The 144,179-nt window shown below is 43.7% G+C and overlaps 1 protein-coding gene and 1 pseudogene across 1 annotated transcript; both read right to left on the reverse strand.

Annotated features, from left to right (window-relative positions):
• Positions 1-37,469: 37,469 nt before the first annotated feature.
• Positions 37,470-95,782, reverse strand: LOC126190957 (probable cytochrome P450 6a14). The gene is made up of 8 exons (XM_049931617.1): positions 95,743-95,782; positions 75,029-75,258; positions 71,756-71,994; positions 63,188-63,450; positions 57,881-58,071; positions 49,604-49,825; positions 46,459-46,710; positions 37,470-37,773 (listed from the first exon to the last, which is right to left on the reverse strand). The coding sequence occupies exons 2-8, from the start codon at positions 75,246-75,248 to the stop codon at positions 37,601-37,603; spliced, it is 1,560 nt and encodes a 519-aa protein (XP_049787574.1). The 5' UTR covers positions 75,249-75,258; positions 95,743-95,782; the 3' UTR covers positions 37,470-37,600.
• Positions 68,523-68,640, reverse strand: LOC126089591 (5S ribosomal RNA; annotated as a pseudogene).
• Positions 95,783-144,179: the final 48,397 nt, after the last annotated feature.

A 144,179-nucleotide genomic window follows, 5' to 3' on the forward strand; every position in this document is an offset into this window, starting at 1 on the left:
GAAAACAGGAGATTAAGATTTGAACTATAGAGAGCATCTAATCCAGCTAAATACTTACCAATAAAACTCTGCAAGAGAAGGCTGAAAAATTAGAGGACGATAATTGAGAACTCAATGTAGTGAACCAAGACTTGCAAAAACAAATTAGAAAATTAACTGAGAAAGTCACAGAGCAAGCCCAAGGGAAAGCGCAGACACTGACATACTTGCAGCCTTAACAACAAACCCCAAAACCAAAGAGGTACTAAGAACAGAACTGGCTAAAATAAAATAGGTCACAAAACTATACATGAAATCGACAGCAAAACAAGACGCGAAAGCTGTACGACAGACCATTACCAAGAATATAAACTCCGGGAAGAGAACTTACATCTCAAGTCAACACCCACTGAGTCTCTAGTTAAAGTATAAACGGCAACAAAGGAGAAATGGTGAAAAATAATAGAAAAAAAGAAAGACATCCGTACCATTTTCTGTGAAGGCCCGCAAAAACGTAAGCCACTTGCAGCAGCGTATCATGTGCGCAACACACACCGACAAGGAATTTATAGCATGTCTTTATGAACAGAATCTGAATGGTGACACCACGAAAGAACAGCTCGACAGGGAGGCGAAAAGAAGTTTAAAATAGAGTCCAAGGGAAGAGGTTTCAACCATCAGGTACTGCAGGTCATTACCCCCCCACCCCACCCCCAACCCCCCTGTACTGTGTCATAACAGAAAGACAGAGGCTACATAGACTTAGAATCACTATCTGTAAAAAGCTATGCACTAGTAAATCGGTGTTTTCAATGTTGTGACAATGGACACACGATTAAAACCTGCAGAAATGACAGAAGTACATGTGCCAAGTGTGGCAACCAAGGCCACAAGCGCACTTAGTTCTCGTTCACCGACGCTTCCATCTGTTTCCCCTGCAAATACAGAGGCTGTGTCTGCAACAAAACGAAAAGAGATGATTACTAAACCTACAGACAGCTGCACAGAGTATGGTAACTAAAATAAACACACATAGCCAAATCCAGTTACCCGCAACACATAGATGCAAATCACCATCCACAATGCAGAGGAGCTACTGACGAACAGTTTCCTGGAGAAGACAGATGGGTCGTCTGCTAAAGAACAGCGACAAAAATGAGCTCATCCCACTTCTACAACACTCAATGTCATCACATGACACCTATACCAATTAGATAGAATATGTACATAACATGACAATCGGTGGCTCCATTCACCTTGAGGTGATGAAGCAAATCAAAAGGCGAATATGGAACTGGATAAACTTCGAAATAACATTAATGCAGAGGAGAGATCCGTTGGAAGACGAGCTTACGTATATTGTACACAAGAAAATGTACAAACTAAATCGACACATGCATAGACACGTTCATCCAACCGACGTTCATCACATCAGACATACAGAGACGCACACAACTGAAATCAAAAAGAAAGAACAAATAGACAGATATACAGAGTCTAAATCACTTGTTTCAGAGTCCATTGTTTCAATCAGACCATAAACCAATATAAATCCCAGAACTACCGAACCCAAGCTTGTAACAGTAGATAAATTAAATAACGACAAATCTGCGGGAGACACATGTGACATTTGCGACTATATCAGCGTGTATCTAGAAACAACCACCACCCCAAACATCAACAAAGACACCACAACACATACAAGTACTCCAACACAGATCACCACCATCGTCAACAGCACATCAGCAAGCACCACTAATATCAGTGAAAGCTGTTTGGAGGGGAAAACCATCGACGACACGTATGACATGTAGTGTAACATGAGATATCAAAAAAGATTTTAAAATGCCTCCCAATTAGAGGCAAACACCAAACCACACTCCATCTAGCAGCGCTGCTGTAACCGCAACAGAAACCAGCACCATCAAGAAGCCAGCTGCTCCTAATTACGATAACCGCTAATTTAACTTACTTTTAAGTAGTCTAGAGGAAAAATATATATTACAGAAGCGCAGTGGATGCTAGTTAGAAAGGGTGACTCTGTTTTCCTGTAACAAAGCATACAGAAAGAATCATTCCAAATACAGAAAATATTCCTACATCAATGGAGCCGCTGCTAGACGTCATGCTCAGGTCAGAGCCATTCGACTTGCACAACGTATACAGAGATTATGGAAGGGTACATGTACTACGAAAAATAGTTAATTACACCCAGACTGGCAGTAAATGATTTGTTTATATAAAACTCCCAGAATACGAGACACAAACGAATATATTGCAACATAATATAAGAAGCACTACTACGGGTAGGGTGAAATCCCCGAAAATAGCGTAAGGCCTGCAGTCAGATATCATGTACTTTCAAGAGTCACATAACAGAAATGAGCAACTAATATCTCTACCAACATATGCTACTCTAATAACAGGCAGCAATGACTGTAAGACTGCTACAGTAATGCTAAACACAATTTGTAATTAAGATAACACAGTTCTGCAGTCAGTATTCGGTTACCTTAGAAACATTCAAAGCAAAGGTTACATGGGTGATTGTATCCATGTACACTCAATACAGCCATCAAAAATGGTTCCAATGGCTCTGAGCACTATGGGACTTAACATCTTAGGTCATCAGTCCCCTAGAACTTAGAACTACTTAAACCTAACTAACCTAAGGACATCACACACATCCATGCCCGAGGTAGGATTCGAACCTGCTACCGTAGTGGTCTCGCGGTTCCAATCTGACGCGCCTAGAACAGCTCAATACAGCCATCAAATACAATCTTATGCAGAACAACCTTATGCAGACACCTAGTAATTTATGCAACAGGCAAAAAGTTAGCGATAAGTGCTGACGTTAATGGAAGATCCTCCATCTTGAACTCAGAGAGAAAAGATGACAGAGGGCGCATAATCACCGACCTGTTACAAGAGACATAATTACATTTAATGAGCAAAGAGAGACCTATATGAACAAATGCGGGATTCAATGGAACGAGCAGTAATATCGACTTTACACTAGCAAGTAACGCAGAAATGACATGCATAACAAACTGGACTGTGCACCACAATATAACCAGTATTGACCACAATGTTATAACACACACACACACACACACACACACACACACACACACATCTTAAAAAAACACATACCAGGCACTAACTGTTCCACAAAGCTTATTGGAGCAAACTAACAAAAGTAATACTACTGTATCTAGAAAACATCAGTGGAGGGATAGATTAAAGAGCACACAAACTAACACATCAATATCGACGGCAAAGAACACAAAACGCTCACCAATACCATGGACCAAGAAACTCACGAGACTCAAACAAGATGCCAGACGCAAAAGAAAATTACATGAAAGGGTGGTACTAGATAGAGACACATGCATAGCACTTGAGGCATATGGGCACGCAGAAGACATATACAGATAGACCCTATGTATGGGGGAACCATACAAAGTACTGACAGAGAAGATAAAAACTTCACTACTTCCAGGAATGCCAAGGCAAGATAAAGGCACGATAATGTGCATAACGGCATGATGACCTGTGGATGGAGGAATGCAGTGTAATTTCTGCTGCATAAACTGCTTCCTGACAACGTTATCGATACACACATACAATATCACACAACAACACCAAGAGAAGACCCACACACACCATACATCATTGTCACATGTAAACTTGCCCAAGAAAAGGTTATGTTAGCAACCTCTGAGCTCAACCAGATGGTATACATTCTCAAACTCTGAAAAAACTAGCATCACAGATCAACAGTTCCTAATAATGTTACTGAACGATGCCTTAGGGCTGCGCAGGGTATCTGCACTATGGAAAACCTCCAAAGTAGTCATTATTAAGAAATAAGCAGGCAAGGATCCTCCAGATTCAAAGACCTGCAGACATTTATGCATAATAACACCCTAATAAAGAGTCAAGAGAAGCTGCCGCAAGAATTTGCAAACGTACACAGCTCACAGTGGCATGAGGCAACACCAGTTGAGCTGCAGAACCGGCAAATACACAGGTGAGTTATAAACCGTGACCTACACATAGCCAATAACACAACACAGAAATACGCCATGGCAATAATAATTGACGTTGCGGGGTATTCAGTAATCTCTGGTGGCCAGCAAATGTTTCAGAGGTACAACTATTTATGAGACTACTGCAGAAAGATGGACAACCAGAAAGTAATTAAAAGAATATCAGTGGCTATCCTTAGGGATCGATCTGTGGCCCTATCTTCCAGTACTTAACAGTAGAAACCATCCTGCAACTTTTACATGGGGATGAGAGGTCAGACGGAATTATCGCCTATGCAGGTGACCTATTAGTTGACGTCACTGCAAACAAAGGAGCCCAGCTAGAAGAGAAAGCCAGTGGAATGCCACAAACAGCTACACAATGGTGCCACAACAACAAACTCAGGACAGCCGAAAACAAAGCAAAATACACTATACTGAAAGGATCACTCCATAGGAATCCTTCACTTAAAATAGTGGACACAAACATCAAGTGAGCATATGTAACATACTATCCTGAGGTACACATAGATGGGGAACTGAATTTCCACGAACACACAAGGCTAACAACGGACACTGCAGAAAAACTACGTAAACTGTTGGGGCTAAATTAAAAACTGTACAGGCTACCTTTACCAGTCATACAGACATATACTCTGCGCTTTTCTTATCAGTACTCAGCCTTGCAGCTAGCACCTGGGCACACAGACTGAACCTGGTCACCAACAAAGCATGTTAAGCTTCAGAACCAGCAAATACGAAGGTTGGAACTTAAATGTTTTCACCTGTTACTGTCTTTCAAAGTAGTCACCAGCGGTGTGTAGAACCCGTTGCCAGCGATGTGGAAGGCATAGTATAACGTTAGCAGAGCCTGTTCTGTTGATGGTGCAGATGGAGCGGTGTTCTGCCTGTCGAATCTCTGGAACAGTTCTGAAGTGAATGCCACGAAGTGGTTCCTTCATCTTCGTAATCAAATCAAAGTCCGGGGAGAATGGTGGATGGTACAGTACTTCCCAGTCCCATCGACCGAACAGAACTTAACTTGTGGTAAGGTATTATATACGTGTATTGGTGTGTTTTGCAAGCTTATTATTAAAGTTTTCACTTCTCTTTGCGTATTATTCTAGAAAACGCGAAAGGAACATAAAGTAGGTTTACGATCGTACTATTGCATACATTTTAGCGCAGTAAAACTTATAGAAACTCATTTAATTGTTATGTTCCGTTCCAGCAAGTTAAGAAAAGCGTATCCCTTTGTTGTTTAACTCTTATTTTGTGACACACGGCGTAAATTTTAAATTCCGGTATCTGGAAGCTTTGTACATACGGTAGCAGCTTTGTTTACACACAGGTGCGACTAGGCCTAATTTTTGTAAACGTGTTTTTCTTCTTCTTTTCGGTAATCTAACTTATTGTCACTAAAGTAAGCTTGTTTGCATAGGATTGAGACTAAACCTAATCTTTCGTTAACGTGTTTTCTTGTTTTTCTGTAATTTAATTTGACTTATTCTCGCTAAAGTAAGATTTTTACCGCGAGTAAAAAGTTCCTGACGTGCCGTAGAATTGTTAGCTCTGGGGTTTGGTGTGATGGGTGCTGTAGTTTTTTCCATTGGGGTGACTGTAGAGGCGTGGGAAATGGGGCAGTGGATCAGACTCATCAGTGGTTCTGTAGGATATGCAGTAGAGATAGGAAAATAGTGGAACAGGAGGGGAAAATTGATGCCCTTCAGGCACAGTTAGAGCAGGCTAGGGAACATCTGAACAGGTTAAGGTAGTTAGAATCAAAATACCGGGTCACAAATTTTTTTTAAACCAAGTGCTGGTCTGGATCAGGTGACAGAGGATTTAGGTTCACTCTGTAAAGATTTTACCAGGGTAAAGAGAGGTGGAAAGTGGCAACAGGCAACAGGAGTGACAACCTAGAACTTTGTCAGGCAACTTTGTGGTGAACGTGAAGAATAGGTTTGACCTGTCGCTTCAGTTAAAAGCTGATGAGCCTTAGATAGAGGTAGGTGTAGAGAGGGCACAACAAACTTTCAGTAGAAAATTGAATAAGAATGTAGGGAAGTCAGCAAAGAGAAAGAAAGTTTTGTTGTTAGGTAGTTCACATGTCAGAGGTGTAGGCCAACTTTTGCAGTACCAGTTAGAATCAAAATACTGGGTCACAAATTTTTTTTATACCAAGTGCTGGTCTGGATCAGGTGACAGAGGATTTAGGTTCACTCTGTAAAGATTTTACCAAGGAAAACACCGTGGTTATTCTGGGTGGGCTGGGCAATAGTACTGACAGAGATCCTGGGTACAATATAGAGTGTGACCTGGCAAAGATTGCATCAGTAACGAGATATACCAGTGTCGCGTATGTGTCTGTTCTGAGACGCCATGACCGACCTCATTTAAACTCTTCTGTCGGGAGAGTTAATTTGGAGTTTGAACGGCTACTTGGGTCGGGTGTGGGGTCACATATTGGTTTGGTTCCTGTTGATTCTCTCAGTAGGTGTGGCTATACTAGACATGGCCTACACCTCAATAGGATAGGTAAGGGTAAATTGGCTAGGCTAATAGCAGGAAATGTAAGGGAGGGGGGGGGGGGGGTTACTGCCATGAGTGGTAATATACCAGTGGTCATAGGTGTTGAAGCAGCACCTTTTTTAGGATAGGTAGGACAGAACAAAGTCAACAGTACCTTTTTTAGGATAGAACAAAGTCAAGTTATGAGAGAAGTAAAGATTGAAACAAACATTAAGTTTGAGAAAGAAATCAAACAGCATAATCCTGGCACATTGGATCAGCGAACACAGCTGTTGGTTAAAAATTTACAGCAATCAGCAGAAATTTTATTTCCACCCGATTTCATCTCAGTAAATGTGAAGTGCCACCTATCTTTAGTGCATCAAAATATTCAAGGGCTTAGAAGTAAAATTAATGAACTACTTATGGGATGATGGGAATGGGAATGGGATGATGGGATGAGAAGTTCCGCCTTATGCAAGACACCTTTTTTTTTCTTTTGTTTCACCCATACATGTTTCAGCACTTTTGTGCTATCGTCAGTGGGTTCTATTTTTATTTTTAACTGTAAAATTGTTGTTAACATATTAACATAACATTATGTAAAAGTTGCATTTATAACTTAATTGGCGAAAAGTAACATACCTTACATTATGTTATTGTCCTCTTGTTTTGGTAGCTGTTATGTTACACAATATACAACTTGTTATCTGCAAACAGCAAAACGTAATTTATTTTCTGTTTGTTATGCATTTACGAACGGAAATAAGACTGTATCACGTTTTCTTTCTGTAACTTACAGTTTTGAACTTATAGTACGTTTTCCTGTGTTGTTGGTGAAGTAAATAGGCTTACTTCTTTGCCTGTGTTCGCGTGGCAATGCAGTTTTTCCGATTACTCAAAACATAGGCGGAGTTTTCACTACCATTACGTGTTGTTGTGGCTGTGTGGCGTTCATTTGTTTCGTAGCGTCATATGCTGGGTGAGGCGAGCGAGTTTGAATTGTATTTGGTGTTAGTGGTGTGTGGTTTATGTGGGGTTGTGTGTGTGTGTAGAGCACTGGGGCAGAGAGAGACTGAAAGAAATGAAGAAAGAAAAGAGAGAGAGAGAGGATTTGTGTGAGTGTGAGTGTGTGTGTGTGTGTGTGTGTGTGTGTGTGTGTGTGTGTGTGTTACTTGTATAGTTCTTCTATTGTGGCGAAGAGAGTTTTGTTGCACAGTGATGTGTATTCATTGAGTATGTTCTTTCCTTGGGCTATTGAGTTTTGGATGTGGTAGTTTCCTTCTATAGTTAATTTTTGGTATAGGCTGCTGCTAGTTTTTAGGATGTGAAGGTCAGTTTCAATGTTTGTTGGGTGGTGATTGTGTGCTACCAGGTGGTCTGCAAATGTTGAGTGTGTGCTATTGCTTTTCAGTGCTCTGAGGTGTTCATTATATCTGGTTCTGAAGGTCCTGCATGTTTGGCCCATTTGAACTACTTATGTGCATTGATGAATTAGAGTCATCGAACCCAGTTGATATAATTTGCCTCTCTGAACATCATATGATCACTGGTGTAGATATGTTAAACCTTACAGAATTTAAGTTAGCCTCCTACTTCTGTAGACAAAAGATGGAGAAACGAGGAGTTGCCACATTTGTTAAACACAGTTTTATATTTAAGAATATTGACATTAATAAATTTTGCTTAGAGCAGCACTTAGAGGCATGTGCAACAGAGATATAATTTCATAATAGGTCCTTTATTATAGTAGCCATGTAGAGGGCACCTAGAGGAAATTTCAACCTGTTTATAAACGGTCTTGAAGATTTATTATCTCATCTAAAATTAAAAAACAAAGAACTAGTGGTTGCTGGTGATTTTAATGTAGATGTCCTGAATAACACTGTCAGTGAACAGTTGCTGGAATCAGTTACATTGTCATTAAACTTAATTTCTACTGTACTTTTCCCAAATAGGGTATACAAATGTTCTAAGACTGCCATTGATAATATATTTATAGACAATTCTAGGCAACTAAGCCACATTACAAAGCCAGTAGTAAATGGGCTATCTAACCATGACATGCGACACCTAACACTAAATTTTGAAAATTGTCAGGGTAAAACATCTATCAGAACTGAGTACAGAAGGCCAATAAAACAGTCAAAAACTGAGAAATTTAGGAGATTGCTCAAAGAAATTAATTGGATGGATGTTTACAGCATCCAAGACACAAATTGAAAATACAAAACATTCATTAATAAAGTTAGCACCTTATTTGAAAGTTGTTTTCCCCTGAAGGTAACTCAAATTAAGCAGAAGTCTAACAAGAAACCATGGATCCCACAAGCGATAAAGATATCATGTGAGAAAAAAAGGAAACTCTATCTGATACAAAGGGACACCTTCGATTATAGCTCATTACAAAAATTACTGCAAAATATTGAAAAAGGTTATCCAGAAATCTAAACACCTGCATTATGATAAGAAGATAAATACATCCATCAATAAAATAAAAACAATATGGGACATAGTTAAGTCAGGTAGGACCAGAAATGAGGAGGAACAAATAGCTCTAAAAATAAGCGAAACTCTGGTAACAAACGCATGTTGTGTTGCAAACTATTTAAACAAGTATTTTGTCTCTGTTACTGATAGTATGGGGTTATCAGGTTCAGTAAACAATGCAATGGAATATCTGAGACCAGTGCACACAAGCAATCTCAGTAAAATGGAATTGACACTTACTTCACCCAAAGAAACAGAATCCATCATAAAATCCCTGAAATCAAAGCATTCTAGTGGTTATGATAACATATCAACAAAGTTAATACAACAGTGTTCATGTGAGTTTAGTCATATCTTAAGTTATTTGTGTAATCAGTCACTTGTCACAGGAACATTCCCAGACTGACTTAAATATGCTGAAGTTATACTTCGGCACAAGAAAGGGGACAAAGAAACGCTGTTAAATTACCGGCCAATCTCACTTTTGTCAGCTTTTTCAAAAGTCTTTGAAAAGATTATGTTCAAGCGCCTACTTAAGCACCTTAGTGCTTATTTTCACTCCATTATGTCATATGGTATCATATTTTGGGGTAACTCCACAAACAGAGAAAAAATTTTTAGAGTACAGAAGCGTACAATAAGAGTAATGAGTAGTGTAAATCCAAGAACATCATGTTGAAACCTATTCAAAGAATTGGGCATATTAACCACAGCTTGACAGTATATTTATTCCTTAATGAAATTTGTTGTAAATAATACGTCTCTTTTTCCAACTAACTGCTTAGTACACAGTATCAATACTAGGAATAAGAACAATATACATAAAGATTTAAAATCACTTACTCTTGCCCAGAATGGAGTCCAGTATTCAGCAACGCATATTTTCAATAAGTTACCAGCAACCATGAAGAGTTTAGTTTCAGACAAGGCACAATTTAAACACAATTTAAAAGAATTTTTGGTGCCAACTTCTTCTATTCCATCCATGAGTTTCTCAACAAGTGCAGTAGGCCATTCTAATGAAAATTTATTACACTTTAATTTTTGACAATACCTGGTTGTAAGAGGCAAGTAACTACCTACTGTGTGAATGATGGATGTATGGAAAGCAGATGTAAGTCTTAAGTCTGTAAATAGTGGAAGTTTAATTTTAAATCTTGTACATAATCTGACTGTTCTTAACTGAGGATCACTGAAATGAATAATTTACTTTAATTTTTGACAATACTTGGTTGTAATAGCCAAGAAACTAGCAAATGTCTGAATGATGGATATAATGAAAGCAGATGTAATTATTAAACCTGTAAATATTAAAAGTTTAAATTTAATTCATGTACATAATATTACCGTTTATTGACTGAGGATAATTAAAATTAATGAAACTCATGTTTTTCTAATTACATTTTTGTAATGTGTTTATCTGACATGTTTCACACCCAGGAGGATTCCCTCTTTTATGGGTCTATGGAATGACTAATTAATCTAATCTAATCTCTATGGGAACAAACTGCTGAGGTCATCAGTCCCTAAGCCTACACACTACTTAATCTAACTTAAACTAACTTACGCTAAGGACGACACACACACCCATGCCCGAGGGAGGACTCGAACCTCCGACGAGGAGAGCCGCATGGAGCGTGACAAGGCACCCTAGACCGCGCGCCGACCGAACAGATGAGCCACAGCCTGCGGTAAACGCGCCCGCGCATTGTCGTGCAAAATGATGGGTGAGTTGCGCAGAAAGTGTCGCCGCTTTTTTCGCAAAGCTGGTCGCAGATAATGCTCCAGAAACGAACAGTAATACTGTGCATTGACGGTCTGTCGTGGTGGAACGTAATGTGTTAGTATAACATCATCACCATCGTACCCGAGAAGCACCATTACTTTAGACCGCTCCATTCGCACCACCAACAGAACAGTCTCTGCTGACGGTATACTACGCCTTCCACATCGCTGGAAACGGGTCCTACACAACGCTAGTGACCACTTTGAAGTACAGTAACAAGTGCAAACATGTAGCTCGTTTTGCCGGCCGGTGTGGCCTTGCGGTTCTAGCGCTTCAGTTTGGAACAGCGTGACCGCTACGGTCGCAGGTTCGAATCCTGCCTCGGGCATGGATGTGTGTGATGTCCTTAGGCTAGTTAGGTTTAATTGGTTCTAAGTTCTAGGCGACTGATGACCTCAGCAGTTAAGTCGCATAGTGCTCAGAGCCATTTGAACCATTTTGTAGCTCGTTTGTGGCCGTTGTGAATAAATAGTAGCCGCTTACGGTCCAACCCTCGTACATAAAGTAAGTGAGTCATAAACCACGACCTACACGTAGTTAATAACACAACAGAGAAGTGTCCTACTTAAGCTATCCGGAATGCTCGGCACGACCTCAGTGGATGCACTGCGTGTGGTGCTTGGAATATGTCCGATACATATCACGATCAGAGCTGGAGGTACCGGAAAAGGATGGGGAGACTACATAAGGTACACACAATAATTTGTGTACCAATATGGACGACACATCACCTTAAAAGTTGGCGTTTCGATACGAGGCTAGGTGAATCGGGCATAAGTGATAAGGGACAAAGACTTTACAACTTCGTGCCTGACGTAAGGGAGCGGATGATAATGAAACATATCGATCATAGCTATGGTATGGTACTTTTCTTGACTGGACACGGACCTTACACCACACACTTAAGCCCTGTGTATCTGAGACAGACACTACATGCACATGCAAGGAACAAGATCCCCCAGAACACACTGTCTTCTTGTGTGGACAGTACATGATCAATAGACATGAACTACATGAAGACTACAAAGAAACGTAAATAAACATATACACAGCAATAGGAGAACCAGAACAAGAGGCACAATTAAATGCATTAACAGACAGTATTTCAAAAGCAACGCACGAAGACTACTTGTGGACACCACGTAACAGACACGCCTACGTGCAACGTAATAACAGTCTCCAGAGGTTGAACAATGACACCCACAGTGACAGCGATGACAGTGACAGTGAAGGAGATGAGGATGAGGTTGAGTATAGGGATGAGGAGGAGTAGGATGATGAGATGTAACAGTAAATGAGATGCCTAGAATTATGAGTCAGACAATATTTGCCACAGTGCACTGAAAAATTGTACATATCAGTCAAATAATATTTAAGGATAGAGAATACTAGAGTAATTGTAGTGTTAGATCATGCAGTCTAGCCAAGAAAACAGTCAGTGTTGTACATGGATGAATACCTAACGTTAAAGCATAAATTAAAAAAAAAAACTGAACTCTGCCCAAACGGACCATGAAGGCCTAACTGCCTAACTGTACCGACCGGCCGCCGTGTCGTTCTAAGTCCACAGGCGTCACTGGATGAAGATACAGTGGGGCATGTTGTCAGCACACTCCTCTCCCAGTAGTACGTCAGTTTACGAGACCGGAACTACTACTTCTCAATGAAGTAGCTCCACAGTTTGCCTCACGAGGGCTGAGTGCACCCTGGTTGCCAACAGTGCTCGGCAGACCGGATGGTCAGCCGTCAAAGTACTAGCCCAGCCCAACAGCACTTACCTTCAGTGACCTGACGGGAACTGGTGTTACCACTGTGGCAAGGCGGTTCGCACTAATGGATAAATTAGAAATACACTCCTGGAAATGGAAAAAAGAACACATTGACACCGGTGTGTCAGACCCACCATATTTGCTCCGGACACTGCGAGAGGGCTGTACAAGCAATGATCACACGCACGGCACAGCGGACACACCAGGAACCGCGGTGTTGGCCGTCGAATGGCGCTAGCTGCGCAGCATTTGTGCACCGCCGCCGTCAGTGTCAGCCAGTTTGCCGTGGCATACGGAGCTCCATCGCAGTCTTTAACACTGGTAGCATGCCGCGACAGCGTGGACGTGAACCGTATGTGCAGTTGACGGACTTTGAGCGAGGGCGTATAGTGGGCATGCGGGAGGCCGGGTGGACGTACCGCCGAATTGCTCAACACGTGGGGCGTGAGGTCTCCACAGTACATCGATGTTGTCGCCAGTGGTCGGCGGAAGGTGCACGTGCCCGTCGACCTGGGACCGGACCGCAGCGACGCACGGATGCACGCCAAGACCGTAGGATCCTACGCAGTGCCGTAGGGGACCGCACCGCCACTTCCCAGCAAATTAGGGACACTGTTGCTCCTGGGGTATCGGCGAGGACCATTCGCAACCGTCTCCATGAAGCTGAGCTACGGTCCCGCACACCGTTAGGCCGTCTTCCGCTCACGCCCCAACATCGTGCAGCCCGCCTCCAGTGGTGTCGCGACGGGCGTGAATGGAGGGACGAATGGAGACGTGTCGTCTTCAGCGATGAGAGTCGCTTCTGCCTTGGTGCCAATGATGGTCGCATGCGTGTTTGGCGCCGTGCAGGTGAGCGCCACAATCAGGACTGCATACGACCGAGGCACACAGGGCCAACACCCGGCATCATGGTGTGGGGAGCGATCTCCTACACTGGCCGTACACCACTGGTGATCGTCGAGGGGACACTGAATAGTGCACGGTACATCCAAACCGTCATCGAACCCATCGTTCTACCATTCCTAGACCGGCAAGGGAACTTGCTGTTCCAACAGGACAATGCACGTCCGCATGTATCCCGTGCCACCCAACGTGCTCTAGAAGGTGTAAGTCAACTACCCTGGCCAGCAAGATCTCCGGATCTGTCCCCCATTGAGCATGTTTGGGACTGGATGAAGCGTCGTCTCACGCGGTCTGCACGTCCAGCATGAACGCTGGTCCAACTGAGGCGCCAGGTGGAAATGGCATGGCAAGCCGTTCCACAGGACTACATCCAGCATCTTTACGATCGTCTCCATGGGAGAATAGCAGCCTGCATTGCTGCGAAAGGTGGATATACACTGTACTAGTGCCGACATTGTGCATGCTCTGTTGCCTGTGTCTATGTGCCTGTGGTTCTGTCAGTGTGATCATGTGATGTATCTGACCCCAGGAATGTGTCAATAAAGTTTCCCCTTCCTGGGACAATGAATTCACGGTGTTCTTATTTCAATTTCCAGGAGTGTATAATTTCCCTGCTACTAACCATAAACTATTTTTGACTGGTGGTCAACAGTTCGAAGAAACCATTTCGAGGTATTCACCACCAGTCATAATCGGAAATAGTACTAAAAAGTATCTCCTCTATCCTATCATCTTTTTATATTCTTCTTAAGCCGACACAGTTTTATTAATACTTCAGTCTCGATTTACTGTTACTCAAAAATTATTTATTCCATGTCAAATATTGCAGATAAAAAAAAAAAGAAAAAACTAAAAAAAAAAAGATGCACACTAAAACTGTATTACTTACGACCTGTTTTAAAATTGCAACAGATAAATTAATCACTCGCCATCTTCACACATCACAAGGTAGGTGCCAGGTGCAGCTGACTTGCACACATCTTGGATCACAGATGAACATTGGCAGTGGAATCGAAGCATACCAAGCATTAACATTCTGAACTAATATACACATTAAAGAGTTCCTTTCATATTTACTGAAACAAATTATTTGAGAAGCTTTCTGGCAGGTGACACTATGTGAACAGTTTTTACGTTGATCCAGTGTTTCTGTAGCATATCGTCCAGATAATGATCTAATCTCAATGTCTCAACAAGATAGAAACTGATACGGACTTCTGCTGTCTGGTTACACACCTGTACTAGTTATATTCAAGGTTACTAACCCCGTCCCCTTCAGAATCACAGGAATAAGTGTGAGTTACATTCAAGTTCACCCAGGGGAACCCTATCCTACCTGTGCAACTATCAGCCCTCCCCTCTCATCCCCCAAACCTCTGTGTCAATAAGATTCAAGACTTCCCTGAGCCTCTTGATCGTTTATAGCTAGAGTATTTGTGTAGGCGCCTTCATTCGAAGTCTGTGAACCACAGAGAAAGGTTAGGTTTATTTGGGATCAGGCTTTTCGTTTTTGTTACAAAAAGTACTAACAAATTAATTATATTATAACTCGAATTACACGATTTTAGTAATTTTAGGTATAGCCTCCATAAGGAGAGGGCCAGAATGTGGGTATTTGTTTTAAATAATAATAAACTACATATCTTGTTATCCCAGTTATGCGCGTTTAACCATTTGACATGAAGACATGCTTTGTAGGAAGAGGACAAGGGTGTGTGTATTTCAAATAAATAATAACAATTTAGAGTTATTGTTAATTAAATTATGTGAATTTCGACACCTTAGGGGTCCATACGAAAAGGACGAGAATGTTGACAATTGTTATAAATAACAAATTAATTTTATTGTTATTATTCCAATCACATGTATTCCGTTAGTCGACGTGCCAGCATAGTCCAGACACCATCCTATGACAGAATAAGGATTCACACAAGTATTCTGTAATTTATTGCTATTTTGAGTTTATTTGTTGTTATTTTTACCCATTTTTTCAAAATATTAACATCTCTGTCTTAAATGCGATGTTAACAAATTACAGAAATGTGTAATTTAACAACAAATGTGTACTGAGAAAGTCTTTAAATATTGAAGAAATACAACAGTGTGATCCATAAATTCTTGCTAACTCAGTCCTACATTATTATGATCAGAATCGTATTGTGTTTGTTGAAAAGAGTGTGTTGTCCTACTGGAAACAATTATGTCATGGTAAACGCTGAACCCTGGTCACTGTGATCGAACCAAATGAAGCTTTTAGCAGTATGCTAGCCTATTACCCCCCGCCCCCTCCCAACAATGGTAGGAAAATTTACATTATTTAAACAGTTTTTGTGTAATAGTTTCCATCTTGACGGACCCAGTTGATGAAAGAAAAGACGCTGCTATGGTATCTAGTATTCAGGGAGTGGCATCCAGCCACAGCGAACCAGTCATAACTCGCCGAAGCATGCACATGTGCCAGTGGAAATCTGGTTTTAAAATCTGACATTACAGTTACGTAATTTAAACTGAAATTATAGTTTTAAAATACTGGTCATAGTTGTGGTGTCACCGCCAGACACCACACTTGCTAGGTGGTAGCCTTTAAATTGGCCGCAGTCCGTTAGTATACATCAGACCCGCGTGTCGCCATTATCAGTGACATCAGACCGAGCGCTGCCACACGGCAGGTCTAGTCTAGAGAGACTCCCTAGCACTCGCCCCAGTTGTACAGCCGACTTTTCTAGCGATGGTTCACTGTCTACATATGCTCTCATTTACAGAGACGACAGTTTAGCATAGCCTTCAGCTACATCCTATTCAGTTACTATAATTAGTTCAAGAATCTATTCTGAAGAGATAATATTGTGAATCGTGTACCATCAAGAGCAACGTTCATCATTAATGGATTAAAGTTAAGTATCAAACTAATTACGTCCGCTTTCTGAATTCTCATTCCTTGTCATATTCCAGACCTCATGTCAGTCTAGTTCTTCCCTCTTCACGCCAGCCTGCGTGAGCTAAAACGCGTGCATTTCGGCCTCCACTCATAACACGGTGTTAGCTCTTCTGCTAACACAACATTGGCGACGACGAGTAAAAACGGTGTTCTTAACTATACTGACATATGTCGTTGAGACTGCCCTGACTTCATTGTGTAATGGCTTCGCCACAATCTCCAGATGTACTGTCCGAATTTTATCGCTTACAGAATCAGCAGACGCAGGCATTACTGGATGCCCTTGGACACCTCGTCCAGGGCCAACGTGCAATGCAAAACGATGCGACAGCCGCCGCTCCACCGCTAACCCAGCCACAACACGCAGTTGCACCGATCTTCAGACCTTTTGATGCTGCACTGGAAAGCTGGACGGAGTGGTCACGCCAATTTGGATTCCATCTCGCCGCCTATAGAATTCAAGGTAATGAGCGGCAGCCTTTTCTTTTGTCGTCCGTCGGTGTGCAAACCTACCGTGTGATAGTCAAATTATTTCCCCGACGCGACATAGCAACTCTGTCCTACAAAGAAATTTTGTCTGCATTAGATGCATATTTCAAACAATCAGTCAATGTAGTTGCGAAACGGTATACCTTCTTTCGTACAAAACGTACGGCAGGTCAGACTAATCGGGAGTGGGTTGCAACCTTGCAAGGCCTTACTCGGGATTGTGCTTTTGAGTGTCAATGTGGACTCCCATATTCAGATACTATGGTACGTGATGCAATTGCACAGAACGTTTCTGATGTTCGTATAAGGGAACAGATTTTGAAATTAGTCAGTCCCTCCCTTCAACAAGTGATGGAAATATTGGATCGGCAGGACACACTTGACTTTGCTCAGGAATCATTTGAAACTTCGCCAGCCGTGTGTCAGGTTAACCGGCCCGCCGGACGAGCTTCACGGAGCAGTAAACAGCACTCGTGCCCGGTCGCGCCGCTGCCGCCAGGCTCTCAGCCACGTGTGCCGTGCCGGCAAGCAAATGCAGTGCTTAAATCATGCCCGCAGTGCGCTACTGAACATCCGCATGAGAATTGCCCATCACGCCAAGCTATTTGCTTTTACTGTAATGAAAAAGAAATGTTCAGAATGTTTGCCAGAAAAAGCTCAGATCGGAAACTCCAAACCATTCCAGGCCCTTTGCTTCGTGCCAGAATCGGAATCAAACCAAGGATACTCAGGCTCGCGAAACTTCACCCATGGAAATTCATGTCGTTCATTCCACTCCGCCCAGTGGCACTCTCTCTAACAGTGACTGTGTTCGTCCCACAAATAGTGTGCGTTTACATCACCGGAACTCCCGTCAAGTCGCAAGTGATTTTGTACCAGTGTCAGTTCACGTTGCACGGGACAGTCGCTCTTGTCATCAGCAGGAAAATAAACTTTTTCTAGACTTGGACATTAACGGCAAAGTGATACCATTCCAGCTCGATACCGGAGCTGCAGTTTCACTGACCAATCAAGACACTTACAAACAGCTGGTCACACCTCAGTTGCGTGCAGCAAATGTTACGTTAACTAGCTATTCAGGTCAAGAGATCCCTGTGTAAGGACAGTGCAGCCTTCTTGCAACATACAAAGGACAAACAAAACTTGTGTCATTTTACTCCCTTAGTTCTACTTCTGCAGTGAACTTGTTTGGTTTCGATTTATTTCAGTTGTTTAACTTGTCTATAGTAAATCAGGTCCTATCAGTGAACCAGACTGTGCCTTCAGACAGTGTTTCTCATCTATGTGAAGAATTTGCCGACATTTTTGCACCGGGCCTCGGTTGCGCTAAGAACTATAAAGCACATTTGGAACTGAAAGTCAACGCGCAATCGAAATTTTTCAGAGCGCGCAATGTTCCCCACGCATTGCGTGATGAGGTCGCAAAACATTACACGATTTGGAAACACAAGGTGTAATTGAACGTGTGCAGGCTTCTCTCTGGGCATCACCCTTAATAATTTTGCCAAAATCTTTGGAACATCGAGACTCTGTGTGGACTTCAAGGCAACAGTGAATCCACAACTAGTGATTGCAACTTTTCCTTTACCCTGACCGGAAGATCTTTTTGACAAACTGTGCCCGGGCAAATATTTTTCGAAGTTGGACCTAGCAGATGCGTACTTGCAAATGTCGGTGGACGAAGAATGGTTAACACGCATCTTGGTTTGTATCAATTCAAATGACTGCCATTCGGGTGTGCATCTGACCCTGCAATGTTTCAGCAATATCTACAAACTGTTGGTGCGTCGGTCCCTACTGCAGCAAACTATCTGGACGATATTGTGATCTCTGGATAGACGGAAGAAGAACATTTAGCCAATCTCCGAACATTATTTCAGGTCTTGCGACAAAATGGTCTTCGCTTACGGAAGGACAAATGTGTGGTTTTTGCTCATGACTTGCCATACCTGGGCCATGTACTCAATGCCCAAGGCATACATCCCAGTCCCACGCACCTCCGTGCCATACAAGACTTGCCTTCGCCTCACAATTTGAAGCAGCTACAGAGTGTGCCGGGAAAAATCAACTATTATCACAGATATGTGCTACATGCCTCTTCCATTTCAGCTCCGCTTCATCGCTTACGACGTAAAGGTGCTCCATTCGTCTGGACGACGTAATGCGAACGCGTCTTTCGCCGGTTGAAATCGGCGTTGCTTTCAAATACTTGCCTTACGCCATTCGATCCCCAGAAGTCCCTTTTGTTGATGGTGGATGCATCGGATTTCGGGATCGGTGCTGTGCTTGCGCACAAAGATGGCTCGCACGATCGCCCTATTGCCTTTGCGTCCAAATTGCTCTCGTCTGCGCGAAGAAATTCTTCACAGATCGGGAGAGAAGCATTGGCTCTCGTATTTGGTGTTACGAAGTTTCTTGACTTCTTGTATGGTCGTCACTTTACCATAATCACAGACCACATACCTTTGACATCGCTTTTTCATCCGAACAAGCCTGTAACTCCACGTACAGCGCAGAAATTCATTCGCTGGTCTATTTTCCTCTCGCTGTACCGCTACGATATCTTGCATCGGTCCACTGCTAAGCACGGAAACGCGGATGCGTTGTCCCGTTTGCCTGTTGCTGAGGATAGGGCATTCGATTCCTCCGAACTTGCTTGCATGCTCATTGATTCGGCAACCGATGACGTGGTCGAGTCGTGCAGCTACAGCACAACTGCCGACCCTGTGTAAGTAGGCTGTATGAAAATCACTGGCTGTGCTGTGTGCCATCTGTGGCTGGTTTGCATTGTTGTTTGCTATTGTAGTGTTGGGCAGCTGGATGTTAACAGCGCGTAGCGCTGCGCAGTTGGAGGTGATTCGCCAGCAGTGGCTAATGTGGGGAAAGAGATGGCGGAATTTTGAGAGCGGAAAATCTGGACGTGTGTCCATCAGAAAGAGTAAATTTGTAATATTGGATATCATGGGCTGATATATATATTATGACTTTTGAACACTATTAAGGTAAATACATTGTTTGTTCTCTATCAAAATCTTTCATTTGCTAACTATGCCTATGAGTAGTTAGTGCCTTCAGTAGTTTGAATCTTTTATTTAGCTGGCGGTAGGGGCGCTCGCTGTATTGCAGTAGTTCGAGTAACGAACATTTTTGTGAGGTAAGTGATATGTGAAACGTATAGGTTAATTTAGTCAGGGCCATTCTCTTCTAGGAATTATTGAAAGTCAGACTGTGTTGCGCTAAAAAATATTGTGTGTCAGTTTAAGCACAGTCATGTATAATTTTTCTAAGGGGACGTTTCACCTGACCTTGCTACCGTTCTGCGTTTTGTTGCCACGCAATGGCCCTTGTCAAAATCACGGATCGGGGACCCGTTGGTTAGGCGATTTTTTGCTCACAAGGGAAGGCTTTTTGTTCGACGTGGTGTTTTGCTGTTGCGTTCTGATAATGATCAGTCCAGGGTCGTGGTCCCACGTTCGTTACAGTCCTCTGTCTTAAAGCTTCTCCACCAAGGACATTGGGGTATAGTGAGAACGAAACAACTTGCTCGTCAGCACTGTACTTGGTTCGGAATCGATGCCGCGATTACGAATATGTGCTCTTCTTGCATGGTGTGTGCCGAACAACAATCAGCACCACCGTGGAAATTCTTTGCATGGCCAAAAGCCATTTTCCCTTGGCAACGCTTACACATCGATTTTGCTGGTCCATTCTGGAAAGTTGGATGGTTGGTTATGATAGATTCATTCAGTAATTTTTCTTTTGTTGTCCGGATGTCTTCCACAACATCATCTGCCACCATCCGAGCGTTATCTGCTATCTTTTGCATTGAAGGTCTTCCACAGACAACTGTTTCCGACAGTGGCCCACAATTCATGTCCGCAGAATTTCAGTCATTCTGCAAGGCCAATGGTATTCAACATTTGACGTCTGCGCCGCTTTCGCCACAGTCAAACGGTGCCGCTGAACGATTGGTCAGGACTTTCAAGTTACAGATGTTGAAGTTGAAAGAGTCGCATTCTCGGGACGACGCTTTATTGCTCTTTTTGTCCTCGTATCGCTCTCAGCCCCGAGATGGTCGCTCGCTGGCTGAGTTGCTCCATGGTCGCCATCATCGAACCTTGATGTCTTTGCTACATCCGTCGCATCCGGTTCCTGTGCAGCGGCAGACACCTGATTTTGCCCCAGGCGACGTTGTCTACTACCGCCACTATCGAGGTTCACGGCGTTGGCTCGAAGGGCGCATTCTTCGCTGCCACAGACGCGCTATGTATCTGGTATTGGGGGCCTCTGGTGAGGTGCGCTGGCATCTCAATCAGCTGCGCCTCTATCGTCGCATGGGATCTGCCGCTAGCCGTATGCTTTCAATGACGGTGCCGTCCGGTCAGCGCCCCGGGGACCCATCTACTCGCTCGTCTCAGCCCCAGGTGTTAACGCTGCCTTCCATTTTGCACCATGGCGACGCGCCGCCGCCTGTTCTCCCGCCGGCGACGCCCGCAGTGGACGCGTCGCTGCAGCCGCCGGGCGCCTCCCTGGGTCACGCGCCGCCGATCGCTTCCCGTGACCAGTTGTCCTCCGACATGGAACTCTTGCCCGCTCCGGACCATATGTCGTCTTCGCCCGTCGGGTGCCCCGGCCCGATGGAGGTGGACCCTTCGGCCCCTCCTGTCTCTCTACGGGCGCATACACCGCATTTTGGCGAACACCCTGGAGTGGGTTTTCAGTCGTTCCAGAGCTCCCCGCGGTCCGAATGGCAGGGTGCGGGTGACACAGCCTCGCCTGTTGTTAGCCTCCCCCACCCCGTTTCAAATAATCAGCATGCTAACACATATTCTCCTCTTTCTCTTTAGCTGGATAAAGTGGAATATGTGAAAGAGACAACTCATTCTGCCTTCCAGTTCTCTTTGCTCTGCATAGAAGACGACCCCCACTCCATATTTAAGTTTGAGATGTGGGCAACTGAATTCAGATTTTTTACTTTTGGTAAGTAACATTGTGTTTTGAATATTTGAAATTACAGTTTACTTAGCCACATGATAATTAAAGGTTTCGTGTTATACACGTATTACTACTGTTCCGTTTGTGTTTCATTAGCAGGTTCGTGTAGGTAGTATTAAAACGACGATTCATTCTGTAATGAACTCCATTGCTAGATAAAAAAGACGCCCCCTATAGTAATTTTAATTTGAGTCGTGGGCAATTGGATTTCATTTTGTTATTTTTGTAAGTAAGAGCTTCTGGTTTTAATATCCGAATTTACAGTTTGCTTATTTACATGAAAGTTAGAGGTTTCATATACAGAACATAGTATAACTTTTCTCTTTTGTCTTCTTAGAAGTTTCAAGGGCGATGTGATAAAGAGACAATTCAATCTGCCTTTGAATTCCTTTTGCTCCACATAGAAAACGTCCCACACGTCAAATTTAAGTATGAGTTGTGTGCAACTGAATTCAAATTTTTGCGTTTTGGCGAGTAATTTTATGGTTTCAATATTTTAAATTGCTTATTCACACGGAAATTACCAGTTTCGTATAATACACATAGCAACACTTTTTCTCTATTTTTCTTTAGCAGTTTCATGTGGAATGTGTTAAAACGAAGGTTCATTTTGGTACTGAACTGCCTTTGATATGCATAGCCCATATTCCATACACCAAATTTAAATCTGTGGTGCGGGGAATTGAATTCAAATCTTTTTTTATCGATAACAGGTATTTGTTCCAATATTCGAAATTACATTTCGCTTAATGACACGAAATTTACATGTTTCATATAATACACGCAGTAACACATTTTCTCTTTTGTTTCTTTAGCAGGGTCATGTGGAATGTTCTGCGTAGAAGACATCCCTTACACCAAATTTAAATTTGATTTGTGGGCGGTTGAGTTCCGGTTATTATCTTTTTCTAAGTAATGGTTTCTGGTTTAAATATCAGAAATTACAGTTTATTCACATGAAAATTACACTTTTCGTATAATACACTTAGTAACAAGTTTTTCTCTTTCCTTTCTTCAGCGGATTAGCGTGCAGTGTGTTAAACGACGATTTATTATGCCATCTAACTGCGTTTTCTCTGCATCCCCTACACCAAATTAAATTTTGAGAAGTCACCAATGGATTTTTGTCCTTTTCTAAGTAATGTTTGCTGGTTTTAATAACTGTAATTACAGTTTGCTTATTTACATGAAAATTACCGTTTTCATATAGTGAACAAAATAACACTTCTTCTCATTTGCCTGTTTAGTAAGTTCAAGTGGGATGTGTTACAGAGACGACTCGTTCTACCGTCGAATTCCTCAAACTCTGCACAGAAGGTGTCCCCCACACCAAATTTAAATGCTAGATGTGGGCAAATGAATTCAGATTTTGCTTTAGGTAAATAAACTTGCTGCTTCATTATTTGAAATTGCTTATTCACTTGAAAATTACACGTTTCATATAATACACATAGTCAAAGGTTTTGTCTTTTCTTTCTTAAGAAGGTCATGTGTGATGTGTTAAAGAGGTGACTTATTCTGCCATCGTATTTCTTGTGCTCTGAATAGAAGACACCCATACACTAAATTTAATTTTGGGCCATCGGCATTTGAATTCAGATTTTTATCTTTTTGTAAGTATTAGGTTCTGGTTCGAAAACTGAAACAGCAGTTTACCTATTTATATAAAAATTACAGGGTACAAATAGTGAAGTTTGTAACACATTTTCTCTTGTGTCTCTTCAGTCGGTTCAAGTGCGTTATGTTAAAGAGACGAGTCATTCTGAATTCGAATTGCTTTCGCTCTTCTTGGAAGGCGCCCCCACACCAAAGTAAAATCTGAGACATGGGCAGTTGAATTCTGATTTGTTCCTTCTGGAAAGTAAACTTGTGGTCTGGGCATTTGAAATTACAGTTTGCTTGTTCACATGAAAATTACATATCTCATATAATACAGTAAAAACTCTTTTTTTCTTTTTTCCTTTATCAGGCTGATGTGGAATGTGTTAAAAGGACGATTCATTCTGCCATTGAAATGCTTTTCATCTGCATAGGAGACATTTCGTTCACCAAATTTAAATGTAAGTAGTGGGCAATTGAATACGGCGAAAGATGTGCATCTACTTTGTACTTCTTTCACCTGTTTACGATTTACGATTTTGTAGTCATATTATTATCATTACTAATACGGCAATAGCATGCCGGCTATTCTGCTGATTTTTTCAGTGTGACAGCATAATGAAACTGGAGAGAGCATTGGCGCAAGGTACTTCTAATTTACTTCCGTATTCAGCTGTCTCCATCAGCAAGCCATGTAGGCTTTCCTTTTCCCGAGCTGACCTTTTAGCTTGGAAGCATGGGTCGGTAGTTTGAACGACTTGGAAAAGCCAAAGTAGTCTTCCTCCTTATTTTCTAAGTAGTAGTACCAACCCAAAACTCAGTTTCTCCAGCACGTTCGGCTGTGTAAAGAGGCCTCCCTGACGACTCCCTGACTAAGTTCTATCCAATCACGAGTCATTCCGCCAAGTCATAATTGTCTGTTTGAACGGCAGCTAGTTCGGTGACAGATCCATGCCCCTGATTGGCCGGCGAAAAGTGCGCCAATTGCCACCCCCACAAGGCCCGGCTCTGCTGGAGCAACGGCCGGTAGGCGGTTAGCAGTCGTGAGGAGACGGCGGCGAGATCCAGAAGAAGACGGCTGCAAGCTGGTAAGCATGGGTGCCCTTGTTAGGTTCAGAAGTGGATTGAGTCGCGAATACATATTAAAATGTTACACTGCTTTTCTTTCGTCCTCATTTTGCTATTTTGTTGTTGGACTTGGCGTAAGAGCCTGGTCGGTTGCAGAATGCAAAACATACGTGGGACTCTCAGTCAACACGTTCGGTATAATTCAACCCCCCTCGCAACTACTGCGCCTTCAGCGAATGTCTTTCCTTCTTCAATACTCCGTGGTATTAGTGAACATTTCATAACGGACTTTGTGTGCTAAGTTTTCCCTTCTTTGTCGCCCACGTGTGAACACCTGACGAGTAGTTCTGTACACGATATCTAAATTGAACGAGAAGTGACAGTCCGCGTTTCTTGTTATTCATATTCGTAAATGAAGGTGTTTCACAAAGAGTTTTATGAATTTTATTAGTTTACGGACGGGAGGCCACTTTAATAACGTGCACCCGCAAGTAGTTCATAGTTTGCATTTTCAATATATTTACGTATCAGCTACTGGATGCCGTCCCTTACCTTTCACTAATTATTAGAGTAAATTCTTTTCTGAATGGTCAGCTCCCACTTTTCCTTGTCCATTTCGAACGCTAGTAGTATGGGTGACTGCTGAATTTAGGCCATATCCCCCTACGCGACCCCCCCCCCTCTTCCTCCAATCTTGTAGTAACGTCCATATTTAACAATATATGTATACTCAATATTTATACTTCGTTTGCACAAGTATAATTTCGATTTATAATAAATTGTGGTGCTTTTAATCCGACTTTCAATGAAAAGTGTTAACCCAATTTATAGAGATATCAACGAAATGATAGCACTGCAAGACGCCCTACTGAAAATGCTCCTTTTAAGATGATAAAATTGATTGCAAATCTAATGAGTACTTTTTGTTTGATCGTTGTGGGTATTTTTTACGCAGTCAGATAGACGATCCTTGTGCCAGGCCCTACTCCTTTCTGATGCGCCGACGGCTCTTGTATGATGTGATCTGTATGAAATTCAACCTCAGTCCTCCGTTCTAGATGAGGGAAAGTCACACTGATTGGGCAGTTGTGAGGAAAATCCATGTTATGTGGTGAAAGGGTAGGTCCTGCCATTCCCAGTCCTTTTTAACGGTTTTTTGGGAGTAATAGTTTCTGCTTTTAATTTCTGAAATTCATTTGTGTTATTTACATGAAAAATTATTGGTTTAAAGTAATCAACATGCTAACACTTATTCTCCTTTGTCTCTTTAGCAGGTTCAAGGGGAAGGTATTAAAGAGACAATTCATTCTGCCTTCCAATTGCCGGCCGAAGTGGCCGTGCGGTTAAAGGCGCTGCAGTCTGGAACCGCAAGACCGCTACGGTCGCAGGTTCGAATCCTGCCTCGGGCATGGATGTTTGTGATGTCCTTAGGTTAGTTAGGTTTAACTAGTTCTAAGTTCTAGGGGACTAATGACCTCAGCAATTGAGTCCCATAGTGCTCAGAGCCATTTGAACCTTCCAATTCCTTTTGCTTTGCATAGAACACGTTGCCCAACCAAACTTAAACCTTGCGGTTTGAAAGTTTGAATTTAAAATTTTCTAAAAATGCACGTAGTAACACTAATTCTATTTCGTTTCAATAGCAGGTTCAATTGGGATGTATGAAAGCGACGATTTATTCTGCCACCGAACTGCTTTTATATTGGAGGAGTTGGCACTAGAATTCAGAGTTTTGCACTTTTGTGACTAATAGGTTCCGATTTTCATATCTGAAATTGCTGATTGCTTATTTACACAAATATTACATGTTTCAAATAGTGAAATTAGCATGTTCAAGTCGGATGTGTCTAAGAGACAATTCATTCTGCCTTTGGTTGAAAGACGTCCCACATGCCAAATAGGAATTTGAGATATGGGAAACTGAATTCAGTTTTTGCTTTTGGTAAGTACCCTTGCGGTATTATTACTGTAAATTAAAGTATGCTTATTCACATGAAAATTAAAGCCTTCATCTAATACACGAATTAACACTTTTTCTAGTTTGTTTCCTTAGCAGGGTGATATGGGATGTCGTAAAACGGCGATTCATTCTGCCATCGAACTGCTTTTGCTCTACTTAGAGGACATCCCATACACCAAATTTAAATTTGGGTCGTTGGCAAGTGATTTCAGACTTTTGTCTTTTTGTAAGTAATAGGTTCAGATTGTAATATCTAAAACTTCATTTTGCTTATTTACATGAATGTTACAGCGTTTCCAGTTGTGATATGTTAAACTGACGACTCATTCTGCCTTCGAATTTCTTTTTCTCAGCGTAGACGACGTCGCTGGGACCAAATTTAAATCTGAGATGTCGCCAATTGATTCTTGATTCTTTCTTTTGGATAGTAACCTTGTGATAAGAATATTTGAAATTACAGTCCGCTTATTCATACGAAAATTATAGTTGTCGCATAACACCCGCAGTAAGACGTTAAAACGATGATTATTCCTGCCATAGAACTGCTTTTGCTCTCCATGGAAGGCATCCTCTACGCCAAGCAATTCCGCACAGGTGGTTCATCGTTGCCGCCGTCTATGATCAATTAGGCGTCGAGGAGCTCGGCAGGCACACCCTTTGAATGCCCCAACTGATGGACGAGTGTGTCAGCAGTAGAGTCCTGCATGACCGAGTAAGCGAGCACAAAATACGAGATGGGGCGAGCACACCCTAACTGGATAGGCTGCCCGCACTAGTTCTAGTGACCGAGCATAGAAGCCGTGACCGAATACGTAGCACGCAACTTCAAACACTTTATACGTTTCATTATCCGTGTGAGACTGCAGCCAGTACGGGCTTCTCATTTGTGGTCTCTCTCTCTCTCTCTCTCTCTCTCTCTCTCTCTCTCTCTCTGCAATCATGCAGCGCGAGGAAGCCAGTGCAGTTAAGACGTAAGATTGAAACCAATGTTTACACATTGAAGAAAGGGAAGGTCTAAAAAGCCAAGTATGGAGTACATTTCTGTTAGTTGTAGACGAAAACAGTGCGTCTACTGGGTACGTATCGTGCATAAACTGCTCAACATTAGTGTGTTTCCAGTCGGAAACCACTCATTTAAAGAAACATAGTTGCAAGAAACCTCACAAAGGTACAGCTCCTTCAGGGATACCGGCAGTAATAAAAAATAGTATTACAGCAAAGTGTGTTGCAATCTGTGCTAACGATGTGAGACCTTTTAATGCTGATTCCAGTGAAGGTTTCAGAGAACTAGGCAAAGAATTAATACATCTAGGTGCGCATTATGGAGAAGTTAACGTGGCAGATGTCAGCCAGTTAAATCCGGGACGCGTTAGTGATTTACTGATCAAAAATAACTATAATTTTGTTTCTGTTGCAGACAAGTGAAAAGTATGACAAGTTACGTCTGTAAATATTGAATGTTCTTTGTATGCTTTCTTTGTGAAGATGGTTGTGTTTTAGATTACAGGGACAGCACTTATTCAATGTTTCCTGTTAATGAAAGGAAAAATAGATCTTCTGTTTGGAAATGACACTCGTCTTCTATCCGCGATTGTATTGAAATATCATTTTACTTTCCAAATGCTTTATGAATTTAGCTGTGTCACGTACCCGTTCTTGGAAACGTTACTTTTGTCTTAAAAGAGAGAGAGAGAGAGAAAGAGAGAGAGAGAGAGGCGTTGGATTTGTACAGTACAGCGCAGCGAGCCGGGGCGAGGCGAGGTGAGACGTCGGCGGTGACCGGTCATGCTCGGTTATCCGCGTGTCCGGAATCCGGACATCAGACATGGGGCGAGTACGTGACCGAGCCGAGTCGTGTGGGGCCGGATACGAGCGGCTCGGTCCCCCCGTCAACAGGCGAGCCGTGACCGGTCAAACATGGAGCGTTGAACCACTCTAGTCAGCACAACAGAGACGACCAGTTGTGCAGCGAGGTGTTTGTAATTCCTCGATCGCCGGGAATGAGAGTGTCCGTGTATTCTTAGATTGCAGGAGTGACAGCTGTGTGATGCCGGCTGGCATGCAGAAGGTCTGCGCGTGCACTGTTGCGACGATGACTGACGCCTCGCCCAACGACTCTCCGTGCTTTTGCTCACTGTCAGGTCTCCATACGTATCCTGCAAGTGCCTACGAATATATGCGATGCTCGGGTTTCCGCCAAAAGAAATTCAGTGAAACCTCTCCGCTTCGATCGCACCTCTGCAACAGATGCCATTTTGAAGGCTGCGTACGGGGCCGCCAGCTATCGGAATTTCGTGGAGCTGTAGTGGCTCTAGTGGCAATAATCCACAATGTTCCACAACACACTCCGCATTTTTTCAACCGAAATAAGACTAGACAAAATAGTGCTGCATGACATACTGAACCCTCTTCGTATTATAGTTAAAGCCGCTGTATATGCCTCGAGCGTACCTCACAGCGTAGGAAAATGCCGATTGTACTCATCCAGTATCCAGCTCTTTGTGTCTTGCAATAATCCTTACATATACTTTTAAAGCTTTACGAAAATTACGTTCTCCACAAAATCATGATTACATTCGCTGTGCATTCAGTAAAACTGCCACATCAGACATGACGTTTTAATTTTTTACTTCATTAGTAGTAATTATGTTGGCAACACATTTTGTAGACTGAAGGTACATGCAAAATTATAATGTAGTAAGACTTATCATTCAGGAGATATTGCGTTCACAAACATTGAGATGGGTGAAAAGGTTGCTCATCCAGTGTCTCAAAATGACAGGTGTTATCGGTTTCCAACATACTTTAAACATAAATCCAAACGTTCTCTAAACTTTTTCTCGCTTACAAATGTAACGTCTATTAGAGCGTGTGTCATAATTAATGACGTAAACGCGTACAGTTGAAAGTACACGATACTAGAAGCAAAAAGGACTCAGTAAACATGGGTTGTAAAACGCATACCGTAAGATCTATGACCACTTCATCATCGTCACTACTGTGAAACAGATCTCTTCGGCTGAACAAATCCTCATAGATCTTAAGGTATGCACCTTTGAGACCATGTCAGCAGACTTCTTTTCGTTTTTGGTCCATATTACCTCCTCTCATAGTGAAAGCAAAGAGCTTGCAGTAGAGGAGATTTGTTTCACAGTATCGAAAATGAAGAAGTATGTATAACTTTTAAGGTATGCGTTGTACAGCCCCTGATTACTGAGTATCGTGGATTTTCTACTGTGTTCATTTACGCTACGAGTTATGATGCATTCTGTATTTAACACATTAACTCATTTGTGAAGTATAAGAAGGTTGAAACCGTTTTACTCGTGGCATTTCGATTCTTTACAAAATGGGGGATTTGTTGGTCGTAACTAGCTAACAACATAGAAAACTGGCGTGAGCTTCTACAGATTCCGCAACATCAATGGTCAATAGAATTCACGGTTTGAGATTGACGCCCAAACCTCTTGTCGAATCTACAGCGTGGGCTGTTGGTAAGTTAGGTTTATGCATACTTCGCATTATGGTACAGTTTATACATGTGTTTACCCTCTTGGACAGTTTGTTGTAAAGCTTGTCATCGTAGTAAATGAAAAATACAAACATTGACAGTAGATCGGCACAACCTCCGTTATTACTCACCGAATCTGCTATAATTCTAATCCATGAAATATTCCCTAATGGGGGCAGATACTGCTAATACTTGAAGGATTTTACGTCTGTAGTTGTGTAATGAATTACTGTTGTGTCTAGGAATCCAGCCTACTCCGTTCGCTAGAAACACAATCAAATACTGTACTTACCTTTGGCTATTACACAGATGTGTCGCAAGCAAAGGGCGATGTACGAAACAATCAGTCTTTGCAGTGACTGCTGATCTCTAACTGACAAATGTCTGTCCTGAACTGCCATCGAAATAGCTAATATTGAAGCTCCTATCTAAGTGATTAATCTTGGAGCTGCTATTCAACTGGGCCGTCACCAGTCGCCAGTCGGTCGCGGCGCTTATGTCCTCTCCACATAGGGGCCACTGTTGTCGCGTTGTCGTCCTGGAGGGAGGTCCGGTCAGTGTGCGATTGGCTGACCCCTTCTCATAGCCTCCTCTGTTCTATCGTTCTCGAGTGGCGTGCCGGCGCTTCACTTCATGCCGTAGCAATTACGAAACATTTTCTCGTTAGCTCACCACAGACATAACTATCCTTACCGCAGAAAAATGTCCCTGTATTTCATAGAAAGATGAAAAATAGATCTGTCTGCGAATATTTAAGATTCATCCTAACGCTTTCCGTGTGTGATGATAACCGACATGTGACCGGTGAAGCATTTCTGTTTAGTCTTCAGATCTCAGCGGTACTATTTAATGTAGCATCAAGTTAACGTCCACAACTATCCGATATCACAAGAAGCATCGAGTGCCGTTGCGTAGCACTAGTCCGAGATTCTATGGATAACTTTTGGTCTCCTTATGAATACGTGTGCTCTGTAAGTGGCAGCTTCAAATGTGTTTTGAGATTGTGCTTGCGATCACCTTAGTTTCAACACTACAAAGGTTCAGTGCGAGCCTCGCTAGCTTTGAGACATCGCTATAACGTTTACTTGTGGAGACTGTCTGAACGTCTCCCCAGTGTCACTCGTATGTGGATGTTTCGACTTCTGAAGAAGATCTTCTGCGGCTGTGCGGAAGACGAGGGGACGAATGAGGTCATCCCCGCTCCTGTGGGGGGACTGTTTTGTAGCAGGTGAATCACGCCGTGTTACATTTCTCATGGGAGCCACAAAACAGTAAGGGTTGAGAGTAGCCCTGTTTATTGAGCACCTGTTCTGGATTTTGTAATCTGCTGGCAGCCTTACTTTTTTAATCAGAAACGAGCTATAAATAGTTATTAGACTCCGATGTTCCTCGTGATCTTGTGCGGCGGAATAAATCGCACTCTTAGATTAGATTACATTATTTTTCGTTCCATAGATCCGTGCTGAGGCCATCCTCGTGGACGTCGAACATGTCAATTTTTTAAAGCTGAAATAACAATACTAATAGAATGAATTTTTTTAAGCTGAAATAACAATACTAATAGTATGAATAAATACAATACATCATTTGTTTCTATTAAAAAATTCGTCAATGGAGTAGAAGGAGTTGGCCACTAGTAAGTCTTTCAGGCTCCTTTTAAACTGATCTTTATTTGTAACAAAATTTTTTATGTCTGCTGGCAAATTATTGAAGATGAGTGTTCCTGAGTAGTGGACCCCTTTTTGAACTAAAGTAAGTGCTTCTAAGTCCTTGTGCAGATCATTTTTGCTCCTGGTGTTGTATGTATGAACTGAGCTGTTTGTTGGAAAAAGAGAGATATATTATTTAGGACAAATTTCATTAAGGAGTAAATATACTGAGATGCAGTAGTTAGTATACCCAATTCTTTGAAGAGGTTTCTACAGGACGTCCGTGAACGTACTCCACAAATAATACGTATTACACACGTTTTTGGACTCTGAAAACTTTTGTTTGACTTGAAGAGTTACCCCAAAATATTATACCATATGACATTATGGAATGAAAGTAGGCAATGTATGCAATCTTTTTCATTTTTATGTCGCCTATGTCTGCTAACACTCGCATTGCAAATACAGATTTGTTAAGGCGTTTCTGCAGTTCTGTGGTGTGATCCTCCCAACTGAATTTATTATAAAGTTGTAATCCCAGGAGTTTAAGACTGTCAACCTCTTCTATATGCTCTTCTTCATACTTGATGCATATGCTGGGTGGAAACCTCTTACAGGTTCTGAATTGCATATAGTGAGTCTTTTCGAAGTTTAATGTCAGTGAGTTGCCTTTAAACCATTTATTAATATCCATGAAAATATCATTAGCAGATCTTTCTAGAACTAGACTCTACATACTATTTATTGCAATACTTGTGTCATCTGCAAACAAAACGAACTCTGCTCCTGGCAGTGTAACTGATGAGAGATCATTAATGTACACAAGAAAAAGCAATGGCCCTAATATGGATCCTTGTGGGACACCACATGTAATTTCTTCCCATTCTGATGATGACTGATGCCTTAATTCACTAGTCCCTTGCACTGGCACCCTTTGTTTCCTGTTAGTGAGGTATGACTTGAACCATTTCGCAGCACTGCCAGTGACACCATAGAATTCTAATTTATTTAAAAGGATCTTGTGGTTCACACAATCAAATGCCTTTGACAAATCACAGAAAATACTTGCTGCTTGTAATTTGTTATTTAATGAATTAATATCTTTAGCTGAATTAATATCTTTAGCTGATTTCTGTTCTGAAGAAAGTTGTACGGGTTTCTTTACCGTAATTCCCTGTTTAATGACTGTTTTAAATCTTTTGATGACGAATTGTTCTCGACGAATCAGCCGAGAAACATCTTCGTTTCGAAGTGGTCTTTCGACAATTTCATTAGTCGCCATTTTATGCCGCCCCTAAAGACATTACACGAAGGTTACAGAAGCCATGGAATACCACCCAATATCGTATCGGATCTTTTCCTGCCAGGTGCAGTGCAGCAGCTCGACGTGGCATGGGTTCCAAAAGTCGTTGGAAGTCCCCCGCAGAAACAGTGAGCCATGATGCCTCTATAGCCGTCCAAAATTGAGAACGCGTTGCCTGTGCTGGGTTTGGTGCACAAACTGACCTATCTCTTATGTCCCATACTGGGCGATATGGGTGACCAAGACATTCGCTGCAATTGTCCAGAATGTATATTGTCGGTCGTTAAATGAAGACATTGGCCATCACTTTGTCATTAGTGAGAATTAATATCTGAAATGTAGTATTCTCGGCAGACTCTTGATGCTGAAGATCTCGGAATATTGCATTCCCTAACGATTTCCGTATTGGAATGTCCTGTGCGTCTAGCTCCAACTACCATTCTGTGTTCAAAGTTTGTTAATTTCAATTAAGCGAGCATAATCACGTTAGAAACATTTTACATGTATCACGTGACTGCAGATGACTGTTTCGTCAATGAACTGTCCTTTTATGTCTTGTCACGCGGCATTAGTACCACCTAAAGGATGTTTCCGTAAGAGCGTGCAGAAATGTAACAGGACATAGAGAATGCTCCACTGAACACTTTGAGGTAGGGAATCAGGGGTCGGAAAAGCAAGTTAGGGAAATATGGAAGTAAAGTTGTCTACTGCTTTGTCTAGCTTCTTTACAACTATAATGCGTACAAATTTACACGGACTGTGCTGTCTGCTTACATGTACATTCTTTACTTCCCACAAGGAATCCAGGAGGACGGGCCTGATTGCTAGGAAGTATTTCCTGGTCTCTGAAATGGAAGGGTAGGTCCTATTCCATGGCCTGCAAGGTCACCTGGCCTGAATCCCGTTGATCATTTCCTAAGGGGATGTTTAAAGTCACTTATGTATGAGATCTTAGTGGATACAAAGCTGGAATTAGTTGCCAGAATTGTAGCTGCCTGTGATGTGTTTCGAAACACACCATGGATGTTTGTCAGAGTGCGTCAAAATCTTGCTCGCACATGTCATGCTTGCATTGAGGTTGATGGCCGTCAGCTTCAGCACATTTTGTAAGATACAGTACAAATTTTGCGTTTATTGTGTCTGTGGCGGTATTTGCAGTTAACTGTAACTTACGTATCCAGAATGAGATTTTCACTTTGCAGCGGAGTGTGCGCTGGTATGAAACTTCCCGGCAGATTAAAACTGTGTGCCGGACCAATACTCGAACATACTTCACAGAAGCTCTTCTGCGAACCTGAAGAACTAGCGCTCCTGGAAGAAAGAATATTGCGGAGACATGGCTTAGCCACAGCCTGGGGGATGTTTCCAGAATGAGATTTTTACTCTGCAGCGGAGTGTGCGCTGGCTACGCCATGTCTCCGCAATATCCTTTCTTCAAGGAGTGCTAGTTCTGCAAGGTTCGCGGAAAAGCTTATGTGAAGTTTGGAAGATAGGAGACGAGGTACTGGCAGACTTCAAGCTGTGAGGACGAGTCGTGAGTCGTGCTTGGGTAGCTCAGATGGTAGAGCACTTGCCCGGGAAAGGCAAAGGTCCCGAGTTCGAGTGTTGGTCCGGCACACAGTTTTAATCTGCCAGGAAGTTCCGTAACTTATGTAAATAAAAAAGTACACAGTTGTGTGATTTTATTCCTATTATCTCCTTAAGCTGGTTTTCCCGACCCCAGGTTCCCTATATCGAATTGTTCAGCGGAGCACCCTCTACGTCTTGTTAAATTTTTGCACACTCTTACGGAAATACACTGTATATTTGTGCTTAACACTATCCCATGTCTTTTGGCACATCGGTGTACATAACTAGCTGACAAAGGAGACATTGCCAGAGACTTCATTCTATTAAAAATGGAAACAGAATATGAATTGTGTTTGTGGTGAAATCTCGAAACAAAATTTCTTTCCACGTATTCGTGTAAAAGTGTTTGAAATTAAGAAACAGTCGTACAAGGATACGGACAATTTCTGTATGCTGGGAGCAGCTGCTACGCGTGCCTACAACGCCATGCTGTAAACGTCCCTCTGGTAACGCCTCTTTGTAGTTCTGTAGAAGGGGACTGTTTTCGCCTACAGCCGTTTTCACTTAGAACTTGAACGCTGTCAAAAGCGTTGCTAGGTGTCAGGGTTTTTTCTTAAGTTGACTCGACTTTAGGAGTGTCTCAGTAGCGAAAATTAAATGTATAAGAACTTTATGCATGATACAGCATTTTTTCACGGATCTCAGTGTTTATGCCGTCATATCCCTTGACCTATGTGTGGTACAATAATGGTATATTTACGTAGGTACATTGAGCGGCGCATGTAGATATTTTCTGCGAAATATGTTGCTAACAGTCTCAGCAGAAAAGAAGTAATTTAATCGTAATGCATGAAGCGGAAATTTTTTAATGCATGACAGTGCTTATGATGATATAACTCCTGAACCATGATTGGTTGGTGGTTCTTACTCCCACAACTATTGTTCCTTGACATTTAGAAATGGGTGTGCCAAGTTTTTTTTTTTGAAAGGAGGAGATGTGGAACATACACACTTACACTCATGTTCAGAAAAAATAGAACACCTTGAACGACTAGATAGGTCTACAAATGGTTCAAATGGCTCTGAGCACTATGGGACTTAATATCTGAGGTCATCAGTCCCCTAGAACTTAGAACTACTTAAACCTAACTAACCTAAGGACATCACACACATCCATGCCCGAGGCCGTATTCGAATCTGCGACCGTAGCGGTCGCGCGGTTCCAGACTGAAGCGCCTTTAACCGCGTGGCCACACTGGCCGGCCGATAGGTCTACATTCACAGGACATGTACATTAGTATTTTCTGCAGAAATGATTAGCATTTCAGTCAGCTCGGTTCAGCATGTGTCCTGTTGCCTAACAGGAAGAGGGTCCAACATAGGCTCTTATAACTTGTTCCAAGAGTGATGGCATCGACGCGTATGAGGCACGAATGGCATGCTGTGGTGTAGTTAGCCATGCTGCATTCACCTGGCTCCAAAGTTCGTCAGTGGTGGTTGGGACTGGGACACAGTGCAACATCCGCCATTTCACCATATTCCACACATTTTCGATTGGCGACGGTTCTGGAGATCTCATTGGCCAGGGCGAAAGGCTCACATGCTACGACTCCAAGAACGCACGCGTTCGTGCAGCAACATGTGGGCGTGCATTGTCTTACTAAAAAATGGTGTCTGGGGTGTTGTGCAGAAAAGCTATGGCTACTGGTCGCAGGATGTCATTCACGTAGGACAGACTGGTCACATTGCCCTGGACACGCACCAACTGTGAGTTGTGGTTGTAACCAATATCACCCCACACCATTAGGCCCTCAGCTGGCGTAGTATGTCTTCTCCGGAAGCAGTCACCGTGATGCCGCTTCCCCTGTCTCCCAACGGAATCTGGATTCCTCCGAAAACACTACCTCATGCCATTCCAGTCCCATGTCTTCTCATACACCATTACCGTCCAGCATGTTTCTGCACATTCGTCAAAGGTAGGCAGAGAAGGGGACGACGCGCACGTAACCCGTGCCGTAATAAACGGCTATGAACTGTCTTCGCTGATAGTTTACGATGTGTTCCACTGTTGCACCAGAGCCGAGGAGGACGCAGACATCTCCTGCAATGATATTCGGATGAGGTGTTTATCTCCTCGGGGGGTGGTGTAGATGGTGCGGCCTAACCAGTGTCGTCGTGTTTTGCGGCCTTCTGTGAACCATTCTGCACATAACCCGTTGCACTGCCGAAACAGATGGTCTCACACGACCAGCAGTTTTCAGGATGGATGCATCACATTTCTCATACCAAAAAAGCGCCCTCTTTCGAAGTCACTGATTTGACGGTACGATTAGCGCATACGTCTGTGAGGCAACCTGTATATCTGCTCAAGTCACGCTGATCCGTTCTCTTCGGTTCATAGCGACAACAAGAGCCGCAGTCATATTTTACCGGTAGACTCTGTTGCATCGCGATGTCGATGTTTGCCTTGAACTCCACATGGTTCAAATGCTAATCATTTCTGCATAAGATACTAATGTACATGTCCTGTGAATATCAACGTTCCTTCTCTGGTCGTTCAAGGTGTTCTGTTTTTTTTCTTCTGATGAGTGTACATCTATCCATATCTACAGCATGTATGGATTTGTAAAAAGAGTCATACTACATTGAACACAATACAGCCATAAAAAGAGCGCAGCAGTCGATGCCTTATGTGAAAGAAGGTAATGAGGAAAAAGGAAAAAAACTTACGTATTCATAATATAAACAGACATGTCTATCACAGATTGACAACGGAATGGCTTACAAAACATGTTGTTTTCATTGTGAAACTAATACCTTTCGAATACCGTTCTCAGCTTCAGTATTACACGCGTGATACGAGGGGTACGTGAGGTGCAAATGACATTGTGATTACTCGAGAGGCTAGAGGTTTCATAACAATCGCTTTATTAAAAACAATCAGCATTCAGTAACGAAAAAATAAAGTATTATATACACTATGTACAGGTTTGGGAATCTCTGGGTAACAGTCTTTTACAGAGGACGTGGTGTCTTGTGACATGACGCTACGCTGTAAGCCTCTTGCTGAGCCTCAGCTGTATCCCGCCCTTGGGTGTCATCAGGAAAGCCCTCGGTTCCAGGGACAAGTGGCGAACGCTCTTCTCGCTGGGTTCAACGCTGTACCTCGACAGTATGTTTATAAGGCCCACCTTTGTTTGCACCAGACCAAACCGCATGCCTGAAACAAGAAACATTTACTAGAGTACAAAAACACCATCTCACATTTTGTAACAAGAGGCAGGTGTTGTTTCGCGAAATGAGAATTCAGTAATCTCTGAACTTGCTGCATTATGACAAAATGTGATCACAAACAGTCCGAGTCGGTTTTTATTTACTTATGATCAACTTTGTTCCGGCCCATGAAAATCTTCTAACCGTACCAAAAACCCGTCTACGTTATAAAGCTGTAATTTTAATTGTCGTTTAAATAGTTTAAATAAGAAGAGACTTTAACTGTTTGAAGATCAGCTATTAACACACAGTAACCAACATCGAGCGCAACCAAATGTACCTATATGCGAAAGTCACGTTCATGTTATTTTTCTACACACGCTCATATACGCATCGTAACAACCCTCTGGTGTATAATACAACCCAACACGTGAAGCACTCGCGAGAGAGGAAAATCGAAATACTTTTATGCATCTATAACATGCCATTCCGGCCTTTACCTTAATGTCACTGACAGACTGGTGAAAGAAGCGATCACCATGTACAGTCAGAAGCACAACAACATCCGTAACTCAGGTTTAATAATTCAGATCAACAATGCGTTAAGAAACGCAAGGGGCCGTGAAAGGAAAATATCTAGCGTTACTACACTGACGGAAAAGAAAATCGCAGCACCAAGGAGGAGTTGTGCGACATAAACGAAAGTTGGCAGGCGTGTTTCCGCATCTGAAAGGTGAAGTCTATTCAGATTTCGTGCCACTCGTATACGAGTGGCGGTACTAACGCCGGTATGAGGATGCAAATCAGGTTTGCTTTAAATACAAGCTGGAACTGTCGTGAGAGTTAGTTACCTTTGAGATTGGACGTGGTGTGCAGATCTTAGACAAGAATTCCTTTAAGACGACAAAGACGCCATTATCAACACCACACTGAGCCTGAACGATGTCGTGTAAAAGGGCTACGAGAAGCTGCATGTTCCTTTGCGACATTGTAGAAAGACTTGACGGGACTGTAGCCACTATACATGGCTGTTGACAGCGGCGATCACGAGAATGTACGGGTTCCGCACGGCCACATGTCATTACCATTCTCAATGGAGAGAAGTCTTCCGAAGTAAGAGTGATTTCAGGTGTGCCGCAGGGGAGTGTCATAGGACCGTTGCTATTCACAATATACATAAATGACCTGGTGGATGACATCGGAAGTTCACTGAGGCTTTTTGCAGATGATGCTGTGGTGTATCGAGAGGTTGTAACAATGGAAAATTGTACTGAAATGCAGGAGGATCTGCAGCGAATTGACGCATGGTGCAGGAAATGGCAATTGAATCTCAATGTAGAAAAGTGTAATGTGCTGCGAATACATAGGAAGATAGATCCCTTATCATTTAGCTACAATATAGCAGGTCAGCAACTGGAAGCAGTTAATACCATAAATTATCTGGGAGTACGCATTAGGAGTGATTTAAAATGGAATGATCATATAATGTTGATCGTCGGTAAAGCAGATGCCAGACTGAGATTCATTGGAAGAATCCTAAGGAAATGCAATCCGAAAACAAAGGAAGTAGGTTACAGTACTCTTGTTCGCCCACTGCTTGAATACTGCTCAGCAGTGTGGGATCCATACCAGATAGGGTTGATAGAAGATATAGAGAAGATCCAACGGAGAGCAGCGCGCTTCGTTACAGGATCATTTAGTAATCGCGAAAGCGTTACGGAGACGATAGATAAACTCCAGTGGAAGACTCTGCAGGAGAGACGCTCAGTAGCTCGGTACGGGCTTTTGTTAAAGTTTCGAGAACATACCTGCACCGAAGAGTCAAGCAGTATATTGCTCCCTCCTACGTATATATCGCGAAGAGACCATGAGGATAAAATCAGAGAGATTAGAGCCCACGCAGAGGCATACCGACAATCCTTCTTTCCACGAACAATACGAGACTGGAATAGAAGGGAGAACCGATAGAGGTACTCAAGGTACCCTCCGCCACACACCGTCAGATGGCTTGCGGAGTATGGATGTAGATGTAGATGTCGAAGACCGTCGTGTTCGACGTATGTCTCTGGCCCATCGTACTGCATTTTGTGCAACAATTTGAGCAGCAGTTGGCACCACTGTGAAACAACGAACTGTTACCAAACGGATACTTCAAGGACAGCTCGGAGTCAGACGCCCTGCAGCGTGCATCCCACTGACCCCAAACCACCGCCATTGGCGACTTCAGTGGTGTCAAGTGAGAGCTCACTGGAGGGCAGGGTGGAGGTCAGTTGTGTTTTCTGATGAAAGCTGGTTCTGCTTCGGTGGCAGTGATGGCAGTGCGTCGGTTAGGAGAGGGGTCAGTTGAGGGCCCCTGCAACCAACCTGTCTGCGTGCTATACACGCTGGACCTACACCCAGAGTTAAAGTCTGGAGTGCGCTTTTGTATGACAGCAGGAGCACTCTCGTGTTTATCCCACGCACCCTGACGCAAATTTGTACATCAATTTGGTGATTCCACCCGTTGCGCCGCCATTCGTGAACACCATTTTGGGGGATGTTTTCCAACAGGATAACACTTGCCCAAGTACGGCTGTTGTAACCCAACATGTTCTACTTGTTGCCTTGGCCTGCTCGAACACCAGATTTGTTTCGAATCGAGGGCACAAGGGACATCATCGGACGACAACTCCATCCTCATCCACCAACAGCATCAACCGTTCCTACACTGACCGCCCAAGTGCAACAGGCAGGGAACTCCATCCCACAAACTTACATCCGGCTCCTGTAGAACACAATTCACGCGCGTTTGCACGCTTCGATGAAACATTCTGGTCGCTACACCGGTTATTAATGGACCAGCATTTCAGATTTAGAATGGCTTATCTCGTGTTTAGATCGACCTGTGATCTTGAAATATTTATCATTTACGTATGTTACCCAGCCTACCGCATTTCCGAAAGTTCATTACTTTACATTAATTGTTTTGTGCTGCGAGTTTTTTTTTCACGTCAGTGCACAGGATATCGTTGTAGTTAAGTGTATTCATGCACATCAGCATTCCACTGCTATACTAAACGACCTGTACGATCAGGATTTTGCTTAACTGTGACTCGCCTCTAACTTAATTATGGATACAATAAAAAACTACACCGAACTGGGAGAGCGGACTAGCCACATTGAGGGTGCTAAGGAACAAGAATGTGTCGAAGTAAGGAAGTCAAGTTTTAAATAATAATAAAAAATACACATAAAGAAACAAGATTAACACTTGTAATGTGAATGTGTGTGTTTGTGTGTGTGTGTGTGTGTGTGTGTGTGTGAGAGAGAGAGAGAGAGAGAGAGAGAGAGAGAGAGAGAGAGAGAATGTATGTAGCAATGAGTATGTTCAAATGCTTCAGATGGCTCTGAGCACTATGCGACTTAACTTCTGAGGTCATCAGTCTCCTAGACTTAGAACAACTTAAACCTAACTAACCTAAGGACATCACACACATCCATGCCCGAGGCAGGATTCGAACCTGCGACCGTAGCAGCAGCGCGGTTCCGGACTGAAGCGCCTAGAACCGCTCGGCCAAAAAGTATGTTCTCGGGGTGAATGTTTTGTGAGCGTACGCCGAGATGGAATGGCTTTCGAACATCAAAGACATTGGAGGGATACCTGTTTATACACCAGTCAGTCACGTGATTCCTCAAGAGGAGGAGCAGCTTCGGGGGCCAACAGTCTGCGTGAGCGATTGATCGTGTAACACTAGCCAACTGCGTTGTCGATACTAAAAACTATTGAAAGCAAGGGAAACTACAGACATTATTTATCCTAAGGGCAGGCAGCTCTACTGCATAGCTTAATGATGATGGCATCCTCTCGGGTAAAATATTCCGGTGATAAAATAGGTCCCCCTTTCAGATTTCGGATATCGTGATGTCCCATGAGCCACAAGTGGGGAAGTTGGAAACGTGTCGCTCTTCTGGCACTCCCCCCACGACTGGAACAGAGGAAAACACTATTGTGTGGAAGAACCCATTGCCATGTACTTTACGATGATTTCCAGAATACAAATGTTCGTATAAATGTACTAATGATACATAAGTAATGATAAATCAACACATCAAGATGGAATCGCACAAATTAACAATACGGTCAAATGGCCAACTAATGGCCTGTTGTAATTAGGGATGTTGAAGACAATGACTGCAGGTACAATGAAAGAAATAAAAGATTATTAATGCTCTGTAATGTATTGTTAAACTAAACATAGGTTTCAAAACTAACATTCCCATGTGTCTAGAAAGAAACTTCTACGATCAGTCGCTATGTACTGATGAAAGGCAGTAACAGTTGAATTTTTCACGAGAAAATCATTTTAAAAACCGAGGATATCTTGACGAACAATATAGACATGCGAGTTTGCAATCTCTGGGGAGGAAAGGGCGGAAAGCTGACAAATGGATCAAACCAAATTACAACCATACCGACAATGAATCAAAGGTACGCGTGACGTGTAACCAGCTGGTTGTTTCAAAGATGAACCGGTGAAGTTACCTGTGTGTTTCCAAGAGGTAAGAACATAATGGAGCACCGAACCGACGGAACATGGGCTGATACACAAGACGACATTTTAGAGATTCGTAATGCAGAGAGAAATCTCGTGTGGGTCGAAACAGGACGTCACTAGGTTTAAAATATAATAATTCACGCTAGAAGTACATTTTCAGCTATTTTCCCCTGCTTGTGACAGAATTCAATCCGTGCGTCCTTTTAATCTCCTTTACTTGAAGTAATAACAAAGTTAAGTGAAACGGAAGAAATTATGGGTGATGTGAAGTTAACTGATAGATAATTGACAATACGCGAAGAAATTCATTTATAAACACATGTAGATGTAACTTTTGTGTGAAACGAAACAAGAACACAGCTGAAAAATGTAATGCAGTTGAAATAGCAAGAGAGAAGTGAATTTGCTTGAATAACAGAGGACTGGGACTCTGTAACGAGTCCAAGCCCCTGTGGATCGACAGCACTGAACTGTCTTGCTCGTTGTGATAGTTTGTTTGAAGCAATAAGAAGTGCAAGTTTCGCTCGACTCGGTGGAGGCAGGATGACCAGCTTCACAAGAAACTTTCTTTACACACTGACTAAAATATACTCAAGTCGTCAGCAGAGAACATAAAAAACGAAGAATGGCTAATTGTACGAGGTTCATTCAATAATTAAAGAGACAGATTGGTCTGGGGGAAAAAACTGTTAGTAGAGAAAGTTTGGTACTTTTATGGCTTTAAGTTTACATCACTGGGATGAGCCCTGATCAGCTGATGTATCAACATTTTTTATTTATAACCTCAAAAATATATTTCAAAGGGGCGAGTCCGCCTGGAACGTCTACATTATTTGAACAACGTTCCGTTATACGTTTTTTACTTGCTGAAGGCGAAAAACCAGTGAATATATAATGTAGAATGTCTTAAGTTTATGGTGAAGGTTGTGTGAATCGTGCAAATTTTTACAAGTGGCAGAGCGGTTCAAAAATGGTCGCGACTCAGTGACTGACGGACACTTTTCTGTCCGACCAGTTGCAATTTTAACTCCCTCACTTGAAAGCCGAATCGATGACATTATTCGTGCCGACCGCCACGTGACTGTGGAAATGATAGTTGTTAAGGTTCAAGTTAGTACTGGTACAGTTCATAACTTTATCTGTAACAAGCTGAAGTACCGCAAAACATGTGCAAGATGGGTCCCAAAGGAGTTGACGTGGCTACACAATGATGCAAGATTGAGAGCTTCCAGAGAGCTAAAGAAACATTATGAAAGAGAAGGTGAGCACTTCCTCAACAAAATTTTAACCTATGAAACTTGGGTTCACTATTATGAGTCAGGATCGAAAAAGACAAATCATGGAGTGGAAGCACACCAACTCACCTGTCAAGAAAAATTTCAGAACCCAAGCATCAGCAGGAAAAGTAATGTTGACGGTGTTTTGGGATGCTGAAGGTAGAGTTTTTTGTGATTACCTCGAAGAGCAGCGTACGATGGACAGCCAATACTACTCATATTTGCTTTTAAACAAGGTGAAGCCAGCCTTGAGACAGAGACATCGTGGATCTCAGAGGAGAAGTGTGATTCTCCAGCAAGACAACGCATGTCCTCATATTGCTCAATCAACCCGTGAAACCATCGACAAAATGGACAGGGAAGTACTGCCTCATCAACTTTACAGTCCTGATTTAGTGCTTAGTGACTTCCATTTGGTGCACTGAAGGAGGATTACCTGTGAAGAGGTTCCAGACAACGAGAACGTGAACACGTTTGTGAGAAATTGGTTCAAACATCAAGATAAAGAGTTCTTAGCAGCCGGAATAAAAAAGATTGTAGTCCGTTGGAACAAGTGCAACAATGTTCAAGGGGAAAAGTAGAAAAAGTATAGTTTTGTAAAAATAAAAGCTTTTTTCTCCATACCGATTTGTCTCTTTAATTATTGAATGACCCTCATAGCTTTAAGGAAGAAAAATTACAATTTTAGAGAAGGATTACCAAGAATTTTAATTATGAGAAAGGATACGTTTTAGGATCGAAAAACGAGAATTTGTGTTGTAAAGAACGAAGACTTTGTAGTCGTGAAGATGGCAGGAATTTAGTGTTTAATGCTATAAACTTTAATCTTAAGAATAAGATCTAACTAGCACAATAGGAAGATAATAAGCTGACGGGTATTAACACAATAAACCGTTAGTATTTCACATGCAAGAAGAAAAATATTGCCATTTCTGAAATAAATGAGTCATATTGTGTTCTGAAGTACTGACTGCCAGAAAGGTAAATGTGGATGTAGAGAGAGCTTTTCCGTTTGATTTGTGATCTGAAGATGTGTTTTTCGCGATGTACATACAGTAGCAGGTAATGCTGTAGTAAAAATAAATATCGTGTTGCTAGGGCCTCCCGTAGGGTAGACCGTTCGCCGGGTGGAAGTCTTTCGTTTTGACACCACTTCGGCGACTTGCGCGCCGATGGGGATGAAATGATGATTAGGACAGCACAACACCCAGTCCCTGAGCGGAGAAAATCTCCGACGGGAATCGAACCCGGGCCCTTAGGATTGACATTCTGTCGCGCTGACCACTTTGTAATGATGAAACGTTCTGCATGATTCTTATGAAAGTGAGAATGACGTAATGCAGGATCCGTGAGAGACCATATATGTGGGCACTGGGTGACAGACCGACTACATGTTCCGTCCTGTGGTTTTATAAAATAAATGGAAGTTAAAGTTAAAAGCACAAAGTTATTTACGTGGGGAAGAACTTGGACCAGTGTATCTTGTACGAAAGTTGAGTAATTTGTAATTTTATGGCTTAACATTTCCGCCCCCATCACCGGTTTGTGATGTTGTGATATACATGTAATAATTCATAACAACGGGCCAGGAGAATATTATCAAAGAAAGTTCCCATCTGCGCAGTTAAGAGAAGCTGGTGTTGGTGGGAAGAGTCCAGATGCACAGGTTGTGAAGCAGTCATTGAAATGAAGAATGTCGTGCTGGGCCCTTGGGCAAGACCAGATTTCAGTTCTATTTTACTCGACGACTTTCCGTCAATTACTACGAACTGTGACCGTTCTGGCTGAAAATTAGGAATCCAATAGCTGAACTACATGCACATCAATACTTCGCAAATGATGTAGTTGCGCGATTGGATTCGTAATTTTTTGTCAGAATGGTAGTTCGTAGTAACTGACTGAAAGTCATCGAGTAAAATATTGTATTGATATTTGAATTATGATTTGCTTTAAACAAGCTGGGTGGGAGTGTTAAAAGGGGAACATTTTAACTTGTCAAAGACAAGAGTTGTCCCTTCAGTTCTGATTCCGAGAGAAAAGAAATTTAGTTTAAAGAGCCAATAAAGAATTATTCGCGAGAGAACGACATTGGAGCCACTAATGGCTGGTGGAGATCACCTAAGGGACTCTGCCTTTGTAGGTGGAGTAGCGAGCGTAAGCATGGACGAAAGGGATGGTTAGACGCCAGCGGAAAAAGAAGTGACCCAGTGCCAGTTTGATAACTCAGCAGTATGGATCGTGGGTTGGCCCCAGGACATTTTTTGGTCGTTTACCGCTTCTTTATACTCCGGTAATGATCTGGTAGATGTTGCACAGTAGATGGGAGTCCACCTTAGACTACAAGTCCCCGTATAACTGGCTCATTAACTCGGCTATAGGGTCGAACGAAGGGGAGAGTATAGCACCCGCAATAGGACCGTGCCTCTTGAAGCACTGTGATTCTGAAAGCAACCTTGGCGTCGACGAAAGGTTTACCTTTTTTGTAATCTGGAATTTAAAAAATGGCTCTGAGCACTATGGGACTCAACTGCTGTGGTCATAAGTCCCCTAGAACTTAGAACTACTTAAACCTAACTAACCTAAGGACAGCACACAACACCCAGCCATCACGAGGCAGAGAAAATCCCTGACCCCGCCGGGAATCGAACCCGGGAACCCGGGCGTGGGAAGCGAGAACGCTACCGCACGACCACGAGATGCGGGCTGGAATTTAAAGAAAAGCTTAAACACTGTTCAAGGGGGAGTGGGTATTCTGAATGTTTGTTCTAGCCTGAACATGTTATTTGCGTGTGAGGTGATTATGACGGAAAATGACATTTGAAAAGTTTGGGCGGTGTTGTTGTGAGGGTGAAGGGCAGCTGGTACAGCTGCAGGACTCACCTATGCAGATGCGAGGCCCCTCTCCGAACGGCAGGTAGACGTAGGGGTGCCTCTGGGCCTTCTGCTCCTCGGAGAACCTCTCGGGGTCGAAGCGCTCGGGGTCCGGGAAGATGTCGGGGTCGTGGTGCAGGCCGTACACCGGAATTACGATGGGGGTGCCCTTGTCGAGCACGACGTCGCTGTCGGGAATCCGGTACTCGGCGTTGCTCTCTCTGTTGAGTATCATCACCGGCGGGTACTTCCGCAGCGTCTCTGCAACAGGCGTCGGACACCGTAAGCCTTCTCCCTGTCATCTGACAGTCACGACAACAATCCCAAGCTGGACACTAGTAGCTGTTTACCATTTACATATGAATAACTAAACTACTGGCCATTAAAATTGCTACACCACGAAGATGACGTGCTACAGACGCTACATTTAATCGACAGGAAGAAGATGCTGTGATATGCAAATGATTAGCTTTTCAGAGCATTCATACGAGGTTGGCGCCCGTGGCGACACCTACAACGTGCTGACATGAGGAAAGTTTCCAACTGATTTCTCATACACAAACAGCAGTTGACCGGCGTTGCCTGGTGAAACGTTGTTGTGATGCCTCGTGTAAGGAGGAGAAATGCGTACCATCACATTTCCGACTTTGAGAAAGGTCGGATTGCAGGCTATCGAGATTGCGCTTTATCGTTTCGCGACATTGCTGCTCGCGTTGGTCGAGATCCAATGACTGTTAGCAGAATACGGAATTGGTGGGTTCGGGGGAGGGGGGGGGGGAATACGGAACGCCGTGCTGAATGCCAACGGGCTCGTATCACTAGCAGTCGAGATGACAGGCATCTTATCCACATGGCTGTAACGGATCGTACAGCCACGTCTCGATCCCTGAGTCAACAGATGGGGACGTTTGCAAGACAACAACCATCTGCACGAACAGTTCGACGACGTTTGCAGCAGAATGGACTATCCCAAACATGCTCAATGGGGGACAGATCTGGAGATCTTGCTGGCCAGGGTAGGTGACTTACACCTTCTAGAGCACGTTGGGTGGCACGGGATACATGCGGACGTGCATTGTCCTGTTGGAACAGCAAGTTCCCTTGCCGGTCTAGGAATGGTAGAACGATGGGTTCGATGACGGTTTGGATGTACCGTGCACTATTCAGTGTCCCCTCGACAATCACCAGTGATGTACGGCCAGTGTAGGAGATCGCTCCCCACACCATGATGCCGGGTGTTGGCCCTGTGTGCCTCGGTCGTATGCAGTCCTGATTGTGGCGCTCACTTGCACGGCGCCAAACACGCATACGACCATCATTGGCACCAAGGCAGAAGCGACTCTCATCGCTGAAGACGACACGTCTCCATTCGTCCCTCCATTCACGCCTGTCGCGACACCACTGGAGGCGGGCTGCACGATGTTGGGGCGTGAGCGGAAGACGGCCTAACGGTGTGCGGGACCGTAGCCCAGCTTCATGGAGACGGTTGCGAATGGTCCTCGCCGATACCCCAGGAGCAACAGTGTCCCTAATTTGCTGGGAAGTGGCGGTGCGGTCCCCTACGGCACTGCGTAGGATCCTACGGTCTTGGCGTGCATCCGTGCGTCGCTGCGGTCCGGTCCCAGGTCGACGGGCACGTGCACCTTCCGCCGACCACTGGCGACAACATCGATGTACTGTGGAGACCTCACACCCCACGTGTTGAGCAATTCGGCGGTACGTCCACCCGGCCTCCCGCATGCCCACTATACGCCCTCGCTCAAAGTCCGTCAACTGCACATACGGTTCACGTCCACGCTGACGCGGCATGCTACCAGTGTTAAAGACTGCGATGGAGCTCCGTATGCCACGGCAAACTGGCTGACACTGACGGCGGCGGTGCACAAATGCTGCGCAGCTAGCGCCATTCGACGGCCAACACCGCGGTTCCTGGTGTGTCCGCTGTGCCGTGCGTGTGATCATTGCTTGTACAGCCCTCTCGCAGTGTCCGGAGCAAGTATGGTGGGTCTGACACACCGTTGTCCATGTGTTCTTTTTTCCATTTCCAGGAGTGTATTTTACGAACGCCATTTTGAAGTCTGCGTATAGAGTCGTTACCTACAGGATATTTGTGAAACTATAGGGGCTGAAGCGGGTACAGTCCACGATGTCCCAAAACAAATTCCGCATTTTTTGAACCGAAATTGGCCGAGAGAGAAGTTTGTTGCATTGCTTATTGAGCGCCCCTCGTATAAATATGCACGAATTATATACAGCGAAATGAGCAAATAAACTTTAAACTGTTCTCTTAGGTGTCGGCTTTACCACCACTTCGTAAATCGCAAATGATTCCGGAAATTAAACCGTATGCCCTAAACCATATAACATCTTGCTCTTAATCGAAAATGTTGCATTTTCTTACGAACTAATACGCCAACAAATTGCATTTAGTTCGTTTATTTTCCTCAAGAGGGACTACATCTGCGACCATTCGACAGTAGTTCCTAGATTATCTAGAAGAGTCGCACCGCAGTCCTGGTTCACCTTAGGCTTATGTACCGCCGAGAATAAAATAGTTGTTCAGATGTAGTTAATATACAGAAATTGTGATGGCATAAGCTGTCGCCAGGACACTGGTCGGCAAAGATGTAGCGCGAAGAACGATAGCAGGCGCAGGATGAAGCGTGCCTATCACGAGAAAGGCCAGAGACACACCGACAAACAACACGCCGCCAACGTCTTCTCGACAGCATGTATTTAGGCCGCCGCCCCTGACCAGAGTGCCTCACTGACTCTCTCAGGCTATGACAGGGCACAGCGACCAGAGTTCTGTTCTGACTATACCAGTGAGACTAAAATTTTTAATAGCTAGATTACCCATATGGCTGCAATAGGGCTACTACTGAGGAGCTTGTATCATGAACATGAATTCTATTAAAATTAAGTAGCAGCTTCAGGTAAGTAATTAACCATATTGATCCACACGTCCATTTCTGTTGTAAAAAGAGGATGCAGACCACCCATAACAACATCCTCTCCCTTGCTTCCTTACGGTTCAAGAATCTACAGAAATGTTTTCCTGTGTAAAGTACCAGAACCAGTGCTACACGTATTTTCTACAAGGCAGACCAGCGTGATGTGAGTTAAATATGTTGCGACAGAAATTGCTACGTACCTGCAACGACTTTTTCGAGGTAGGGCATGCTATTGACTGCCTCATAGGTGATTTCTCCACCGTGTTGCTTCAGAACTGCGTCGATTTCCGTCTGCAGACGCGCTTGGACCTCCGGATGGTGGGCGAGTTCGTGGAGGGCGAAGCTCATGGTAGTCGAGGACGTCTCGAAGCCCGCGATGAAGAAGACGAACGCCTGGGCAGCGACTTCATCAATGGACAGTCCTGGAACAGTCCGCCGGGATTCTTTCACTCACCTATCTCGCGGTGTTCAAATGGTTCAAATGGCTCTAAGCACTATGGGACTTAACATCTGACCGAGCGGTTCTAGGCGCTACAGTCTGGAACCGCGCTGCTGCTACGGTCGCAGGTTCGAATGCTGCCTCGGGCATGGATTCGAACCTACGACCGCAGCAGCAGCGCAGTTCCGGACTGAAGCGCCTAGAACCGCACGGTCACACCGGCCGGCATCTCACGGTGTACAGAAAAATTTACTGCACCGGCATTTCAGCGTTGCAATAATTTCTAATATCATTTTGTTTTCAGTGTAAGAACTGGTAAATGAAGATTTGTAGGAGAGCATTAGCACTGTACACGTCTTAGTTTTAAGGTTCAAAGCACTCAAATTTTGGTATTACCTTTCATACCATACGCATGAGTCGAAACAAAAGAGTACCAAAAAAATGTACATTCATTCAACCATTCCTCTCTTGTTTTGTAAACTCTTTCTATAACAGTCAATAAACATTGATAAAACAAACTTCTTCCTGGATGCTTCCACTTGTTTTTGTCATTTAAATCTTTTGAATGACGATTCTCGTTTCTGTCAAATCTCCTATTGCCCCGAATAAAAGTCGCGAAAAATTACACTGTATCTTCTCTGCATGATTATTTTCCCATCATCAGTATCCCTAATGATTGGAAATAAATTCCTGTGATTAAGGTAACGATATAACTGTCTCCTGTTGTTGAACTTTCGTTGAGGCAATGTTTGTTATAGTGATCATAGTTCCGTTACACGATAGTGGAGGCACAATTTTCTCCGAGTACGGTATAGAACTTACTCCTAACCAGTGTATGGTAACTTTGAAAGAAAATCATCTACAAACTTAGAAGTTTAGCGCATTTATGAAATTAGTTTCAAACTCGCAATTATCAGTTTAGTGAAGTGTACGCCTAAGTGTGGTTTGGACAAAAGGAATACGATGGAGAATAAACTGCAAGTTGTCGTTTCATCACGGAAATTCTACAGGGGACCGTTACCTGGGAAATGTGCTGAACTTGAAGCTGTGGTTCCTTCCTTTGTACAAGGTACCTGAAAAAATGTGATGCCTTTCTCTCGACAAACAGGCGTTCGAAATGGCGATTTCGTTTATAAGTGAACACGATAATCGTCCTTGAAACTGTTCAGCTAACCGAAGACAACACAAGACCCTGAAGAACCATCCCAACAGACAGATCAAAACGTCGATTGAGAAGAAAGAGTTTTAAGAGGAACGTGAAGCTGTCTGATAGCTTAGATTATTTTCCATTCAATGAGAGCTGCTACGAAAACTTGCAGACGAACAAATAACGCTCATATGGGCAAGACATTTAGACCGTTCTTGGACGACAAGAGAACCTCCGGAAAACAAGATGTAAATTACTTAGCGATTAGGTTCTTTTCTCCTGTTGTCGTGATAACTACGTTATCGCCAATTTCATTAGAACTAATCACCATGTTCAGAAAATTGATACCTTGACGATCTATAAAAGGACTAGGGAAGAACTTCTTCAGGAAAGAAGACGACACAGAGGTGCTCTATTTTAATTGCTTTGCATTTTCCTTTCTGGAGAGAATTCTTTCTGCTCAAGACTTGGATAAAGGGGACACAACAACGTTCAACCATCCTACAAGGCTACTGGGTTAAAAATATATGAACTAAAACGAGATGTTCAGGAAATCGACGTACAAAGTGTACGGGAAAGACGGTATTCTGGATCCAAAACGAGTAGTGGTGGACCACTTTTCGGGGGGGCTTGACGGTGTTGTGGGCAAAAGTCTGAATTTCGCAGTCACACCTAAGAGATCCCCCGCAGAAGAAATTGTCAGTGCTATCGATGCATCCTTGTTTTCACTTCTCAACGTAGAAGTAAGACAGGACCTATTGAGAATTCTACGGAAAACGAAACAGCTCAAGAGCAACACATCCGTGCGGGAAGGAGAAGGTCTTGATTTCCTAAAGAGCGACAAACGTACCGTGCTCACCAAACCCGACAACGGAGGTGCCCCGCAACTATTAGCTGATCCTGCGTACAGAAAAACAAAAAGAGATCTCATGAAATAATACACAGAAAACGTCTAATCTGATGAGAAATAGACCCAGCTTTCCCGAGTAAATAAACAGCGTTATAACCAGACAATACGAGAGAGTGAAATGTATCTTACCTACATTGAATAGAAAGAGAATCTTTCCCTGCAGTATAAAACCTGCACATCTCCCTGTAGTACTATTGGTACCACTGAAGTTATTCAATGATGTCTTAATAGATGTCCTACAATCGTATATCTTCCTCCTTACAGTTTTTTTTTCCATATACTCCTTTCCTCGCTGATTCTGCGGAGAAATTTCTCATTGCACTCATTGTCAGTTCACCTAATTTTTAACATTCTTCTGTGGCACTACATATCAAATGGCTCGATTATGTCCTGTTCTGTTTTTCCCACAGTCCATGTTTCACTACCATACAGTTCTGTGCCTCAAACATACATTCTCACAAATTTGTTCCTCAGATTAACGTCCATGTTTGAAACTAGCTGACTTCTCTTGCCCATGAATGTCCTTTTTGACGGGACTTGTCTGCTTTTTATGTCCTCCTTGCTCTTGTCGATTGTGGGATATGTTGCTGCCTAGGTAGCAGAATTTCTTAACTTCATCTACTTCGTGATCCTCAGTCCTGATGTTAAGTTTCTCGTTGTTCTCGTTTCTGCTACTTCTCATTACTTTCGTCTTTCTCGATTTACTCAATCCGTATTCTGTACTCATTGGACTGTTCATTCCATTCAGAAGGTCCTGTAATTCTTCTGCACTTTCACTGAGAGTAACAATGTCATCAGCGAATCTTATCACTGATATCCCCTCACCTTGAATTTTAACTTCACACTCGAATTGTTCTTTAATTTCCGTTATTGCTTCTTCGATGTATATATTGAACAATTGAGAAGAAAAACAGCATACCTCGTTTACATCATTTTCAATCCGAGCATTTCGTTCTTGCTCGACAACTGTTACTGTTCCCTCTTGACTCATGTACATATTGTGTATTACCCGTTTTTCCCTAAAGCGTGCCCCTCTTTTTCTCTGAATTTCAAACATCTTGCACTATTTTACATTGTCGAAAGCTTTTTCCAGGTCGACAGATCCTATGAACTTGTCTTGGTTTTTCTCTAGACTTACTTCCATTATCAAATGCAGCGTCAGAATTGTTTCTCTGGTGCCTTTTACCTTTGCTAAAGCTAAAGTGATCGTCATCGATCACATCCTTAGTTTTCTTTTCCATTCTGTTGTATATTATTCTTGTCAGTGACTTGGATGCATGAGCTGTTAAGCTAAATGTACGATAATTCTCGCACTTGTCAGCTCTTGCAATCTTCGGAATTGTGCAGATGATCTTTTCCCGAAAGTCTGATGGTATATTGCCAGACTCATGCAGTCCACACACCAACGTGAGTAGTCGTTTTATTTTCGCTTCCTGAAATGATTTTAGAAATTCTGATTTAATGTTATGTTTCCCTTCTTTGATCTTAAGTCTTCCAAAGCTCTTTTAAATTCTGTCTTTGATACTGGGTGACCTACCTCTTCCACACCGACTGCTGTTTCTTCTCCCAGACAAATCTCCCCCTTAATAGAGGCCTCCAATGTACTCCTTCCACCTATTTGCTCTCTCCTCTGCATTTAACAGAGGAATTTCCACTGCGCTCTTAATGTCACCACCCTTGCTTTAAATTGACTTTTCTATATACTGCGTCAGTCCTTCCAACAATCATATCTTTTTCGATTTCTTTACATTTTTCATGCAGCCACTTTACCTTTGCTTCCCTGAGCTTTCGATCTGTTTTATTCCTAGGTGACAAGTCTTTCTGTATTCTAAGAATTTCTCTGAACATTTTTGTACTTCCTTCTTTCATCAATCAACTGAAGTATTTCTCCTGTTACCTATGGTTTCTTCATAAACACCGTTTTTGGTCTATGATTTTTCTTTCCAACGTCTGTGATTACCCTTTTCGAGACGCCCATTCCTCCTCAGCAGAAGTGCCTGCTGAACTATTAGTGATCGCAATATCTTCAATAGTACCTTTAATTCCTTAGTACTTACGTATCCAATTTCTTTATGCATTGATTGTTCCTGACTATTCTTTTAAACTTCAGTCTACTCTTCATAACTACTAAATTTGGACATGAGTCTATATCTGCTCGTGGGTACGCCTTACAAAATGGTTCAAATGGCTCTGAGCGCGACTTAACTTCGGAGGTCATCAGTCGCCTAGAACTTAGAACTAATTAAACCTAACTAACCTAAGGACATCACACACATCCATGCCCGAGGCAGGATTCGAACCTGCGACCGTAGCGGTCGCTCGGCTCCAGACTGTAGCGCCTAGAACCGCACGGCCACTCCGGCCGGCGGTACACCTTACAAATCCAGTATCTGATTTCGGAGTATCTGTCTGACCATGATGTAATCTAAGTGAAATGTTACCGTATCTCCCAGACTTTTCCGATTATAGTTCCTCCTCTTATTATTCTTGAATAGGGTATTCGCTATTATTAGCTGAAATTTATTGCAGAACTCAGTTAGTTTTTCTCATTTCTTGTCCCAAGCCCATATTGTCCTGTAACCCGTTCCTCTACTCATTCCCCTACAACTGCATTCCAATTCCCCATGTCTATTAGATTTTCAGCTTGCTTTACGTACTTAATTACCCGTTCAATATCCTCATGTACTTCTCTGTCTCTTCTTCTTCAGCTTGCGACGTCGGCATGTATACGTGAATCATCGTCGTCTGTGTGGTTTTCTGTCGATTCTGATGAGAACGATCCTATCACTGAACTGCTGATAGTAGCTGAGTGTCTTCCTTACTTTTCCATTCATAGCGTATCCTATCCTCATTATACCATTTTCTGTTGCTATTGATGTTACTCTATATTCATCTGGTTATAAATCCTTATGTTATTTCCGTTTCACTTAACTGGCCCCCACTATATCTAGATTGAGCCTAAGGATTTTCCTTTCCAGATTTTATAACGCGCCAGTTGGGCAGAATTTTTACCATATCTCTCAGGAGGGCATCCGCCAGCCCTGTCAATCAACGCCAAGCCGAATAACTGTTTGCATAAGGACCAGAGGTGAACCATCTCTTTATTGACTTGCTCAATTTGTAAAGCTATTTCTCTTAAATAAATCACACAATTTTTCTGAAATTATAATCATTTGCTTGTCTGTACATGTACGTCATATCTACCTATTTCAGTCTGATTCGGATAATTCCTTTGTAGTGCGTCTTTTCTATTTTGCTCAGGATATACACGAGCTGAGAATATGCACTAAGATTCTACAAAAAATGCATGTCAAGGATATTGGACAGCAGTTTTATGGATATGGCACTCTTGGATCTGAGTAACACCGTCAATGCCAAATTCCGCGTATTTCTCGAGTTGTGTCAGATTAAATCATCAGCGTTGCGGACCGTGTGGTGAGGCCAGGAAGGGGACGCCTTAATGAGAATCTCGGTGTTTTTGTAGTCTGCAGACAATGTTCTGCAGAGGCTGATTTTAGCAGTTCCGTGTACCTAACGATGGCTTTCTAGGATGCTTATCTATCTTTATCTGGGCGGCTACGGGGTTATTCGCGTTTTTCCGCGCCATACATCACAGGAGGCATTTAGAATTCAACAATTGCTGATCACTTTAATCTGTTGTGAAGACTTTTGTTAACACCTATACAACAACAGTGTTCGACAGTTCCGCAGAACTTGTCATTGCGACTGCTCTTGATGGTTGGACTGTAAGGTATCTCAGTTGGTGGCAGAACTATTAATAACCGAAAATTTGTTGATGACGCCGTGCTTTTAGGGGCCAGGGAAGATGAACTAGCTGAGCTACTAACAAACGTTAAAGGACATTAGTCTATCATATGGACTGGACTTCGATCTCCAAAAGCCCAAAATAATGATAATTGACTGAGGAGCGGAGGTTCAACTCGATTAAAGAAACTGAAACTTGTGCGTTCTTTCATCTTCCTTGGGCCAGCCATTTGTGACACATGGAAGCTGAGAAGATGAGATAGGAAGAGGGATCACACTAGAGCGAGTTGCAAGAAAGAAGCTCACCAAGACCTGACAGAACAATGCAATAACAAACAACACAGAGGTCCGGCTTGTTGAAAGACTCGTGTTTTCTGTCTTCTTTTATGATTGGGAAACATGGACCCTTAGGGCACTGGTGCTGGCGCAGGAAGCTGCGCATAACGTGGACCGAAATAAGAACATATACACTCCTGGAAATGGAAAAAAGAACACATTGACACCGGTGTGTCAGACCCACCATACTTGCTCCGGACACTGCGAGAGGGCTGTACAAGCAATGATCACACGCACGGCACAGCGGACACACCAGGAACCGCGGTGTTGGCCGTCGAATGGCGCTAGCTGCGCAGCATTTGTGCACCGCCGCCGTCAGTGTCAGCCAGTTTGCCGTGGCATACGGAGCTCCATCGCAGTCTTTAACACTGGTAGCATGCCGCGACAGCGTGGACGTGAACCGTATGTGCAGTTGACGGACTTTGAGCGAGGGCGTATAGTGGGCATGCGGGAGGCCAGGTGGACGTACCGCCGAATTGCTCAACACGTGGGGCGTGAGGTCTCCACAGTACATCGATGTTGTCGCCAGTGGTCGGCGGAAGGTGCACGTGCCCGTCGACCTGGGACCGGACCGCAGCGACGCACGGATGCACGCCAAGACCGTAGGATCCTACGCAGTGCCGTAGGGGACCGCACCGCCACTTCCCAACAAATTAGGGACACTGTTGCTCCTGGGGTATCGGCGAGGACCATTCGCAACCGTCTCCATGAAGCTGGGCTACGGTCCCGCACACCGTTAGGCCGTCTTCCGCTCACGCCCCAACATCGTGCAGCCCGCCTCCAGTGGTGTCGCGACAGGCGTGAATGGAGGGACGAATGGAGACGTGTCGTCTTCAGCGATGAGAGTCGCTTCTGCCTTGGTGCCAATGATGGTCGTATGCGTGTTTGGCGCCGTGCAGGTGAGCGCCACAATCAGGACTGCATACGACCGAGGCACACAGGGCCAACACCCGGCATCATGGTGTGGGGAGCGATCTCCTACACTGGCCGTACACCACTGGTGATCGTCGAGGGGACACTGAATAGTGCACGGTACATCCAAATCGTCATCGAACCCATCGTTCTACCATTCCTAGACCGGCAAGGGAACTTGCTGTTCCAACAGGACAATGCACGTCCGCATGTATCCCGTGCCACCCAACGTGCTCTAGAAGGTGTAAGTCAACTACCCTGGCCAGCAAGATCTCCGGATCTGTCCCCCATTGAGCATGTTTGGGACTGGATGAAGCGTCGTCTCACGCGGTCTGCACGTCCAGCACGAACGCTGGTCCAACTGAGGCGCCAGGTGGAAATGGCATGGCAAGCCGTTCCACAGGACTACATCCAGCATCTCTACGATCGTCTCCATGGGAGAATAGCAGCCTGCATTGCTGCGAAAGGTGGATATACACTGTACTAGTGCCGACATTGTGCATGCTCTGTTGCCTGTGTCTATGTGCCTGTGGTTCTGTCAGTGTGATCATGTGATGTATCTGACCCCAGGAATGTGTCAATAAAGTTTCCCCTTCCTGGGACAATGAATTCACGGTGTTTTTATTTCAATTTCCAGGAGTGTATTAAGTAAACTAAGTGGTACGGTACTTGATTGATCTTTATCTACTCTTTTACATAGCAAGGAAGATGGATTGTTTGCCGACCTACCCTTGTAACACTCCAAAAGACTTCAGAATGGGAGGTTTCTAAAAAGTATCAGTGTCTAATATATTAATCAAGTATAACTTTTGTAATACGGGAGCGACGTACTTTAGCCACAACTTATTTTTTATCAAGAGTCTCTTCTGTGGAAACTCCTGTACTCTGAAACTCACTCCTGTTTTGTACAACTGGAGCGCTAGCAGGCACAGTTGAGGACAAAAAAAAAGGAAAAAAAAAGCACTCACTCCACTTGTCGTCCTCGTCCTTCTGCTTGTTAGCTCCCGGCCGGTCGCTGTCGATGCAACCCTCATTCTTCAGCTGGATCAGCAGGTGCATGAAGTCGTTTCTCGTGACGCCGTTGTCCTCCCTGTACTTGACCGTGTCGCTCACCATCTTGCGGAAGTAGTGCGACACCTCCGTCAAGTTGCTCTTGGGACTGCAGGAAGCACAAAGAAATTTGTCTTTACTGGCCTACAATTGTTCTTACCGCGGTGCTAGAAATTAAAGAGTTAAAAAAAAGTCTCTGGAGCTCCACATCGTTTTCCATAATTTGCAACATCGACATACAAGGTAACACTTATTCAACTATGCGAAATCAAATCGTCATAACTTCTGAACGGTTTGCGTTAGGATGTTCAAGCTCCACGGTTGGCCGTCGGGCATGATGGGAATTAGTGTGGTTTGTTTAGCGACGAAGCCCACTTTCATTTTGATGGGCTCGTCAATAAGCAAAATTGGCGCATTTGGAGGATTGAGAATCCGCATTTCGCGATCGAGAAATCTCTTCACCCTTAACGGGGGACTGTGTGGTGTGCAGTGTCCAGTCACCGAATAATCGGTACGATATTCCTTGATGGCACGGTGAGTACCGAACGGTACGTGGGATTTCATGCCCATTGTCCACTGTGAACCTGATTTCGACAAAATATGGGTCATGCAAGACCGAGCTCGAACCCATCGAAGCAGGAGACTGTTTGATGTCCTGGAGGAGCACTTTTGGGACCACATTCTGGCTCTTGGGTACCCAGAGGCCACTGGCTTGGGCCTCGATTGGCCGCCATATTCTCCGGACGTGAACACGTGCGACTCCTTTTTGTAGGGCTATATTAAAGACAAGATGTACAGCAATAACCCCCTTAACCGAGCGCACGCGAGGCTCAAACAGCTCTACCCAATGCTCAACAGGAAAAGCACACTGAATTGGAGGGTGTCGAGGTCCATATACATGAACTGATTAGACCTCTGATGACGTACGCAGCTCCCGTCTGGGGATATGCAGCTCCTACACTGCGCCGCCTGCAGATCATACAGAACAAGGTGCTACGAATCATTAGCGACGCTCCACGCTACACACGCACCGTGGATCTTCACCATGAATACCGCCTTGATACCCTCAAGGAAGTATTCAAAAAACACGCCACACGACTATGCAGGAACTCGAGACACTCGAACAATCCTTTCATCCTCACTCTGGGAAACTACGATCACAACCACAGGTGGAAGCACAAGCGGCCAAAGACACTGCTAGCTAGGGCATAGCCACCTATGGTAAACTGACATACGCAAACAGCGATAAACGTCGGTAAGCCCCTGCATATCAGCAACATTGACTGGCAACTACCAGCTGCTATTAGAGCCGACCAACAGGCCACAGCAGGGACACCGACGAGCTCGCCCACTGACGCACAAACAATCTGCCAACATTCCCTCACACTGTGCTTCTGGTATATGACCTATCGGACACAAGATCGATAACAAACCTAACTGCTGCAGGTTGCTGACGCTGAACGAGGACTCTGTACCAGCACCCAGCGCCAGCCGCCGAGCTGCACAAACGCACAACGTCAAGGTATCGACATGCATGATACCCACTACTAACAAAGCCTATCCTTGCACGACCTATCGCAGGCAGCAAGACAACCGCTACTGCTCTTACCACCCGACCTAACTATCGCAGAGGTTTTTTTCCCTTGGCTCTTGCCTTGGCACTTTTCTACCTCTTAGTAAAAAAAAAAAAAAAAAAAGCAATAACCGCAAAAAGAATACCGAGCTGAAAACAGCCATGCAGGAGGTCATCGACAGCATAGATGTTCCGACACTTCAGCGGGTCATACAGAATTTCGCTATTCGTCTGCGCCACATCATCGCCAATTATGGCAGCCATATCGAACATGTCATGACCGAAATCTGAATATCTGTAGTGACGTTTATCTGTCGAATAAAGTGTAAAATTTGGAAATTTCTGGTAAGGTATTATGGGACCAAACTGCTGAGGTCATCGGTCACTAAGCTTACACAGTATTTAATCTAACTTAAACTAACTTACGCTATGGACGACACACATACCCATGCCCGAGGGAGGACTCGAACCTCCGACGGGGGGAGCTCGAATAAAGTGTATGCACGCCGTAGTTTGTAACTAATTTACGTTTTTTTTTCATGTTGTTCAGTAATTGTCAGCCTGTAGTTTTAGTGTTTCATTTACAGTAATATAGTTACATTTCAGCTGCAAAATTTAATCGAAGCTGTCAGTAGATTACACAGGATGGCCTGAGAAAGACTCTATCAGAAGAACATTTGTGCAGTGACAGTGCCCTGTCGGCAGGGCTCGTCGGATACAACACGGCACTGACGAAGAAACGCACCCTCTTCGTGAGCACTGGTCCAGTCCATCACTATGTTCCGAAAGGGTGGCCGCCCCAGTCGACTGCCAACTTGCTGTGCAGCTGGAACGTTCTCGTTGCTATCTCTTTTCAACCTAGCGTGGCACCACATGTGCAGGGAAAGTTGTGCATAACCTGGCACGTGTCATTGTATGCAGTGGCGTTGCAGTACAGGCAAACGGTAGGGGCAAAAGAGAAAACAATAAATCGCATTTAAGACAGGGTTCCAGGAACAACTACCTTTTCCAATCGGTCAGTAAAGAAAATAAAGCACAGCCACAAGAGCTTCCCCACGTTGCACTATTTTGAAAGGGTGCGGAAGGAGAAGAAAACTTTCATTACAGGTAATACCTTCAAACAGGTTGTCAGTGGACAGACAGATAACTACCATGCATTCTACATTGTCAGTAATGCACTACACGTCCATCTGTTTCTACACTACAGTCTTATCTGTCGATCGTGGCACGCTCAGTCTGTGTCGATGCTTCTGCATCTCACGGGAGGTAATGAAAGGATAGGTACTTTATTTCAGTTTCTCTAATAATGTGTGACATCATCAGCAACTTTAGTCTTGGCACAATTAAGAGCTACATTAAGCTGTACGGACATAGAATCTGACTCGCTTATTTTACGATGATTCCTCGTCCTGAGAACCAACGGCATTGTAGACATATAATAAGATGTACCTCTATCTCTGTTATAGACTTTACGTATCTGAAATGTCCGATAGGCAATAATTTATCGACTGTTAAAAGTCTCCAGCCCTGCTACAGTGTCTGCTATAGGACCACGGACTACAGCCACAGTAACCAAACCATTACCATATCTCTTAGCGTCTGCGTGAAATTCAATACGCAAAAAAACCGTAGGGCCATGCAAAATCACTTGGGCCGCCACTCCATTCTACTCTAATAGCAATATTATCAGTAGCTCTACTTACTGTAAGGCGCGAACGCCTTCTCCTCCTATAACAGCCCAGTATCACCAGTCTGTGGCTATGGCGCTGCAAGTGTGGCTGCTCCACGACTGACGCCGTCTTAAGAGAAACGTCACTTACGCCGCACTTCCTTACCTAACCGCAACGCGCCTTACGCAACCGCCGAAGTAAATTTTAGCCGTGCTGGCCTCCTTTAACGTTATATTCTTAAGTATCGGAGATAAGCGTAGTATATTATTTTATCGAAGATATATATTAAGTGTGTTGCAGCTGTAGGATATGGAGCTATACTTACTATAGGAACTGAAGCCTTTTGCGGATGCGTATCGAATTTCACGCTTACGAACGCAGACGCTAATGGACATGGTAATGGTTGGGTTACTGTGGCTGTAGTCCGTGGTCCTAAAGTAGACACGTACCAGGCTGAAGACTTTTAACAGTCGAGAAGTTATTGCTTATCGGACATTTCAGGTATGTGAAGTCTATAACAGAGATAGAGGTACACCTTATTATATGTCTACTATGCCGCTGGTTCTCAGCACGAGGAATCATTGTAAAATAAATGAGTCAGAGTCTGTGTCCGTATGGATTAAAGGAGCCCTCAACTGTGCCAAGATTAAAATTGTTGGCACACATTACTACAGAAACTGAAATAAAGTACCTGTCGTTTCCTATTACTATAGAATCTTCTTTCTACGCATGGTCATCTTGTTTTAGTTTGACTGATCATTTGTTGATGCAACTATTTCTCATCTACGTTCAAGCGAGAAACTATTGACCACACTAACATAACCTATTAATAGTATCATTTCGTGACTTTATAGCTGTAGCTTGTAAGTATCACGAAATAAATTTTAAAATAAAAATAAAATAAAATAGCTTCATAAATTGGGCAAGTCAATAACGCGTTGGCACACCTCTGGCACTTGTGCAAGCCGTTATTCCGATTGTCATTGATTAATAGAGTTGCTTAACGTCCACCTGAGGACTACTGTGCCAAATTTTTTTTCCATTTGGCGCGTTAGATCGTCAGAATCGTGAGCTCGTTGGATGGCCCTGTCCACAATGAGCTCTTGGAAACATTGCATTTATGTTAAAAGAGAGAGAGAGAGAGTGAGAGAGAGAGGGGGGGGGGAGGAGAGAGAGACAAAGGGATGGAGAAGAAAGAATGGGGAGGAAGGGTGGAGAGATAGATAGAGAGAGAGAAAGAAGAAAGGAAAGGGAGGAAGGGAGACTGGGAGAGAGAGAGAGAGAGAAAGAGAATGAAATGTAAAGAAGGGGGAAGAGAGAGACACAGAGAGAGAGAAAGAAAAGAGAGGAAAGGAGAATGGGAGAGATTCAGGGAGAGAGAGAGAGAGGGGGGGAGAGAGAGAGAGAAAGAGAAAAGAAAGAAAGGAGAAGAAAGTGGAGAGAGAGAAGGACACAAGAGACAGAAGAAATAAAGGGGTGGAAGGAAGAGGGAGGGAGGGAAGAGAGAAGAAAAAAAGGGGAGGAAGGATGGGGAGAGAGAGAGAGAGAGAGAGAGAAGAATGAAAAGGGAGGAAGGGAGAGAAAAAAATAAAGAAGGAGGAGAGTGAAGGAGAGAGGCAGAGAGAAGAAAGAAAGGGGGGAGAGAGAGAGAGAGAGAGAGAGAGAGAGAAAGGAAATAAAAGGGTGGAGAAAAAGAGAAGAAAGAATGGGGAGGAAGGGTGGACAGAGAGAGAGAGAGAGAGAGAGAAAGAATGGCCTTGAATTTGTGCAACACTATGCGACGAGGCGAGGCGTGACGTCAGCAAAGAGTGGTCGTGCTCGGTAATTCGCATATCCGGAGTCCGGACAACAGACATGAAGAGAGTGTGGGACGGTCAAGCAGTCATGTGAGACCGGCAACTAACGGCTAGGTCTGCCCTTCAGCAGGCGCAGCCGCGTCGTACCCGCTCAAACACACACCGTTGCAGCACTCCAGTGCTTACCTTAAGAGGGTGAGGAGCTTGGGGTTGATGGCCATGAGGACGGAGTTGACCGTGTTGCGGAAGTTTTGCTGGAAGAAGCGGCGGCCCCACTGCCTGAACGCCGCCTCCGGGTTGCGCTGGCAGTTCACCTCGACGCCGAACGCGACGGACGCGATGACGTCAGTGGCGAAGCGCGCACTCAGCTCGCGCATCTCGACCACCTCCCCGCGGGACGCGGGCTGCTCCAGCACCTCCCCCATCTCGCGGCCGCAGTCCGCTAGCGTCTGCAAGGCCGAAAGCGCATCACTGTAGTAACTATGTCAAGCTTTTCGTCACCAACAGTTGGGCGGATCGCACCTGGGGTACTGTGCAAAACAGCATTTTACAACTGTACCGAAGTGAATGGGACATTTCAGGTACAGACAGGAGAGCATTTGAATTTTTTCTTGACATCAGACTGGTCGTGGTTCGCGTGGTACCCACCTGCACAAAATCAAAAGTCACGCGAATTAATGTTGCACCTGCAGCAGGGTGTGAACTACCTGCAGTCACGGATCCACGATTCGGTTGTGAGGGTCTACAGTTCGCTACTGTCTTTAGACCTTCCCCGTACCGAAAACATAACTTGCTGTCACCCTCCTCGTTTAAAGTGCCATAGACACCTGCGACTTCATTAGCAGAAACAGCTGAGTACGTACACGAATTGAGCCAAAGCCTTATGACCACTTTCCAGAACGAGACCGACAGGTGCATGGTGACCCTGTGGGGACATGTTGTAATAAGAAAATTATATAAACTGGGCAGTGACAAGTGAGGAATCACCCTAGTGGTGATAAGGGCCGCGAATGGGGAAATCGACTTACATAAGAGACTTTGACAAAGGGAAGACTGCTTCGCCTCCTCCGCCTGGGAACGAACTTCGAGGAAACGGCTAGTCGGCACATTGAGCTACTCCGTCGTGACCGTCACGGAAAGTGGTTGGAGGTGACAAGGCGTTGGACGCCCAAGCCTCATCGCAGAACGTGGATGACGGCTGTTTTTGCCTTCTCTACAAAACACGGCAGGCGGCGATCTTTGGTATCTCTAGCGACAAAGTACATTGTTTGGAACACTTGCTGAACGCAGGGCTCTGTATCAAACAACTCCGACGTCTGTCTATGTTTACCCAACCACATCGTCAGTTACGTTGTTAGTGGACACGTCATCATGCATATTGCGACGTGACTCAATGGAAACGTATCGCGCGGTCAGATGAATCACGTTTCGTATTACACCAGATTGATGGTCGTGATTGGAAACGCCACCATCCAAGTGAACAGCTGCACCAAACATGAAGGGCGCCATGGATCGCAGCCTGATAACGTCATTTTTATGCTACGTGAGACATTCACCTGGGCCTCCGTAGGACTTTCGGCAGTAACCGAAAACAGCGAGACAGCTGTAGACTATGTCAACATTGGTGAGGACCACTTGCATCCCTTCATAGCTGGTGTATTTCCCGATGGCTATAGCATCTTCCAGCAGGATATCTGTCTGTGTAAGAAGGCCAGAATCGTACTGAACTGGTTAGAGGAGCATGATGGTGAATTCATGTTGTTGTCTTGTCCTCCAAATTAGCCTGATCTGAAACTGATGACATACATTTGGGGTGTCGTAAACTATCTGCGTCCTCAGACCACTGACCTATTACGTACGGGGACCGCGTGACCTGTGTGTAGGCGTCTGTTACCGCGTGCCTCTAGAAACCTAATGAGGGCTTGTCACAACAAGCCACGCAAAATCGGTGATGTATTGCGTTCTAAAAGTCGACCAACCCGTTATTACAACGGTTTGGCCCAACAGTGCAAGCTGTTTTCATATCATCATTCTAGAGGAGTTCCACATTGTTTTATCTTTATCTTTTCCCATCGTTCGTGATGTGCCTTTTGACTCTTTGATTGAAGAAAGTGCGAGGTCATACACATAGGTACTAAAAGAAATCCGATAAATGTTGGGTATACTATAAATCGCACAAATCTAAGGGCTGTCAATTTGACTAAATACCTAGGAATTACAATTACGAGCAACTTAAATTGGAAAGACCACATAGATAATATTGTGGGGAAGGCGAAACAAAGACTGCGCTTTGTTGGCAGAACACTTAGTAGACGCGACTAACCCACTAAAGAGACAGCCTACATTACACTTGTGCGTCCTCTGCTGGAATATTTCTGCGAGGTGTGGGATCCTTGCCAAGTAGAATTGACGGAGGAAATCGCAAAAGTGTAAAGAAGGGCAGATCGTTTCGTTTTATCGCGCAAGAGGGGTGACAGTGTCATTGATACGATACGCGAATAGGGGTGGCAGTCACTGAAACAAAAGCGGTTTTCTTTGCGGCGAGACCTATTTACGAAATTTCAATCACCATCTTTCTCTTCCGAATGCGAAAATATTTTGTTGACACCCACCTGCGTAGGGAGAAATGACGATCACAATAAAATAAGAGAAATCAGAGCTCGAACGGAAAGATTTAGGTGTTCCTTTTTCCCACGCGCCATTCGAGAGTGGAATGCTAGAGAAGCAGTATCAAAATGGTTCGATGAACCCTCTACCAGGCACTTAATTGTGAATTGCAGAGTAACCATGAAGAAGTAGACGTAGATGTAGACAGTTGCAAGTAAGCACACTTTTCTCTAACTGTCGGTGGCGGGACAGTCACTAGAAGGGTAATTCCTGCACAGTACAGCCCCTTTTTTCCACCTGCTGTCCATAAGTGTGTAAACCCCCATGTTTTTTTGTTTTTTTTGTTTTTTTTTGTAACATACAGTGTGTATATGTGGCTTGCTAATGTTGTCTCTGCAGCTGAATCCTCACACCTGTAAATGATTAAAACGACCCTGCCATCGACAGCCTACACCTAGGGACTTACATAAAACGAATAACGAAACAATGAGTTTCGGTTTTATTTCATTTGCTAGCGTTTATACAGCACCAATGATCTTCCCGTGGGTGCGTTGGCCACAGTGCAGACAATGCGGCGTACCGTAATTCTCTGCCTACACTGTGGACGCAGTATGCAGTCTGCAACCTCCTAGGGCTGAAATTACTTCAGTACAAGAAAGAATACGAGTCAAAATTTCTGTTTGTTGACTAGTCAGGAACAGAAATTCGGGTATTCATCCATGAGGAAACACTTCAAGGTGTGTCAGACCCCACAGTAAGGTGAAGAGTCGTTGCTCGAGAAAACAAAATAACAACTGTGGTCACAGAGAAACGACTTCAGACATTATTTGTGGCTAAATCAAAATTTCTCCAAATCTGACCAGCAGATTCTCCTCTGTGGCTCTCGCCAGCGAAGTCTCTAGGTCCACCGTGCGAGAAAGTGTCTTCGTACGACCCCTGCAGCGAAGTGTGTCCATGCTCCCTCCTGGACATGCGGTGCCTATGTTTGCAGTCAGGCGAGGAGTGGGGTAGCGCAGTGATTAGCACAACAGACGCGCATTCCGGAGGACGATGGTTCAACCCTGTGCCCAGCCATCCTGGTACAGGTTTTTCGTGATTTCCCTGCATCGCTTAAGGCAAATGCCGGGATGGTTTTTTCGAAAGCGCATGGCCGCTTTTCTTCTCCACCCTTCCCTAATCTGAACTCGTGCTCCATCTCTAATAACCTAATAGTCAACAGGACGCTAGACACTAATCTCCCCTCCTCCTCCTCCTCCGAATCCAAGCAGCTGTTACAAAACATTACCTCCCACAACATAGACCACGTATCAGCCTGTCGCCTGGAGCTCATACTCCTTTCAGAAGACTTTGTGGTAGTTTCTCCTCCTACATTTTTGAAACTTCCAATCAAATACGCATCTGTGGTTTCCAGTGGGCAATGTGCTCTGGCACTTCCCGTGAGAAGATTCCTCGGACGTCAGCTTGCGATCATCGCCTGTGATTGCAAGTATTCCTTACACTAGAAGGATGTCTTTTTCTCCATGTTCTGCCCCCAGCACTCTTCATCCAGGTACGAGGTTCCGAAATATTTTTCGGGCTACCAGAGTTCAATCTCTCTGCACTGCCCATTGTACAAGGGTTCTTTGGCCTCCAGCATTGTAAACTACCGCCTCCTCGCTCTGCTCTCTCTCACGGCAGTAACTGCCCACCCCTGCAGAACATGACACCCCCCTTTCGCAGCCAGTTTTTAGCCGAATGTAGCTTCTGAGGAATTTGTTGCCCATGTTGCCCTTTTTGTCCGCACTCAGCTTTAAGTAACTCCTTGGCGTGCAGTACTACAGAAACAGTTAGTACGTGGTGCAAGGCAGTATCGACCAATGAAATAACTAACAATTCAATTGTGAATCGTAAACACTAACCTAATACAAATATAAACCTAAAAGGAATCGTTATTTTTGGTGTTCTGGTCTTCAGTCTGAAGACTAGTTTGATGCAGCTCTCCACGCTACTGTACCTTGTGCGAGCCTCTTCATCTCCGAATAGCCACTGCAACCTACATCTTTCTGAATCTTCTTACTGTATTCATCTCTTTGTCCCCCTCTACGATTTTTTATCACCCACACCTCCCACCAATACTTAACTAGTGATCCCTTGCATATCCCAGAATGTGTCCTATCAACCGATACCTTCTTTTGAACAAAGTTGGGCCACAAATTTCTTGTCTCCCAAATTCCATTCAGTACCTCCTCATTACTTACGTGATCTACCCACCTAAATTACAACTTTCTTCTGTAGCACCACATTTCGGAATCTTCTATTCTCTTTTACTCCATACTGTTTATTGTCCATGTTTCACTTCCATACACGGCTACACTCCCGCTAAATACCTCCAGGAAAAACTTCCTGACACTTAAATCTGTATTCTATGTTAACAAATTTCTCTTCTTCAGAAACACTTTTCTTGCCGTTGCCAGTCTACATTTTATATCCTCTCCACTTCAGCCATCATCAGTTATTCTGTTGCCCAAATAGCAAAACTCATCTACTATTTTAAATGTCTCGCTTCTAAATCCAATTCTCTTAGTATCATAGGACTTGATTCGAGTACATTACGTTAACATTGATGTTCATCTAGTGTCCTCCTTTCAAGACACTGTCCATTACGTTTAGCTACTCTTCCAAGTTCTCTGCAGTGTCTGGCAGAATTACAATGTCATCAAAACTAAAACTGAACTAACCTCCTCCAGAACAAGCCACGAAGACCCAACGGTACCGACCGGCGCAGTGTCATCCTCGGACCCTGGATGCGGATGTGGAGGGGCACATGGTCAACACACCGCTCTCCCAGCCGTATGTCAGTTTCCGAGACCGGAGCCGCTATTTTTCAATCAAATAGCTCCCCTGTTAGCCTCACAAGGGATGAGTGCACCCCACTTGCCAAAATCGCTCGGCAGACCGGATGGTCACCCATCCAAGTACTAGCCCAGCCCGACAGCGCTTAACTTCGGTGATCTGATGGGAACCGGTGTTACCACTGCGGCAAGGCCCTTGGCTACACCGACATCAGCAAAATTGAAAGTTTGTATATCTTCTCCCTTAACTTTAATTACTATTCCTAATTTTTCTTTAGTTTCCTTTACTACTTGTTCAATGTACATATTGAATAGCATCAAGGATAGGTTACAACAGTGACTCACTCCCTTCTCAACTACTGCTTCCCTTTCATGCCCCTCGACTCTTCTGACTGACTTATGGTCTCTGTATTTTACCCCTGCTATCTTCAGAATTTCAAACACGGTATTCTAGTCAACATTGGCAAATGGCTTCTCCAAGTACACAGATGCTATAAACGTAGATTTGTCTTTCCTTAAGCAATCTTCTAAGGTAAGTCGCAGAGTTGGTATTGCCTAGCGTGTTCCTATATTTCTCCGGAATCCAAACTGATCTTCCCTGAGATCTGCTTCTACAAGTTTTTCAATCTTTTGTGAAGAATTCGTGTTAATATTACGCAACCATGACTTATTAAACTGATTGTCCAGTAATGTTCACATCTATCAGCAACTGCTTACTTTGGAATTGGAATTACAACACTTTTCTTGAATTCTAAGGGTATTTCGCCTGTCTCATATATCTTGCACACCAGATGGATGAGTTTTGTCATGGCTCTGCCTTCGAAGGCTCTTCCAGAAGTTCTGAGGGAATATCGTCTACTCCCGGGGCCTGTTTTAGACTGACGTCTTTCAGAGCTTTCTAAAATTCTTCTCGCAGTGTACGTCCACTTTCCTTGCAATAACATTGCTTTCAATTTCATTTCCCTTGTGTAGACCCTGTATAAACTGCTTCCATCTTTCAGCTTTCCCTTCTTTGCTTAGGACCTGTTTATCATCTGAGCTCCTGATATTTATACAAATGCTTCTCTATTCCTCAAAGGTCTCTTTAATTTTCCTGTAGACGGTATGTGTCTTTGCCCTAGTGAGGTATGCTTCTAAATCCTTACATTGGTCATGTAGCCATTCCCGCTTAGCAAATTTACACTTCCTGTCAATTTCTTAGACGTTTGTATTTCCTTTCGCCTACTTCATTTGCCGTATTTTTAAATTGTAGCCTTTCATCAGTTAAAATGATCAAAGAAGAAACAAGCTACATTTGACGACATAATCCACATCACCAACCATAAGTCAAGGGACTCAATCTCAGTGACGGCACCTCACCACTTGACTTACAAATAGAGGGCGTTCGACAATATGTACTAGTAGCTCTCAAGTCTCTCTCACGTAAAAAAAATTTTAAAAAATGGTTCAAATGGCTCTGAGCACTATGGGACTTAACTGCCGAGGACATCACACACATCCATGCGCGAGGCAGGACTCGAACCTGCGACCGTAGCGGTCGCGCGGTTCCACACTGTAGCGCCTAGAACCGCTCGGCCAGCCCAGCTGGCTCTGTCACGTAAAACACGGAATCCCAGCACGGGTGGCCGAGTTAATTACAACTGTACTCCACGAAAGGCCTAAAACAGTGGCTCCTAACAAATGGTTAACAAGTATGTTTTACCACAAGTAGGAGTTTCCAAGGAATTCATTATAAGGATACAAACTTTTTTATTTCTGTAGGCAGGACAAAGTAACTGGGAATGACGAGGCACGTTATTCCATCACATGCCTCTTACGCAGAACAAGTAAACCGCAGAGTGGAGAACAGACTCGGTTTGATAAGGTTGATCACCGTTGTAGAACAAGCGAAGTACCCTAGGGAACACTAATCCATAACCGTCCATAAAACCTGCAACAGAGCACGCAAAGCCCGTACACATGAACAGCCACACATATGGCACCTGCATAGAGGGAGGCGCGTTTCTCCGCTATGGGACAGATACAAGAAGGCCAAAAAATACACAAAGCAAAAAACACACAAAATTTGCAGCAAAAATAGGATTCCATAGACTGGACACCAACCTGCTAGGGCCTAAGTACCTGTGCATTCCTCTACAGAAAAGAAAAGACAACGAATCAGACGCGATAGAGTAAGACCTGAATAAAACTGTACATCACACATGAAACATGAAAGCACCAGCTATCCAATCCTAGATGAGATTTTAAAGAGGTTTCCCCCACCTCTAAGAAAGATACAAGAATTGTGAAACTCTTTGAAACCAACCAAAGTAATTTTAGAGTTACATCAATCTAATCTAAATCTTGAAATTGAATAACAGGGCAAAACATCTTGGATGAACAGAATTTTGTGACACGGTAGCCCGCCTACTCCCATAAGGAGCTGGAGGTGGAGTTGGAGCTTAGAGTTGGTTTGAGTGCGTGCTGCAAACAACCATAGCTCTCCAGAATGAAATCCAGTATCCGTAGATCTGTGCTCCAACAGAGAAAGCTAATTAGGGGGACTGTCGGAAGCTCACGCTAGTTTGCCTACAACATTCCAGACCTTGATATTAAAACAGTATATTTATAATAATGTTATGTTATTGCTGATTTAGTTTCAGGGTCACAAAAGGATTATTTGAATACTTACGTGAATTGTGCGACTGAAATTTCGTAACGAATCTGCGTCTAAAACGACCTGCTTGTCGTTAAACTGTCAATCCCTCAACCATCGCCGTTGGTGGAAGTTCCGTTACACAATTAGATTACACACACTTCAGGAGTAGGGACTAGCACATTACGAACGTTTTCAGTAATCGTAAAACATAGCAAACAGCATTTAAAAAAACAGACATTTTCCTTGGAACTTACAATAAGGTCTCGTTCAATATAACACCTTTTTAGATGGACGGGACCGTAAAGACGGCAAGGTCTGATGACGTGCTCTTTCGCAGTGGAACACAAGCTCCAGATGTGGGTTTTAAAGGAAAAAAAGTTTTGGGGAAACCACTGGAAATCGGAATCTGGGTGGTCTGAATAGGGATTTGAATCGCTGTCTCCTGGAAGCACTCCAGAAACCGCTGCACCACCTCATTCACTCATTGAGATGTTTCTGAGTTACTTGTGCGTAGCTGCTCACACCCTAAAGCCAGAAGCAGACCCTTGGGACAACAGAGCATTAAGCTACAGGCCGAAAGTCCGCAACGTGCTCCGCAAGTCTAGGACCAATTCTGCATACTGCAAAATTAGGCGAAGAGGTCGCCGTGTGTTGAAAGTAGTGAGCGAGCCACCTCACCTGAAACACCATCTTCATCTTGCCAGAAGTGAACGTGGGCGTCAGCTTCACACGTAGCCTCCTCCATTTGTTCCCGCCAAGTAGGAAAAGGTGGCCGTTCAGAGGTTCATTTTCGTCCGTCTTCACTCCTCTGTCCTGGAAGGTCCAGAAGTCCTTGACGAGAATTGTACGGATCAGATCTGGGTCCACTATCACCAGACCCGGTCGGTTAAAGAAATATATTCCGCCGAAACGTTGGCCTGGAACAAACAATATGGCTTACATTTGCTTCACGTTTCAAATAAACAGATTTCACGTAAACTCTTACACTTGCGATTCCTAATCAGACTCGTTATATGAACAGAGATAAATGCTCCTAAAGTGCATATACTGCTGCAGATTTTGCTATCGTAAAAGGCCATTTTATGCAGTTGATACTTCATAAAATTTCCATTTGAAGTTGGAACTCTACACGTGTCTATTTTGGTATAATTTTAACCAGAAACTGCAGAGTTTGTTTCACAGATATACTTTTTCAGTCACGTACTTCCTGTATGCAAACTGTTCGAAAATGTTTTGACTCATATCTGCGAACGCGTGTGAACGTAGATTATAGGCGATCAGAGTAATAATAAGCTTTACTAAACTAAAGAAACGTTTACTGTACTTTAAGAAGAAAAGAATAATCAAAGTATGTGTAGTTACTTCGATATTGCATATCTATTCACATTTGTGAAATTTCGATCTACTACTGGGTAACATCGAACACTCCGTAGCAGCATCCCACGAACTATAAAGTACTTGGATCCCAAATTCAGTTGTTGTATCCTTCCAGCCCGGAATCACACAAAAAGTGTCACCAGACAACAGTGAAAGAATGTTATATGACCCAAGCTTATGAACTCAATCTTCTGTAGACCAGCGTGATCTAATGTGGTTGTAGAATCATGGGATGACGACTTAATGAAAAAAAAATTACAACAAAATATCTTTGTTCGCTAGACAGTCAGTGTGATTCCCTCGGGCAGAATGCCTGGTTTATGTGCGATTGTATCCTTCTTGGCCTGCTGTTCAGAAAGTGGTGGGGGTGTTCGGGCACAAGACTCTAGTTATTTTCGATGGCGGTCCACGCTGACGACAGGTCATGCTGTCCTCACACTACACAGTCCTCAAATGACCCTCGGTAGCGAAGAGAAGCGTCCAGTATTCAATCATGATATTGGCCTCAAACATGCGTGACCCATCACTTTGATGAGCCTGTGATACTGCATGCCTGTAACGTGCATTGCTACCTGGGCGTCTTCACATTTATGTAAGTCGATGATCAGAGTTGAAATAAATCCTGCACTCGTAAGTGAAGAGAACCCACAGCCACTGATCCTGATACTATTCCAAGACTTCCGTTGCCCAGTGTCATTGTGCATCACAAAGCTGGGGAACAGTGAGTTTTTCAGTTGTTTATAGTGGACGTGTAGAGCTCAAAGTGGTAGTGTGTGAATGGTTACGTGCTTTATGTTGTTACCAAACTGGGACTGTTACACAGTATCTCAGTTGTACCAAGTTGTTTAGTATTGATGATAGTGTGGGGATGGTTACATACTATCTGGGTTGTTACCAAGTTATTTAGTGAGGACAGTGAAAGCTGTATTCGAATTCGCCCTTGCTTGGGGAGTCGCTCTGATTAAAGCTCCAAGTGCTGCTAGCTTCGGTCGCACAGCTTGAGGTTATTGCTAGAACTTAGGTGTGCGGATCCAATGGACGTGCAGCACGTTTCACGTTTTTCCTGATTGGTTAGCTGCTGTAGTGGGCCCGGTTTCTGCAGAACTGAGCGCCCTTACTTGTGGTCGAATGGGAGTTCGTTTCGAGGCGTGACAGTGAATGGTTCTCTGGCAGGCCGACAAAGAGTCTTCGGGCTATATCTGTGACTGATAAAGTAATGCCAGGCGTATGGTGGAGTTCCTTTGGTGATACGGCTCACATGGAGTGAAAGAAATCCATAGGACACGCCTTGTGTGTAACAGGGGGAAAACATCTCACATGTGGGACCGTTTATTCCAGATTCTTTCTGCACTAACTTGATCGCGAGTAGATCTTGTGCGTGGATAGGCAATACAGAAAGCTTCCCATCATCCGTTAGCAGATTATATGTGCAAAGTAAGCCGATATTTGAAAAAAAATAGAAAAAGAATCTTCAAATATTTTGTTACAATTAGATTGAGTGTTTTCTTGTAGACGATACTGTTACGCATGTGACTCAGGCTCCAGTCCCACACTGAAAAATGTTTTACATGTCATTCATCTCATCTTCAGATAACTGTGGGAACTCTGTCCTAATATATCCACAGCTGTCTCATAGTCCCATAGAACTAATTAAATCTAACTAATCTAAGGACATCACACACATCCATGCCCGAAGCAGGATTCGAACCTGCGACCGTAGCAGCAGCGCAGTTACGGACTGAAGCGCCTAGAACCGGTCGGCCAAAGCGGCCGGCTTACGCGATGTGTTAAGCACCCTCTTTTTATTTATTTACTCGACTTTCCCTGTGCTAAGGAGAGATTACTAGGAAGTTCTTACATCGTACCAGTAACTGAATCAGATATCGTTGCGCTTCACATGATTCCGTATATATTATATGTTGTACTTCCTTTGTCTTGAATTGGGTTCATTAATTAAGTTTGGTGTTCTTCATTACTTCATATGGTTGCGTTTTCGATTCATTGTTGGATGACAATGACAGCGTCCATCAGCCCAACTAACAACAACACCGAATTCAGTTAGTTCACCTGTGTGGACGAAATATCTTCGGAACATGTAACACGTGTCCAAATTTAGTCATTAGAAGAAAACAGATGCATGATTTCCCTACAGAGACTCAGGTGATGGAATAATATGCCTTGTTACTTGCATTATTGCGTCGCTATCCTACGAACCTTGCATTGCGTAAACTTTTGCGTTGTCAACATTCAAATAATTAAAAAACAAACTGACACACTAAGAGAGGTCATGCGGTTGAACAACCAAACCGACACCGTATTCATTTCAAAGCACGAAACGTCAACCAAACAATAATTAAGAAAGCCGTTTAAATATCGAAGAAAAAATTACTCCATCTAGTTCGTATATGGAAGCTATGAGACCTCAAATAGTTCTTTGCAGTGATCGTGAGTTTCTTAATAACGGATCAGAAATGAGTCTATATCTCCGAAACTAATTATAAGGTTCTTGTCCGGCTGAGCTATGAGTACAAAAAGAAGCAAGAATGAGTGAAGCTTTTTGGTGTGTCATCTTACCTTTAAACTGCAGGTAAGCTTCATTCAGTTCCTTCGGCGCGGACGTCTTTCCCACGAAACTGTTGTAGACATTGCCGAAGGGGAACCGCGGCTCGAGGTAGGGCACACCCTTCCTTTGCCAGTACTTATAAGAGTACGAGAACCACGCGTATACTGCCGCCACTACCAGCGACAGGGCTACCAACACCTCGGTTAGCCACGACTCTGCGTAGAAGGCCATGCTGGCGATTCTGCAAAATAACATATGGGCATTGCATTGGTTCTCATGTGCTGACGGAAATATTACTGTCAATAATTTCACAGAAAATTGTTGATACCACTCAAGCCTTCCTCTCTCTGTCTGTGTTTGTGTGTGTGCGCGCGCGCGCGCCTTCACCAACCACCACTTCACGCTCTACGCCTTTTTCTAAACACCCACCCACCCACACACCCACCCACACACACACATACACATACACACACACACGCACACAAACACGCAAACAAAGGCGCGCGCTAGCAGACACACACACACACACACATACATGACAAATTACGTAAGAAACCCCGCTAGAGAGAAGACGGGTGTACCCTATAGGCTATACTTTAAATATCTATATTGGCGACATTGTTAAACAATGGAAAAACGTGATCAACCCAGGCACTAAAACAGGTCCTCATAACTAGATGAACACCATGATTTTCGCTGAGGACAATCCGAAAAGCTCAATAAATTGTCTAGACTTCTCATAGAAAGAGTATGACAAGGGATTTTAAAGTAAAAGACCATGCGCTGCTGGTCATATTTTGGAGCGTATTTCCCGTTTTGATTTCTTAGGTTGTGCTGTAAGTTACGAGATTGAATATTATATCCACACTAAATTAAATTAACATCATAGGATACAAAGAACACTAGGCAACAGAGTGCGGAAGTAAATGACAGTAAAACAGTATAAGTAATAGGTGCACTTGTTAGCTCTCATAGTTCAGTCTCGTTTACAGTAAGAAAGACCTAACACATACACAGGGCACAGAGATGACATTCATAAGACGCATGAGATGTTGCCAGTCTGGGGGGGGGGGGGGAGATCTGATAAGAAATGAAAACGTCAGATTTGGTTTAAAACAAGTAAATCTTTTTTCACAAAACTAGATCTCAAGCTCGCTACTTTGATACCTCATTTGTCCATTTCCCACTCTTCGTTTGGTTATGAAAATTCGGACGAATATCCATTTTGTAATTTCTGAGAAGTTTTGTTTATCATATATCATTTCTGACTCACTACAGCACGAAGATGTTGGATAAGATAAATACTTAAGGTTATACCGCAATCATGAGATAAGAAGCTGGTGCTGATAATATCCAACGCTTAGAAAAATGGCCAAGTATAGGCCACTATGAAGAAGCCCTTTGTGACACGTTCTTGAAACAATTGTCACAAGACTTACGGCAAGAAGTAATAAAAATGAGAAATAATAAAAATGTGGAACATAAATAAAACTTCACAAAGACAGGCCATGGGAGCTATAGGAACAGAGAATACTTGCGAAATCAGTATACAGTGTATCTTTGTGGACTGCAGGTTGTCGTGACGTTCTCTGTGCTATACCCTCGCGTATATCTCGCATCTAACACACCTTCATTGCCTCAAGTTGGCACGTTTCCTGTCACACAGCTGGCTTTGATAGCTCTTCAGTGCCTCGATGTCGACGGGACGTTAAACCCATCTTCCTTACCTCCATAAACCTTCACAGACGCTTCAGGACATTAATTTCTCTGCCACAACCTCGGTCAAACCATGAGTTTAATTATATGAAAGGAAAGGCACATTGATAACAATTTTTCAACTAAGGCTTTCTAATCTGAACAAAAAAGAAACGCCAGTATAGATTGTTCCGCTGACGCTAATGGAAGACAAATGGTTATTCACACGTTGGGAATTAAATCTTCCCCATGATCCTGCAAACAACGAACTGTGCTCATGGTATTTTAACACACGAAAGAGAAATTGAGCGAACAAAAGAACGTGGATACCGAACCGAAGATGATATATACAGAATGAAAATTTCGGTTATCACACCTGTGTAGCGTGCATTTGTAAGAATTCATCCCTAATTACGTGTCGACAGGAAGTGAAAGTCAACATTTGTGCGTAACATTAAACTTTTCCCCCGTACATCAAGAGTGAACAGAGATCGTCAAATGAATCGCTAAGACGAAATGCTGAAAGTCTCTGGTTATGACATTCAAAAAACCTGTTTGTTGCAAGAACTGACATTCTACCAGTAATTGCGATATTTATATGTACTGCAACAAAATTGAAGGATGAGTTTATAAACGTACATGTCAGAAACGTAGACACTAATTTACTCTTTTGGCTGGTCTAGCACCTGAAGGTAGGCAAAACCCACTTATGGGGAGTCGAAGGAGTTTCCTAACCCTCAGGTATTAGAGAGGCCTGGAGAGAAATTGGTGTCGAAATTTCTCACAGGTACATTTTTGAAGTGCTCAACAAAAATGTGAGGGTGCCACTGAGCGAGATGCAGAACTGACGCATCTCAGAAGGACCGTTAGCCGTTTTATTCACGTAGATGATAATGCAGCCCTCTCCTGCGATCACGCCACAGAAGGAAACAAAACAGAAGCCCTGAAAAAACCTGAAACCTGTTTGCTGCTTCGGATCGCGGTTTGGTTTTCATCGAATCGTTCTGAACGGTTCCTAATGATTCCAATCCGTGTAACGGAGCAAAAACTGTGGTCACACTACTTTACATAGGGGCAGATCGCGTTCAGTGTGGTTGCGGCTCTACGAAGTCCTCACAGTAGGGCTGCAGCGCCCAGGGCAGCAGCGTCAAACGTACTTTTATCAGTACAGATTCTGAGTGGCTGTATGTCTGTAAAGTTTCCCTCGGCCACCCACAAGAAAACCGCATGATTTCAACGCTCGATATCGTTCTTCTGACCTCAATTGCAGAGGCGTCATAGTAAGCGTTGAAATATGGCTAACAGAGATGTCATGACTTTCCCATCTTGTGACACGTCCACAAGGGCTTAGGACAGAATAATTGTGGTGACATACGGTGGCATTGTGGCATTATTAACCCACCTTACAGCTCACATGAACTTCTGAACTTTGGCCATTTTTCGCATGTGTTTACACTTCGAATTATTGCTGAGCCCGAGGGTGACGTCACAGCGTACCACACTGTAGCACCATTACAGATGAAGATTGTGGACACCTCTGTGCGAAATTTCCAAATTATGCGTCGCAGTGTGAGACAGTTATCGGGTTTCGAAAAAGTGATCCTTTAATTTTGTTGCGCAGTGTATAACGGGTGAATCACTTAAAACTTGCACCGTCAATATTGCGGAAATGAAAAATGCACGGTTTTCAGAGAATGGATCGGCATTCAGGGGCTCGTACTATTGGGCAATAAACAGACTCTAATCATACTTAGAAAGTGTATTTTTTGTGCACACAAACACTTTTTTATATGGAACAAGGCCTAACGACATTACGAAACTGAAAGTAGGGTAAATTCGAATGTCAGTGACGTTTGTTACAGGACTCTAGTGCGAGTCGTTTACGATTCACCGTGTTGTGAAAAGTTTCCACACGGACATTTGCTTCTGCCATTCAACTAGCGTAGATACTGGGAACGATGGTGTTATGTTTGCTTGTGTGGTCCTTGAGTTCACTGCGAGTTGCTAATCAGTTAGTGAATGACGGTTCGAGCAGTAGGTCGTGAGTGGGCGATGGGATGTACCAGTGCAGAAAAAGGCGACATGCTCATCGTATATGGGGAAAGTAGAAACAATGGAATACGTTCTTGTACTGTGTGTTGTTTTTGTTGTTGTTGTTGTTGTTGTTGTTGTTGTTGTTGTGTAATCTTCAGTCCAAAGATTGGTTTGACGCAGCACTCCATGCTACTTTATCCTGTGAAAGCCTCTTCTCCGAGTAACTATTGCAACCTCCATCCTTCTGAATCTGCTCAGTGTATTCATCTTTTGGTCTCCCACTACAATTTTTATCCTCCACGCTTCCCTCCAGTATCAATTAGTGATGGCTTGATGCCTCAGAACGTGCCCTGCCAACAGATCCCTCCTTCTTGTCAAGTTGCTCCATAAGATCCTCTTCTCCCCAATTCTATTCAGTACCTCCTCATCAGTTACGTGATCTACCCTACCAATCTTGAGCATTCTTCTGTAGCACCACATTTCAAAATCTTCTAATCTCTTCTTGTGTAAACTGTATGCGGTGAGATATCCCAATTGACGTCAACCATCTCGGAAATTATTTAGCAACATTTTGAAGCAGTTACGTGAAAGTCGTAGTGTAACACCTTGACAACGTAACAAGGAAACAAGTGGCTACAGAATAGGGGGAAATTAATGTTCTTGCTGCTGTTGCAGTTGATCCGCACTTTAGCTCTAGCGCAATCGCACGAGGAAGTGGCATGAGTCGGAGAAATGTCCTACGCAATCGCCGTCCATAAAGGTTCCATTCCAATCACATCCCTCTCCACCAAGATCAGCATGGAAACGATTATGAGAATCGTGTTAACTTCTGTACACGGGCATTAAGACAGGATACCCCAGATGTATCATGCATCTTGTTTAGTGCTGAAAGGACGTCAACCAATTATGGCTGGGTAAACCTCCGAAACCTCCACTACTTGTCTCTTGACAATCCCCGTTGGGTTTGTCAGATGGAGACGACACTTATATGCAACGACGTACTATTGCAGCCTGCTCACACATCTCTGCCGAAATGCTAGCACGTGTGCAGTAGTCGTTCAACCATAAACGTGTGGTGTGGGATGGTGAACCATCAGTTCACACACCCGAGTTTCATAGACAGAACAGGAATTTGTGATACCAAAATGATGGCTGTCCAGCCCAAATTGCACCAAGTATTACACCATGTTTCCACAAGTTGTGTTCAAGTCGTTGGACTGGACGCAGACGGCCTGCCGGGCTCTTCCGAGATTCGATGCCTGTAGACTTTTTTCTGTGGGCAAAGTTGAAGGCACTGTCTGCAAGGACATATCAACTATATCCGATGATGTGCAACAGTGTATTACTCCAGCCTGCTCAGACATCTCTGCCGCAATCTATGTGCAGCATTCCATTCGTACTAGGCCGGTTGCATGTACTGCCGCTGCAGGTCATAATTTTGAACACAACCTGTGTTGGACACTTGTTGTTGTTGTTGTGGTCTTCAGTCCTGAGACTAGTTTGATGCAGCTCTCCGTACTACTCTATCCTGCGCAAGCTTCTTCATCTCACAGTACCTACTCCAACCTCCATCCTTCTGAATCTGTTTAGTGTATTCATCTCTTGGTCTCCCTCTACGATTTTTACCCTCCACGCTGCCCTCCAATACTAAATTGGTGATCTCTTGATACCTCAGAATATGCCCCACCTACCGATCCCTTCTCCTAGTCAAGTTGTGCCACAAATTTCTCTTCTCTCCAACTGTCTTCAATACCTCCTCATTAGTTATGTGATCTACCCATCTAATCTTCAGCATTCTTCTGTAGCACCACATTTCGAAAGCTTCTATTCTCTTCTTGTCTAAACTATTATCGTCCACGTTTCACTTCCATACATGGCTACACTACATAAAATACTTTCAGAAACGACCTCCTGACACTTAAATCGATACTCGATGTTAACAAATTTCTCTTCTTCAGAAACGCTTTCCTTGCCATTGCCAGTCTACATTTTGTATCCTCTCTACTTCGACCATCATCAGTTATTTTTCTCCCCAAACAGCAAAACTCATTTACTACTTTAAGCCTCTCTTTTCCCGCAGCATCACCCGATTTAATTCGACTAAATTCCATTATCCTCGTTTTGCTTCTGTTGATATCCTCCTTTCAAGACGCTGTCCATTCCGTTCAGCTGCTCTTCCAGGTCCTTTGCTGTCTCTGACACAATTACAATGTCATCGGTGAACTTCACAGTTTTTATTTCTTCTTTTATTTCTTCTTTCTTTTGTTTCGTTTACTGCTTGCTCGTTATACAGATTGAATAACAGCGGGGATAGGCTACAATCAGAATCGACATACCTAGTGTATACACTTGTGTTGTTCCTGAGTGTGTGCTACAACAGATGCTGTACTAGAGTCAGTGTGGGAACTTATCAAATTCCGATTCCTCGTAAACGACTCGCTCTAGAATCCTGCACCAAACACTACGGACAATCTAATTTAACCTGCTTTCAGTTTGTTAATGCTAATAGGCACTGTTCCATTTAAAAAGTTGCACGTGTACACAAAAATCACACTTTCTAAGTATTATTATTGTTGTTGGGTTGTTTTTGGGGAAGGAGACCAGACAGAGAGGTCATCGGTCTCATCGGATTAGGGAAGGATGGGTAAGGAAGTCGGCCGTGCCCGTTCAGAGGAACCATCCCGGCATTTGCCTGGAGCGATTTAGGGAAATCACGGAAAACCTAAATCAGGATGGCCGGACGCGGGATTGAACCATCGTTCTCCCGAATGCGAGTCCAGTGTCTAACCACTACGTCACCTCGCTCGGTCTCTAAGAATTATTACGCTCTGTTCATTGGCTAACAATACGAGCCCCTAACTACCTATACATTCTGTGCTAACAGCACATCAATAGCATTTGCAAGTTCCGCAGTATTTGCGGAGCACGTTTTGTGTGATTCACACTGTATATACAGGGGGTTACAAAAAGGTACGGCCAAACTTTCAGGAAACATTCCTCACACACAAAGAAAATATGTTATGTAGACATGTGTCCGGAAACGCTTACTTTCCATGTTAGAGCTCATTTTATTACTTCTCTTCAAATCACATTAATCATGGAATGGATACGCACAGCAACAGAACGTACCAGCGTGACTTCAAACACTTTGTTACAGGAAATGTTCAAAATGTCCTCAGTTAGCGAGAACACATGCATCCACCCTCCGTCGCATGGAATCCCTGATGCAGCCCTGGAGAATGGCGTATTGTATCACAGCCGTCCACAATACGAGCACGAAGAGTCTCTACATTTGGTATCGGGGTTGCGTAGACAAGAGCTTTCAAATGCCCCCATAAATGAAAGTCAAGAGGGTTGAGGTCAGGAGAGCGTGGAGGCCATGGAATTGGTCCGCCTCTACCAATCCATCGGTCACCGAATCTGTTGTTGAGAAGCGTACGAACACTTCGATTGAAATGTGCAGGAGCTCCATCGTGCATGAACCACACATTGTGTCGTACTTGTAAAGGCACATGTTCTAGCAGCACAAGTAGAGTATCCCGTATGAAATCATGTAACGTGCTCCATTGAGCGTAGGTGGAAGAACATGGGGCCCAATCAAGACATCACCAAAAATGCCTGCCCAAACGTTCACAGAAAATCTGTATTGATGACGTGATTGCACAATTGCGTGCGGATTCTCGTCAGCCCACACATGTTGATTGTTAAAATTTACAATTTGATCATGTTGGAATGAAGCCTCATCCGTAAATAGAACATTTGCACTGAAATGAGGATTGACACATTGTTGGATGAACCATTCGCAGAAGTGTACCCGTGGAGGCCAATCAGCTGCTGATAGTGGCTGCACACGCTGTACATGGTACGGAAACAACTGGTTCTCCCGTAGCACTCTCCATACAGTGACGTGGTCAACGTTACCTTGTACAACACCAACGTCTCTGACGCTGACATTAGGGTTATCGTCAACTGCACCAAGAATTGCCTCGTCCATTGCAGGTGTCCTCGTCGTTCTAGGTCTTCCCCAGTCGCGAGTCATAGGCTGGAATGTTCCGTGCTCCCTAAGACGCCGATCAATTGCTTCGAACGTCTTCCTGTCGGGACACCTTCGTTCTGGAAATCAGTCTCGATACAAACGTACCGCGCCACGGCTATTGCCCTGTGCTAATCCATACATCAAATGGGCATCTGCCAACTCCGCATTTGTAAACATTGCACTGACTACAAAACCACGTTCGTGATGAACACTAACCTGTTGATGCTACGTACTGATGTGCTTGATGCTAGTACTGTAGAGCAATGAGTCGCATGTCAACACAAGCACCGAAGTCAACATTACCTTCCTTCAATTGGGCCAACTGGCGGTGAATCAGGAAGTACAGTACATACTGACGAAACTAAAATGAGCTCTAACATGGAAAAATTAAGCGTTTCCGAACACATGTCCACATAACATCTTTTCTTTATTTGTGTGTGAGGAATGTTTCCTGAAAGTTCGGCCGTACCTTTTTGTAACACCCTGTATACAGTAAAACCTCGCCAATCCGTCCCCTACAGGATCGAGAGCATCGTCGCAAGGCAAGAAAGGTCGGATTATCGGAGGAATTTTTTTTTTACCTGTAACATCACAATACAGCACAGTAAGACTTTAATTGTCAACTGGAAATACTGTCTGAAATACTGTTCCATGTTAAAACAGTAACAAAACGAAAAGAAAACGGCGGCACATTAAAAAATCTTACACGAAAGTGTAATGTGAACTACACTACTGGCCATTAACATTGCTACACCAAGAAGAGATGCAGATGACAAACGGGTATTCATTGGACAAATATATTATACTAGAACTGACATGTGATTACATTTTCACGCAGTTTGGGAGCATATATCCTGAGAAATTCGTACCCAGAACAACTATCTCTGTTCGTAATAACGACCTGGATACGCCTGGGATTGAGTCAAACAGAGCTTGGATGGCGTGTACAGGTACAGCTGCCCATGCAGCTTCAACACGATACCACAGCTCATCAAGAGTAGTGACTTACGTATTGTGACGAGCCAGTTGCTCGGCCACCATTGACCAGACGTTTTCAGTTGGTGAGAAATCTGGAGAATGTGCTGGTCAGGGCAGCAGTCGAACATCTTCTGTATCCAGAAAGGCCCATACAGGACATGCAACATGTGGTCGTGCATTATCCTGCTGAATTGTAGGGTTTCGCAGGGATCGAATGAAGGATAGAGCCACGGGTCGTAACACATCTGAAATGTAACGTCCACTGTTCAAAGTGCCGTCAATGCGAACAAGAGGTTACTGAGACGTGTGACCAATGGCACCTCATACCATTACGCTGGGTGATACGCCAGTATGGCGATGACGAATACACGCTTCCAATGTGCGTTCACCGTGATGTCGCCAAACACGGATGCTACCATCATGATGCTGTAAACAGGACCTGGATTTATCCGAAAAAATGACGTTCTGCCAGTCGTGCACCCAGGTTCGTCATTGAGTACACCATCGCAGGCGCTCCTGCCTGTGATGCAGCGTCAAGGGTAACCGCAGCCGTGGTCTCCGAGCTGATAGTCCATGCTGCTGCAAGTGTCGTCGAACTGTTCGTGCAGATGTTGTTGTCTTGAAAACGTCCCCATCTGTTGACTCAGTGATCGAGACGTGGCTGCACGATCTGTTACAGCCATGCGGATAAGATGCCTGTCATCTCGACTGCTAGTGATACGAGGCCGTTGGGATCCAGCACGGCGTTCCGTATTACCCTCCTGAACCCACCGATTCCATTTTCTGCTAACAGTCATTGTATCTCGACCTACGCGAGCAGCAATGTCGCGATGCCATAATTCGGAATCGCGATAGGCTACAATCCGACCTTTATCAAAGTCGGAAACGTTATGGTACGCATTTCTCCTCCTTACATGATACATTACAACAACGTTTCACCAGGCAACGCCGTCAACTGCTGTTTGTGTATGAGAAATCGGTTGGAAACTTTCCTCATGTCAGCACGTTGTAGGTGTCGCCACCGGCGTCAACCTTGTGTGGGTGCTCTGAAAAGCTATTTATTTGATTATCACAGCATCTTCTTCCTGTCGGTTATATTTCGCGTCTGTAGCACGTCATCTTCGTGGTGTAGCAATTTTAATGGCCAGTAGTGTAGTATCTGTACTGTAAGACACGCCTGTAATGTACGGTCAGATACTGTAAATGTGAGTGAAAGATTAATAGCTCTCCCTACCTTATTACAGTATCGAAGTGACAGACAATTTACTTGCATTTAACTTTTTAAAACATGAAATCGCATGGTAAGAAAATGTTCTATTCTTAAGCAGGACTAAAAGAATCTGGAATGAGCATTTGCTTAGCAACCAGCGACCTTGATTTTGTCGCAATGCTCCGTCTTTACCTGTGCACAAAATGTCTTATGGGGGAGACGCAGAGCTTCGTTCGATGTATTGAAAGACTATATCAAATGAGTGTTTACGATATGTATGCGGTACTCGAACCGCAGGTTCTTTGTCTTTGTAGTTGTCATATTCTTTCTCGTTTTCATGTGTTGTTCGATGTACAGCATCAATGATTTGACCGTCAGTTAATTCTTCAGCCGTTGTGCAGTCAACGTCAGCTATATGGATCCACACAATAACATCATTTCGCTCAATAACCTGTTGTAAAATCTGCAATTGCTTGAAAACAGCTGGAGTGTCTACATCTTAATTTCATCACTTTTTTCGTGGTTTGTTTCACCTTGATTCTCTTCACTCGTTTCTTTTGGTGTTTCATCTTTAGCGTCATTCATTTTTTGTCACAGTTTGCGCCAAGATTTTTCATGCGTTGATGCCGAAATTTCTTCCCAAACTGAGGCAGTTGTGTTGATTACATGTTTTAGTTTTATTAATTTCATTGAAACGAGCTGAGGCCTTCTTGTGTGCTCTCTAAAACTGATCAAATGTATTTTCGACTATATCGCCTCTTCAGCCACTAACTGAACCGCTGGTCCACGGGCTATATTACACATGCTAAGTCTGCAGGAAGAAATAAAGGTTTTATTTCATCTTTCAAGGTTAATCTTCCGATGGATGAGATGTCAAATTGTCGAGTGTCAGTATAGAACGTTTAGCAAGTTTCTTTCCCTTTTAGGTATTTCGTAACGGCAGGGACTAATTGGTCATGTACTGCTATCGCTTTGCTTGGGCAGCTTCATCATCAGTCATGGCACATGAATTCCACTAATCTTTACACTGTTTTCTACCTATATAAGCTGTACTTTATCTGTCTTAGTAACGCTGTTTGTAAGCAACGAAATACAGTCATCACATACTTTGTTTCCAAAATTCGGAGTAAATATATTGAGATTTCAGTCTAGATGATGCCCTGGCAGTCAGAGATAGCTTACAAAAATAACAGGAGAAAAACGTACAAACACTTATAATCAGAATTATTGATTTCAGCTATGTTACCTTGCAAGGCGTTTCTCAGATAATCTCGCGGCACCTGGAACGGGTTATGAATGCCGTTGTTCTTTATACGTGTGATGTTCGACTCCATGATCATATTTCGCCAATATATGAACAACTGTATTGCCTGCGTGTAGACAGGCGCAGGGATTTCCATACCACGCATCTTCTCTACTGTGTTATCAACGTAGACAGTCTCTCATAATCTCCCCTCGTCCTTGACGCTCTTGCCTGAACAAAATGACAGCAACGTCCCATCCCGTCACACCAAAATCCTCTGTGTCCCACTCCATTTTTCAACTACTTCCTCTAAGACCTTCTCAGTAACAGCAACCCGACTCTGAAATAATCATCCACATTATGTTGCATAACTAAATAACACGTAAAGACTCAGAAGGCAGTTACTGACATGTCTTCTAAGGCAACAATAATAATTACCACTGCCCTGTTCCCCCTATACGTCCTTCTTTCCAATCTGTTATTATTTTTCTTCCAGTGTTCTTACCTGGTGCAGTTTCCTTAAATGTCCTTTACCCAGGACTCGTTACATCAGAAAACATCTACTTTGTACGCCTTTAAATTCGTTATTGTTATTATTATCAGTAATCTCAGTATTACTGTTGTTATCATAACTAGAGGTAGCAGTAACAGAAGTACAGCCAGTATTAACTTCTGTAGTTCACAGTCAGTATTATTTACTCTCATTCTCACTATACCACTCAAATAGTTGTAATACTATTTGCTTATTAAAATCATTATGTTCTAGGTAACTATGATGTAAAAAGTGTATTGTACGCGTGAAAACCTGGTCTGAAATAAGAAGGAGCCTGACGGTGCTAATGAGAGCAGGTTCTATAAATAAATAAATAAAAATAAAATATTTCCATCCAAGAAGGGTGTTGAATGCACAAAGCATGGCACGACCGTTAAACGTCAACTAGCTCCGTAGTTTCGTAATAGAACTGAACACTGCATCTACATCAGTACTTCGCAAGCCACTGTAGGGTGCATGGCAGAGGGTACCCTGTACCACCATTACTCATTTGCTTTCCTCTTCAGCTCCCAAACAGAGCGAGAGAAAAACGACTATCTATATGCGTCCGTATGAGCCCTAATTTCTCGTATCTTCGTCGGTCTTTACCCGCAGTGTATGTTGGCAGCAGCAGAATTGTTCTGCAGGCAGCTTCAAATACCGTGTAAGTAGGCTGTTTATGTTTTCTTATTGGCAACGTTACGTAGCGCTCTGTATGAAAATCACTGGCTGTGCTGTGTGCAGTCTGTGGCTAGTTTGCATTGTTGTCAGCCATTGTAGTGTTGGGCAGCGGCAGCTGGATGTGAACAGCACGTAGCGTTGCGCAGTTGGAGGTGAGCCGCCAGCAGTGGTGGATGTGAGAAATGAGATGGCGGATTTTTGAGTACAGAATGGATATTATGAACTGCTATGTATATTATGCTTTTTCAACACTATTAAGGTAAATACATTGTTTGTTCTCTATTAAAATCTTTCATTTGCTAACTATCCCTGTCAGTAGTTAGTGCCTTCCGTAGTTTGAATCTTTTATTTAGCTGGCAGTAGTGGCCCTCGCCGTATTGCAGTAGTTCGAGTAACGAAGATTTTTGTGAGGTAAGTGATTTGTGAAAGGTACAGGTTAATGTTAATCAGGGCCATTCCTTTGTACGGATTTCTGGAAGTCAGATTGCGTTGCGCTAAAAATATTGTGTGTCAGTTTAAGCACAGTCGTGTATAATTTTTTCGAAGGGGAAGTTTCAACCGCATTTCTAAATTTTCTCAGTGGTGTTTCTTGAAAAGAACGTCCCCTTCCCTCCAGGGATTCCCACATGAGTCCCAAAAGCAACACCGTAACACGTACGTCTTGCCTATTGGTAACCAATCTCGCAGTCCGCCTCTGAATTGCTTCGATGTCCTCCTTCAATCCGACCTGAATAGGATTCCAAACACTGCGGCAGTACTCAAGAACTGGTCGCACCAGCGTCCTATATGCATCCTCCTTTACAGGTGAAGCACTCTTTCCGAAGATTCTCCAAATACACCGAAGTTGACCATTCGCATTCCCTACCACAGTCCTCACATGCTCGTTCCATCTCGTATCGCTTTTCAACGTTACTCGCAGGCATTTAAACGATGTGACTGTGTCAGGAAGGACACTAGTAATACTCTATCAGAACTTTATAAAGGTTTGATCTTGCTACTCATCAGCTTCAACTTGCATTTTTCCACATTTAGGGCTAGCTGCCATTCATCACACGAACTGAAAATTTTGTCTAAGTCGTCTTGTGTCTCCCTACAGTCACTCAATTTCGATACCTTACCGTACACCACGGCAACATCAGCAATCAACCGCAGATTGCAGGCCACTCTGTCCGCCATATCATTTATGTGCATAGAGGACAATAGCGGTCCTATCACTCTCCTTGGGCACGCCTGACGATACACTTGTCTCCGATGAACACTCGCTGCCGAAGACAACATACTGGCTTCCATTACTTAAGAAATCTTCGAGCGCCTCACATATCTGTGAACTTTTTCCATATGCTCGTACCTTCATTAACTGCCTGCAATGGGGCATACTGTTAAATGCCTTCCGGAAATCTAGAAATACGAAATCTACCTGTCGCCCTTCGTCCATAGTTTGCAGTGTAAGTAGGCTGTTTAGTTTTTTATGTTGGTAACGCCACGTAGCGCTCTGTATGAAAATCACTGACTGTCCTGTGTGCAGTCTGTGGCTGGTTGGCATTTTTGGAATATTCGTTATTGTGGTGTCACCGCCAAACACCACACTTGCTAGGTGGTAGCCTTTAAATCAGCCGCGGTCCGTTAGTATACGTCGGACCCACGTGTCGCCACTATCAGTGATTGCAGACCGAGCGCCGCCACACGGCAGGTCTAGAGAGACTTCCTAGCACTCGCCCCAGTTGTACAACCGACTTTGCTAGCGATGGTTCACTGACAAAATACGCTCTCATTTGCCGAGACGATAGTTAGCATAGCCTTCAGCTACGTCATTTGCTACGACCTAGCAAGGCGCCATTACCAGTTACTATTGATACTGTAAAACATGTACCGTCAAGAGCGACGCTCATCATTAATGGATTAAAGTTAAGTATTCCAACAGCTACGTCCGTTTTTCTAAAGTCTAATTTCCTTGCCCTGTTCCAGACCTCACGCCAGCCTGCGTGAGCTAAAACCGCGTGCCTTTCGGCTTCCTCTAGTATACCGGTGTTGGCTCTCCTGCCAACCCACAACAGTTATTGTAGCGTTGGGCAGTTGGAGGCGAGCCGCCAGCAGTGTGGATGTGGAGAGAGAGATGCAGAGTTTTGAGAAGTTACTATAAGCGAACGATCTGGACGTATGCCCGCCAGAAAAAGGAAATTTGTAAAGATGGATGTCATGAATTGATAGACTTTTGAACACTATTAGGGTAAATACATTGTTTCTTCTCTATCAAAATCTTTTATTTGCTAGCTATGTCTATCAGTAGTTAGTGCCTTCGGTAGTTAGAATCTTTTATTTAGCTGGCAGTATTGGCGCTCGCTGTACTGCAGTAGTTCGAGTAACGAAGATTTTTGTGAGGTAAGTGATTCATGAGAGGTATAGGTTATTGTTAGTCGGGGCCATTCTCTTGTAGGGACTTTTGAAAGTCAGATTGCGTTGCGCTAAAAATATTGGGAGTCAGTTCAGTAATGATCAGAATAAGTAAAGAGAAAACTGTTTGAGTACGTTGAGTTTTGCTCAGCTGTTTGAAAATCAAATAACGTAGAAGTTTACTAGCACAGTCATTTGTAATTTTTCAAAGGGGACGTTCCAGCAGCACATGATGTGAGAAAAGGGAAAGTAGAGTTTTGCATGAGCGACGCTTTCTAAACCGATGCTGATTCGATTCGTGGACATAAGCTTCTTTGTCTCAATAAAGTTTATTATATTCGCACTGAGAATAGATAAGTGCCAAACGGTTGTTATCTGTTGACAGTCACCGCAACTTATGTTATTCTTCCTTATCAGTTATTTTTTAACTGTCCGTTATCTGTGCTGTGACTGGCAGCTAAAAGCGAAACCGAATTCCTCCGCACACGACATATTTGTCAAGATAAAACTCTATGTGTGACACATCTGGTGATTTAAACCTGTGTGCCGCGAAAACATTCTGTCTCGATTCAACGTAGCATTAAGAACCTCCCCAAAAATGCCTCATTAGCGATACCATCTGTGACGCGGCATATCAAAGACTGTCTAGACGGCAAACCCAAGTTTCAGAGTTCGAAAACACGCAGCTCAGTTACTGTAAGCAAAACACGAAACTCAATATCTGCTGATGTTGCCTTGCTGCACAGCGGAAAATGACATGGCTAATTAAGGTACTGCCAGCACTGATTCACCACGCAGTAATGATATTTTCTATTTTTAAAAACTGTTCGCTATTTTGTCCTTTCATCCATTGTTACGAGTCCCTGTACACTGCCGCAGTTATACGATCAACCCGCCGTCCCTTCTCTTTCAAGTTTACGCCTGCTCGCTCACCCTCCCCACGCAGTTCCTCATGCTCCCTCTCTTTCCATCTCTCACTGCCCGACCATGGAACCCGCCCAGAGAGATGCTCGCCCTTTCATATTTAACATCGCTTTTCCTCAGAATGTCATCCGCTATCCCCCACACCTGTCTATTTCTTCGCAACAGCTTCAGAATCCTCTCCTCATCTCATTTATGTTGAGCATCTTTTGCACATTATGCTGCAAAAATTTTCATCAACTACAGCTCATGTCTTTCTGAAAATCATCATATCCCATTCACTTCTACTCCCACTTCCTTGGAGTCTCAAATTTTGCGGAATTATTCTGGAAATTGATATTGGAGAACCAGAGTTTAACAGATTGTTGGAAGAGTTGAGATCAAATAAGGCTGAAGGTGCAAATAATACTTTTCTGGAATTTCTAAACTCATTAGCGTAGTGGCAAAGAAGTGGCTGTTCCAGCAGTTTGTGGAATCCATGAGTCTGGAGATGCAGTATCAGACTTTCGGAAAATCATTATCCACACACTCTACATGGGAATGGCAGATAAGTGCGAAAACTATCGTACTGTGAACTTAACATCCCATGCATTACAAGAACAATACACAGACAAATAGACAAGAAAATTCAGAACCTGTCAGATGGCGATCAGTTTGGCTCAAGGAAAGTAAAGGCGTCACAAAAGCTCAATAATGGTTCAAATGGCTCTAAGCACTACGGGACTTAACATCTGAGGTCATCAGTCCCCTAGACTTAGAACTAGCTGAAACCTAAGTAACCTAAGGACATGGCTGTTCAAATGGCTCTGAGCACTATGCGACTTAACTTCTGAGGTCATCAGTCGCCTAGAACTTAGAACTAATTAAACCTAACTAACCTAAGGACATCACACACATCCATGCCCGAGGCAGGATTCGAACCTGCGACCGTAGCGGTCACGCGGTTCCAGACTGAAGCGCCTTTAACCGCACGGCCACACCGGCCGGCACCTAAGGACATCACACAGATCCATGCCCGAGGCAGGATACGAACATGCGACTGTAGCAGCAGCGCGGTTCCGGACTGAAGCACCTAGAACCGCTCGGCCACAGCGGTCGATGTCACAGAAGCAGTTCTGACATTGCTCGTGGCAGTGGAAGCAAGACTTAAGAAAAATCAGTACACGTTCTTAGGATTTGTCGAACCATGAATAATATTCGAGTATGCAGAATAGTGCGCGATACTCGAAATTCTGAAAAAAGGAGTAAGCTACAGGGAAACAGTGATATCATACAGTGTGTGCAAATAATAAGAGGGATAGTTAGTTTCACGTTACATCGATTTTTTGCACGATAAATAGTAATGATGCAGAACAAGTCATTTTACATTCACATCACAAATTAATTTGTAAATATGGCTACATGGTGAATATTTACGAGTTTTTGTTTTAATGTAAAGATGAGAGTTAATAATACTGCCACCACCTCTTACACATTACGATAATAGAATAATAAGACTGAAATCCCGAGAGGGTGTAATACAGGGATGCAGTCTATTACCGTTCATTCGAAAAAGCAATATGATGAAAATAAAAGAAATGTTCAAGAGTGAGATTAAAATTCAGGCTGTAGGAATATCATTGCTAAGACTCCTTGAGGGTATTAGAATCCTCAGTGAAACTGAAGAGGAGCTGCGTGACCTGTCGATTGGGATGAACAGTCTAATGAGTAAAGAATGTACTGAAGGTAAACCGAAGAAAGACGAAAGTAATGAGAAGTATCATAAATGAGATTAGGGATCAACCTAACAGCAAAATGGGGTATCACGCAGAGAGGGACTGTCCTTCGTTGGTAGAAAAATTACACGTAACGAACAAAGTAAAGAGGACATAAAAAGCACGTTATCACCAGAAAACGGGGCATTACGGGCCAAGAATAGTCTGCTAGTATCAAAAGTCGGTCTTAATCAGAGGAAGATATTGCTGATAATGTACGTTTGGGGTACAGCATTGTATGAAAGTAAACCTTAGGCTGCAAGAATCGTAGAGTTTGAATTTGGAAATTTGTGGTAAGATCTTATGGGACCAAACTGCGTAGATCATCAGTCCCTAAGATTACACACTACTTAATCGAACTTAAAATAACTTACGCTAAGGATAATACACACGACTATGCCCGACGGAGGACTCAGACCTCCGACGGGGAGAGCCGCGAGGACCGTGGCAAGGCGCCCTAGACCGCGCGGCTAAACCGCGTGGCGAAGCGTTTGAGATGTGGTTCCTGAGAAGGAGGTTGAAAATTAAGTGGCCTGACAGTGTTCCGAATAGCGGAGATCTCCACAGACTCAGCGAATAAAGGAAAGTGTGGAAAATACTCAGAGGGAGAACGGACAACACTATATGACATCAAGAAATAACTCCCGTGTTACTAGAGGGAGCAGCATAAGTTAAAAATTGTAGACACAGGCATAGATGGGAATATACCCTAAAAGCAACTGAGGACGTTGAGTGCAAGCGCAGTTTTTAGGTGAAGAGGTCACTGCAGGAGAGAAATTCGTGGTAGACCGCTTCGAAACACACAGAAGGCTGACATGAAAAAAAGAGAATAAGTCTCAACAATGTCAGACAGTGGAAGACTTCAGGTTTAGATGTGTAGTTACCCTTAATCATAAACAAAATCGGCTTTTATCTTTGTTCAAGGGAAATCATAACTTAAAAACTCACACAAATTATTAAAATAGATGTACCTACATATGCATGTATGTGTTCTACATCTTCCCCTAAACCACAGGACCGATTTCATCCAGCTTTGCTACACATATCCTTTACTCTCTGGAAAGAATCACCGTGTGGGTAAGAACCACATGCCTACCAAGGGATGAGAATGGGGGTGAAAAATCATTGTAGCCCATACTTTAGCTACCCAGTATTTGAGAAAGAATCACTTAGTGACATGCAATTTCAAAGTTTATGATACTTGTTCTCGTTGACGACTCCCACAAAATGATTAAAGAGAAAATTTTTGTTGCTTACAGATTTCCACTATTCATGCAGTAAAACTGCCATATGAAACATAACATTTTACTTTATTACTCCTTTACTGCTGACTGCATTCTTGAGAAATTTTGCAGACGGTATACACCTATACTATTGTATGTATCAGAAAAATCACGTCATTGTACGACACTTAGTTCAGGAGATAATGAAGTCATAAAACCCGAATGCGTGAAAAATTACTGCATCGTGCAAGACGTTTAAATTTATTACTTCGTTGCCACTAATCTATTCCCAGCACTTTCGCAGACAGTATCCACATTTGCCGTAGCAGCCACATTTGCGGCTGAATATACCTAAAAAAGTATGCACTGTACGACACATGGTTGAGGAGATATGATATCATATACTGAGATGCGAGGAAAAACTACTGCATCATGCAGGACGTTTCAATTTATTACTTCTTTGCTACTGACTCTATTCGCGATACATTTTGCCGACTGTATCGATATATGGTGCAGAAGGCACATGCAACAATTATATCATTGTACGGCACATAATTTAGAAGATACGATATCATAAACATTAAGTGAAAATGAAACTGCAGGGCGAAATTCACTAGACATATAGGTAACATATGTGTACAAATACATGTGAAATACGTAAAATATTTGTGAAATACGTTTGAATATGCATATGCGAGCAAAGCCACAGGTAAAAAGCTCATCCTAAACCCTCGGAACAATATCAATCGAATTTGGTACACATATTAATTACATGGGAAGAAACGGCTGCCAGCTATTGGTGTGAGTGTGATGATGTGGAGAGATAAGGGAGGACGAAGAGACGCACAAACTGCGAGGGGGAATAGGGAGATAGGGTCAGACAGGAGGACAAGCATGTGGAAGGAGATAGGGGAGAGGGAAATGGACAGGCAGAGGGGAGAGAAGGAGGTAGAGAGAGAGTGGAGAGAGGAGGAGATTGACAGAGGCAGGGGAGGAAGAGACATCTCTCGATGGAGGAGGAGTAGACGAACAGACAGAAGAGGAGGAGGAAAAGGACAGAGGAAAGGAAGAGCAGGAGACGGACAGAGAGAGGGGCAGAAGGAAATGGACAGAGAGAGAATGAAGGAAGAGATGGACAATAGAAAATTAAAGTAAATAAGTACCGGACAACGTCGAATTTGTTAGCTAGTAGAATATAATTTAACACCTTTTTAATGTTTTTATATCATTTTTAAGTATTTTTAAACATCTCTGGCTTTAGTGTTGATGTAGGCGTCAACTATATCATTCTAATAGTCTCTGTAACCGTTTGTTCAACAATCACACGCAAACTCATAACATATATCATGAATATGACACACGGAACACGGAAATAACTCTACGCAAAAATTAAAAAGAAAATGCCTATTTTTATAGGCAATCTCTCTGAAAACAACGGGTATTTTTCATCGGCAATCTCTCTTACTTTTGTCCTTCAGATAGTTAATGACACCAGCTGTACACCATCCCCGTATCTGTGAGCACATTTTCCGTCGTCGCCTGCTATACTAAAGCCACGAAACAACAGGAGCTACGTTAAATTCCGACACGGCTGTACCTAGTCAGTCGCGCAACCTTATTTAGTCCGTGAAACGGTAACGTCGAAACCTGTGTTCGCGGAATAACTTTCATCGAAGTAACGCCGCAGCTGTTGACAAACAAAACGAGGCTGTTCGCGAAACAGACGATCTAACAACGAAATGCGCATGCGCAGGGAAGTTCAAGGACGTTCAAAGGTGGAGCAGTGCACGCCTGCTGGTTCGGTTCGCATACCTACGGCAGTTCCGCCAGCTGTCTGTTACAAGCGCGCGAACTGACTAATGAGCACTTGAGCTCTCACTATGCAGTTAGTCTTCATAGTACATAAATAGAACATAAAGACAATGATCACGCACACACACACACACACGACACGTGAAGCCACAGCACACAGCAGTGAGCAGCTAGGAGAGAGATGGCAGAAGACGCGGCTGCTTCTGCACACTCACCGCTGGGTGGCGAGCTGTCTCCTGTTTGAAACCTGCTCTGTGTTCCCTCATATAACAGCTGGCCTTCGCTCCGCCAGTCACAGTGACTGTGCGAAATTTCGTGTGACGTCATCTACTGCGAAGCAGAGAAACCGGTAATCAGTTGGAAACCGAGAGAAAACTGCCTGTGAGAGTGACTCAGACAAAATCAGATAATTTCTGATTGCTCGGAATATGCGTCCTTGTTGTTCTTAGTCACCTCACAATAAAAGACATTATGTAGAGCTGTCAACTGCACAAATGATTATGGTGATAATAAGCATACAGGATGAGTCACGTAAGACTTAGTACAGCTTTCATTTCATAAACGGTTCCAGATATCGAAAAGGGGGTTTCTGCAATTGATAGTATGTCGAGAGGAACCTGACGTTCTGTATCGATAACGTCCTGAATTTTGGTGTAGTGAGACAGGATTGTAGCCTCTCCCCGATATTATTCAACCTGTATATTGAGCAAGCAGTGAAGGAAACAAAAGAAAAATTCGGAGTAGGAATTAAAATTCATGGAGAAGAAATAAAAACTTTGAGGTTTGCCGATGACATTGTAATTCTGTCAGAGACAGCAAAGGACTTGGAAGAGCAGTTAAACGGAATGGACAGTGTCTTGAAGGGAGGATATAAGATGACCATCAACAAAAGCAAAACGAGGATAATGGAATGTAGTCGAATTAAGTCGGGTGATGCTGCGGGAATTAGATTAGGAAATGAGAGGCTTAAAGTAGTAAATGAGTTTTGTTGTCTGGGGAGCAAAGTAACTGATGTTGGTTGAAGTAGAGAGGATATAAAATGTAGAATGACAATGGCAAGGAAAGCGTTTCTGAACAAGAGAAATTTGTTAACATTTAGATTTAAGTGTCAGGAAGTCGTTTCTGAAAGTATCTGTATGGAGTGTAGCCATGTATGGAAGTGAAACGTGGACGATAAATAGTTTAGACAACAATGGAATAGAAGCTGAAGATTAGATGGGTAGATAACATAACTAATGAGGAGGTATTTAATAGAATTGGAGAGAAGAGAAATTTGTGGCACAACTTCACTAGAAGGGATCGGTTGGTGGGACATATTCTGAGGCATCAAGGGATCACCAATTTAGTATTGAGAGCAGCGTGGAGGGTAAAAATCGTAGAGGGAGACCAAGAGATGAATACACTAAGCAGATTCAGAAGGATGTAGGTTGCAGTAGGTACTGTGAGGTGAAGAAGCTTGCACAGGATAGAGTAATACGGAGAGCTGCATCAAACCAGTCTCAGGACTGAAGACCACAACAACAACAATGCGTCCTTGTTGTTCTTAGTCACTTCACGATAAAAGACATTATAACAGCACAAATGATTATGGTGACAATTAGCATACAGGATGAGTCATGTAAGACTTAGTACAGCTTTCATTTCATAAACGGTTCCAGATATCGAAAAGGGGGTTTCTGCAGTTGATAGTATGTCGAGAGGAACCTGATGTTTTGTATCGATAACGCCCTTAATTTCAGTATCAATCAAGATATTGAAATAAGTATGATCATTTTTTTGTAATGGTGCCGTATAAATGGAGCCGTATAATGTATTCAGTAGCTCTTGGAATGACAGTTACAGTGAGTTGCGGTTGTTCATATTGACACTGAAACCTTCGGTAAAAAAAATGCGAGAAATGTGCTAAAATTGGAAAGCAATGCGACCAGATTCGACCAATGCGGCGTAAACAATTCCGAGCAGAGCTGACATACCAGGCTCCGTCGTTATAAGCAGCAAAGCAGTCCTGTGCTACTAAGATAAAACCTGATTTCCTATACGACATAGATACAAGGTCAGCTGTGATATTTGTGCACCACCTCCGGCTGTTAACGAAGATACGAGCATATGCAATAAGTTCACAGGTATGTGTCTCAAACACTTCTTAAATAATAGAACGCAGTGTGTTGTTCTCGACAGCGAGTGTTCATCAGAGACGAGGCTATAGTCAGGTGTGCCCCAGGGAAGTGTGATAGGACCGCTGTTGTTCTCGACATAAATGACTGGTTTGGCTGACAGGATGGGCAGCTATATGCAGTTGTTTGTTGTTGTTGCCTTTGTGCCGGCCGGGGTGGCTGAGCGGTTCTAGGCGCTACAGTCTGCAACCGCGCGTCCGCTAGGGTCGCAGGTTCGAATCCTGCCTTGGGCATGGATGTGTGTGATGTCCTTAGGTTAGTTACGTTTAAGTAGTTCTAAGCTCTAGGGGACTGACGACCTCAGAAGTTAAGTCCCATAGTGCTCAGAGCCATTTGAACCATTTTTGATGCCGTGGTGTACAGTAAGGTGTCGAAGTTGGGTGACTTTAGGAAGATACAAGACGACTTAGACAAAATTTCCAGTTAGTGTGATGAATGGTAGCTAGCCCTAAATGTGGAAAAATGTAAGTTGATGCGGATGAGTAAGAAGATCAAATTTGAAATGTTCGGATACAGTATTGCTAGTTTACTTCCTGACACAGCTAAGTCGTTTAAATTTCTGGGCATAACGTTGCAAAGCGATATGAGGTGTTACGATACAATATAATACAATTATAATAAAAAAATGATAACATACTTTTTCTAGGTATATGCAATTAACGAGATTCATTTTTCGGCACTCGGACAAGCACAATAAGCTGGGCTATGCCTGTAAACAGGTAAAGAATCTTTTCATATTAGTTCCACATTAATGAAATAGCCCTTCTCCTATTGTAGGTTTATGCTTACAAATTTATAATATTATGTATGATCGCCGTATCCACCTACAAAATCTTGACCGTGTCCATGTTGCGTTAATCGGATCTTCGGAATTTTCCGAAGTACATAGGTGGGCTTCAGTTCTTCTTATTGCGGTGCTACTTGAAATAATAACTCATATAACCTTTTAGTTAATAAAATAATGCTATATTCTTCTGTTCGATGCACATAGAAAATACATGCTCCTCGCTTATTCACATCGCCCAAAATGGCGGTCTAGAACTACGCGCTAAGATAACTAGCAGAGCACGAATCATTTCTCTCACTGAGGAACAGGAAAAGCATCTTATGTTTTTTAACATCTGAAAATCAAAAATACATGACGGTAGGCGGAGGCTCTACGCTGGGCTACCGATTCACTTTTTCTCTTTGCCTTTAAAGAAAATGAAAACAAAATGCAAAAGGTACACCACAAATGCCCCCCTACTGGATACTGTCGGAAATAAGTCTCTTTATTTAGGGAGACAGTATACAGTAACCTTATTTACACTGGGGCTCATAGTTCGGTCACTTGGTGCAAGTCAATGGAGTTTTAATACGACAAGTATATCTACAAAGCTTCATTTCGTTGGCCATTGCAAATTCATACACATAAATACATTCACATATACCGGGTGATCAAAAAGTCAGTATAAATTTGAAAACTGAATAAATCACGGATTAATGTAAATAGAGAGGTGCAAATTGACACACATGCTTGGAATGACATGGGCTTTTGTTAAAACCAAACAAAATACAAACGTTCAAAAAATGTCCGACAGATGGCAATAATTAGCATAACAAAGTAAGACAAAGCAAAGATGATGTTCTTTACAGGAAATGCTCAATATATCCACCATCATTCCTCAATAATAGCTGTAGTCGAGGAATAATGTTGTGAACAGCACTGTAAAGCATGTCCGGACTTATGGTGAGACATTGGCGTCGGATGTTGTCTTTCAGCATCCCTAGAGATGTCCGTCGATCACGATACACTTGCGACTTCAGGTAACCCCAAAGCCAATAATCGCACGGACTGAGGCCTGGCGACCTGAGAGGCCAAACATGACGAAAGTGGCGGCTGAGCACACGATCATTACCAAACGATGCGCGCAAGAGATCTTTCACGCGTCTAACAATATGGGGTGGAGCGCCATCCTGCATAAACATCATACGTTGCAGCAGGTGTTTATCAGCCAGGCTGGGGATGATGCAGTTCTGTAACATATCGGCGAACCTCTCACCCGTCACAGTAGCAGTTACAAAACCAGAATCACGCATTTCCTCGAAGAAAAAAGGCCCGATAACGGTAAATGTGGAAAATCCAACCCATACCGTGACTTTCTCGTCGTGCAATGGAGTTTCCACGACAGTTCAAGGATTTTCGGTAGTCCAAATTCTGCAGTTGTGGGCGTTGTCAGACCCTCGGAGCTTGAAACGAGCTCCGTCGGTCCACAACACGTCACTCAATCTTCCGCCATCTTTTGAAACGCCCTCCGCTTCACTAAATCGCCAGGTAATCGTTCATGATGCCGATGGATTTTGTACGGATAGCATCGGAGGGTACGCCTCAGTGCCAACCAAACAGTAGTGTATGGAATCCCTGTGCGACGGGCGACTGCACGAGCGCTGACTTCTCCGTGCATAGACGAACCCGCTACAGTCTCCATTTTTTCCTGAACTGTCTCAGCAGCATTACGCCTTGTGCTCGGTCGGCCGCTACGGGGTCTATCGTCTAAACAACCTGTGGCTTCGAACTTCGAAATCATTCTCGCCACAGCTGCATTTGTCAACGGACCTTTACCCGTTCGAATCCCCTTCCTATGTCGACAGGATCGCAACGCTGAACTAGCACATTCCCCATTCTGATAATACAGCTTCACTAAAAGTGCCTTTTCAGTTAATGTCAACATGCTGCGACTGCTGGCGCATCTGATTCTCTTTCTCATTATAGCTCCTTTTAATTTATACTGACTTTTTGATCACCCGGTACTGATATTACATAACGGCACGTCCATGTTGTGCTAACGTCTTTGCTATTTCTCATTACATTTTTTAAGCTGTATGGTGTGAACAGGGGAAAAATTAAAATATCTAAAATTGTCCTTTCACCCTGTTTTAAAAATTGTTTTTCTCACTTGCTTTTGGTTCATTGACAATTCTGAGAAGGTGTCCTTCCGGTACACCCTATCTCGTAGTTCGCTGTACTGATGGCCAGCAGCAGCTCATTGTTTAACACGCCCGTCGCAGTGACGCAAGCGCCACGTGAGCAGCAGCACTGTCCGCGCATCCATCGTAACGTCGCTCCACGCTTATGAAGTCGGTGTTGTGTATGCCCTCCAGTCGGAGACTGGATACGACGGATTCAGCTCCAACGGTCAACCCGAAGAACATCAATACCTCAAGTCACACCCGAACTAGAATTTCGGCCAGTGAAATAGAAGGTAAGGGGGCGCACTGCAGGACTTCTTCCGTTGTGCGTTGTAGTTCGGCGGTCCTCAGACGATAATTCGTGGTTATACGGATTTCCTCTGATTCCTCCGTCGCACACGCATCACACTCACTGTATTCACTTCGCTAGACTGAAGCATTTACTCTTATCACGAAAAATGGTTCAAATGGCTCTGAGCACTATGGGACTCAACATCTTAGGTCATAAGTCCCCTAGAACTTAGAACTACTTAAACCTAACTAACCTAAGGACATCACACACACCCATGCCCGAGGCAGGATTCGAACCTGCGACCGTAGCGGTCCCGCGGTTCCGGACTGTAGCGCCAGAACCGCTAGACCACCACGGCCGGCCTCTTATCACGGCTCAACCGGTTTTTCACTGTTATCAGGCCTTACTATTTTTGTATCACTTCCCACATGCGAGTGTTTTACTCGTCCATTGCGTTGCACTTCACATACATACATAAATGGTTCTTCTTCAGGAACAAAATTTCATGTAAATTGACAATAGTAAATACACTTTACATGGACATAGAGATTGAGAATAATAAAGTTGACATATAAATTTACAATTCTCATTCACATGTCATATATGGACTCCATAACATGCACTATCTTACACCTTGTAACCTCCTCGCAAAATTTCAAAAGACAATTATTTAAATGTTAACGAGAATAGAACCTAGTGTAACCCACCAGCAAATAAAATAATTTATTGACAATGACAATTAAATGAGAACTAGCAATCTGACCCATGTGTAAGCTCCCACAAAAATGAAAGTCAATTCAATAAAAAAATGAAATCTCTGTGACAATGAAAACGCAAATAAACCGAAATGTCGATCTTAGGCCCTGTTCTTACCTCAGTAAAATTGCGTCTGCTCTTATTTTTTCGCCATAGCTTGGAGGAAATGCATCGCAAAAATTCTTTGAACTTAAGTAAATTTTTTCTTTAAGGAAATGCATGGGAAATTTTCTTTCAATAAAATGTTTGTTTTGTTAAAATGCTTGGTTTGAAAACAAAATTATTATTGGGGCGATTCTTGAACAAATTAATTACACTTAAGATCCATTACATTATCAGATGAGCGCAATGCTGCTTCATTACCTTATTTAAAAAATATACCTCGTCCTGAATCTTGACCAGAGTCCCATGTCGACGCCCGCCGACTCCTCACACACAACTCCGACTGCTAACTCGCAACTGTACTACATACTCTTGCGACTCGCTACGTACCACTCGCGACTCACTCTCATTTGCAAAAGCACTTACTGACTCCCTACATGCAACTGCTAACTCGCAACTGAACTGAACTCTCGCGCGGTCAAGCGCAGACTAGCAACGACAAATAACTCTCCGGTCAGAGATTCTCTCATGGCTCGCCATCGCTGTACTGAATACATACGTGTTTCAACCTTAATATGTAAATCAAAAGGAATCTTTCATTTATTCTGAATATTTGGATTTTCTGTTCTTCTCTTGCAGGGCCGACCTCCTGCGCATTTGTACCTTCAAAATTACACATAGAAAATAGTACATACATTTTTCGTAGACATAGACAATGACAATAATATAGTTGACAAATAAATTTACAATTAACATTCACATTCCATATATGAGCTCCATGTTAGTTATCATCATACCCTCTAATAAGTAAATTAGAAGGAATCTAGCATTCATTCTGAATATTTGCATTTTATTCTCTTGTGTTGCAGGACCGACCTCCTGCGCGTTTTTACCTCCACAACTACACATAGAAAATACATTGCAGCACTACTCACGACATGGAAAAAGAGGATTTGCTAGAGTCTACTTCAGAGATCAAGCTACTTCTAGGTTTGCTATGTGTAGTGCGTCATTATTGTACTTATTCTATTCTTGGCATTTTATAAACTTCATACTACACTCCTGGAAACTGAAATAAGGACACCGTGAATTCATTGTCCCAGGAAGGGGAAACTTTATTGACACATTCCTGGGGTCAGATACATCACATGATCACACTGACAGAACCACAGGCACATAGACACAGGCAACAGAGCATACACAATGTCGGCACTAGTACAGTGTATATCCACCTTTCGCAGCAATGCAGGCTGCTATTCTCCCATGGAGACGATCGTAGAGATGCTGGATGTAGTCCTGTGGAACGGCTTGCCAAGCCATTTCCACCTGGCGCCTCAGTTGGACCAGCGTTCGTGCTGGACGTGCAGACCGCGTGAGACGACGCTTCATCCAGTCCCAAAAATGCTCAATGGGGGACAGATCCGGAGATCTTGCTGGCCAGGGTAGTTGACTTACACCTTCTAGAGCACGTTGGGTGGCACGGGATACATGCGGACGTGCATTGTCCTGTTGGAACAGCAAGTTCCCTTGCCGGTCTAGGAATGGTAGAACGATGGGTTCGATGACGGTTTGGATGTACCGTGCACTATTCAGAGTCCCCTCGACGATCACCAGTGGTGTACGGCCAGTGTAGGAGATCGCTCCCCACACCATGATGCCGGGTGTTGGCCCTGTGTGCCTCGGTCGTATGCAGTCCTGATTGTGGCGCTCACCTGCACGGCGCCAAACACGCATACGACCATCATTGGCACCAAGGCAGAAGCGACTCTCATCGCTGAAGACGACACGTCTCCATTCGTCCCTCCATTCACGCCTGTCGCGACACCACTGGAGGCGGGCTGCACGATGTTGGGGCGTGAGCGGAAGACGGCCTAACGGTGTGCGGGACCGTAGCCCAGCTTCATGGAGACGGTTGCGAATGGTCCTCGCCGATACCCCAGGAGCAACAGTGTCCCTAATTTGCTGGGAAGTGGCGGTGCGGTCCCCTACGGCACTGCGTAGGATCCTACGGTCTTGGCGTGCATCCGTGCGTCGCTGCGGTCCGGTCCCAGGTCGACGGGCACGTGCACCTTCCGCCGACCACTGGCGACAACATCGATGTATTGTGGAGACCTCACGCCCCACGTGTTGAGCAATTCGGCGGTACGTCCACCCGGCCTCCCGCATGCCCACTATACGCCCTCGCTCAAAGTCCGTCAACTGCACATACGGTTCACGTCCACGCTGTCGCGGCATGCTACCAGTGTTAAAGACTGCGATGGAGCTCCGTATGCCACGGCAAACTGGCTGACACTGACGGCGGCGGTGCACAAATGCTGCGCAGCTAGCGCCATTCGACGGCCAACACCGCGGTTCCTGGTGTGTCCGCTGTGCCGTGCGTGTGATCATTGCTTGTACAGCCCTCTCGCAGTGTCCGGGGCAAGTATGGTGGGTCTGACACACCGGTGTCAATGTGTTCTTTTTTCCATTTCCAGGAGTGTATATACAATATTTACAAGTGCTCGTTTGTGAGCGAGTGTGTGGGATGTTTTATGCCTTGACAATCCTGACTTCATCACCGGTTGTCAATCGTCGTAATATTTCACATTCATGTACACATATTTCAAGCCGTATTTCTGCCTTATTGGTGCGGCGACATATACATGTTTACCTTTTTAACGTGTGACCGGTAATTTTATTGTATTTTTCTCCTGTGTAATTCAACTCATAATTCATTCCCTCTATAGAAGAACGTGCTTATGTTAAAGTACTGTTTTCGCATCTGCATGTGTCAAGAACTCAGTGTAGAAAATACTGTTTCACTGCATTTTTTGTTCGTTTATATTCACCTTATAGTTGCTCAAGCTGTAGCAATTGATTGCTACGGAAATAGTTTTCATAGTAAGTTATCTTACATTCTGATGTTCGTTTTCACAATTACTTACCGTACATGCATCATCATACTTCGCTTTCCACACTCATACTACCATTCATTCTAAGACTTAAAAGTATATAATCTATTCTTTCTTACGTCACTTTGGTGGCCCTTTCCTAGGTACCCCTGTAATATTAATCTTCATATTCATCGCCGTATACCCATATAACTATTGATTAAAAATCTTCCACATATATCTCCATTTATACCTATGTATTACGTGTGGGTTTCTCACACTGCAACCACCGCTATATTTATTTCTTCCCGCAATTATAAATAAACTCATATTACTCTAATATACTTTCATTCTCTTCCTAGTTTCACTCCATGTATGATATGTCACCACAAACGTAGATTAACTAATTAATACCTCCAATTGTATCCAAAATCTTTCACACTCTCTCTATTTCCAAGTACAGTATTATCCGGCAGTGAAAATCGTTTATTTCTCCATATCGCTTGTTTAAACGTACAGTACTCACCTCAGTCATTTTAAGTTCATGTAATTACGTGGTGTGCGTATTGGTTGGCTTTCGTGTTTACTTAGCTTATCTCCCGCGTGTTGTACGATTCATGTTCACAGTTTTATTTTGCTGCATATGCTTTTCATATAAGGTACCATGCAATTAATAGCAACTAACATAAGTGAGTTCTGTAAAAGCAAATTTGTATGTATACTCCCTGTACATCAAGCTCGCTACTTCTAATGTTGTCTGTAGACAAGTGTAGTTCTGTAAGTGCACCACTGCTCCTTTTCGCCAAATCTTGTACGATATGTTATTTTATAGTTAACGTCTCAGTCACACGCATTTTTCTATGTGTGTATTTCATTATATCTTTCTCGTCGTCTCTTACTTACGTGCTCTATGTAAGTTGCTTAGTTCTTAAGTTCTGTGCTAATTGCGTTCTTTTAAGTGTACAGGTTGTTACTTCTCTTTCAGACTTGTCTTAATCCTATTGTACATACTGGGATAGGTCATTACCTCTGTATATTCTCTTCTACTTTGAATACTTATGCTTATTTCTAACTACGTACATTCAATAGCCTGCGATAAGTTAAAATACACTCCTGGAAATTGAAATAAGAACACCGTGAATTCATTGTCCCAGGAAGGGGAAACTTTATTGACACATTCCTGGGGTCAGATACATCACATGATCACACTGACAGAACCACAGGCACATAGATACAGGCAACAGAGCATGCACAATGTCGGCACTAGTACAGTGTATATCCACCTTTCGCAGCAATGCAGGCTGCTATTCTCCCATGGAGACGATCGTAGAGATGCTGGATGTAGTCCTGTGGAACGGCTTGCCATGCCATTTCCACCTGGCGCCTCAGTTGGACCAGCGTTCGTGCTGGATGTGCAGACCGCGTGAGACGACGCTTCATCCAGTCCCAAACATGCTCAATGGGGGACAGATCCGGAGATCTTGCTGGCCAGGGTAGTTGACTTACACCTTCTAGAGCACGTTGGGTGGCACGGGATACATGCGGACGTGCATTGTCCTGTTGGAACAGCAAGTTCCCTTGCCGGTCTAGGAATGGTAGAACGATGGGTTCGATGACGGTTTGGATGTACCGTGCACTATTCAGTGTCCCCTCGACGATCACCAGTGGTGTACGGCCAGTGTAGGAGATCGCTCCCCACACCATGATGCCGGGTGTTGGCCCTGTGTGCCTCGGTCGTATGCAGTCCTGATTGTGGCGCTCACCTGCACGGCGCCAAACACGCATACGACCATCATTGGCACCAAGGCAGAAGCGACTCTCATCGCTGAAGACGACACGTCTCCATTCGTCCCTCCATTCACGCCTGTCGCGACACCACTGGAGGCGGGCTGCACAATGTTGGGGCGTGAGCGGAAGACGGCCTAACGGTGTGCGGGACCGTAGCCCAGCTTCATGGAGACGGTTGCGAATGGTCCTCGCCGATACCCCAGGAGCAACAGTGTCCCTAATTTGCTGGGAAGTGGCGGTGCGGTCCCCTACGGCACTGCGTAGGATCCTACGGTCTTGGCGTGCATCCGTGCGTCACTGCGGTCCGGTACCAGGTCGACGGGCACGTGCACCTTCCGCCGACCACTGGCGACAACATCGATGTACTGTGGAGACCTCACGCCCCACGTGTTGAGCAATTCGGCGGTACGTCCACCCGGCCTCCCGCATGCCCACTATACGCCCTCGCTCAAAGTCCGTCAACTGCACATACGGTTCACGTCCACGCTGTCGCGGCATGCTACCAGTGTTAAAGACTGCGATGGAGCTCCGTATGCCACGGCAAACTGGCTGACACTGACGGCGGCGGTGCACAAATGCTGCGCAGCTAGCGCCATTCGACGGCCAACACCGCGGTTCCTGGTGTGTCCGCTGTGCCGTGCGTGTGATCATTGCTTGTACAGCCCTCTCGCAGTGTCCGGAGCAAGTATGGTGGGTCTGACACACCGGTGTCAATGTGTTCTTTTTTCCATTTCCAGGAGTGTATTTAGCATATTCCACGCTCCTTATTGTTAACTTACGTCAATGCGCTCATTTTCTTAAAACTACGTATGCTTAACCTAATGATATAGTCTTAAAATTGGTATTCTTTACAGTATAGTCTCCAACTTGGAAGTAAATGTCTCTATTCATTTCGTTTGTGTAACTGATTTACGTCATAGTAATCAGCGGATAGGTACTCCATTTCGTATCGCTTCTGTTTTGTCCAGCTGGCTGCGCGCTGTGGATGCCGATTCGCTTAAATTCTAAAATGGTTTCCGTCCAGGTGCGCAGTGTGTCTATCGTATCTTACAGGGACACTGAACTCAACCTTGCTTTTTGCATATCTGCCCCTACGATCAGCTGTTAGCCGCTTCGCATATAACTGTTAATGTACACTCTGCTTTAAGAGCGGCTGCGCGTGTCAATACACTTCGCCGCTCAGGACGCTCGCTTAAAGCTCGGGCGCTGTGAATTCCTTTCTTTTCCATCACTCTTATTCAAGTTTTTTCTTCTGATGTAGTAAAACTACGTCACCTAATGGTTTTCGCTCCTTCAGTATTGTGTATAATTCTTTTAGTTCTTGTTGTATATTCCGTGTTTCCTTAAGGAATATCAAAAGGTTTCCATTGTTTTTATAGATATTTAAGTCTTAAGAAATTACAATATCAAAATACAAGGAAAATTCCTGTTCACTAGCTTGCATGTCGTTCTTTGCATGTTAGATAGCAGAAAATAATTGAACATTACTTATTGGCTAGACAGGATAGTAAAAGAGGGAGAGAGTACCGGAAATACACTCCTGGAAATGGAAAAAAGAACACATTGACACCGGTGTGTCAGACCCACCATACTTGCCCCGGACACTGCGAGAGGGCTGTACAAGCAATGGTCACACGCACGGCACAGCGGACACACCAGGAACCGCGGTGTTGGCCGTCGAATGGCGCTAGCTGCGCAGCATTTGTGCACCGCCGCCGTCAGTGTCAGCCAGTTTGCCGTGGCATACGGAGCTCCATCGCAGTCTTTAACACTGGTAGCATGCCGCGACAGCGTGGACGTGAACCGTATGTGCAGTTGACGGACTTTGAGCGAGGGCGTATAGTGGGCATGCGGGAGGCCGGGTGGACGTACCGCCGAATTGCTCAACTCGTGGGGCGTGAGGTCTCCACAGTACATCGATGTTGTCGCCAGTGGTCGGCGGAAGGTGCACGTGCCCGTCGACCTGGGACCGGACCGCAGCGACGCACGGATGCACGCCAAGACCGTAGGATCCTACGCAGAGCCGTAGGGGACCGCACCGCCACTTCCCAGCAAATTAGGGACACTGTTGCTCCTGGGGTATCGGCGAGGACCATTCGCAACCGTCTCCATGAAGCTGGGCTACGGTCCCGCACACCGTTAGGCCGTCTTCCGCTCACGCCCCAACATCGTGCAGCCCGCCTCCAGTGGTGTCGCGACAGGCGTGAATGGAGGGACGAATGGAGACGTGTCGTCTTCAGCGATGAGAGTCGCTTCTGCCTTGGTGCCAATGATGGTCTTATGCGTGTTTGGCGCCGTGCAGGTGAGCGCCACAATCAGGACTGCATACGACCGAGGCACACAGGGCCAACACCCGGCATCATGGTGTGGGGAGCGATCTCCTACACTGGCCGTACACCACTGGTGATCGTCGAGGGGACACTGAATAGTGCACGGTACATCCAAACCGTCATCGAACCCATCGTTCTACCATTCCTAGACCGGCAAGGGAACTTGCTGTTCCAACAGGACAATGCACGTCCGCATGTATCCCGTGCCACCCAACGTGCTCTAGAAGGTGTAAGTCAACTACCCTGGCCAGCAAGATCTCCGGATCTGTCCCCCATTGAGCATGTTTGGGACTGGATGAAGCATCGTCTCACGCGGTCTGCACGTCCAGCACGAACGCTGGTCCAACTGAGGCGCCAGGTGGAAATGGCATGGCAAGCCGTTCCACAGGACTACATCCAGCATCTCTACGATCGTCTCCATGGGAGAATAGCAGCCTGCATTGCTGCGAAAGGTGGATATACACTGTACTAGTGCCGACATTGTGCATGCTCTGTTGCCTGTGTCTATGTGCCTGTGGTTCTGTCAGTGTGATCATGTGATGTATCTGACCCCAGGAATGTGTCAATAAAGTTTCCCCTTCCTGGGACAATGAATTCACGGTGTTCTTATTTCAATTTCCAGGAGTGTATAAATATCGCCCGCCCCTAGCTGGAGAGGAACCGAGCACCAGTCGGTTTATTCATTAAAGGGTGACAAACCTCCTACCTTCTTCCTCTAGTCACACTCGATTACTATTTCCTGGGGGCTGTAAAGGTATAGTTTCATTTTCTGCCGACACTTCTACTATGTTCACTGTATGTTCACGTGCTCGCCAGTCCGTGTCCCGGTTGTTCCGGTTTGGCTGTACAGGCTGTGGGTTCTCTCTCGGATCCCTGTGTTGCATATTCCTATCATGGTAACTTGCATTTCCTTGTCGCCTAGTGTCAAAGTCTTCTCTTGAATTTCTCCTGTGTCGGCCATTGCCGTACCTATGGGGCTGATATTTATTTCGTACCTTCGGTTACCCTGTGCCTGATTGGTAAGCCGATTGTACGGATTTCTGTTATGGCGCGGCGGTGCATACGGGTGCCATTCATTCATACGCGCACGACCATTATAGTTTCCAAAGCCATTGCCATTGTTCTTCCCATTTGGGTTGTATTCATTACCATTACGATAACTAGGCATGCCTTGCCCAGAGTCGAGCACTGGGAGAAAGTACTCGAGATCATATTCAGGAATGGTTACTAATTTTTCCCTAACATTTGCAGGTAACTTGTTCTTTAAGATTTTCAACACATCGACATGAGATATCGGATTCTTCCAGTAGCGGGTCTTGTTTAGATATGTTTCAAAATAGTTCCTTAATCCCCCCCTCCCCCTGAATTTTGGATGAAATGATACTGGGTTAAATACCTCTCGTCTTAATCTCTCCTGATAGCTGTTGAACAGTATTTATCTAAAAGAGGCCGGCCGCTGTGACCGAGCGGTTCTAGGCGATTCAGTCTGGAACCTCGCTGCTGCTACTGTCGCAGGTTCGAATCCTGCCTCGGGCATGCATGTATGTGATGTCCTTAGGTTAGTTAGGTTTAAGTAGTTCTATGTTCTAGGGGACTGATGTCCTCAGATGTTAAGTCCCATAGTGCTCAGAGCCATTCGTTAATTAGGTTTAAGTAATTCTAAGTCTAGGGGACTGATGACCTCAGATGTTAAGTCCCATAGTGCTTGGAGCCATTTGAATTTATCTAAAAATGCATTTTCAAACTGATCATGTGTCTCGCAAAGTTCCGATGTCTCTCCAGCCCACAGAAGGGCGTCACCCTCGGTGTGTCCTACCGCATATTTGATCTTTTGAGTTTCTGTCCCAGTCCTAGGCATTACATTCCTAAAGGCTCGGACAAACACTACCGGGTGCGTTCACTTTTTTTTCATTTGAGAATACAGGAAACTGTCGAGGTTTTGTTAGTCCATTAGCAACGCTGTCCAGCAGGACGGAACAGCATTTACATGCGGTGATGGCATACCTGTTTCACAAAAGTTTTTCCCGTTGCTCGCGTCGCGCGTCGATATGGTCGCGCGGCGTGGGTTGGGCATTGCTGTCCGCGCCACTGATTTCTCTCACCGGCGGACGGCTGTTTTAAGCTCCGCTTACCGCCCTCGGCGATGATATTATCATACTTTGTTTGCTAACTGTTTCGTCCCTTAACCTTTGTTCTACCTGTTTCATATAATGGTCTACGCGTTTAAAATTTCTTCTTCCTTGTCCCCCGTTACTTCCTTTGCCGCTTCCACATGAGTACGCTGTTCGCGTACTCATTTTTCTGCGAACGTTGTGTTTTCTTCTTTTCTATTACTCTTTACTGTTTCGTACAGTTGCACAATGTCTGCGTTGATTCTTTTGTTCTAGCTTAAGTAATCCTATCTCCGAAAGAGTGCAGCTTCGCTACTTCTGATTGTACATTGTCTATGTTAACCTGTGTATTCTTTTGCATTACCTGTAAATTATCCTAAGTTTCTCCGATTCCTGATAGCTCCTGTCCATACGTGCGTGTTAGTGTTTTCACACTCATATCGTGAACTGAAGTTTGAACTTGCTCGTTAATTCTCCTATCCACCTCCGTGGAGACCGAGCGAGGTGGCGCAGTGGTTAGCACACTGGACTCGCATTCGGGAGGACGACGGTTCAATCCCGTCTCCGGCCATCCTGATTTAGGTTTTCCGTGATTTCCCTAAATCGCTTCAGGCAAATGCCGGGATGGTTCCTTTGAATGGGCACGGCCGATTTCCTTCCCCATCCTTCCCTCACCCGAGCTTGCGCTCCGTCTCTAATGACCTCGTTGTCGACGGGACGTTAAACACTAATATCCTCCTCCTCCTCCGTGGAGATTTGTGCAATCTGCTGTGTAAACTTCGTATCCAAATCGTTGAGTTCTGTGCGCAAATATTTTACCTCGTCTGAAATGTGTGTCATGTTTCTATTCACCTTCCCGATCTCGCACTTCTCTGTGGTAATGTCTGCTTTCATATTATTCATGTCTGTTTGTATCGTGACTAAAGTCGCCATCTTTAAATTGATTGTGTTCATGTCTGCTTGTATTGTTTCTAAACTCGACACTTTTGAATTTATATCTGTTTTCATCGCGTTCATGCCTGTTTGTATCCCCGTTAAGGCTCGAAATAAGGCATATCTTCTTTAGTCACTTCTGGCCTACACCTGTCAGCATCTGCGCCTGTGCTACGTATACTACTTTCATTTAAAATATTCCTTTGCCTGGAGGTGTCATTAATTTCATGTATTATAATCAACGTATTTCTTGTAATGAAATGTTCCGTATTCATGGCCGTCAAATACAACAATGGCATGTCGCGCCCAGCATCCAAATAATCACCGCTTAACTGTTCTAAACCACTCATTGTTGCGTTTTGCAAATGTAAGTCTACTACATTGCCATTTTGATTTTGGAATGACATTTCCTTATCGTTTTGTCCTTGCATTATAGGAACTTTGACACCTCTGCAATTACCAAAATTAAAGTTTTCGCTGTTTAGATTCTACTTCCGCGCTACTTCTCGCGCGACAAAATGCATATACAGCTATTTGTGATTGTAATCTCAATTGTTGTTCACTCAATATACTTTTAGTACTGATAAAGAATTGTCATTCTCTCTACTCAATTGCAACTGCGTTAACCTCTGGAGCTTTAGATTCTGGATTATACGAAACAGATGCTTGGTTTTTCTAATAGGTCTACTGGGAACGCATTTTCTGTATGGATTGCGCGGTCCTACCTGATTGTTGTCTCGTAACTGGTATTCGTCTATTGTGCTTTGTTGTCCACTCTTAGTATTGTTTTCTTCTTCCTTCTAATTTATTTATTATTTCTTTTTCTTTCCATTAGTAATTTTTCCAGTATTACTTCGTTGTCTCCGTCATGTCATCAGCGAACATGGAACATTATTAACATACATGTATATTCATTGTCTTAACGATACTGGTACGCACAGTTTTGCCCACTATGTGTCCTGCCTGTCACGGTCGCCACTTAATAATATAATAAAAAATAGAATAATAAAAAAATGATAAAATGTTTTTTAGGTATATGGAATTGATGAGATTAATTTTTTGGCACTCGGACAAGCACAATAAGCTGCGCTATGCCTGTAAACAGGTAAAGAATCTTTTCATATTAGTTGCACATAAATGAAATAGCCCTTCTCTTGTTGTAGGTTTATGCTTACCAATGTATAATATTATGTCTGATCGCCATATCCATCTACAAAATCTTGATTGTGTCCGTTTTGCGTTAATCGGATCTTCGTAATTTTCCGAAGTACACAAGTGGGCTTCAGTTCTTCTTATTACAATAATACTACTACTAATAACTCATAAAACCTTTTAGTTAATAAAATAATACTATATTCTTCTGTACGATGCACATAAAAAATACATACTCCTCACTTATTCACATCGCCCAAAATGGCGGTATACGACTACGCGCTAAGATAACTAGTAGAGCGCGAATCCTTCCTCTTACTGAGGAACAGGAAAAACATATTTTTTGACATCTGCAAATCAAAAATACATGACGGTAGGCGCAGAATCTACGCTGGGCTACCTCTTCACCTTTTCTCTTCGCCTTTAAAGAAAACGAAAACATAAATTTAAGAAATGCAAGAGGTACGCCACAACGAGCTTGTGAGAACTGTGGCAAGGAAGGCAAATGGTGGACTTCGGTTTATTGGTTTGCCTGTAAAGGAGACGGCGTATAGGTCGGTGGTGCGTCCTAGGGAGTGTCTCCCGACAGTACGCACTTAGCTGTTTTGACGTTTAGCTGCCGGAAGTCACGTGACTGTCCCTTCAGTTAGCACTTGGCTGCGATGACGGTTTTTCATGCAGTTGCACCCGTGAATACCGAAGGAATTAGTTAAGCATGAAATAATTTCTATCTAATGTTTTAGTCGTTCATGTTCAATAAACAGAATAGTGTAAAAGTTTCGCAGTAGGCCCATATTGCGTATTTGCGTAATTGATATGTTGCGTACAGATACGCCGAAATATTCTGCCGATAAGTGTCAGTTTTTTTAGTGAACGTTAGTTGTTATCACGAAATTTGCGTTAAATATAGAAAAATAAATTTGGTTGAAAAGTTAACACAAGACTATACTGCACATAAGTCTGCTACCACGGTTTATTTCGCATTCACATCTAGGGGGACCAAACCGGGGAATATGAAGTATTTTTAATATTTTGGAACATCAAAAGCGGCTTTTAAGTAGCCATAGTATAGTTCCAGCCCTGTTAAAACCCTGCATAAGGAATGCTGTATGGTGAAAAAAAGATCATGGCTACATCTGAACATAGTCAATATTTGTACAATTTCAGAAAACGTCATTAGCTTCCAGCAAAACAAAAAAAATCTTCCCTAAACATAACAACTTTACAGCTGAAAAACTTGAAAGTGTTTACTCCGAGCTTAGATATAATGTAATGGATAGTGCTACATGGCCCAATAATATTGTGATGTATCTTTTTTTTATTCCAGAGAATCGCCAATATTCCTGTGAAATAATCTTATCTGTGACAAACGCAAAGAAGAATTAAGTTTAAACGAATCACATACTGCTCAGAAAGTTACTCCCATAATCATAAGCAGTGCCTATGTCTTAGAACTAAACTTAACGTGTTATCACTCTTTATAGAAGTGAAGCCAGATGTACTGTGTCTGTGTAAACATTTGTAATCAGAACAAGAAACAGGGTAGTATAACTGGATTGAATGTCTAAATTTAATAAGTGCATGGTGCAGAACAACTGCTTCTTTCGGTTTTGTATCTAAATATAACAACAGAAAATCCATTGTTAAAGAAATTGACTTAAAAAGCTACTGTGTGGACCTAGATTTAGAGTTAGCTCCTTTCGAGTTATTAAATCTTATCATAATAATTCTTGTCTAGTATACCATTCTCCAGATGGCAACTTTGAATATTTTCTCATCTAAATAGAATCTTGGCTGTGCTATTTAATGCACTTGAAATCAGAAATTGCACTGGGTGTTCATTTCAGTGTACGCGTTTGCAAGGAGAGTTCTAAGGAGAAAAATTTATGAATCTATTAACCATTTATGGACTATTTGTAGCATGTCATTTACCAACCAGAGGTGATGCCTGCCTTGACACTGTTATCACAAATCTAAATACATGGGACTATGAGATGACTTTGGTTGACCCAATGACCTCTGCCAACAGAGCACTAGTCATGGGACTTTATACAATGAGAACTAATAATCAACCAGCTGTTCCCTAGAATTCTAATTATGTATTAACGAAAAGGATCATTAATAAGGAAACATTAAACTCTTTTCAAATAGCACTATATGCAGTAGACTGACAGGTGGGATTTCAAGAAATGGCTGTGATTACTGCATTTAAAGAGTTATTTCAGACCATCAAAACCAAATTTGATTATAACTATCCACAGAAGACCAAAAAATGTCGCAACACAGGAAAACTCTGTGTGTGGTAAACTATTTTGTCATAACAGACGTGACATTTAAACACTGTTGAGTATTTCAGCCAGTTTTCTTTTACATAGAAACAAAGACTTGCTGTAGCGTGACACTAAATCCTTGATTTTTGTGCTCATGCGCAGTAGTAAAATCATGACAAATTCCATTACTTTCTTTGTTGTCTTCTGTTAACTCAAATCCTTTACCAAACTTTGGCACAGACCAATTATAATGTTTCATTGTGAAATTCAGTTTCATTTACACAATTAGATATCACCGAATTATAGAATACAGTTTGAATGGGCCAAGATAGTGGGATAGCATTATTTTAGTATACCATGATTAACAAAACTCAAAAAATGCATAAGTAAATTTTTATTCACCTTCAAGTACATGGAATCTCTCTCTCTCTCTCTCTCTCACACACACACACACACACACACACATACACACACACACACACACACAAACACACACACACACACACACACACAAAATTGCCAAAATGTACAAGAAGACCTTTAAGTGCATTAACACTATTAGGAAAAGGATAGTTTGCTATTCACTGTACAGGCACAATGTAAAGACTGTTACACATTTGGCTTTTGGCCAAAGCCTTCTTCAGAAAAGAAAACACAAACAAATTTACACACGCAAGCTCACACTCCGCACACATGCCCACTATTGGTCATGTGTGCTTGCTAGTGTTAATCTGTTCGTGTTTTGTTCTCTGGAGAAGGCTTTGGCCAAAAACTAAATGTGTAACATTCTTTACATTGTGCCTATCAGCAACTCAACATGTCACCTTTACAATGAGTAGCAAACTATGTTTTTCCTAATATTGTTGGAGTCTCATTTTTTCTTGTATGAACTCTTCATCACCCTCCTTATCCGCTTTGTGGAAAAAAATTAGCCTGAGGTTCAATCTTGGCATTCACATGTACTGTATTTTCTTGTGAGAAAGAAAAATCTTCATTAAGATTACCAACGATCTTCTTCAGACCCTTCAGTACTTTGTAAGACAGTAAAAGTAGTGTGTCTAACATCTGCTCATTGGTGTACATGTCTGCATACAAGGAATGTTGCAGCAGAAGTGACCTGCCTACAGACGACACAGTTCCTGCTGGTTCTGCGGTGCAGACAAGTACGTGATACGACGGCAGAGTCGAGCATGAGAGTACTTACAACGCAGTAGCCGATTGCGGCTGGATCGCCTTTCAGTTTTAGGATATTTCTCGGATTCTTTTACGAAGAGTTTCAACCTCAAAAGTAACAAGAATTGTATTACAGTACTCGTCTTTTCAAGGTACTCGCTGTCGTTAAAATATGTCATTCTATTTAAAAAGTCATACTTGCTTCAATATCTACATCGTTACAAGAGTTGACGCCCTTTGCAACACAGCAATAGGAAGTGGCCTTTAGCGTGCCACCATTTGCCGAAATTCTCGTTTCGATAACTGGAACCGTTCACGAAATAAAAGGAGAGTTATGTCTTACCTGACTCACCCTATATACAGGGTGAGTCACCTAACGTTACCGCTGGATATATTTCGTAAACCACATCAAATACTGACGAACCGATTCCACAGACCGAACGTGAGGAGAGGGGCAAGTGTAATTGTTTAATACAAACCATACAAAAATGCACGGAAGTATGTTTTTTAACACAAACCTACGTTTTTTTTAAATGGAACCACGTTAGTTTTGTTAGCACATCTGAACATATAAATAAATACGTAATCAGTGCCGTTTGTTGCATTGTAAAATGTTAATTACATCCGGAGATATTGTCACTTAAAGTTGACGCTTGAAACATCCGACGTTCAGTTGCGTGTTGTAACAAACACGGGCCAGGGTCGGCGAGGGGTCGGCGAGCAGCATCTGCAGGGACATGTTTATAATGACGACCGTGTTTACGAGTGTGGCTGTAGTGCACTGTTGTGGTTTGGTCTAGCTGTCGCAGTGTCCGCATGTAGCGCTTGCTGCTATTGCTATTCTGCATTCGTCTCCGCACGCAGACCAACTGTAGTACACCGTGTTACCAGACGTCTGTGATAGTGTAGTGTTGTAGGATCTGTGACCATGGTGTATTCGAACTCTGAAAAGGCGGAGATGATACTCACCTATGGCGAGTGTCGACGAAATGCAGCTGAAGCCTGCAGGGTGTATGCAGAACGGTACCTGAACAGAGAACATCCAACGTGCCGCACATTGCAAAACATCTACCGCCAACTGTATGCAACAGGTATGGTCGCAGCACGCAAACGGGTCCGTAACAGGCCCGTCACACGAGAAGCGGGTGCAGTTGGTATGTTAGCTGCTGTTGCCATGAACCCACACATGAGTACACGGGACATTGCGAGAGCCGGTGGACTGAGTCAAAGTAGTGTCATGCGCGTACTGCATCGTCACCGCTTTCACCCGTTTCATGTGTCGCTACATCAGCAATTACATGGTGATGACTTTAATCATCGAGTGCAATTCTGTCAATGGGCATTAACAGAGAATGCGTTGCAGTTCTACCTGTTTACCGATGAAGCGGGTTTCACAAACCACGGGGCAGTGAATCTACGGAACATGCATTACTGGTCCGTGGACAATCCTCGCTGGCTCAGACAGGTAGAGCGACAGCGACCGTGGACTGTAAATGTATGGTGCGGAATCATTGGCGACCATCTCATTGGTCCTCACTTCATTGCAGGGGCCCAAACAGCTGCAACATACATCGCGTTTCTACAGAATGATCTGCCAACGTTGCTCGAAAATGTCCCACTGGAAACGCGTCGACGTATGTGGTATCAGCATGATGGTGCACCTGCACATTCCGCAATTAACAGTTGGCTGACCCTTGAGAGGATGTTCGACGGGCGTTTCATAGGACGTGGAGGACGCATAAATTGGCCAGCCCGTTCTCCTGATCTTACACCTCTCGACTTCTTTCTGTGGGTTACGTTAAAGGAGAATGTGTACCGTAATGTGCCTACAACCCCAGAGGATCTGAAACAACGTATTCTGGCAGCCTGCGGCGACATTACACCAGATGTACTGCGGCGTGTACGACATTCATTACGCCAGAGATTGCAATTGTGTGCAGCAAATGATGGCCACCACATTGAACATCTATTTGCCTGACACGTCGGGACACACTCTATTCCGCTCCGTGATTGAAAACGGAAACCACGTGTGTACGTGTACCTCACCCCTCATGGTAATGTACATGTGCGTCAGTGAAAAAGACCAATAAAAAGGTGTTAGCATGTGGACGTAATGTGCTGTTCCAGTCTCTTCCGTACCTAAGGTCCATCACCGTTCCCTTTGGATCCCTACGTAATTCGGTGCTCTTCGATACACACGATCGAACAGCGGAGGAGTGGTACTCAAGCGTCAACTTTAGGTTACAATATCTCCGGATGTAATTAACATTTTACAATGCAACAAACGGCACTGATTACGTATTTGTTTATATGTTCAGATGTGCTTACAAAACTAATGGGGTTCCATTTACAAAAACGTAGGTTTGTGATAAAAAACATACTTCCGTGCATTTTTTATGGTTTGTATTAACCAATTACACTAGCCCCTCTCCTCACGTTCGGTCTGTGGAAACGATTCGTCAGTATTTGATGTGGTTTACGAAATATATCCAGCGGTAACGTTAGGTGACTCACCCTGTATGTTGATATACAATCATATACACTTACATACATATAAGGATACATAAACATACACACACATTGTTATTATTATTATGTTATTATTATTATTATTACACAAAATCACTTCACACAAATTATCAAAATCAGTTACTGAAATCAGTTAACCAATTAATGACGAAATTTTGACGTATTCCTGTAATATTCTGCCTAGCCTCTCTATTCAGGGCAGCCTCCTTGTGTATATTTAGCGGTTCTGGCGCTGCAGTCCGGAACCGCGGGACTGCTACGGTCGCAGGTTCGAATCCTGCCTCGGGCATGGGTGTGTGTGATGTCCTTAGGTTAGTTAGGCTTAAGTAGTTCTAAGTTCTAGGGGACTTATGACCTAAGATGTTGAGTCCCATAGTGCTCAGAGCCATTTGAACCTTGTGTATATTGCGATGCTCAGTTACTTCGTTGATGTAATCTTTACAAGAACTGCGTGGTTTGCCGCATTAAAATTTTACGCCTACCAGGTCGTTACCATTTTCCGTTTTCTTTGTCCAGCGATGAGATGGCATACTCAGCAAATGTCCACACTAGTTCAGTGATTTTCTTCCGGGCCTAATTATCACTGATGATCAATTAGGAAAAAAGGGTCAAGATCGCAGAATCTCTCATGTACCAATGCGACCGGTTTCGGCTTGTTAAAAGGTTATCTGTAGGTTAAGAGCATTGTAAAGATATAAAAGTACTTGTTAATTATGGAAGTCAGCCTTTATATAACATGTACAAACACTAGAAATACTGTAGCGTGATAATAGGCGGGAACGTTACGTAATGTACACAAAAGATGAGAAATAAAATAGTGCAGAGATCGCCTATTTGGTTGGACCTGGTGGCATGGTGACCAGCTACCTGCGTAGTTGTGGCCACAAGGGTAACTGCTGCTAGTGGCCGTTCTGCCACGGATTAAATAGAGTACGAAGGGGCGCGCATTTGCTGCATTACGTCAGCTACAGGCAGTGGGAACTTAACTTAATACACTACTGGCCATTAAAATTGCTACACCAAGAAGAAATGCAGATGGTAAACGGGTATTCATTTGTCAAATCTATTAACTTTAACTGACATGTGATTGCATTTTCACGCAATTTGGGTGCATAGATCCAGAGAAATCAGTACCCAGAACAACCACCTCTTGCAGTAATAACAGCATTGATACGTCTAGGCATTGAGTCAAACAGAGCTTGGATGGCGCGAACAGGTACAGCTGCCCATGCAGCTTCAACACGATACCACAGTTAATCAAGAGTAGTGACTGGCGTATTGTGGCGAACCAGTTGCTCGGCCACCATTGACCAGACGTTTTCAATTGGTGAGAGATCTGGAGAATGTGCTGTCCAGGGCAGCAGTCGAACATTTTCTGTATCCAGAAAGCCCCGTACAGGGCCTGCAACATGCAGTCGTGCATTATACAGCTGAAATGTAGGGTTTCGCAGGGATCGAATGAAGGGTAGAGCCACGGGTCGTAACACATCTGAAATGTAACGTCCACTGTTCAAAGTGCCGTCAATGCGAACAAGAGGTGACCGAGACCTGTAACCAATGGCACCCCATACCATCACGCCAGGTGACACGCCAGTGTGGCGATGACGAATACATGCTTCCAATGTGCGTTCGCCGCGATGTCGCCAAACACGGATGTGAACATCATGATGCTGTAAACAGAACCTGGATTCAGAATGAGATTTTCACTCTGCAGCGGAGTGTGCGCTGATATGAAACTTCCTGGCAGATTAAAACTGTGTGCCCGACCGAGACTCGAACTCGGGACCTTTGCCTTTCGCGGGCAAGTGCTCTACCAACTGAGCTACCGAAGCACGACTCACGACCGGTACTCACAATTTTACTTCTGCCAGTACCTCGTCTCCTACCTTCCAAACTTTACAGAAGCTCTCCTGCGAACCCTGCAGAACTAGCACTCCTGAAAGAAAGGATATTGCGGAGACATGGCTTAGCCACAGCCTGGGGGATGTTTCCAGAATGAGATTTTCACTCTGCAGCGGAGTGTGCGCTGATATGAAACTTCCTGGCAGATTAAAACTGTGTGCCCGACCGAGACTCGAACTCGGGACCTTTGCCTTTCGCGGGCAAGTGCTCTACCAACTGAGCTACCGAAGCACGACTCACGACCGGTACTCACAATTTTACTTCTGCCAGTACCTCGTCTCCTACCTTCCAAACTTTACAGAAGCTCTCCTGCGAACCCTGCAGAACTAGCACTCCTGAAAGAAAGGATATTGCGGAGACATGGCTTAGCCACAGCCTGGGGGATGTTTCCAGAATGAGATTTTCACTCTGCAGCGGAGTGTGCGCTGATATGAAACTTCCTGGCAGATTAAAACTGTGTGCCCGACCGAGACTCGAACTCGGGACCTTTGCCTTTCGCGGGCAAGTGCTCTACCAACTGAGCTACCGAAGCACGACTCACGACCGGTACTCACAAGTTTACTTCTGCCAGTACCTCGTCTCCTACCTTCCAAACTTTACAGAAGCTCTCCTGCGAACCCTGCAGAACTAGCACTCCTGAAAGAAAGGATATTGCGGAGACATGGCTTAGCCACAGCCTGGGGGATGTTTCCAGAATGAGATTTTCACTCTGCAGCGGAGTGTGCGCTGATATGAAACTTCCTGGCAGATTAAAACTGTGTGCCCGACCGAGACTCGAACTCGGGACCTTTGCCTTTCGCGGGCAAGTGCTCTACCAACTGAGCTACCGAAGCACGACTCACGACCGGTACTCACAATTTTACTTCTGCCAGTACCTCGTCTCCTACCTTCCAAACTTTACAGAAGCTCTCCTGCGAACCCTGCAGAACTAGCACTCCTGAAAGAAAGGATATTGCGGAGACATGGCTTAGCCACAGCCTGGGGGATGTTTCCAGAATGAGATTTTCACTCTGCAGCGGAGTGTGCGCTGATATGAAACTTCCTGGCAGATTAAAACTGTGTGCCCGACCGAGACTCGAACTCGGGACCTTTGCCTTTCGCGGGCAAGTGCTCTACCAACTGAGCTACCGAAGCACGACTCACGACCGGTACTCACAATTTTACTTCTGCCAGTACCTCGTCTCCTACCTTCCAAACTTTACAGAAGCTCTCCTGCGAACCCTGCAGAACTAGCACTCCTGAAAGAAATGATATTGCGGAGACATGGCTTAGCCACAGCCTGGGGGATGTTTCCAGAATGAGATTTTCACTCTGCAGCGGAGTGTGCGCTGATATGAAACTTCCTGGCAGATTAAAACTGTGTGCCCGACCGAGACTCGAACTCGGGACCTTTGCCTTTCGCGGGCAAGTGCTCTACCAACTGAGCTACCGAAGCACGACTCACGACCGGTACTCACAATTTTACTTCTGCCAGTACCTCGTCTCCTACCTTCCAAACTTTACAGAAGCTCTCCTGCGAACCCTGCAGAACTAGCACTCCTGAAAGAAAGGATATTGCGGAGACATGGCTTAGCCACAGCCTGGGGGATGTTTCCAGAATGAGATTTTCACTCTGCAGCGGAGTGTGCGCTGATATGAAACTTCCTGGCAGATTAAAACTGTGTGCCCGACCGAGACTCGAACTCGGGACCTTTGCCTTTCGCGGGCAAGTGCTCTACCAACTGAGCTACCGAAGCACGACTCACGACCGGTACTCACAATTTTACTTCTGCCAGTACCTCGTCTCCTACCTTCCAAACTTTACAGAAGCTCTCCTGCGAACCCTGCAGAACTAGCACTCCTGAAAGAAAGGATATTGCGGAGACATGGCTTAGCCACAGCCTGGGGGATGTTTCCAGAATGAGATTTTCACTCTGCAGCGGAGTGTGCGCTGATATGAAACTTCCTTGCAGATTAAAACTGTGTGCCCGACCGAGACTCGAACTCGGGACCTCTCCGCAATATCCTTTCTTTCAGGAGTGCTAGTTCTGCAGGGTTCGCAGGAGAGCTTCTGTAAAGTTTGGAAGGTAGGAGACGAGGTACTGGCAGAAGTAAAATTGTGAGTACCGGTCGTGAGTCGTGCTTCGGTAGCTCAGTTGGTAGAGCACTTGCCCGCGAAAGGCAAAGGTCCCGAGTTCGAGTCTCGGTCGGGCACACAGTTTTAATCTGCCAGGAAGTTTCAGAACCTGGATTCATCCGAAAAAATGACGTTTGCCATTCGTGCACCCAGGTTCGTCGTTGAGTACACCATCGCATACGCTCTTGTCTGTGATGCAGCGTGAAGGGTAACCGCAGCCATGGTCTCCGAGCTGATAGTCCATGCTGCTGCAAGTGTCGTCGAACTGTTCGTGCAGATGGTTGTTGTCTTGCAAACGTCCCCATCTGTTGACTCAGGAATCGATACGTGGCTGCACGATCCGTTACAGCCATGTGGATAAGATGCCCGTCATCTCGACTGCTAGTGATGCGAGGCCGTTGGGATCCAGCACGGCGTTCCGTATTACCCTCCTGAACCCACCGATTCCATATTCTGCTAACAGTCATTGGATCCCGACCAACGCGAGCAGCAATGTCGCTATACGATAAACCGCAATCGCGATAGGCTACACTCCGACCTTTATCAAAGTCGGAAACGTGATGGTAGGCATTTCTCGTCCTTACACGAGGCATCACAACAACGTTTCACCAGGCAACACCGGTCAGCTGCTGTTTGTGTATGAGAAATCGATTGGAAACTTTCCTCATGTCAGCACGTTGTAGGTGTCGCCACCGGCGCCAACCTTGTCTGAATGGTCTGAAAAGCTAATCATTTGCATATAACAGCATCTTCTTCCTGTCGGTTAAATTTCGCGTCTGTAGCACGTCATCTTCGTGGTGTAGCAATTTTAATGGCCAGTAGTGTAAAAAAAATTGCAACTTGTGAATAAAATTTAATGACAGTACTACTATTGTATGTATAGCATTATTTTTTTTCAGAAGGGACAAGTCTTTAATAGTCTCGCTACAAATTTATAAAATACATTAAAACAGAAGCATGTCATAGGCTTGTTGAACACCAGCTGGTGATGCTTCTTGAGACATATAGGGACGCCGTTTCCATGTAAATATCGATAGGATAACATTCGCAGTCGACGATTATTGCTGTAAGAATGTCTACATCTGTTTCTAATGGCGTTTCCATTTTAAAGTCTTTCATAAATTTGTAGCATGAATATTAAGGACTTTGTGTTTGTGTTTGCCGCGCGGGATTAGCCGAGCGGTCGAGGGCGCTGCAGTCATGGGCTGTGCGGATGGTCCCGCGGGAGGTTCGAGTGCTCCCTCGGGCATGGGTGTGTGTGTTTGTCCTTAGGATAATTTAGGTTAAGTACTGTGTAAGCTTAGGGACTGATAACCTTAGCAGTTAAGTCCCGTAAGATTACACACACACATTTGTTTGTGTTTGTGTTTGTTTGAACAGTTGCATTTGTACCATGTTATACATACAATTCTCCAATTATTATAATATTTTAGTCACAGGTTATAGCGGTTTTTATACGTTGAGGTAACTTTGACCCTCTTTTAACGTCTACCTTATTATTTCTGTAATCTTATATGTAATAAGATAATAACATACATGTGGATAATATATCAATATATGGCAACATGCACCCATATTCAGGTTTTTAATAGATTAAATATTTCTGTTCATGGATTCCTTTGTAGTTTAGACGAATTTGTTAAGGAGAACCAACTGTGATCTACGTTTGAAAATACTCCTGCTCTGTCTGACATCTTATTCTCTTTGGCAGATAATAAAAGAATTTTATAGTCGATTGTTGCACCACTTTCGGTCCCAAAGGCGGAGCAACTAGAGGTATGTGCAGACCATTTTTACATGTAGTATTGTATTACTGAATATCTCACTACTCTCAGACTTAAATGGGTTGCTGACCACGAATTTTATGAGTGCATAAATGTGTAAGTCTGTGATTAAATTCCCAGTTGCTTAAACGTAATCTTGCAATATGTACGTCATGTCACCCGAAAATTTAATAGCGATTAATTTCATTTTGTGCAGTGAATAACTTTTATCCCAAGACGGTGCTACCAGAAAATATTTTCCTGTAGGACTTTAGTGAATAAAAATATTAAAGATAAGTGAACTAACTGATTTCTATGTGCCTAAAGTTGACAATTACTCTTAGGAGAAAAGTGATTGAACCTAACGTTGTACCATGTCGACTACATAGCTTTCTCCAAGTTAAAGTTTCACTAGTGTGCACAACCAAAACGTAGAATATATATATATATATATATATATATATATATATTGGTAAACTACATTCACAGGAGATGGGGTATTTTTCACAGTACAAAACTGGATGGACTGTGGTTTCTCTATTTTTAAAGCTGGTTCAGTTATGCAAAACCAAGGAATAGCTTTAACACGGACACCATTTACTAGTTTCCCCGTGGGTATTTCATGATCAGTTTGACAATAATGCTTGTTCTATCAGCAAAAGTGAATTAATTTTGGCTCTTATTAGATAAAATGGCAGATCATGAACATAGAGCACGAACGGTAATAGACCCATGATCGAAATATGCGGAACGACATTTGCGGTTTCATACCATAAACATGATATGGAGTACCTGTTTGTATTACTCAGACATAATAAAGTGATTCTCTACATCTTGTTTCCCAAATAGGAGCCATAACGCCTATGTGCTGAACGAAGCACCAGATAAAAAATTAAGTTGCTCTTGTAGAAAATCGGCCTTTACGCTAAGACGTAAATTTTCTTGAAGGTGTCGATAAAAGCTTCATTCAAACTCCTGACCATGTCATTTGTTTGTTATTTGCATGTTGCACACAATTTCGCTACGACCTCTTTAGCTAATGCCCCTTGGAGTTGAACCTGTATATAGGAAAAGCAATGACAGCAATAAAAGAAAGGTTCAGGAGTGGGATTAAAACTGACATAGAAAGAAAAACTTTGATTGGATTCGGTGATGACATTACTGACCTCAGTGAAAGGGTGGAAGTATTACAGGACCCATTCAGTGGAATGAACAGTCTAATCGGCACTCACTATGAACTGAAAGAAAATCGAAGAAAGACAAAAGTAATTAGGATTAGGAGAAATGCGACTAGCGATAAACGTAAATTCGAAATTTGGGAACGCGAGGTAGGCGAAGTGAATGAATTTTGCTAGCTAGTGGGCATAGTGACTCACGAAGGACGATGCGAAGAGGAAAAAAAAAAAAAAAAAAGAGTATAGCAGCACACGCAAAGAATATTTTCCAGGCTAAAAGACGTTTGGTGACGAATGGAATGTATGCAGAACATTGGACAGAAAAAGGGATAGGACAATAGGATGTGTGGAGGTAATTGCATAGGGAATAAATTTTAGGGGAAGACGAAGACTGCAGTAAATTCAACAAATAATGTACGTCATTCCATGGGACGAAGAGATGAAAGGTTGAGCATAGCGGATAAAGTAGCGAAGGAGAGTATCAAACAACTCAGAAAGTAGATAACCTTCTTTCTGTCTCCTCCCCCTCCCCCCCTTCCAATAAGTGAAGTAGTGGAGGAGAGCATCAAAGCATCAAACAACTCAGAAAGTAGATAACCTTCTTTCTCTCTCCTTTCCCCCCTCCCCCCTCCAATAAGTGATTTATACCCACTATATTCAGTCTAGCACAAAACACGCCCACTCACGCACGCACACACCCACACACCCACCCACCCACACACACACACACACACACACACACACACACACACACACATACACAAGGTGCGTTACATTATGACATTCGAAACAATTTCTATAGAGATGTTGTAGTCAAGGACTATGAATCCTGTGTGTGTGTGTGTGTGTGTGTGTGTGTGTGTGTGTGAAAGAGAGAGGGAGAGAGAGAGAGAGAGAGAGAGAGAGAGAGAGAGAGAGAGAGGGAGATGAATATGATAATGATGGTGGTGTTAGGTTTTTGGAGCGCTGAAATGCGCGGTCGTCAGCGCCCGCGCAAAGTCCCAATTTTACACAGAAAAAATTTCTTTTTACACAGTCCAATATAGCCACTGTCAGGAACGTGATGATTTTCTCTCCGGGCAGAGAAAATCCCCAACCGGCCCGGAAATCGAACCCAGGACCCCGTGATCCAGAGGCAGCAACGCTAGCCACTAGACCACGAGCTGCGGACAGAGTGTGTGTGTGTTCTCTCCATCGTTGAGTGAATGGTTAACGATTAGTATGGCTGAATACCTCACTCCCTTCGGCGACACACTAAGACTGAGGAAAGGATTACGTACGTAATTCCTCCTCCTCGCACTAGATTTATGAATATTACTGATGATTTAGATTTGGAATTTATTCTTGACAACAAACATCAGGCAGTAAACGCACCGTGATGCTCATGTCATCGCGTACAGCTGCTTAACGAGCTCCCTACTTGAGACTGAGGAGTCGACCGCGATACCGTCCTCTTTACATAATTCTCGGCAACAGTCACTTTCTTCCTCAATGACGGTTTGTCCCAGAATATAACAGCCAAAAAAATTGTTACAGCTAACTAATATCGTGCAGGGCTCCCGCGAACACGCAATAGTGCCGCAACACGACGTGGAATAGACTGGACTAATGTCTGAAGTAGTGCTGGAAGGAATTGACACCATGAATCCTGCAGGGATGTCCATACATCCGTAAGAGTGCGAGGGGTGGAGATCTCATCTGACAGAATGTTGCAAGGCATCCCAGATACGTTCAATAATGTCATGTGTGGGGAGTCTGGTAACAATCGAAAGTGTTTAAGCTCAGAAGAATGTTCCTGGAGACACTTTGTAGCAGTTCTGGACGTATGAGGTGTCGCATTGTCCTGCTGGAATTGCCGAAGTTGGTCAGAATGCACAATGGACATGAATGGATGCAGGTGATAAAGCAAGATGCTTACGTACGTGTAACCTGTCTGAGTCGTATCTAGCCGTATCAGGGGTCCCATATCACACCAACTGCACGCGTTCCATACCACTGCAGAGCTTCCATCACCTTGAATAGTCCCCTTCTGACATGCAGGATCCATGGATTCATGAGGTTGTCTCCATAATCGTACACGTCCATCCGCTCCATACAATTTGAAACGAGACTCGTCCGACCAGGCAACATGTTTCCAGTCATTAACAATCCAGTGTCGATGTTGAAGGGCCGTAAAGCTTTGTGTCGTGCAGTCATCAAGGACACAAGAGCGGTCCTTCGTCTGTGAAAGCAATATCGATGATGTTTCGGTGAATTGTTCGAACGCTGACACTTGTTGATGACCCAGTACTGAAATCTGCAGAAATTTGCTGAGGGGCTGCACTTATGTAATGCTGAACGATTCTCTTCAGCCGTCGTTGGTCCAGTTCTTGCAGGATATTTTTCCGGCCGCAGCGATGTCGGGGATTTGATGTTTTACCGGATTCCTGATGTTCTAATTTGTTCATACTCTTCTGTGTCAGTGAAGGCTACGGGTCTTGTGTCATTCAGATCATCATCTACCTTTGTAGATAAGTTAGTGACCTGATCCGAAAGTTCGGCTACTTTCTCCGATAGTGAACACATTTCCTCAGTGTGTTTTTCTGAACCAAGCTTCAGAGTGTCCATTTGTGTTGAAATCGAATCTACTGTGTCCTTTAAGTTTTCCTGAGTTTTTGCAAGTTGCGTAACCGAATCGGTAGATGCAACTGAGTCAATTTTAGCCCACAAGGTCTCATGATTTTCATGAACAATGGTTTGCAGTTCTTTTATGGCTGCTTCGTGATTCTGTAATGCATTTTCATGCCGCGAAAAAATAGGTTGAAAATGCTCACAAATTTGTGTTTTTACGTCATTACAGACTTTTTGACATTTCGATTCAATGTTATGTAACTCAGTAGTTAAATCTTCACGTTTTTGTTCAAGTGTGGTGTCTAACTTCCGAAGATTTTGTTCCATTGTGTCTAACTTTTGAAGCTTTTGCTGTGTTTGTCTCTGATTTTGTTCCATTGTGTCTAACTTTTGAAGCTTTTGCTGTGTTTGTCTCTGATTTTGTTCCATTGTGTCTAACTTTTGAAGATTTTGTCCCATTTGTTTCTGATTTTGTTCAAGCGTTGTGTCTAACTTTTATAGCCTTTGTCCCATTTGTTGCATTAACTGTAATAACAGTGCGCTGGTGTCTGAAACATGTTCCTCAGTGCTATTTGGCAACGCATTTGAACCGGCAATATTCGCAGTTTGAATAGCAGAAAATGTGTCTTGACTTATTTGAGAAAAGGGTGAGGACGCAAAACCTGAATCTACAGTATTTGCAAGATTGTGTCCTGTCATTTCGGATTCCTGAGGCAAGCTGTTGCCGACCGATCGATCGATAATGCTTCCCTGTTCACTAATTGTTTCACAGTCTACACCATTGTTTGCAGCCCGCTCCATTTCCCTATGTACAATTACCAAATTACTACTTTGAACATTAGTTAATTCATTACTCGGTGGCGCTAACACACTGCTTTCGTCTTCACTGTCATTTCTCAGTTTACTTTGGAGCCTAGTATTACGTTTTTCACACGCCATTATTGTCACAATATTTCACACGACAACACAAAAAAACACAATTTGAAGAGCAAAAATAAGAGAACACATTAACATCGAACTGAAAATAATATCTAGTTAATTGCAAGAGCAGCTGCGAAATACTTGGTGCAAATCTACATGCATGCCACAACTGTTTTACTGTGCAACAATGAAAAACCACAACTACCAAGGAAATTCTCTCTATAATTACGCGCTAGCAATAAACAAAAGCTACACTAAATACACAAACGACAAGAAAAAATCAGAAGATTCCAGTAAGGTATCCTAGGGTAAGGGTCGACATATGAAACGTCCCCTTTGAAAAATTGTACAAGACTGTGCTTAAACTGACACACAATATTTTTTTTTAGCGCAACGTAATCTGACTTTCAAAAATCCCTACAAAAGAATGGCCCTGACTTACACTAATCTATACCTTTCACAAATCACTTACCTCACAAAAATCTTCATTACTCGACTACTGCAATACAGCGAGCGCCACTACTGCCAGCTAAATAAAAGATTCAAACTACGGAAGGCACTAACTACTGATAGGCATAGTTAGCAAATGAAAGATTTTAATAGAGAACAAACAATGTACTCGTATTTACCTTAATAGTCATAATAGATATAGCATCCAGCCTTACAAATTTCAAATCTCCGCCAGCTCTCTCCCCACATCCACCACTACTGGCGGCTCACCTCCAACTGCGCAACGCTACGCGCTGTTAACATCCAGCTGCCCAACACTACAATGGCAGACAACAATGCAAACTAGCCACAGACTGCACACAGCACAGCCAGTGATTTTCATACAGAGCGCTACGTAACGTTGCCAATAAGAAAACATAAACAGCCTACCTAAAACTGCAATGGAAGCAATACGGTTGGTACTTAATCTGGTCTCTAAGCTAGAATGAATCAGATCAGACCTCTCGCCGTGTCTGTTCCATGAGCGGCACACTCTCCCTTTACTTGGCAGGATCATGCAGCAGAATGTTGTCCTCAATCAGTTTCATTTTTCTGTTTGTTGCAACACTTTCTTCCGTTCTTCGAGAGCCGTTGGAATATTTTTCAGTCAAAATTAAATTATTCTGTCTCTGTAAAACTACTTTCATAAACACGCCAGGCAGATCGCCACGATACAGAAGAGATCTAATGCTACAAATAAACTGTTGCCAAATGTTGATACCGTTATTGGGACTGTAATAAAGTTGTACGATTCTCTACTTGAATACTTTCGATACACTTGTTCAGTGAACTACACATGTGAAAACACTGGCGTCGAAAACATAACTATATAGAAAATAGTTCAGAAAGAGGAAAAAGTGAAGAAAACTGAAAGTAGACGTAACAGCGGACCTTGATACTACTTTTGAAGAAAAGGAAGATTTTCAGGTGGATATCTTTCTGGTTATTATTCACAGACTGATATCTGAACTGGAGAAAAGAAAAAAACGTTGGAAGTGAAATTTTGAGTTCCTAAGTAATTTACTTGAAAAAAACAACACAAAGATGACTTGGAAGAATTTTTGAGTGATGAGGTTATTTATTTTAAAGCATATGGGAAGGGCAACGGATTGAAAACCGCCTCCCCAGATACTTTGTATAGTGTGTTGCGTGAAAGCCACGTTCAAGAAGTGTTCATTAATTTGGAGATTACGCTACAAATACTTTTGCCAACCGCTGCAACCAGTTGTTCTTCTCATTCCTCAAAAAAATCAAGAGCTACTTGCGCTTACCGATGGTGCAGGATCGAGTCAACAGTCTTGCTGTACTCTCCATGTATTCTGATATAACACAGCAACTAGACTAGGAAGATGTTGTGCACGACTTTGCTACATTAAACATCTTTGCCTGATTTACAGTCAGTTCCACAAGAAAGTGTACACCATAATTTTAAATGTTACTTCGGCAGCGACATCTCGCCGGTCTCGAATCTGTACACAGTGAACTTTCGCACAGTGTATAGAGAAACACTGAGAGAGTTGAATGTTTTGTTTTGTCGGTTGCAGTTTTGGCTATTTGCACATATAGCCGGTTGAAACGCTGAAAATATGTGCAATATCAAAAATCTCTTGTGAGGTACGGTAAGAAGCAATATGGTTCGAACAAGGCAAACTGGGTGCTTCAGTAGGATAATGATGCGAAACATCGCAGCCATCTCTGTACAGCGTGGAAACAAGACAATGGGGTGTCAACGATAGACTGGTCTTCGGTGTCTGTGGATGCAAATCCGATCGTAAATATTTGATCGTGTGTGAAAGGCTTATTTCAATACTGGTACAAGTCCATTTTTGTTCATTTTGAAATACAGAGTCCTAAAGTTAAATGAGCGCTGAAAAATCTGCAGTTGAGGTACCAGAAATATTCAAGCATATGGCTTCTTGAAACTTACTGGCAGATTAAAACTGTGTGCCGGACCGAGACTCGAACTCGGGACCTTTGCCTTTCGCTGGCAAGTGCTCTACCAACTGAGCTACCCAAGCACGACTCACGCCCCGTCCTCACAGCTTTACTTCTGCCAGTACCTTGTCTCCTACCTTCCAAACTTAACAGAAACTCTCCTGCGAGCCTTGCAGAACTAGCACTCCTGAAAGAAAGGATATTGCGGAGACATGGCTTAGCCACAGCCTGGGGGATGTTTCCAGAATGAGATTTTCACTCTGCAGCGGAGAGTGCGCTGATATGAAACTTCCTGGCAGATTAAAACTGTGTGCCGGACCGAGACTCGATATCGGGACCTTTGCCTTTCGCGGGCAAGTGCTCTACCAAATGAGCTACCGCAGCACGACTCACGCCCCGTCCTCACAGCTTGGGTAGCTCAGTCCGTATAGCACTGGCCCGCGAAAGGCAAAGGTCCCGATTTCGAGCCTCGGTCCGGCACACAGTTTTAATCTGCCAGGAAGTTTCATATCAGCGCAGAGTGAAAATCTCATTCTGGATATGGCTTCTTGCTAGAGATGAACCTTACTTTCTGTTTGAATCATTAATTTCAGAAGCATTATAGACAGAAAAGTGGAGGTAATGGAATTGTACCACTACTGAAATAAACCCTTCATATTAAGGTGGAGCTTAAAGGAAAGCCAATATATACTTTGAAGCACCTTTTAAATAAAATCAGGACGATATGGATATCGTTACCGAGAGAATATGCAGAAAATCTCGTGAAAAGCACCCTATAATCGATAATGAGGGCGATTGGATTAACTATTAGGTTACTGTACGATTACTAATAACATGTATTTTCATGTAAGTGTGATGAATTCAATATGCTTGTATTTTTTATTATTACTATGTATTATTATTCGCAGCAGCAGCAGTCGTTGTATTCAGTTACGTACAGATGCAAGTAACTTGGTGGTACATATATGTCGAAACGAGGGTCAGCAGCAATTTTCTCCGTCTCGGCGCGGCAAATAGCTGTATTCTCTTCCACCTATAACCCCAGACTTTTCGTAGATGATGAAGTTATCAATAATGAAGTATTGTCTAAAAAAACTTATGCAGATATTCGGTCAGATCTTGGCAAGATTTTCAAGTGGTGCACGATTTTTTGGCAACTTCCTTTAAACGCTCATAAGTGTAAAACTGTGCACATAATACAACTTAAAAAACGACTTATCGTATGGCGTGCAGTATCATTTAGCTACAGTTTGGATGTGTCAACTCATTCGAATATGTAGGTGTAACAATTTGCAGGTATATAAATGGAATGATCACATAGGTTCAGCCGGAGGTAATGCATGTAATGCATGTGGCTGACTTTAGTTCATTGGTAGGACAGCGCTGCAGTCTATCCACAAAGCAGATTCCTTGCAATACAGTCGTGCCACCCACCTTAGAATATCGTTAACTGTGTAGGACCTTTACCAGACAGGGATAGAGGGATATACCAAAAAGGCTGCATGAATGGCCACACAGGCTTGTCTGACACATGGTGGGCGTCACAGAGGTGATGTAAGATGTAAACTGGCAAACGCCAGAAGATGGGCGCCAACTATCCCGTGAAAGACTAAATAGTAAGATTCAAGGACCAACTTTAAGTGATGAATGAAGAAATACGTTACAGCTTTCTACGTATCGTTCCTGTGGGACCGCGAAGACAAGATTAGATTCGTTGCAGTGCACACAGAGGTGTTTAAGCAGCCATTCTTCTTGCGCTCAATACGTGTATGAAACGGGAAAAATCTCTAATAGCTAGCATCATTGGAAATAACGCCTGCCGTGCACTTCACAGTGGTTCGCGGCATATGGGTGTAGACGCAGTTCGGTAAACGGTGTATGGAGTAACAAAATTTTCCTTTCTATGACTGTGTAGTGAACGACAACAGAACCCACAGTGTGAGGTTAACAATACGAAGATGTGTCAAGAATGGTCGCAGTGAAAATATGTGGTAGCATCAGTTACCAACATAGCTGTGAATATTAGTGCGTGCAGCAGCCGACAACGTACTCACCTATGCAAATGCGTGGTCCCTCCCCGAAGGGCAGGTACACATAGGGGTGGCGCTTAGTTTTGGCCTCTTCGGAGAACCTCTCAGGTTCGAATCGGTCGGGGTCAGGAAAATATGCGGCGTCATGATGGAGGCCCAGCACAGACAGCCCTACTGGTGTTCCTTTCTCCAGAATGACGTCACTGTCTGGAATCTTGTAGTCTTGGTTGCACTCTCTGCTCAGAAATGGTACGGGTGGATATTTCCTGAGAGACTCTGAAATAGAAAAGAAAAAAATGGCAATTATGCTATGTCATACAGATCAGAAAATTCCGTCTTTTGCAACGGAATTCCTTAGAGTGTGCCATTATTGCCCATATCTGGGATGCCTTGCAACGTGCTGTTCACAAGAAATCACCACCCCCTCGCACTCTTACGGATTTATGGAGAGCCTTGCAGGATTCATGGTGTCAGTTCCCTCCAGCACTACTTCAGGCGTTAGTCAAGACCATGCCACGTCGTGTTGCGGCAGTTCTGCTTGCCCGGGGCAACCCTATACGATATTGGGCAGGTGTAACAGTTTCTTTGGCTCTTTGGCTCTTCAGTGTAGTTTCCGCGTTCAGGGGATGCAAAGGTCGCAGATTATTAAAAATATTGTTGTAATGCTACAAAAGTAATGTTTATCTTTAAATGAAGTGGGTTAAAAACAAAGTAGCACATCTAAGTGTGGTAGACACGTATTTGTGGGGGGGGGGGGGGTTAATTGCGTTCCAGGGATGTCACAGAACGGAGGGGCAGGGGCAGATGTGTGGGGTAGAATTGGGAGGCAAGGTAGATCACTTGACTGAGCAGACTGAAGCTCGAGCAGGTAATTCCCCACTCTCTTTATGCCACTACGTCACAAGAAACAACTACAGGGTGTTTTAGAATATTATACGTGGCACTCATAGCATGCCTTATGAATCATTGGCGACGTAGTGCCCAGACATGCCCTGGCGAGTGATTATTTTGCACTAAATGGGTTAGTACTGCATGGAATACAGGTATGAGTTACTGATGATACTAATTCAGGTAATGCACATGGATAGAATCTGTGTATGTCGCTGCACACTATTGTACCCTGCTAGAGGAGAAATTGAGTCTTAGTCGTCCTGTACGATAGCAGTAGGGTTGCGAGGTGCCGGGGCTAGCAGTGTATTTAACACTCAATTCTTCTAGAATCTACATGTGTACATGATGCTCTAAGCCCCCCCTATTCTAACTCCAACTTTTGCTGTTGCACAAGGATAAAAAAAAAAATACGCGAACTGACTCTAATCAACCTTGCCAGTGGAGTAGAATGGCACCTGCAATAATTTAATTTGATAAATAAGTTAAATAAACGAAGGTTTCATTAAAATAGTGAGGAATGATAGGGTTGCTCTACGGATTAACAGAATAAAAGTTCTGTCCAAAATAACAATATGATTTATTAAGACTAAACACAAAATAATAAACAAAAACACATGAATTCTTTTACAATACATCAAATTGGCTCAAATTGGAGACTCAAACAAACGCTGTGAATGTGAAGTTGTCCCTAAACGAGATTGTGAGGATTATGACGAAGTGGTATGTGCAGCCAATTCCTTGCAACTCAAATCTTAGAGAAAACACATAGCCAACCCAACATTAATTGCTGCTACCCAAGACAGAACAAAGTTAGAAAAAAGACGAACAGGCGCGCTCTGCTGAGCTCTGATTATCACCTAGGAAAATCCCTATCTGCCAGTGCTGCGGACATACATTACCAAACTGTCTTCTTGACTGCCAGGACACGATCTGGCGTACCGGAGCTGTTGGCTGGTTGCTTCGACATCCTCGACCGAGAGGCGAGAGCCGACTACTCACAAGAGCACCCGTACAAAACCGAACACAGAACATTCCCGCCCCCACGACAGTGGCCGTGGTTAAACGTTCCAATCAGCAACTCGAAAACCGGCGGAAAATTCCACTCCATTGCCGGAACGCTACCATTCCACCAATGGAGATTCTTGGCGCCAATTTCTGCGCCGATCTTGCTACGTCACGGAGCTATGCCCTGAGCAAGCCAATCACAGTTACTATTTTGCAGAAAGTGCGGGAATTTTCCCGCCACAGCTGCCTGGGTACACAAGTCATTCCCACGCCCCGCTGGTAGCCCGCCAGAAAGTGTTTTCGCAAAGTTTCTGCGAAGTAACGGAACCTCTAGCCCAGCCGCTACTTCAGGCTCTGCGGGCGTGCCTCTTGACAATGTCGGTGTCTGCAAAGCATTCACTCGACTTCCTCACACCCGTCGGCTTAAAGCTTTCCAGATCAGCAGAGCCCGCCTGTCACCGGACCGCCCGGGTGACGAGAGACGCTGCGTGGGAAGTCCGCGTGTGAAGGAATAGCAACTTTCCACCGCATGCAATTAGAGAGGAGAATCGTAAGATAGAAATATGAGAGGGGGCTCATGCCACCTCTCAGGGTTCCTACGGAAAAGGCAACGTCCTCCACAGAGGGTACTGCCCGCTTTTCAGTTTACACACAGACTACGCCTCCCCGGCATTGCCTATCCAGTTCTCTTACGCGAGTAGACACTGAGGTCATCTTTATGAAGTGAAAATACTTTCAGTTTCTCTATAAAGAAAACAATCCGGCACATCATTTTACATACGTTTTTTGTTTAAAATTTATATACGAAAAAAGAAAATAAATGGTGTCTCTCCTAAGGGTCGTGAAGGTGCTTTTTCTCTGTTATTCCAGCTAATATCTACAGATTCGTTTTTGCATTGTATAACTGAAGTCTACTCAAACAAGTATTGCTTCACACATATTTCATGCATCGCGCACGGTTTTTTCTATAACCCATCAGCACACCACAGAGTTAATATAGTATAATTATTGCATCCAGGCTAAATTTTCTGACAAATGCTGCCTGTATCAGTGAGGACTGTACTTTGGAATAGAAAAATTCGCTGCAGGTAGGCTGCATGACTAATTTATTACAATAACATGGTAATGTTTAAGGTACGCCATAAAAAAAATCTGACGGGACGTAAAAAGACATACAATGATTTAAAATGTCTTTTTGCTCTCCTAAAAATGTAGATTGTTGACAAGGGATTTTATTCGTCGTCAGTACTTCAATTGGTTACGGGGCTTTAGCACTGGACGGTGGAGACAGCCAGAGTTCAAATATCGGTCTGGTAAAACAGTGCAGATTGGCGGATTTGTAAACGTGTAAATGTTGTCATTTTACGCACTGTTTTGGCAGATTCTCGAGTTGCTTTCCTTAGATGGGTCAAGAGCAGACATGTATTGCTCCCAGTCTGAATCGTAACCAACACTTTTCATATATTAACGTGACTGTAGGTTCGAAACTTTGGAGAATTTCTTGAAATTTGCATGTATTATTTTTCTGAATACACTTCATCTACATCTACATCTACATTTATACTCCGCAAGACAGCCAACGGTGTGTGGCAGAGGCCACTTTACGTGCCACTGTCATTACCTCCCTTTTCTGTTCCAGTCGCGTATGGTTCGCGGGAAGAACGACTGTCTGAAAGCCTCCGTGCGCGCTCGAATCTCTCTAATTTTACATTCGTGATCTCCTCGGGAGGTATAAGTAGGGGGAAGCAATATATTCGATACCTCATCCAGAAACGCACCCTCTCGAAACCTGGCGAGCAAGCTACAACCGCGATGCAGAGCGCCTCTCTTGCAGAGTCTGCCACTTGAGTTTGTTAAACATCTCCGTAACGCTATCACGGTTACCAAATAACCCTGTGACGAAACGCGCCGCTCTTCTTTGGATCTTCTCTATCTCTTCCGTCAACCCGATCTGGTACGGATCCCACACTGATGAGCAATACTCAAGTATAGGTCGAACGAGTGTTTTGTAAGCCACCTCCTTTGTTGATGGACTACATTTTCTAAGGACTCTCCCAATGAATCTCAAACTGGTACCCGCCTTACCAACAATTAATTTTATATGATCATTCCACTTCAAATCGTTCCGCACGCATACTCCCAGATATTTTACAGAAGTAACTGCTACCAGTGTTTGTTCCGCTATCATGTAATCATACTATAAAGGATCCTTCTTTCTATGTATTCGCAATACATTACATTTGTCTATGTTAAGGGTCAGTTGCCACTCCCTGCACCAAGTGCCTATCCGCTGCAGATCTTCCTGCATTTCGCTACAATTTTGTAACGCTGCAACTTCTCTGTATACTGCTGCATCATCCGCGAAAAGCCGCATGGAACTTCCGACACTATCTACTAGGTCATTTATATATATTGTGAAAAGTAATGGTCCCATAACACTCCCCTGTGGCACGCCAGAGGTTACTTTAACGTCTGTTGACGTCTCTCCATTGATAACAACATGCTGTGTTCTGTTTGCTAAAAATTCTTGAATCCAGCCACATAGCTGGTCTGATATTCCGTAGGCTCTTACTTTTTTTATCAGGCGACAGTGCGGAACTGTATCGAACGCCTTCCGGAAGTCAAGGAAAATAGCATCTACCTGGGAGCCTGTATCTAATATTTTCTGGGTCTCATGAACAAATAAAGCGAGTTGGGTCTCACACGATCGCTGTTCCCGGAATCCATGTTGATTCCTACAGAGCAGATTCTGGGTTTCCAGAAACGACATGATACTCGAGCAAAAAACATGTTCTAAAATTCTACAACAGATCGATGTCAGAGATATAGGTCTATAGTTTTGCGCATCTGCTCCACGACCCTTCTTGAAGACTGGGACTACCTGTGCTCTTTTCCAATCATTTGGAACCTTCCGCTCATCTAGAGACTTGCGGTACACGGCTGTTAGAAGGGGACCAAGTTCTTTCGCTTACTCTGTGTAGGATCGAATTGGTATCCCGTCAGGTCCAGTGGGCTTTCCTCTGTTGAGTGATTCCAGTTGCTTTTCTATTCCTTGGATTCCAGTTGCTTTTCTATTCCTTGGACACTTATTTCGATGTCAGCCATTTTTTCGTTTGTGCCAGGATCTAGAGAAGGAACCGCAGTGCGGTCTCCTCTGTGAAACAGCTTTGGAAAAAGGTGTTTAGTATTTCAGCTTTACGCGTGTCATCCTCTGTTTCAATGCCTTCATCATCCTGGAGTGTCTGGATATGCTGTTTCGAGCCACTTACTGATTTAACGTAAGACCAGAACTTCCTAGGATTTTCTGTCAAGTCGGTAAATAGAATTTTACTTTCAAATTCACTGAACGCTTCTCGCATAGCCCTCCTTACGCTAACTTTGAGATCGTTTAGCTTCTGTTTGTCTGAGAGGTTTTGGCTGCGTTTAAACTTGGAGTGAAGTTCTCTTTGCTTTCGCAGTAGTTTCCTAACTTTGTTGTTGTACCACGGTGGGTTTTTCCCGTCCCTCACAGTTTTACTCGGCACGTACCTGTCTAAAACGCATTTTACGATTGGCTTGAACTTTTTCCAGAAACACTCAACATTGTCAGTGTCGGAACAGAAATTTTCGTTTTGATCTGTTAGGTAGTCTGAAATCTGCCTTGTATTACTCTTGCTAAACAGATAAACCTTCCTCCCTTTTTTTATATTCCTATTAACTTCCATATTCAGGGATGCTGCAACGGCCTTATGATCACTGATTCCCTGTTCTGCACATACAGAGTCGAAAAGTTCGGGTCTGTTTGTCATCAGTAGGTCCAAGATGTTATCTCCACGAGTCGGTTCTCTGTTTAATTGCTTGAGGTAATTTTCGGATAGTGCACTCAGTATAATGTCACTCGATGCTCTGTCCCTACCACCCGTCCTAAACATCTGAGTGTCCCAGTCTATATCTGGTAAATTGAAATCTCCACCTAAGACTACAACATGCTGAGAAAATTTATGTGAGATGTATTACAAATTTTCTCTCAGTTGTTCTGCCACTAATGCTGCTGAGTCGGGAGGTCGGTAAAAGGAGCCAATTATTAACCTAGCTCGGTTGTTGAGTGTAACCTCCACCCATAATAATTCACAGGAACTATACACTCCTACTTCACTACAGGATAAACTACTACTAACAGCGACGAACACTCCACCACCGGTTGCATGCAATCTATCCTTTCTTCTCGTCAAAATTTTGCCACAAACTCCTCTTCCCACCATTTCTTTTCAATACCCCCTCATTAGTTACGTGATCTACCCATATAATCTTCAGCATTCTTCTGTAGCACCACATTTCGAAAGCTTCTATTATCTTCCTGTCCAAACTATTTATCGTCCATGTTTCACTTTCATACATGGCTACACTCCATACAAATACTTTCAAAAACGACTCCCTGACACTTAAATCTATACTTGATGTTAACAAATTTCTCTTCTTCAGAAACGCTTTTCTTGCCATTGTCAGTCTACATTTTATATCTCTCTACATCTACCGTCATCAGTTATTTTGCTCCCCAAATAGCAAAACTCCTTTACTACTTTAAGTGTCTCATTTCCTAATCTAATTCCCACAACATCACCCGACTTAATTCGACTACATTCCGTTATCCTCGTTTTGCTTTTGTTGATGTTCATTTTATATCCCCCTTTCAAGATACTGTCCATTCCGTTCAACTGCTCTTCCAAGTCCTTTGAAGTCTCAGACAGAATTACAATGTCATCGGCGAACCTCAAAGTTTTTATTTCTTCTCCATGGATTTTAATACCTACTCCGAATTTTTCTTTTGTTTCCTTTACTGCTTGCTACAGATTGAATAACATCGGGGAGAGGCTACAACCCTGTCTCACTCCCTTCCCAACCACTGCTTCCCTTTCATGTCCCTTGAGTCTTATAACTGCCATCTGGTTTCTGTACAAATTGTAAATAGCCTTTCGCTCCCTGTATTTTACCCCTGTCACCTTCAGAATTTAAAAGAGAGTATTGCAGTCAACATTGTCAAAAGCTTTTTCTAAGTCTACAAATGCTAGAAACGTAGGTTTGCCTTTCCTTAATCTTTCTTCTAAGGTGAGTCGTAAGGTCAGTATTGCCTCACGTGTTCCAGTATTTCTACGGAATCCAAACTGATCTTCCCCGAGGTCGGCTTCTACCAGTTTTTCCATTCGTCTGTAAAGAATTCGCGTTAGTATTTTGCAGCTGTGACTTATTTAACTGATAGTTCGGTAATTTTCACATCAGTTAACACCTGCTTTCTTTGGGATTGGAATTATTATATTCTTCTTGAAGTCTGAGGGTATTTCGCCTGTCTCATACATCTTGCTCACCAGATGGTAGAGTTTCGTCAGGACTGGCTCTCCCAAGGCCGTCAGTAGTTCTAATGGAATGTTGTGTACTCCCGGGGCCTTGTTTCGGCTCAGGTCTTTCAATGCTTGTATTGTCACTAGCGGCTTGGACCCATACAAATTAATGTTATACAAAATAATTCAATACTTTCACCTTAAGAACTTTTGTCCTGTACCAAATTATTCTACAGGAGCTGCTACGCAAGTGCTGTACTGATAAGCCAAAGTCCATGGGCAGTACAGAGAAGGTACTGAGATGGAGCATAGCAGTTCCCTGAATAACCGACCAGGGGTTGTCGCGGAGACCTTGTGGGTACCTACCACGTCTGCCTGTAGGAGGATGCTTCTGGACTACCCTCTCCTGCGTACTCCTCCTGCTTTCGGCCGTGAGCCTCCGTCCCTCCTGCGTCGTAGCTCTCGTCCAGGGTGGGTGGCTCAGGCTGACTGCCCCAGTCTCTCTTTTATTTCAGCCTTCCAGCTGTCCCTGCCCCTCTTCTAACCTACATCTGCCCCTCTCACTGTTGATCAGAATACGCCCGTGACGACCACATTTTCTATCGCGCTCACCGTCCAGAGCAAAGGGTCACAACCTCAATCTGAGTTAAAAGAGTCATTTACGCCTACCATAAGTAAATGCCCTGTAGCACTCCAATTACTTTCAAAAGATGGGCGAGTCAGACCGCTGACCTGGAAAACTCGCACCGAAAACAGTTACTACTCCATTTGAAAGTGCTCTCTAGCCTATTCCGGAGATATCACCTCCATGAACAAAATCGGATAACAGTGCTAAAGTCAAGCAAATTAGCTGCACGCAAGGAAAAAGCGCGCTTCAAGTTTCCTCCGGAAAGAACGGAGTTCATCCTGTTTTGTAAGACCACGCCAAGTGAAACCTCGTTCGTTAAACGACACCTCCAGCCAGTTAATTCCCCCACACTCGCCCTCTTACTAACGAGGCCGTCTACACCCACTACACTGCAGCACTGACTTCGAAAACAAACAAATGACGCATCCTGCGCACGGTGATATACAAACTCTTACATAGTTTTCTGCACGGGAAGAACAGCTTTGTTGATCTGACTGCCGACTTTCTAAATACACACCAGACTGCATCAGTACTCGACTCTGGCACCACACGAAGACAGCCGACCGACTTCCCATTTTTTTTCGCGAGTTCCAAGAAGCTTTGCGAAATTATTTAACGTATAGCCCGTTCAACCACTCAGCCTCACCAACGAAAGTGATTCAAATGGCTCTGAGCACTATGGGACTTAACTTCCGAGGTAATCAGTCCTCTAGAATTTAGAACTAGTTAAACCTAACTAACCTAAGGACACCACACACATCCATGCCCGAGGAAGGATTCGAACCTGCGAGCGTTACGATCGCGCGGTTCCAGACTGTTGCGCCTAGAACCGATCGGCCACTCCGGCCGGCGGTGAACAGCAGCTTACATCAAGTGCAGTTAGCGTTAGTAGGAAAAGGCCAGTGGAAACTACTAAATTCTGTTGGTGAGGGCCGGCCGAAGTGACCGAGCGGTTCTAGGTGCTTCAGTCTGGAACCGCGCGACCGCTACAGTCGCAGGTTCGAAGCCTGCCTCGGGCATGGATGTGTGTGATGTCCTTAGGTTAGTTAGGTTTAAGTAGTTCTAAGTTCTAGGGGACTGATGACCTCAGATGTTAAGTCCCATAGTGCTCAGAGCCATTTGAACCATTTGCTGTTCGCCGGCAGGTTTTCCAGAACGTGGGGGCAAACTCCTTCCATCCTCCGGCAATCACTCGCTCTACAGCCAGTCCTATCGGCCACCACCGAAACTCGTTTAGAAGTATAGTCCGTGATTTTCTGGCTGCAGAGAGCCTCTTCCTCCCCCTCCCCCCCCCCCCCCCCCACCCTAGATACCGGTGAACCAGCAAAAATGCTTCAAATGGCTCTGAGCACTATGGGACTTAAAATCTGAGGTCATCAGTCCCCTAGAACGTAGAACTACTTAAACCTAACTAACCTAAGGACATCACACACATCCATGCCCGAGGCAGGATTCGAACCTGCGACCGTAGCGGTCACGCGGTTCCAGAGTGAAGAGCCTAGAACCGGACGGCCACACCGGCCGGCGGTAAACCAGCTGTGGCATCCAAAATACCCACAGGACGAACTCATAGACTAACCAGAGAATGGTGTGTTGCAAATGCACAAAGGATGTCTAGAGGGGATAGGCAAAATAATGTGAACAGTGCTAATAATGGGAAGGTTGTGTTTGACGGTCAGCAACGCAGGTAAGGCAGGTGTCGCACTAGACTGTGCGGGTTCAGTACGGACTACGCATCAGTGCAGGTTGTGTACGAGTAGTGCACACTTCGTATTTGCATCCAGAGGCTGAGGCCGACGTGCAATGAAAGGCCTAAGAGAGTCGCAAAGAGGGCAGATTGTGGAGGTCCGATTAGATGCAGCAGCAGTAACCAAGACAGTCAACTTACTGAATGTTCCAAGAGCAACTGTTTCAACAGTCATGACAGCGTACATAAAAATATTAGACTTCATCGAGTAAACGTAATAGTGGGCGCAAATCAAAAGTAAATGACAGAGATCGTCGAACACTAACATTAATTTTGTCAAAAAATGGTTCAAATGGCTCTGAGCACTATGGGACTCAACTGCTGAGGTCATTAGTCCCCTAGAACTTAGAACTAGTTAAACCTAACTAACCTAAGGACATCACAAACATCCATGCCCGAGGCAGGATTCGAACCTGCGACCGTAGCGGTCTTGCGGTTCCAGACTGCAGCGCCTTTAACCGCACGGCCACTTCGGCCGGCTGAATTTTGTCAAAACAACACAAAACGACAGCGGTTAAAGTGACTGCAGAGCTCAGTAGCCATTTTTGATACCCCGTATCTATCGACACTGTCCGCCAAGAACTCCATAAAGCGAATATTCATGGACGAGCTGCTATATCTAAACCATTAGTGACGACAAGCAATGCAAAGAAGCGTAAAACATTGTGTCAGGGAGATAAATCTGGATGGCTGATC

Source organism: Schistocerca cancellata, chromosome 6 (genome assembly GCF_023864275.1).
Source record: "Schistocerca cancellata isolate TAMUIC-IGC-003103 chromosome 6, iqSchCanc2.1, whole genome shotgun sequence".
NCBI classification, from domain to species: Eukaryota; Metazoa; Arthropoda; class Insecta; order Orthoptera; family Acrididae; genus Schistocerca; species Schistocerca cancellata.

Bases quoted from the DNA above. Each gene is read 5' to 3' on its own strand.
- LOC126190957 (XM_049931617.1), bottom strand. From the start codon at position 75,248: ATGGCCTTCTACGCAGAGTCGTGGCTAACCGAGGTGTTGGTAGCCCTG. The intron at 58,072-63,187 runs GTAAGCACTGGA...TGCTTCCTGCAG, and splicing joins AAGCTCCTCACCCTCTTAAG to TCCCAAGAGCAACTTGACGG. The intron at 46,711-49,603 runs GTACGTAGCAAT...CGCCTGTTGCAG, and splicing joins CCTCGAAAAAGTCGTTGCAG to AGACGCTGCGGAAGTACCCG.